At 43.5% G+C, this 144,179-nt stretch overlaps 3 protein-coding genes, 1 long non-coding RNA gene and 1 pseudogene across 4 annotated transcripts; all 5 read left to right on the top strand.

Moving 5' to 3' along the window:
- Positions 1 to 1,124: 1,124 nt before the first annotated feature.
- Positions 1,125 to 37,342, top strand: LOC115785884 (metal transporter CNNM4). Its single transcript, XM_030737802.1, is given in 8 exon segments — positions 1,125 to 2,526; positions 17,479 to 17,622; positions 17,852 to 17,911; positions 17,914 to 17,985; positions 19,870 to 20,039; positions 27,923 to 28,019; positions 36,674 to 36,852; positions 36,946 to 37,342. Coding segments are annotated over 8 exon segments (2,376 nt in total). The 5' UTR covers positions 1,125 to 1,130; the 3' UTR covers positions 37,204 to 37,342.
- An 11,991-nt stretch (positions 37,343 to 49,333) lies between these two features.
- On the top strand, positions 49,334 to 51,310 carry LOC115786249 (interleukin-1 beta-like; annotated as a pseudogene).
- An 11,027-nt stretch (positions 51,311 to 62,337) lies between these two features.
- LOC115785626 (interleukin-1 beta-like) lies at positions 62,338 to 64,169 on the top strand. The gene is made up of 5 exons (XM_030737388.1): positions 62,338 to 62,431; positions 62,677 to 62,899; positions 63,125 to 63,286; positions 63,447 to 63,580; positions 63,711 to 64,169. Exons 2-5 carry the CDS (start codon positions 62,695 to 62,697, stop codon positions 63,930 to 63,932), a joined length of 723 nt encoding a protein of 240 aa, XP_030593248.1. The 5' UTR covers positions 62,338 to 62,431; positions 62,677 to 62,694; the 3' UTR covers positions 63,933 to 64,169.
- A 1,820-nt stretch (positions 64,170 to 65,989) lies between these two features.
- Positions 65,990 to 76,140, top strand: ckap2l (cytoskeleton associated protein 2-like). Its single transcript, XM_030737946.1, has 9 exons — positions 65,990 to 66,138; positions 67,040 to 67,106; positions 68,166 to 68,220; positions 68,346 to 69,535; positions 70,559 to 70,754; positions 71,214 to 71,372; positions 72,196 to 72,256; positions 73,272 to 73,428; positions 75,450 to 76,140. Exons 1-9 carry the CDS (start codon positions 66,099 to 66,101, stop codon positions 75,757 to 75,759), a joined length of 2,235 nt encoding a protein of 744 aa, XP_030593806.1. The 5' UTR covers positions 65,990 to 66,098; the 3' UTR covers positions 75,760 to 76,140.
- Positions 76,141 to 84,682: 8,542 nt separating this feature from the next.
- On the top strand, positions 84,683 to 87,399 carry LOC115786177 (uncharacterized). Its single transcript, XR_004020401.1, has 5 exons — positions 84,683 to 84,788; positions 85,701 to 85,826; positions 86,073 to 86,191; positions 86,275 to 86,471; positions 86,576 to 87,399. It is a non-coding gene; the product is annotated as an uncharacterized LOC115786177 (long non-coding RNA).
- Positions 87,400 to 144,179: the final 56,780 nt, after the last annotated feature.

Below are 144,179 nucleotides of genomic sequence, written 5' to 3' on the forward strand. Positions count from 1 at the left end.
CTGGATGTTTCACACACTTGACATGTAACATTGTTTTAAGTCTCTCTTATTTTCTCACAATCATCCTCCACAGTTTCCACAGCAGCACGTTGGGCTGCACTGTCCATGGTTTCACCACAAGATGTTGCTCTGCTCTCAATAATTAAATTTACACGTACCGTCAACAAAAACACCCAATTGTTACAATTAGGCACGTGATGGTATTATTATCGTATTTTCTTTCGTACTGGAACGTAAAAAAGTATCTGAACTGAATTAGTTTACTGTTTTGTTGATCTGCTCCTTCGCTACAGGGCTGTGCTTCAGAGGAGTCCTTTCAGTGCTGGTTTAGTTTTTATCACTGTCACACTCTTTCCAAAGGTTAAGCTGTGCTGCAGGGATATCCGCTTTTCTTCTTGCATCAAATCAGCTCATTGAGTAGTGCTGATAACATGACTGCAAACAATGCACAGCATGAAGTCCACTCTCTTCTAAACAGTGCTTCCTTGCGCACTCTAATCTCCCTGAACTGACATCGTTAACTGTTTACTGGGACTGCAAACGTTTTGTTCCTAATGTTATTCAGATTTCTGGGTCTTGGATTGATTTTGATACTACGTCAGCATTTGGGTCTTAGTTGGAGATGTCACAGTTAGAACAACTGTTACGAGTGTGTTTGGGCTTTCTGTACCATATAGGAGCCAAGTGTGAAACTTATTTTGTATTTTCTTCCAAAGAAATTAAAATAAAAAGTATGTTAATTGTACATAATTTCTCATTTGTTCATATTTTTTCTTTGATGTGCTAATTTGATTTTTTTATTTGTAAATTGCTTTATACACCCATCCGTCCATCTCTTTTCTTTTTAATTCCAATTCAGGGGTAACACATTGCATTCACATTTAATTAAATGTACTTAAGTTTGAAATGATGAAAAAAAATCAGGCATGAAGCGTGAACTGCCACGGGGTCGGCCTTAAACGTGCAATCATCAGTCGACCTTAAAAAAAATAAAACCGTTTGGGCTGGGCCCACGTTTTAGTGACGTATACGCTGCCGATTGGTTGAATTTTCGTATGCAGATATGGAGGCGGACTTGTGGAAACTAGTAGGTGACGTCAGTTCCCCCATTGGCAGAGAGCGAAACAAACATGGCGATGGACTCCAGTGGACGGGGGTTTACGTTAACTTTATTCCTGTTTTCGTGTGTTTTTGCGTTGAGTCTGGCTGAGGCGGCGGATTCAGACTCGAGGGGCGCCACGAGGATACTCGGCATGAGGCTGGAAAAGAGCGACAAGCCGGCCGAGACCACGGAGACAGGGGTAATCCAGGTGACCGAGGGCAGCAACATCCTCTTCAGGGTCTACGGGCTCCACTTGCTTCCTAACAGCTCGGAGCTCATCAGGTTCGCTGAACTCTACGCCAGTGGCAAAGAAGATGATGCTTTAGGCTCGTTAAATAGGACTTGTCCCGAACATACCAAGGATATTGTAGTAAAGGGACCCATGCAGGTAAGCAACGAAGACACCTCGGGGGTGGTCAGCCTCAGCATCAAGCAGCTCCGCAAGAACGAGGTGGTGAAAGTGTTCGGCTTGTGCGTCCTGGACGCCCGGGATCAGAAGTGGTACCTGCTGGACGAAAAAGACGGCAGGGTACGCGTGGTGGAGGTGAAGAAGTCCCTGCTGCCCATTTGGCTGCAGATCATCCTCATCTGCTTCCTGCTGGTGCTGTCCGGTATGTTCAGCGGGCTCAACCTGGGGCTGATGGCGCTGGACCCGATGGAGCTGCGCATCGTGCAGAACTGCGGCACGGAGAAGGAGAAGAAGTACGCGCGGAAGATCGAGCCCATTCGCAGGAAGGGCAACTACCTGTTGTGCTCACTGCTGCTCGGTAACGTCCTGGTCAACACTACGCTCACCATCCTCCTGGACGACCTCACCATGTCCGGGGTCGGAGCGGTGGTCGCCTCCACTATCGGAATCGTAATATTTGGCGAGATTGTCCCCCAGGCTCTGTGCTCCCGACACGGATTAGCAGTCGGGGCGAACACCATCGTCCTCACCAAGCTGTTCATGCTGCTGACTTTCCCTCTGTCCTGGCCCATCAGCAAACTCCTCGACTGCGTGCTGGGCCAGGAGATCGGCACCGTGTACAACCGAGAGAAGCTGGTGGAGATGTTAAAGGTCACTGAGCCGTACAATGACCTGGTAAAAGAGGAGCTCAACATGATCCAAGGCGCGCTGGAGCTCAGGACCAAAACAGTGGAGGATGTCATGACTCCACTCAACAACTGCTTTATGATTCACAGCGACGCTGTGTTAGACTTCAACACCATGTCCGAGATCATGGAGAGCGGGTACACGAGGATCCCCGTGTACGATGACGAGCGCTCCAACATTGTTGACATCCTCTTCATCAAGGATCTGGCCTTCGTGGACCCTGACGACAGCACCACCTTGAAGACCATCACCAAGTTCTACAACCATCCGGTCCACTTCGTCTTCCACGACACCAAGCTGGACGCCATGCTGGAGGAGTTCAAAAAAGGTTTGTGGAAACTTTACTGTGTGGTAACAGAAGTGAAACCTGTGTGTGGACAGTGTAAAGGTTTCTGGCACCGCTTCACACACTTCCTATGTGCATGGAGAAGAGGATGAGGTATGTTTCAGCTTGTGGCCTTCATGGTGACCCTGATGAAAGCCACGAGCTGAAATGCATCCCTCCAGCTGGTGTTTTGGCCTCTTCAAGGGGGACTTGTTCCCACAGAGTCAGAGGCCACCGTAGCTTCCGGTAAAAAAGCTGTCAGAGGTTTTCACAGAACATGTGGTGGTCATTTTGTTCAGTAGGACTCTGACATTATCTGATGCATTATAATGCATTATCTTTGCTCAGTGTCACTATGATTATATAAACCTTTATCAGATCAATTAATTTAAGAGTAATAGAAAGATTCATTTGTCCCACCTGCATCACAACAGGCAGCACCCCAGAGACCGTAACGGTTAGTGCATATACCTCTGCTGTACATGGATCAGTCATTATGTTAGGAGACAGTCTCAGTGTGGCCCTTTTTTCTTGAAGAATTGATTAATGATTGATTAGGTAATCAAGTTGCCATATATATCCAACAGAAATTCATGGTGAAGTAGTTCTAGTTCTCCTGATCTCGATTCAAGTGTCAGACAGAGATGAATCTGCTGAGAGCTAGTGTTCAGGCAGCTTTATGACTGGAGCTATCACAACACTTCCCAGCTTTACTGCTCTCTTACTGCGCGCACACACACAGCACACACTGACTCACGTGTTCACACTCACTCACAGGATGATTTACAAACACAGACGATATCTCCCGCTGCAGTATATTTTTCCTTTCTCAGGCTTCACATCTCAAGGACACACATACACACACACACACACACACACACACACACACACACACACACACACACACACACACACACACACACACACTCCCAGCAGGTCGGATGACCTTCCAGTTCGTTTCTCTGCCCTTTGTCTAAATCTTGGCACATTTTCTGTCTCTGTAGTAACGTTAATGTCCTTCTGTAAGACGGCAGTAAAATGCATTCGGACTTTGTTGCATCACAATGGAATAACTGTCAGCTGTTCACTGTAACAGTTCACTTAGCTCAGAAATTGAGTTTTGAGTAGTTGAGCTGCTGCAGTGGTGCATATCTGCAGCTCATATGAGTGAGCTTGGCTGGCAAAGTGGGAGGCTTTAGGAACAAATTGCAGTTTCTAGAAAAACACACACACACACACACACACTGTGCATTTTGGTGCTAACAGTGGTGACGTCGACAAAGCTTGGCAGAGAGATTGATTTTAAGTAACTATGAGGAAATGAGAAGTTTGTGTCTTTAAAGTGTTCATCTTGAAGGTCACAGTGGAGAAAATGTTGGATGCACATGTTGTGAACATCTGGGTCACTGTTGATATTTAAAAGAACAGTTTGGCTCATAGTTGATGCTGCTGTTTTTTTTTTAAATGCATTTCTCCTTTATTGTGCCAGAGGAGCAAAGACATCTTCATCATAAAAACAAGTTTTAAACTCTTTCATCTCTTCATCATCTTGCGATGATCAGCCGGAGCAGAATTGATATGATGCAACAGATAAACATCTGTCCCTGACATCTGTAAATGTCATCTTGTATGCTGACAGGCTGCTGACATTTAGCGAGGACGATATATTTGTGTATCTTTTTCCTCCTCTCACCCCCGCTGCTTTTGGCAGATGGCCACCTTCCTGTTAAGAGAGGTCATTTTTTTTTCCCTGCTGTTGCCAGTTTCTTGCTCGTGTCAGGTTGCCAGATTCTTCAGGCTTCTTTCTGTGACCTTACAGAGTCCTGACATTACACTATAAAGTGCCCTGAGATGACATCACTGTCATTTTGCCCGATATGACTAAAACTGTACAGAACTGAGTGTTTGAACCAAAGTCACACTGCTGCTTGTAACACAGTAGAGACTGCTGCAGTATTGTGCTTTTTAAACACATGAACATGTCGAGTCAAATAAATACTACTGTGCCAACACGATTCATAATTAGCGTAATTAAAGTCCTAATTTAATGGATCTAGGTTGGCACCAAGTGCTTTTATGTAGATTTATGAGTAAGAGTAGTAGTGGCTGCATTTGCTGCTCGATGTCATACTAATCATACAGGTGACCTAATGTGTCAGGGTTTACTGTGTACCTGGGAAACAAGCATTTTCCAAACATGAACTGTGGGCAGTGTTGGGAGGATCAGGGTGAGACATCAGCCTGAAGCTGCTCGTTTTCACAGATGGTCCCCTCAGGTGCATTCTCACTGCTAGAAATACTCTGTTTGGTTTATGTCAGGGTGTCACTTAGCTACAGCGTCTAGGTAGCTGGGCACTCGATGCCCATCATCTGTTCTCATATTGTCAGACATTACAGGCCTTGTGCAGGGAAGCAGGTCATTGTCCACTCTGCCCAAGCTGGGCATTAAATGGCTTAGCTGGGAAATATGAAGAAAAGTTCAGGGCTGCTGTCCACTGTGATACGGTGAGAGGTTTGGTCCATAAAACCTAGTGAAATTTGGCTCTAGTGCTTGCTTTAATTAAACAGAGAAAAATCTGATTCCTGGAGCGATTAAACAGCCATTAAAGCTGGACAGATATAAAGGTTCCTTTTCCAACATCAAGACATAATTTGGTATTTGGCCTCAGTGACTGACAGTCCTGCACAGTCAGAACATACCTCAGAGTCCTGTTTTTACCATGTCAGCCTTCACACTGTGGCTGAGCAGCCCGTGTTCAGGTAGAGGTGGACTGCTCTGACGTAGTGATAGTATGTGCAGGCTTAATTTCCTGTACACCCCCTGCTTCTCCTCTGACCCGGCTCCCTGCCTGCAACTCGAGTTCCTCTCGCTGCAGCTCGGCATCCGTTACCACAGTGATGGCATCCTGCAGCGCTGGTGTGTTGGTGTGTGCGCAGGTTTCTCACAGGCTCCATATAATCAAAGTCTGTGGATTTGCATTTTGACTTTAGAGGAACGAGTTCAGGATTTTAGTAGATACCAAACATACAGGCAGTTATTCTGTGTGTGTGTGTGTGTGTGTGTGTGTGTGTGTGTGTGTGTGTGTGTGTGTGTGTGTGTGTGTGTGTGTGTGTGTGTGCGTGCGTGCGTGTGCGCGTGCGCGTGTGCGTGTGTGTGTGTGGTATTCTCACCAACCTTTTCTGTCAACATGACCTTTCAGATGGACTATGAAATGACCTTATTAGATGAGATCAAATTTTAATGACATGCTGGAAATGGCAACAGCAGACATAAAAGAAAACCTGAACTTTTATTTATACGTCCATAAACTTCATCCACTTCTGATTATCCAAAGTCAAGCTGCGATGGCAGCAGGCTAAGCAGAAATATGTTTACCAGGCAACATTTTCCAGTTCCTCTTGGGAGCGACTCGCAGGTCGGATGAGATTAATAATCTCTCCGGTGAGTTCTAGATCCACCCTGAGGTCTCCTGCCTGCTGAGTGTGACTGGAAAACCTTCAACGGGAGGCGCTCACAAGACATCCTGATTAGATGCTCCTACCGCCTCAGCAGGCTGCCTTTGACACAGGAGGAGTGGTGGCTCCACTCCAAGCTCCTTCTGGATGTCTGGAGATCCTGGTGTCTCAGGAGGCCAGGATTGCACTCGCTGGCAGACACTGTGGATTTTATATGTAAACATCTGAACGCAGCCTTGTATCCATCATGTAGTGACTCATTTTACATCACAGAGGTAGCCCAGCCACCCTACAGAGCAAACTAGTCGTATCAGTGAGGTCCAGTTTTTTGGTCGTGATTCAGAATTGATGACTAAATTAAAGTTCTGATATAAGATTATGGAAAATGGTTAAAGGCCATACTTCCATGACTCATGCCTCCATAACTTAATGAAAAGTGATGATAACATAAAGATGGCACTTGCTTGAGGTGCTTGTGTAATTAGCTTCATGCACAGTGGACTTCAGGCAAGATTAGAAACACACAAACACAAGCGAACCATGAAGCTCCTGGAGGCACTCTGTCATCAGACTCTGACAGGCTGCAAAGGTACAGGTCGTGTATTTTATTGGCCTGAGTTTTGGCCCTGACGAGGCAGTAGGAATAAGTGAAAAGTACTTTATTTGTACTGCCACTCTTCTAACAATGAAGCAACATCTGAAGCAACAGCAAAATCTGTATGCAGTAAAATGCCAAAAGCATGATTTTATAACCATTCACTGCAGTAAGTGCTCTGTGGAAAATAGCTTGTGTGTAGTTTACCGCAGTCATGTAACCACCATGTCACCATATATCAGTTAAAATGCTGAAAGCTGGGGTTTACTGATTAAGATTTGATTTCCAACCACAATGGCATGGCTGGGATGGTTTCCGTCTCATGAGTCTGTGATCTTGTCATTAGTGAAAAATGTAGTAACCAGAATACCTTTGTGGGCTTTTTTCCTGTATGCAGCTCTGCAGGCAGATTACATCAGTGCAGTAATGTCCTAATTGTGCAAATGGAGCCGCATGTGAGAATGCAAACGGCCAATTCAGTCATACTGGGCGTTAATCTAATCCAGCAGGACTCTAAACCTTCTGGGGTGGAGGATTTCTGGTAGTGGGAGTGGGGTTAAAGTGGACTGTCTGCTGTGTTAAAAACTTCCTACACAGGTCAGACCTGTTTTTCCAAATGTCCCGAGTTCCTGTGTGAACATGCCCGTAGGAACAGGTGTGTAGCTGAGGTCTAGGTAAGATGGGTGTGGCACGTTTATGCTCCTGTGTTAGGGTCTCTTTATCTTGTAATTCATTCATCTTGTCTGTCCTGCGTATAAACACGCCGTGTTTTTAACGATGGTGATGATCTTTAGTGTCTCGTGCTTTTGTTGGTGGCTGCCAAGGCCGTCCACACTGTCTGCAGTTTATCGGTGTTTGGGCACTTATCTGTGCCCCCCACCCTCCCTGTTATTGTGTGCGATGGTTTAATGACCGTTTGTCTGTTAGGCTGGTTGGTGTATTTCCAAAGCAGATCAAAAATGAGATTTTCTGGGCCACCTTGTGGTTAGAGTTTGGTGTAAATGAAGGATTTCTAAAAGAAATTCACAGATTAAGTTCAGATTCAAACAGTGAGGTGCGTACTGTTGGACCAGCTGAAAATCAGAACGTACTCTCACTGTTTTTATTTAGCTTTAAACTGATGAATGACTCGGGTAATGGACACAAACAGCTGACAAAGTAAGAAAAACTGAGGATGTGTTTAAAAGCTGCAGGTGTGAGGTTTTAACGTCCACTGTTTAAAACATTAAATATAAAAGCACTGATAATGACCCACATGTGCACGTGTGTTTGGGTGAAAGCCGTGAAAAAGAAACAAAACGCTGCTGAAACATGAACAGGGCCAAGGACGGGCATCACATGACCTTAAATTATCACATGCTCGCAGTAAAGACCGAATTCAAGTTCACGTTTCTAGCAGACGGTTTGCTGCCATGTCAGAGCGTGAGCTGTACAGCAGCTCCACACCGGCCCTCGTGGTCCCTCGCCGAGGGGCGAAGATGATATTTGTTTCCTTCTGTTTCCTGCTTCATGTCTATATCGGTTCCTGTGGTTGTGACACTCCTGCACATTTACCTCATCATGCACACGAGTGCTGTTAGACAATCCTTTTAATGCTGGCAAAGAGAACTGCCAGATTTGAGTGGATGTATATACACTGCTCAAAAAAATAAAGGGAACACTCAATAACACATCCTAGATCTGAATGAATGAAATATTCTCACTGAATACTTTGTTCTGTACAAAGTTTGAATGTGCTGACAAAAAAATCACACAAAAATCATCAATGGAAATCAAATTTATAACCAATGGAGGCCTGGATTGGAGTCACACACAAAATTAAACACACTACAGGCTGATCCAACTTTGATTGTAATGTCCTTAAAACAAGTCAAAATGAGGCTCAGTATTGTGTGTGGCCTCCACGTGCCTGTATGACCTCCCTATAACACCTGGGCATGCTCCTGATGAGGTGGTGGATGGTCTCCTGAGGGATCTCCTCCCAGACCTGGACTAAAGCATCCGCCAACTCCTGGACAGTCTGTGGTTGCAACGTGACGTTGGTGGATGGAGCGAGACATGATGTCCCAGATGTGCTCAATCGAATTCAGGTCTGGGGAACGGGCGGGCCAGTCCATAGCTTCAATGCCTTCATCTTGCAGGAACTGCTGACACACTCCAGCACATGAGGTCTAGCATTGTCCTGCATTAGGAGGAACCCAGGCCAACCGCACCAGCATATGGTCTCACAGAGGTCTGAGGATCTCATCTCGGTACCTAATGGCAGCCATGCTACCTCTGGCGAGCACATGGAGGGCTGTGCGGCCCTCCAAGAAATGCCACCCCACACCATTACTGACCCACTGCCAACCGGTCATGCTGAAGGATGTTGCAGGCAGCAGATCGCTCTCCACGGCGTCTCCAGACTCTGTCACGTCTTTCACGTGTGCTCAGTGTGAACCTGCTTTCATCTGTGAAGAGCACAGGGCGCCCAGTGGCGAATTTGCCAATCCTGGTGTTCTCTGGTAAATGCCAAGCGTCCTGCACGGTGTGGGCTGTGAGCACAACCCCCATCTGTGGATGTCGGGCCCTCATACCATCCTCATGGAGTCCGGTTTCTAACCGTTTGTGCAGACACATGCACATTGTGGCCTGCTGGAGGTCATTTTGCAGGGCTCTGGCAGTTGCTCCTCCTGTTCCTCCTTGCACAAAGGCGGAGGTAGCGGTCCTGCTGCTGGGTTGTTGCCCTCCTGCAGCCTCCTTTACATCTCCTGTTGTACTGGCCTGTCTCCTGGTACTGAGAAGTGGTCTGTGGTCCCCACCTGCAGAACCTGTCCTTTATTGAGTGTGTCTTGCTAATTGCCAATAATTTCCACCTGTTGTCTATTCCATTTTCAACACGCATGTGAAATTGATTGTCAATCAAGTGTTGCTTCCTAAGTGGACAGTTTGATTTCACAGGAGTTTGATTTACTTGGAGTTATTTGTGTTGTTTAAGTGTTCCCTTTATTTTTTTTTTGAGCAGTGTATATCTGAGCCTGTATGTATACGTTTGACCGTGTGCATCAGAGAAAATCGAATAATCCAAAGGAAGCCTGTAGCATTCCCAGCTTCTCTTTGAGCCTTGAGGAACACAGCGTTTCATGCTGTCGAGTGATAAAAGATTCCCAATCTGAGCCCGATAAGGATATCAGAGCAAACCTGTCTCCTTTCGTCTTTTTATGGTGGGTGTGTCTGCCCTCCCCTCACGCTGTGCCCGCCGTCTCTGCCTCCAGCTCTTTCCTGTTTCTCAGTTTCTGCTCTGCCCATCTGTCCTTGTTTTTTTTGTTTTGACTTTCCAGAGAGGAAGAGTTTCTGTTACCCTTGGTGGAGATTGGCTGTACTAGAATACAAATTGTGTTATTGGTTCAAGAAGAACTTGAAGCTTTGTAGAAAGCAGTTACCAGTCTGTGCACCTAAAAGATGGAAGTGTGCAGATCACCAAACCCTATTTACATGACATTCATATTTATTTTTTATAGATGTGACATTTAGCAAAAATAAAGTCTTAAAGTGGGCCTGTCAGGCTTTTCCTTATTATATGTTGTATATTACAGAGGTGGATGCTCACACTAAACACGGTCAGCGCTTCAAATGTCAGTGTCAATCCTTATGAGCCACATGCTCAGGCTTCACAGTTTTAGCCATTTTTTTCTACCCTTTTCTCTGTATGATGTCAGAGTGAGGGAATATTCAAACATTCTCATCCCAGGAACTTCCACAAATCTTCCTGCTCAGGTATTCTCTTTGGATGGTACAGCCAATCAGAAATAAAGGCTCAAAGGGGGGGTGGCCTTACACAGAGATGAGCTAAGGCCTACTGACTCGTCAGTGACCCCCAGCAACCACTGGTTTCTAGTTAAAAATGTATACTCCCTGCCCGGTTTACCAGAGAGGGAGCTGCACCAGAAAACTGTGTGATTGCTTTGCTTGCTGGCAGACTGGTGCAGTCCCTGTGGTTTGTGTGGAGGTTGCTAACATGTCTGCAAACACTTGCCAACTGCTTTCTAAGTGGGAGAGAGTTGAAAACATGTGACACTAACTGGAAATGGAGAGCATTCACCTTCAAAGTAAAAGTTGTGCAACCAACGCAGTTCAGAAGGCACAGCTTTTCCTCTAAAGGTGAACGCTCTCAGTTTGCAGTTTGTGTCACACTTCTCGGAGAGTAGCTGGCAACTGTTTGCAGACAAGTTGTTGTCTTCCATGCAAAGTACAGGCAACAGCGACAACCTGCTAGAGACCAAAGCAATCATAAAGAGGTTTTCAGTACTGCACCGTATGCCTCTTTGCAGCTGACTTCATCTAGAAACCAGCAGACGCCTCCAGCAGTGTGTGTGTTGGGGAATGTACAGTTTCCATAGCAGCTGGTGGTTGCCGGGGGTTTGCTGACTGGTCTCTAGGCCTGTGTAAGTGCAGTCTAACAGTGTGTTAACAGACTGGCTGCACCAGGTCTCTTTATAAAGTAAATAGGGGATCATTTTGAACTGTAAAATTACACAAAGCAACTAGAATCAAATTATCCATCTATGGAACTGGTTTGACCCCCCTGTAGTCTGTAAGGGTCCTGTTATTGTTAGTGGCTGCATAACCTTTTCTTCTTGCTAACCAAAGCTCGCCATTTTATTTTAGGTGTGCATGCACGGCGTGTACACATCTGGGCATGTGCGAGGTCGTGCTTTTTGTGGCTGTGCTCTGAATGTGTTTCTTTGAAAAGAGAAATAAGATATTATCCAGGACTTTTTAGCACAGCAGTAATGGAGGATTACTGGTGCTGCGGTCAATAAGTTCACAGCTGTAATGCTGAGATTTACAAAACTGTCTCCAGCCTCTGAAGTTAATATTTTTGGCCTTTTTACAGCTTTTGGAAAAATATTTACCTATGACTAAAAACCCAGCTGGCTCTCAACACCTCCACTCCTCTGGTTTTTTTTTACAGGTAGTTATGGCCTGCACTCATCTGTCCAACCACACATTTGGCTTATTCTATTTTAAGAGACACTCCCTCAGGTGGTCTGCTGAGTCACACACACACACACACACACACACACACACACACACCACACACACACACACACACACACACACACACACACCAAACTTAACTCACTCACACTCCTGTCAGCTGACTTTACTGTCGACTGCACGAATTCCCGCTGTGAAGATGAAACGACGTGATGGGCAGGTGTTCCTGAATTAACCAGGTTATTACAACAATAAACTGATAACAGAAATGATTATGGATATTGATTGATTGTTGCTTCTTCCTCAAAGTGTTCATGCTTCTGAGCGCTTAACAATTCTCGTGTTGGCTTAAAAATGAGGTGCAGAGATGGTTCCTGTCCCTGGGAGCAGCAGTCATAACAAGCTTACAGGCTTTAATTGCTTTAAAGTAATCACTGTTTGCACCCACAGACACAGGAGTGCTGTGGGATGTGTGGACAGACTTCAATCAAGGCTGGACCTGGACTGGAGAAGCTTTTTATCTAATCAGCGTTAATGCAATCAGCAGAGTTTCTCTCTGTTCTAATCAGCCGTCCGCCTCTCTCTCAGTTCCTGTCTTGGCACTGTGGCTCGAGGTGCTGACGGTGCAACTCCAAGCTAGTGTATATATTTGTGTTGCGTGTGCGCATAAGTGTGTCACATTAATACTTCCAGGCTCGGTGCCAAAGCGATGTCAGTCAGCACGAAGACGGAGCAGCTCAGCAGAATCACATTATGTCTTAAACACAAACACATAAAGTTGTTTTGTCTGTTTGAATTGCACTTCATACGTAATGTATCACATTACACAAACCACAACATTGTCATTCCTGTCATGTTTTCATGAGCAGATTGAAGGCATTTTAGTTTTAGGTGTCACTGATTTATTAGCACTAGGAAATATTCATAGACTCAAACATACATGTTCAAATGAACCTTAATTAGCAACACGGCTGGGTTTCAGAATATTTGACTTTATTTAATACATTTATGTACCACAAAGCTGTTTTAGATTTCCTTGATTGGATACATGTGAGTACCCTGGGCCCACTGAAGCTGGTGGCTGAGAAGAAAGATAAAACACATCAGCATCAATCTGAGCGCCGCAGCCAAATCCCGGTTCAGTCACACATCACGGCCCTCAAAGCAGCTTTGAGACACGACGCTAAAATGAAAACTATTATTTCCAAAGACTTGCACCATTGAAGCTTGCATGAGGTTTGGGAGCACATGTGCATCTGAGTTCATATGAAGTGAGCTTATAGGAACGAATCCCCACGGAAAACAGGAACACCAGAAGTATCCAGCTGACAGCATACACACATCCGTGTATCCTGTTAAGCAAATGATGAGGTCAGCATAAAACAATCCATATTCTGTTTTAGTTGTTTGTCTGTTGTCTCTCTGTGATGTCAGAGAGTGGGGTTATTCCTAATGCCAGTCGCAACCCACAGCTTCAGCTCAGGACTGAGCTGCTCAAAGGGAGGCGTGGCCTTGAAGAAAGAGGATTTCGTTGCAGATTTCTGTATAACATACATGTTTTGAACTGTGCAGAGCTGCCCAAGTGGAGTCTATAAATTAAAATATCAAGCTTGAAATGACCACAATCAACCTCTTTATCCTGTGACGGGGTGTGGCTTTTAGCCCAGTGGAGAGCTGCGAAATGGATACAGTAAACGGACCGGGTTGGACTCAGCATTTGGGTCACCTGCTCGACCGGGTGAGCTAAACTGGCATCCAGCAGAGCTCCTTTCAGTATGTACAGCTCTATAAAGCTATTAAAACGCCATAACTAAGATAATGAGCAGGAGAATTTCAGTGTGCTGAGTGCTGAGTGCAGTGCATGAAACCCGCTGATGGGTGTTGGGTAACCCAGATATAAATGAATAAAGTGGATTCTGTTGAGGCTTTTGTTTACAGGAGAATCTGCTGTGCTCAGCGGTCATTTCAGCCACTGCTCTGAGCCCTGCTGTTCCTCAAGATCTCACAGTACATCGTTCTGCACGGGGCTCCAGTTTTAACTGGAAAAATGGGTTAGAATAGCTTGACCCGTCCCACACAACCAGCCAGCGTGTGCCGTTCTTGTTCATGTGTGTAAATGTGCTGCCGTGTGGCTTTGTTCATCCTCTCACAGCGGGTGTGTTTTGAGAAGTTGTTGGCTGTGGTCCGTGCTTGCTGATATGTGGGGGTGGTTGTGTTTCGTGTGGGCAGCGTAAGTGCGGCATTCCTTTCTCACACAGGCTCATCGCGCTCCCCTTATCCCTTTGTCACCAATATTTCATGTCAACAAACAGGCCAGCTCACAGGCTGGTGACAGAGAAGCCAAAGGGCAGAAGAAACGAACTGGAAGGTCATCCGACCTGCTGGGAGTGTTGTGTGTGTGTGTTGTGTGTGTGGTGTGTGTGTGTGTGTGGGTGTGTGTGTGTGTGTGTGGTGTGCAAAGACCAGGGATACATTCAGTTTAATTAACCATGAGGTGAAAGTGAGGAAAGCAAACACATTTTCAGATATAAAATAAACGGATGCATAAATGAGAGCAGCTCCTTCAGGCCGAATGCTGGTGGGTGAGAGGTTTTAGGAGGGCCCCGTATGATCACAGCTCAGCTGAGTCTGTGATAAAGGTCATTCATTTCTCACTTCCTGTTTCAGTAAGCTCTTCTTCTTGGTTTTTGCACAGCTCACATTATCATGTCTGTGATTATTTTTAACACCGAGTTATAATTCCTGCTCCGGTCGGCGACCTTCATCAGATTGAAATGACTGGAGATGTGATTCCAGCTGTTTTTGTTACAGTGAGCTTCATTGGCTCAGTGAATAAATAGCCTTTCAAAGCTGGAAATAACAGCTGAGGAGTTCACTGTGAAAGAATTCAGACTCCTATTTATAATACTTTGATGTAAACAGATCAAACTGGCGTAAATGAAGAAATCAGCCAGTGAATAAACATATGGGATAACATGTTAATCTGTGATCGTGGTGCACAACATGTAATGTGTTGTGGTGTGGTGAAGAATTAGCAAACTATTGCCCTAATTTCCTTTGGGATCAATAAAGTATCTATTGATCAACAATGCCACACCACTGGCTAGATTTACTTATCTGAATTTTATAAATTATCATGAATTCTCAACAGGTCGATCACTAAATTATCAAAATAAGGACAAAGAATTCATGAAAATAACTCCAGAAAAGCAACCAGGAATGCAACTGGTAGCTGATATATCGACTTACTGCGTTTAATTAAAGTGAATTAAAAAGTGCTTTATACATGCAGTCTATAGCCTCTTTTAATTAACACAATTAAGTCTAAGTTAGTGGTAATCCTGAATCCCATGATGGACTTCAGAGGTGACCAATGGAAACGTTCTCAAAGTGGAGGAGTGCCCAAGGCTTCAGCTGTCACATCAGGTCACAGCCTCTCTGTAAAACCATGAACGATGGAGGGTTTGATTTACTAAAACCACTCTGCTGCCGTGTGTGATTCACCGTCTGAGAAGTGATATCTGTGTAGATTTTTGTGGGAGCCTGAGCTGAGGATGCTGCACTGCCTTTTGTTTGTTTTTTGTGTGACAGATCTCAACAAAAAGCTTTACAGACACAGGAGAACAGAGCAGCTCCTTTGTGTTCATCCTTTAATTGTAGACCCTGCTATCACTGCTCAGATAACAAATACAGTCAGCTGCCTGTATTTGGAGGAACGTCCTCGTGGACTGTTAGCGACCGTACTCTGAGGAGTCATTAGACTTTCCAGTAAATCTCCTGGGGTCCTACTTCCTCTGTAATATGACTCACCACTACAGAGTGCGATCTCACACACACAACACACACACACACAAAAGGACGCACACAAACACACTGACTCTCAGCGCTCCATTACCAACATTTTTTCTGTTCATGTCTGTGCAGGGAGCAAATATTACTCATGCTCACATAAGGCATGCAGAAGCCCCGCCCACCTCCATTTCAATCTTCGGTTTCCGAGGGGCAGCCAGTCAGAAGACGTTGATCTTTTGGGGGGGGGGCTTTGTTACAAGGCACACTATAAAAGGATAAGGATTATATGACTGTGAATCATACTCAAGTAGAGTCCTTCCAGTAATAGAAAAATGGCTAGAAATAAAGTTATCAGCTCATCTTTTCTGTAAAAGGCGTTCTTTTCTGTTTGTGATATTTAGTACTGTGAGTACAGACGGTGCAGCAGCCTGAGTTTGTTACTGTTAGTTTTACAGTGTGATAGTGACAGTGGCTAAATTCAAAGCCAAAGAGTTGGAATTAGTGGTTCTGCATCTGTCTGTGAATTTAAAGTTACCTGCTTTAACGTGTCCAAGTAACCTTCCACAAAGGTTGTGCCGGAGGGTTCCTCAGTTTAAAGGGAGTGCTTGCTCTTAGGGCGATTGTGATGTTGGGTTCTTTCTGTGGGGTCTTATAATATAAAGTGCCTTGAGACAATGTTGTTGTAAATTAGCTCTATGTAAATAAATTGAGCTGAATTGAACCCACCAGTGTTCTTGGGAGGCATGAACTTTGTCTTTGCGTTTGTCAATCATTGAGACTTGAATGAAGATCACGTCACATTCAACAACCCTGTAGTGGGAAAAGGTTCACAGGCCCCCCCCCCCCCCCCCCCCCCCCCCCCCCCCCCCCCCCCCCCCCCCCCCCCCCCCCCCCCACCCCCCCCCCCCCCCCCCCCCCCCCCCCCCCCCCCCCCCCCCCCCCCCCCCCCCCCCCCCCCCCCCCCCCCCCCCCCCCCCCCCCCCCCCCCCCCCCCCCCCCCCCCCCCCCCCCCCCCCCCCCCCCCCCCCCCCCCCCCCCCCCCCCCCCCCCGATGCTTCTCTGTCAGCGTCGTGAATAATACAGAGCTAAGCCTAGTTTGGTGCTGCTGCCAGTGACCATCTGCACTTTGGAGGGTTTTTCATTTTAGAGAGAGCAGGGCACATGTGTCTCTTTGTGTACGTGTGTCTTGTGTACAGTGACATCCATGACCAAAGTCTAGACCCAGCCCAGCTGTAATTACTTGTACACATTAACTGGCTATTTGTGGTGCAAGCAAGAAGGGTGGATGGGTTCATGCTAGAACAAAGCTGTTATCAGACAGGAATACACCCTGATATGATTGTTTGTCCTGATAGAAGTACCCTGAGGGGTTTGTATGCTGCACAGTAAAACTACATAAAACACACATGAATTATGGTAAATGTGTTTTGTCCAGGAATTAAAAAGTTATGCTGATATTTCACATGACTAAAAGAGCAGGAAATTTTAAAGCACCACATTGAGGCTAACCATATTTTATTATTAGTCCCAATACTCAAACAGTATTTAGCAGCTGACCTGAATTTGTTCACATAGTGACGTTCCAACATTACCAGAACATAACTGCATTGTTGATGCGATAACTCGACTTTCACCTCGTTGGTGAGCTCTGCTCTCGTCCTGCTGCCGTTTGTATAGTGATTCAGAGCTGGTGTCATTTGAGAAGCAGTTTATCAGGAGCCAAATCAAACGCTAAATCTGTTTACACAGTAAACTGATCTTCACGGGATCAGAAACAAAGACAGGATTGGTGGTTCTGGAGCCAGAATTCAGTAATCTCTTAATCCAGTGACATATAGTTTTGATGGCATTATAACCCTTTTTGAACTCAGCATGAAGTTTTCTGTAGATGACATCATTTACAAGCAGATAATGCAGGTATTGTAGGACGATACTGATGCAGTGTAACAGCTGTGCTCACTGGTTTACAGCAATGACCAAACTGAACCAAGAAATGGAACAAGAAACCACGTAATTACAATGAAACTTACCCCTACTCTTGCAGTCCTGCTTCTTATGGACTTTTTTGTAATACATTGCAGATACAGTGATTAGCTGATAATCCAACTAATGAGTGTCATTATCTGATTCAGGAAAATCTCACCTGGCCATTGTCCAGAAGGTGAACAACGAGGGGGAAGGAGATCCTTTCTACGAGGTTCTGCGGTTGGTTACTCTGGAAGATGTCATCGAAGAGATCATCAAGTCAGAAATCTGGATGAATCTGACCTTTTACAGTGAGTTTGACTTTTGTTCATCGTGCTCTCCCGTACTAAATCACTCAGCTTGTATCAACTTTCAGTAAGACTTAGGCTATTAAATCTCAGTGTAATTTATAATATATAAGTATTACTGTTCCCTCTCTGGGATAATATAAATAAATGTCAGGTTTCTAAGTGTTTCTTGTGAAGCGTGGCCTCATCCTGTTAATAAAGAAATGCTTCTTCTTTTGTTGCCACCTCTTAGCTGATAACCGCACACGGAAAAAAGTGGCACACAACAAAAACAAGAGAGACTTCTCTGCCTTCAACATGAGAGCGAATCCAAGGTGAAGATCTCCCCTCAGCTGCTGCTGGCCGCCCATCGCTTCATGGCTACAGGTGAGGAATGAAATGTGGTACATATGTGGTACTGTTCCATTAGAGTGTGTGTTTGTGAGAGAAACACTGATGGTGCAAGTCACTTCATACCAACAGTAATAGACACACTGAAAAAGTAAATATGCCATAGTGGACTTAACCTGAGTGCTGATTGCCTTTAATCAAATAAGGTGATATTTTCATATCTGATTTTATTTTATTGTGAAGGTCAAACCCCCCAGCACTCTTCTAAAAAGTGTTACACATGAATTTTAATGTTCAGGTAGATCCACAGTCTGTGTTGGGATGCACCTTCATTAAAATATCAGCAATGCCACTGATATAAACAAAAGTATCCCTGACGTGACAGTGCTTCCTGTCTCTGAATGGGCTCAGAGTCTGTGTGACAGAAATCTGAGCACTTTTCTAATAATTCTGGCGGTTTGATAGTAAAAATGTCCACCATGCTGAGTAAATGGAAGCCCAGTTTCAGTGCAGTGCTGGTGATTCTCCTCTGTTCGGATGTCGTGGAGGGATGCTGTCATGCTCCGGTCTGACAGGTCTGTGCATGCAGCGAGGAGGTTTGCACTGGTGATTTACTAGGATCTATTAAGACCCGAGCGGCGCGTCTGCCAGCGCCCACCGCAGACTCTGGGCAGCTGCATGTAATGCCACCACTGATACACATCTCTCGAGAACACATGGCAATCTATTTGATAAGTGTGTGTTAGCTGAATATGCTGTCCCAGAAGCGGTTAGCTTGCTGCTAGCATGACGTAGCACTTCCTTCCTGGTGTGTGTCTGCTGTGTCTGGAGGCATCGCGTCGGAGTCTGCTCACTTTGTTTCTGTCTCCAGTGTTTCTTGTTGAGTCATCACGGAGGAACGGGTTTTATTTCCTGTTTGCATCACTAATGTGTTAAAGTTTCCATGTTTATTTGGTCGTCTTTGTTCTGTTTGCATTAACGATGCTTTCCCAGTCTGTCTGACTGCATTCCTGCAGTGTGACCTGATGTTTGACCCGCACAGGAGGAGGTGCTTCATCACAGGGCTTCACCAGTCTGATGGAGCTTTATTTAAAAGATGAAAAAGGCCAATAACAAGTGCACTGAAAACAGCAGCAGCACAGGAGAACGTTTTGACTAAACATAATGAAAATGGGTTGTTTGCCTTTCAGATGATGAATTCCAATATTGGCACCATATGCCTCGCTGTGCATTGCCAGGCTTTGTTTGCAGGGTGCACGGTTCCTTGTTCCCCAGTTTGGGTGTGGACCAAAGCACTTACAGCTGAACTCTGATTGCAGAAGCCCGACAGTTGAGAAATCCATGTAAACCACATATATTGCAACAGTTCCTCCTTTTAAAAAGAAAAACAGGAACAGCACATATTAAACATCTGTATAAATGCTCGATTTTTTTAATATAGTGCAAAACATTAACTTTAAAAGGGAAAAAAGGTGAATGTAAAAAAAGACATAAAATCAAGCTAACACGGCACCAACATACAGTCTGGTATTGTAAATGTCTGCCTGCAGTTTCAGTCTGATTTTAGTCAAATACATCTGGATCCTTTAATTGATGCTAGTTTGTGACCTGAAGACACGCACACCTTCAGTTCTGCTTTAACCACCAGTGTAATGTTGTCATGTGTCTTACTGGACTGTAAGTTATAGGTTGGCCTTGTGTATGAATGTGTTGTTACGTCTCCACGTTTAATTTCCTGTTGGACTATTTAAGAAATGCCTCTGTTGGTTATGACGCCAGCCGATATGCTCGGAGGGCTCCGAGTAATAAAATTAAACGCCAGTGCGACGTTCGCTCATCTCTAGAAAACGGTTTGTTAGTTTTTTTGGTTTTTTTTTTGGTTGATAAATATCATCTGTGTGGCTTTTTCTCTTCCTGCAGAGGTGAACTTGTTCAGCCCGTCTCAGATCTCAGACAAGGTGTTGCTGCGAATCCTGCGCCATCCCGATGTGATCCAGGAGATCAAGTTCAACGAAAACGACAAACGATCGTCCCATCACTACATCTACCAGAGGGGCAAGCCGGCCGACTACTTCATCCTCGTCGTGCAGGTACTCAGTGGGTCAGGGAACGCCTGGTGCTTCGGGCAGTCTGTCCGAGTGCGCATGACGCATAACAAACCTGGAGTCTGCAGTTAAAATACGCACACGCACACTTTCAGTGAAAATGGACTGGCCCGGTGCAGCACGATGGTGTTTTTGTATTTCCAGGTATTCGTCGCTGTAGCTGAGCTTCGAGAACAAAGAGCACTAAGCTGTAAATATGCTTTTTGTGCTTTATGGGAGTCCACAAGGATCGACTTGCTTTTGAAGCCAGTGACCAGTAGAGGAACTAGTTTTTCAGCCCCAGACTTCCCAGTTAGCCCACATGTGCTCGTGTCTGGTTCTGTGTTAATCTGCTGGTTTGCCTCAGCCTGGGTAAAAGTTGTGCCGTTTGAATTATGTTGCTGACACTCGGGTGACGCTCTTCTTCTTTGTTCCTCTTAATCAGCGCTTCCTCTTCACCTGAGTGGTGATGTGTGGAAAAACAAACCTCGTAACACTGTTTTCACACTTTGTGTTGCTTCACCTCAGTCAGCATGGATGATCTGAAGTGTGCATCTGGACGGTTTTGTTTTGTGTACCTTAAATTGTGCAGGGGACTTGACAGGTGTTTCACATCAGTGTGCACCTGCCAGGGAAAACAGCAGTGATAAATGGATGTGATAATCTTGGAGACATATGATTCCCCTCACCTTGGGCATGACACACCTGCTGTAACCAGAAATAAAATATGAGCCGAGCAGCTGGCACATGTATATATTTTGTTGCAGTTTGTCCAAAGCTTTCAGCTCTTCTTGTGTTTCATGCTGGTATCTATAAGCAAAAGACTTGTTACTTATGGAAAATCGTACGTCAGCATCGACTCCAAGTGAAGAGTCAGCAAACATTTTTAAAGTTTGGCTCTCTGGTGCTGCTCGAGTTTTATCTTTAACCATGAACGTTCAGACAATTTTCATTGTTAATAAAATATTTACCAAAACCAGATCTGAGCAGCTAAATTTGGTTAAATCAGTTTGCACCAAAAGTCGATGCTTACTGAGTGTAAACACACACTGCGTACACAACAGCATCACAAGGGGCTCACACCTCTTAATGTTTGAGCTCAGGTGTTTTCTCTAAAACCGAGCGCCTCGTTCTTAAGAGCTCACTAACTACTTCATGTGTTCACAGTCTGCTGTAAGAGTAGAAGCATTTAGGAACCACTCAGACCAAAGCTGAGAGCCTGAGGCTCTGCTGGCTCAGTGACTGCACGCTTCCAAACCTCCTCTGGGATTAACGGCAGCACAAAAACTGGGCACCGGGAGCTTCGTGGCATCGATTTCCTGGAGTGTAATGTGTAGGTGGCACGGTACTGTAATATACACGGTACTGGCCCGTAATATGAATATATTACTGCCCGTTACTGATTAAAAGGGCAAACAGAAGATTTCACAGTGCAGTGACCTTAAACGGGCATAATGTGCATAAATGAACATTACACCATTACATCACATGACCTGCTGTCAGAAAGCTTCAGGACACTAATCCCAAAGCTCACACAGACACGGCCACGCCGGCCTCCTCTGCGTGTTCACACTGGAGCACACAAAAAGGTAACTTCTGCACGTCTGCTGCACTCGCTCTGTGTACATGTACACGTGCACTCAGATCCCACGGGGTGGGAAAATGACGCTTCATTGTCTTACTGTCACTCTTTCACACACACGTATTTCCCAGAGATAGTTTGTGTCATTGTTCCCAAACAGTCATTAGCCGGGTTCGGTAATCCGCAGATCTTTCTCCCCTGCTCTCTTCTCTGTGAGATTTTCCTGGTGGGAGGCCGGATGCTGGAGCTGTTGTGGACCCCACATGTAGAATAAGTTGGTGGCATTTACTGTAAGCACGCGCAGTTAAAAATGATGCTGATTGATGCTGAAGCCAAAGGACTTTATAGTGCTGCCCTTCTGCAGCCTCTTCTTGTGTGTGCGAATATTTGCGGTGACTCATTCACGGCGCAGGCAGAGCCAAAAAATGAGCACAAATTTGGGAGTATTGATTTTGAAAGAGCTGAACATCCACACTGAAACCTGGGCAGGTGCTGGACTGAAAACAAGCAGAGAGCAGTTTTTAAACAGAAACATAAAAGTTCATTAAAGGCTGCTCTCTGTTCCCAAATTAAACATGTGACATTTTGTACATACTCGCTGTTCATCAGGCAGTCAGAGGTCAGATTATCTGGCCTGTAAGCTGCTCCAGCTTGACCTTTCATTAGGCAGTATAAACTATATACACAGTATATTAGAGGGGGTCATGGGGAGGTCACCCACTGGTTTGTGAAGTCCTGTTTCAAAGCTGGATTTTAGCGTTCTGAACTCTGAGGAAGAAGTTGATGGGACTGAGGATCCTGCAGCTTCTCTGTCAGGCTCAAAGATCCCAAAATCAACACGTTATATTAAATAAGACTTGCAACTCATTGTGAATGTGTTTTACTGTGAGAAGCAGCTTCATTTTCTCATAGATTTATTTTTTTTTACAATTTGAATTTTTTTTGCAGCTATAGCAGCCCCCCCCACTGCTGATGGTGATTTTCTTTTTTAGACCCCTGAACAACACATATATTTGTTATTTTAATAACCCAGCTGTTAGAATAGTGAATTCATTAGGTTTGTTTTTGTGTGAAGTTATTTTATTACTTTGTTACTTAGCACTCGATACACTCGGATCACTCACCATAGCTGATAACATCTCACCATCTAAATACGGTCACTTCAGGCTTCAGCGAGTCCAGAGAGGGTGACGTCGTTCCTTGAGTTCCCAGCTTGTTTTCATAGGTCGGATTATTGCAGGAGATACTTCGGACTGTACGTGTGCACGTTTACATTTGTGTTTTTTCCCCTGACGTTTGCATCAACATCCGGCGCGTTGTGGTCAGGTCGACTCGTGAGAGCAAAAAAAAAAGTCAGATATGATAATTCGCTGTACTTGTTCCACTCCTTTTATAGTGTCCACGCGAATGCTTTGCATATGTGTGTGTTTTCCTGTAGTGCGCATTGCTGTCAGCAGGCAGCCTGTTTGTTTATGACCACAGTGATTCATGCAGCTATAAAGCAGAGCAGATTTCTATTGTGTTCACAGGGTTCACTCAGCTTTAGGAGACATTTTTGGATGATCGTTTATTATAAACAGGAAGAGCATGAGAGTGCAGACTGTAGTATTTAAGTGCAGAGACTTTGAATGTTACTGTAAGATTTCTGTTTAACAGACACACTGTGTCACTGAGGATCCGTATTAATATAATATTGCACACACTGTCAGGTCCATTTCACTGTCCAGCTGCTTGTTTTGCTGTTGATGTTTAACAGGATTGTTTTGGTGTTTGGTTATTTTGAAATGGTTATGTTTGTTTCACTGACCGGCCAACCAGAGCCTGAAGTGGTCAGAACGAAGGCCAAATATAAGATAAACCAGCGTTTCTGACCGTATGAAATATTAGAAACAGGAGACTCGCCAATCAGTAAGTCATATAAACACGGTGGCTGTAGATGCAGAGCATTCCAAGGTAATTACGTCAGATCATCATTAGAGAGAAGCTCCTTCCTGTTGTGAACAAGAGATGGAAAAATGGAGTCCTGAGAGAATAAGAAATATTCCTGCACTTAAAAGGAGGCAGCACCAGTGTGTGTGTGCGTGCGTGCGGTGTGTGTCACACTGTAAGTGGGTCAGTGAGTTTGCACAAACTGTTCATTTGACATCAGCAGTTCATTTTATGACAAACACATGCTCATGAACCACTAAACACCAGAGGCTGGTAGGACACACTAAGCCACGCACGTGAGAGCTCACAACCACAGCCTCCCTCCTACGCACACGCCATGTCAGGAGGTGTATGTGTGGTTTCAGGCAGAGCCCATGCAGGCTTTGTTATAAGTTATTAACAAACCTGTGACAGTGACTCCTCAGACCTCTGCAGGGGCTCAGCTGAGCTTCACACAGCAGGAAGGACCTCACACCGTGGGGCTTCTTACTGCCTCGCTGTGCCGCAGTCAGAATACTCACACAGAATGGCCTTTACCTCACTTTGTGTCTCCAACGCACAATTGCAGCCCTCTTCTGAGTGATGCTTCCTGATTTGTGACTAGACGGCTGCAGTTTAGAGGTTGGTGTTCTTGTGGGCAGCTTTGTGTCCAACATATAATAAGGACAAATTTCAAAGCTAACAGATTATCCCAGAGAGCAGGAGTGGGAGTGAGGGTGGTGGTGGCAACACAAGGCAGGAAGTACAAACATAAGAGATAATTATTAATAAACTGTTGATATAATATTAGGCCTTAATAAGTGTTCTGCTCGATCAGGCGTCTCTCCTGTGGAATCGGCTCCTTACTTGGGTTCAGGAGGTCCCTCTGCTTTTAAGATCAGGCTTAAATCTGCCAAATATGTCACGGTGTGCTGTGTGGCAGGCGAAGGCAGACCCCGAAACGCAGGACTCACAAGCTAACTGAACTTAAAAAGTGGTTTTTTGAGAGGAGCGACAAAGAATACATATAACTGTGCTGGTCAGGTGCCAGAACTAAACACAACTAAGTGCAGGGAGACACACAGGGATCATCGACAACAACGCAACAAGGAACAGACGCAGACTGAGGACTTAAAGACACACACAAGGTAATCAGGGAACAGGCGACAGGTGAGGGCACCTTGAGTCAGGATTTCTGGAGCAAAGATGCTGCTGCTGAGTTCTTAAAATGCATTTTCAGTGGTTTGATTGGTCAGAGCCATTTAGCTCCATTATTACTGAGAGAGCAGAGGCTGCCTCTGTCTCTGCAGCAAACCTGACCCTTTATCTCTCAGAGTCGTGAGAGGTTTTCTTAATTTAAAGTTTGCAGCAGGTTTAATGACTGTAGAAAGTCGTCTGCTGTTCTGTCATTATGTTGTTTAATGCTGTCACTGCAGATCCTGGAATACAGGTCAGAGCAGAGCAGGCTTCACACCCCCCCCTCTCGTCCTCTGCCTCCCTCTGTTTCTATTCTCTCTCTTCCCTCCCCCGTACCTCTGTTTAAGTTAAACACCAACCGTGCAGCAGCGTGCAGCGTTACATCACCCGGAGTCCGGCTTCAGCGTGTTTTTGTTTATGTGCGTATGTTTCAGGCTGTTTGACCTTTGCCCGTGCTTACATACACACACACGATTAGCAGCTTTCAGTGCGCTGATATACTCATAAGAGGCTATTGACAGCAGGGTCAACAGTGCCATTAACGGTCAAAGAAGGAAGCCGGTGTGCTGTAAAGCTTGCGTGCTCGTGGGCAATGGCAGAGCAGTTGCTCGAGGCACGTCGGACGCTCCTGCGGTTGTTTCGTTTTGTCTGCCTGGCCTGTCTGCAGTGACCGTGTCCTCCTGTTGCAGCAGCAGCTCGTCCTTGATCACAGACTCTGACCTCTGATTACTCAGTAGGAGCCTGTGGCTGCAGAGAGCAGGTGTGAATGAGCACCTGGACAAATTTGGAGCCGAGCGTTTGGCCAAAGGGAGTCGTGCCAGCTTAGTCTTTAAAATAAAGGTAAAATGAATATCTGTGCCCACTGAGCAGGTGGAAGGATTGTCCTCATTTGGGAAATATGGTTAGTTTTTTCCTAAAAAGGCCTTTTAAAGTATGTTCTTGAAATATAAACTTTAGAATGTATGTATGTGGGAGGAGCCTAAAGGTGTGCGTGTACCTGAATACCAATCTCCAAAACACGCTCCACGATGCATTTTACCCCTCACAGAGCAGGGCATAACTTTTATTTAAGCTACTTTCAGCTGCTCCCTCATTCAGATGGAGTCTCCACAGTGGGTGGCTCTTTTTTTTTTTTTTCCCACAGTGGGTGGACGCGCTGCACGATGGAACCCCAAAAGGATTTGTGTCTCCTCCGGGGATCAAACCCGGGGCTCTTTCCCTTATTAGACAAATATGTAAATCACAAGTGCATAACTTTAATTTGTAGGTCATTAATCACAACTGTTAGCCTTTGGGATACATTCAGACAGGTCGCTGCGGGCCGGCGCTAACGTGGAGAGGAAGTAGGTCTTTAAAAATAAACCCAAACTGTAACAGGTCTAGAATTTAGCATATGAAGGATAAATATACTTTCTTTGAACACTTTCCCAACCAAGTAAATACAATAAGCACAGAACAAATACTCCAGCATCCATTCACTGTCCCCTTATGCTAAACGTCCCCTGTGACTCCTCACTCTGCGCTGCGGTTAGTAAGCAACCATTACTGTCCTGTAATGAATCACCTGACTAGTCAGCTGATGATTGATCATTGTTGTAGATGCTCAATAACATGGAACAGATGTAACCCAGCTGACCTCACCTGTGTTTGTTAATCAGTGATCAGCACAATTAAAGCAGAACACCTACAGAATGCAATGGAGTCGATCAGCAGGCTGATCCTTCAGTGCAAACCAAATAAGGATGAGTGACAGCAGCGAAAGAACAATCACATAACTGAGGAGTTATTTGAGAGCATTTATTTTAGGAGGAGTGAGACCTCAAAGTGGCACACGAGGCTAAATATGGATCCATCAGTGTCAGAGGAGTTGTGGCATACTTGAGATGTTGGGAGTTTAATTGAGCAGTTTGTGATTGAAACCGCCCACCTGGTGACTGGAGTGCCCGTCAGACCCCCTCTCCTCTCCTGGAACAACAAAGGCAGGTTTCTGGATTGGCACGCGCCCTAAAATAGCTCCGTGTGTTTGTTGGGTGTCAGACTCGGAGGTCTTAAAGGGAAATTCACACAGAACTGAATAAAACAATGATTTCTGTTTGGATGTTAATGATCAGTAATTATGAAGCAGGTCTGACATTTGTATCCTCAGAAACGCAAACATTCCTGCCCTTCTCCTGTTTTTGTTGATGCTGACACTTTATTGGTGCCATCTGAAGATTAGGCTGAAACGCTAGCCTGCGATGGATTTTAACGACTCATCCCTGAAGCCGTCCTGACATAATGTGTCTGAAAGCCTTAAAATCTGGACAGTAATTTAAATTAGATTTAATCAGCACTGACAGCAAACTTCAGGATTCATCCAGATGCTGGAATTTAACCCCTCGGTTTGTCCTGCTTTTTCTGTGACTGTTGTAAGCGTGGTCCACTCTGTTTTTTTTTGTTGTCTTCCTTTTATTTTAGCACCTGTTGTGTTTTCGTCAGCCTGGTCCATTTGCAGGGGGTGGGAGGATGGAGGGAAGGAGGGCTGGCAGCATGGATTAACTGTGCTGTGTTGTTGCTGCAGTTCACACATTCCAGCAGGACGATCCGGGCCAGCTGCCTCCAGCACGGAGGCCTCCTTAACCCCTTTCTGTCCTGTCCTGTGTCCTCTCCTCCTCCATCTCCCTCTGTGGCCCTACTCTCTCTTTACAAAGAAACATACTCTGCCTCCCTTTTCTCTTCACTGCATCATGGTCTGCAGACAGCAGCATTGGCAGCTGTGGCTCATGTTTCATAGAGTGTTTATTGATGTCTGATCAAGGCCAAAGTAGACGTGTTTCTTCCCACAAATGATGCAAAGCATCTGCAGAGGACGATCACTGGCAAATACTACATGATCTTTTATTGTATCGCCCTCTAGAGGCCAAACTCTGTTATTTCATTATAAAAGTCAGGGGTGCTGGGCTGTGTTCAGTCTCAGTGGTGTGTGGTTATGGAAGCGTCTCACCTGAGGACACTGCAGCACGTGCAGAGAGCTCCAACCCTGTGATCAGTGACAGCAGGGAAACTGTTCACCCTAATTTTTCCACATTGTGCATGTGGGTCAGCATAAGGCTTCTGGATGAGTTTGAGAGTGAGGATGAGAGTGAATGTACACATGTACAAAATTATCATTTGTTACAACCTAAACTGTTAATAACCACGAATGTTTGTGTTGATTCTGCAGGGTCGAGTGGAGGTGGAGGCCGGCAATGAGAACATGAAGTTTGAGACGGGACCTTTCTCATACTATGGAGTCATGGCGCTCAGTGCTCCCACACTGGGTGAGTCCAAAACTCATTACACACACACACACACATCAGGCATCACACCAGGAGCTCGCACATTTAGAAAGCTGTGCAGTTATTTAGGAACACCCAGGATTTCTTTCATTGTTCTTTACTGTTAAAAAGGTGCATACAATATCATATACAGTATACAATAAAAATATGAAGTACGTTTAATAGCTGACAACAAAAGTTGAGCTTTTCTCTGTTGCTATAAATCAATATTAAAGAACAGAGGGGTCTGCAGCAGAATTTTAGGCTCCTCTTTAGTTCCCAGTTTCCTGAAATCCAGTCTGAGCAGTGAATATTTAACAGGAAGTCAGCCAGCGCCACCTGGTGCACAGTTTGAAACATTACAGTTTGCAGCTTCAGAGACGTCATAAACACAGATGGGTGACAAATGAAAGGAAAAAGCTCAAACCTCTGAGCCATTAAAGTGCTGATGGCTTTTTGCCACCATGGTTTGGGTTTCTGCAAATCTCTGATCTGTATTATTGTGAAACGTTTCCATCCTGATGGGAATGGATTCTGGATCACAGCCCCCCATCCTCAGGACACCGGGGGCCTATTCCAGGAAGCAGGTTTTGCTAACAGCTCCGGGTTTGTTAACCCTAAAATGAGGGAAACTCGGGTTTTCAGTTCCAGAAAGAGCTAACTCCAACTCTGAGTCAGTTACTGAGGTAACAGACTCTGTGAACCTAACCTGCTCGCTGGCAGGTTTTTTCCAACAACCTCTGAGTGTCTCTCTGACTCCGCCCCTCCTGCTGCACCTGAACCACCTGTCTGACACTCCCATTCATGTCCTCCTTCATAAAGACGCTGCAAAGCGATCAGAGAAGCGAATTCATCTGCAGACGTTTGTGTTTCTACGAGCTCTGAAATCCCAGTTAGACGTTAGTTTGTTATTTTTGTAACATGAAGCTTTTACAGTCGTTCACTCGTCAGGCTGTAAGGACGGAGACAGCGATGATGTCACAGATTTATAATGAGGCAGCTGCAGCTGTCAGACTGTCAGTCAGTTCCTCTGAAACATTTACTGTAATTACTGCAGCATCACTGTTACATCACACTGATCTGGATGAAGCTGCTGACACAGAACACACTGTGGATGGAAAATGTCTGGATCAGAAGATGATGTGAATGAGTGAAGATGAGGCTGAAATATTTGAAGACTTAAAAACTGAACTAAATGGATTTAAAGTGACTTAAATGATGTCATTTTGAAAGTTCTGGTGTCTGAAATTGAAAGTATGAATTTCCACATATTTTCCACTGATCGGTGATCATCGGCTCTATAACGGATCTGCAAACTGTGTCCGAGTCCAGCAGGAGGATCCAAATGGATCAAGATCACTGATTCAGACCGGATAAGGCCCAGATCCAGTTCAGGCTCCAGTTATTTTCCAGCTCGTCCAGACTGGATCTGTTCATAATAGATTCATTTCCCCGATATGATCTGCGTTCTTTAATTAAAATGCCTCATCCTCCCAAAATGTACCAAAATATTTAAAAGGTATAAAGCTGAGGCATTTATCACAGCATGTTTGCCTTTACTGGTGAAACTTTACATTCATTACAGACTTGGAAAGCTGCTCTGAATGTTTTCGGGTAAATATGAAACTATTACTGACCTCTGACCTTTAACTGTAACTCAGTGAAACATCTCTGCTGTGGCTGTCAGAGCACTGCCATCTCAGTAAAGCTGACCTTTGATCAACTTCAGCTGATCCTAGATCAGATTAAAATGGTTAAACTGGAAACATTAAAGCAGTTTTTCTGTCAATCTCAATTAAAATAAAGTGAGGTTGCTATTCAATCAGTAAATTCCCTTTTTACTGTACAATTATTTAAACAAATAACCATAAACTGAACTGTCATAAATGCAGCAGAAAATGTTTTTATTAAGTAACAAACTGACCTGAGGTCAGCTCCCCCGGGGTCTGCTGCTGTCTCAGTCTCTCACACACAGGTCGGTCAGTAAACTCAGTCTGAGCTGTTTCTCCACAGTTTTATTTCATTATATGTTTTCATTATATGTTTACATATATATGACAATAAAGTCTTCTTGATTCTTGATTTATCTTCACTTTCTGTCTCCTGCAGTTTGTCCGTCAGGCTCAATAATTAGATTTCATAAATCAAATGATTATTTGATTGATTAGGATTGAGCTTCATCTGATGGAGATTGAAGTTGTGTAAATGATGAGAGCAGACATTATAACAGAAATGAATATTTGATAACAAACTTTTATTCTGTGTATGATGATGTCAGAGTGGGTCAGGCTGATTAAAGTGACTCGTCACGCTCCACACTGACACGTGCGATCCTCCATCATCAGATTAAAATGGAGGCTCCGCCCTTTATTTGCCCGTTGCCATGGTGAATCCTGGTATCAGCGCTCCACTGATGATGCTTTCTTTCCTTACTCACGCATGCGCTAAATCAGGGTGATCACACTCAGAGCTGATTGAACTAACCCTGATCAGCTGTTCTGGAACAGGAAACTCAGAGTCTGTTTTTAAACTCAGAGTTTGTTGAACCTGCTTCCTGGAACAGGGCCCAGGGGTCACTGAAGGGTTTGAGTATAGATGTTAGTTGTTGAGTATAGATGTTTACATTTCACATGTCTTCATTTTGTTCTTGTTATTTATTCCCATCTTTCTTCCATGGAACAGTAGGAATAATTTTATGTTAAAAACTGTAACAGATATCTGTAAATGCCCTCTTATCAGCAAATATGGTAAATATTGGCCAATACTGATATTTGATTAATATTTGGTGCTTCCCTGGAGTCAGTGCAGAGAAACTGTTCTGGATCCTCGGAGACACTTCAAATAGTTCTTCCCCTCATTTTCCTCCTGCTGGGTACTGCTGTGTGTGTGTGTGTGTGTGTGTGTGTGTGTGTGTGGTGTGTGTGTGTGTGTGTGTGTGTCACAGGCAAGAACTGTGTGTGGATGTTTCTGTGAGGGGGGGGCTGCTTCACTTAGTGACTTAAAGCACTGCTGATTTTTGTTGTTTACATACATGTAAAACACACACACACACACACACACACACACACACACACACAGACGCACACCACACACTCACAGACACACACACCACACACACACAGACGCACACACACACACACACACAGAGACGCACACACACACTCACAGACACACACACACAGACACAGGCACACGCTCACACACACAGACACACACTCACAGACACTCACAGAAACACACAGACACACACTCACACAAACACACAGACACACACACACACACACAGACACACACACAACACACACACACTCACAGACACACACACAGAGACACACGCTCACAGACACTCACAGACACACTCACACAAACACACAGACACACACACACACACACACACACACAGAACACACACACTCACAGACACACACACACAGAGACACACGCTCACAGACACCACAGACACACACACACAGAGACACACACTCACACAGACACACACTCACAGACACACACACAGAGACACACACTCACAGACACAGACAGTCACGTTTCTAACGTCCCCTCGTCCCCCTCCCAGCAGGAACAGTGTCTTCACTTGTGCTTCATGTTATCTAAAGTTGTGCGTTGTGCACGTATTCAGGATAAAAACATGTAATGGCCGGAGTTCACCGAGGCCGTGCACGTGTCTGAAAGGAGAACTGTGATTGTGAAACATCTTTGCTGATTACTTCTGTCCTCGTCCTCTTCGTTCGGACTCTTTGTGCTGCACGTCCTCTCTCAGCTCCTTTTTAGTGTCTGTCTGCTTACATTCAGCTTTTCTCTCCTTCAGTCTTCATGTCTCTGTCCCTTTAGTCAAATCTGTGTGCTCAGCCCTGCTGGGCTCAGACGGGACATCAGCTCGATTGATCTGACAGATGTGGGACGTTCAGAGCTTTATGGATGTTTTCATTGCAGCTGATGTTGAAGAGAAAACCAAGAAAAAGTCCTGAAACTTTTGATATTTGATATTAGCCTGGGCAGCACGATGGTGCAGTGGTTAGCACTGTTGTCTCACAGCAAGAAGGTCCAGGGTTCAAATCCACCCGTTGGCCAGAGCCTTTCTGTGTGGAGTCTGCTGTGGGCCTGAGCAGACTGGGGAATCATAGTAACTACAGTTACTATGATTTAAACAAAGAAATAACTAAAGGTCATCTTTGACCTCCATGCCAATAATAAAAAAGTTCCTAAAATGATCATTATTATTAAAAGTTGGTATCAAGCATTTTTTAACTTCATTATTTGGACTCAGGCTTTGTTCTCATATGGACCCAAGATCTGAGTGGACCCGATTAAACTGAGTAATTCAACTCCCATCCATGCGTGGGGGGGGGCAGTGAACTTAGCTCGCTTTAGCTCTCAGAATGAATGAAATAAATGCCTGCTTGTATTTCTAAGGTTGTATTATTTAATCAGATTTACTGGTAAAAATCAAACACATTTTTCTTTCCTAGACGGACGTTTTAGGAAAAGGTCACATGTAAAAGATTGTGTTCAGACACTGAGGAAGGCCTCTGTCTTTTTCTTAAAGAATAAATAAAAACCTTCCTTGGTTTCACAGTTCTGATATGGTGTGATCTGCAGCACATTTTTATAATAGTACCCTGATGCTCTCCTAAGAACCCTCTTGATGCACAAATTGGCATTAGAATAAAAGTTAAGCGCCCCTTCTGTCTGCTTGTTACGGGGCCGCCTGCACACCTACAGGAGCTGCTCGGCCACACAAACCCGTGAAGCTCCTCGTGGACAGCTGCTGTGCAGATGTTAATGCCAGAGGAGGTTTGGAACTCTGCAGCTATTGTTTTTTATTTATTTGTTTATATAGAGGTTAAGAGGTGGGGCCCAATACTTTTGTTTTGGCCACAGCAGCTTTTATGGGCAGTGGAGAGAGACAGGAGATGGGGGAAAGATACAGGGAAAGACACGCTGGTAAATTGGCGATGGGCCGGGACTTGAACCCGCACCGCAACGCTGCATATGCATGCGGTTGCCGGCTTCACCACTAAGCCACCCAGGCACCAATGGCCCAATACTTCTGTCCATATAGTTAGGTCATGAAAGCTCCAGAGCAGTGATTGTGTTTCAGTGTATAATGTTGCCATATTAAATCACACTGAATGAGCATCTAATCTGACATAAATCATGTATTTGTTGGATATTCAGAATCAGCAGTTTCCTGTGTGAAAGGATTTTTATATTTTCTGATCTTCCTCATTTTCATCAGATTTCTGATCAATCAGACTTTGAGGAGCGGCTGAGTAACGAGAACCTGAAAACAGTGTAACTGTTACACAGTGTTACAGTGTTACAGACACACATTGTTACAGTGTAGCTGTATAACCTGACATGTTGTGATTGTTCGAGTGGAGCAGAGTTTGTCCTGATGTTGTATGTCCTCATCCAGGCTGGAAGCAGATTTGTCTCTCTGTGTCTCACTGACTGCACCTCCCTCCTCTTCACACCCCCCATACTCCCTCATCAATCACCTCCTCCTTCCTTCCTTCCTTCCTTCCTTCTCTCCTCTCAGTGGCTGCTCCTCGTCCTCGTCACCTCTCCTTTAAGAGGTTTTCTCTGTTCTCTCGGTTGCCAGGTAAACGCCGGCATGTCTGGGTCCTTTAACACCAAGGACAGGTGGGGCACAGGGTGGATGGGGAGGGGGGCACGGCTTTGACTTTGTTGTACATGTTTGGTAAATGAATGCCTGATCACAAAAGGGGAGAGACTTTCTCTTGGCAGTGCTCTTTGTGGGTTCAATAATGGATCTCGCATTAGATTTTTAGATTGGAGGTTGGCTGCTGGCATGAATTACCTGTCCCTACCTTTTGAATGGCCGAAGGTGCTGCAGCGAGAAAGAAGTGCAGCACTAGCCTCACTAGACAGATTAACCTTTGAAGGACAGCAAAGACTTAACAGCTACTTTTGGCACAAACTCTTTGATCAACCAAAACAACCTTATTATAACCACTCAAACCTGGTCTGCATGTTATTGTAATGAGGAAGGAAAGAAGGTCATAAATCAGCCGTTTCTTAATGTAGGCCAGTCATTGTGTGTCATTGTGTTAGTGTTCAGGGTGACTCAGCAGTCAGAGCGGGTCATCTACCAATCTGAAGGTTGGTGGTTCGATCCCTGGCTGCTCCAGCCTGCATCCCAAATCATCTTTGGACGGGGATACTGATCAGCTGACTGTAACTGGAGTGACGTGATGTAACCATCTAGAAGGTTAACCATATTTCATTTTTAACCCCTAAATACTGGTATCTAGAAAAAAAATATTAATATACTTAAAAACATTAATATTATTAAATTTTAAAAATAATTCCAAATTGTCCTGATTAGTCTGAGTGTCATTAACCCTTTAAAGGGCACTCATTAAAATACTGTCAGGTTTAAATTTTGAATTTCAAATTGTTATTTGAGGACTTAAAATTACTTTTATGACATTTTATTTCAAATGTTCCATTTTCGTGTATAAAATCAAGGTCAGGGAAGTTCCTGTATTTGGTTCCTTCCCCATATGTGGTTAAAAAAAACCACACAGAGCATGTAATTTAGAACATTACAACAGATTCATTACACATCGCTTCTTTGGACGTTACTATTAAACAACAAATTACATTATTAAACAACATTGGGCTGTTCCTTCATGACCTCACTGAGGCGCCAGCTGGGCATCATAGGAAGGGTTCCTATATTATATTATATTATATCATATTAGACACAGAGACAGAACATATTTCAGGTCTTTGAGAGCAGCTGTGGTCTGAGTCTCAGTCGGAGATTCAGAGGACAGAGCAGATGTGAGTCTCGATCACAGAGTTTCTGTTCTTAAACTGGGAACGAGGGGGCGACATGATCACATGACACCTAAAATAACACTCAGAAGGACGGGACACGAGTCCCCTCGGGGGGTCAGCTGTCTGCTCAGTCCTGATGCACCCTCATAGCTTCAGGTGGGTTCACACCTGGACACACTCGGGAGTTTGCTGAGTGTGCTGCTTTTTAACATCAGCTGGATGACGTCCATGAATGTTCGTTATCGTGGTTTCATTACGTTCGAGCAAAGGTGGAAAATCCTCTGCTGTTACCTGTTACAGAGCCGCAGTCACCGAACCAACAGCTGAGCGTGAGTGAGCCTCTTACTGTATCACAATGCTCTGAGGTAGAAATAATCAGTTATTTGATATTGTTTGTTATTGATTAGCTCTGATTGGGAGTATTGGACATTTCTGTTAGTTTAAGTCAAATCTTTGGCTTTTGCACCAGTAATGTGAAGACGTCAGCTGGCCTGTAATCTTATAGTAGGCATGCTTACCACGTTTTAAATATTAATGGCTGGTAGATTAACTGATCTTCAGTCAGGGGTCGGGGCTTCTCAGAATTAAACACATTAAAGCAAAATATTTTTATAGAGCACTTTTCAAAGAGTCACACAGGATGTTCAAATAAAATGAAGGGAAGCAAAGGTAAAGCAAATGAAACCAATATTTAAAAGGAGGAAAACCGAAGGAGACAGAATAAGAGTAAAAACCTACAGTAAATGTACAGTAGAGGTAAAACAGTAGAAAAATGAAGCAGATCTAATGTAAAAACATTTTTTCTGTTCAAAGATGCTCGTGTTCATGTCATCCACCGGTCACATTATTAAAGAATGAGTAAAATAAGGTGGTTCACTCACAGAATTAGTAACTATAGACAAACCACATATTTCTAAAAATGTAACAACTTTAAGTATCAGCTCTTTCTCAGGATGTTATCGGCAGCTGCTGTTGATGAGCAGCAGGCATGTTAAAAATACACTCCTGACAAACATGCAGTGACCTCTTGAAATGAGATCCTAATACAGATGATACTGTATGTGAGTGTGCAGGTGAGTCAGTGCATCAGGTACACCCTGAGATCACGAGAACCTCTCTGATGATGTCAGGGAGAAATTTATAGAATCAGTTCACACAAAAGCCGTGCAGTGGTAAGCTGTTGGTGGGGCGAGCCCCGTTACAGCCCTGCTGTGTTCTGTATTGGTAAAATAACATTTATTGGTTATAATTAAATAAAGCTTACCCTGTGCTTATAGTTTGATGGCTGAGCAGTAAACAGAAAGTCAAGGTGTTCAGCAGTATATTGTTCTCACCTGCAGTCTCAAATCTTCCAGCTCACTTAATACGTCACATGTTTTATTGTGTCCTGCACTGGTAACATTTTAATGCGTCACTGAGTTTGGGTAGAGCAGGATGCACGTCTTTGCTGCATTAAATAACGGAATATTAACTCCCTTTTGTCTCTTACTCAGATTTTAGGTGTTTCTGCAGCTGTTTTACACCGAGTGTGTCTCTGCTCACTCTTACTCATTATCACTGATATTAACCTGCATTAGAAGCTTACCTGCATCTTGTGCCTCTGAGCTCATTGATCTGTTTTTCCACCACAGAACCATCAAAGGCTTCAAACCCGCTAAAGCCCACCGATAGGTGTTTATCACACAGCCGTGTCTTTAAATGTGTAACAGGAGTTGGTGCTATTAACCTTTCTGTGTGTGTGCGCGTGTGTGCGTGTGTGTGTGTGTGTGTGTGTGTGTGTGTGTGTGTGTGTGTGTGTGTGTGTGTGTGTGTGTGTGTGTGTACAGAGTTTCGCTCACCGTCCCATCTCAGCGGCTTGAACCGGACGGCCTCGATGAGCGGAGCCGACCGGATGGAGTCTCTCTCAGTCGGCGGCAGCAACAGTCAGCTCAACAACAGCCTCCCCGCGCAGCAGTACATCCCAGACTTCTACGTCCGAGCCCTCACTGACCTGCAGTTTGTCAAGGTTCGTTTTTTAAAGCTGCTCTGCAGCTGCTGGAAACATGAAGGTGTTTGCTGACATATTTGATCCAGGTTAACGGTCTGCCTCTTTCTTCAGATCACACGAGCTCAGTACCAGAACGGCTTGATGGCGTCTCTACTGGACAGCACACCTCAGTCCCCCGAGAGCAGCCACAACACTCCCCGTGTGGATCAGACACCTCCCGCCACCACCGGGAACACCACCATCACCGACCTGGAAGCAGACTCCACCCCGACGGAGAACGGCCCGGACGAGACGACGCTTCTCCTCCTCAATGAGCAGAACTCGCCGCACACAGGCAACCACCACAGCCAGATGGAGCACAGCATCTGAGCGCCCCCCGCTGGTACCGACCCTCCATACTCCTGCATTTGCCCACATGCACTGCTGCACCCAGATGTATGCTGAGGAGGGGAGGATTGTGTTTGTGTGTATGTGTGAGTGGGAACACAAACGCACACGGAGGCTTAGCTGACGAGGCCCAAAGAGACGAGCCGTGTGTGCGTACTGTATAAATATGCAAGGATTAAACAGGACACACACACACAGAGCAAACATGGACACAGGAACACTCATGGTTCTGATGTTTGGGCTCATCATTGTACACACACCTACCACAGTGTAAACAGACCCACCCATCAGTGACAGGCACTAGTGTTAGCTGTGCCTGAAGGACCACGATGCTCCTCCATTCAGAGGTGTTACTGATTCTTTAGTGTGTGTGTGTGTGTGTGTGTGTGTGTGTGTGTGTGTGTGTGTGTGTGTGTGTGTGTGTGTGTGTGTGTGTTGCTTCCAATTCACTGTCCCAAATCAGAGACTCAGGGAGACTCCGCCCTCCTCCCCACCTCCAGATGTAAAATAATGTTTGGTTGAAAGCTGCAATCGAACCCTCAGCCGCACGTGTAGCGACCTGCATTCCCCTCCGTACAGCTAGAAGACAAAGACGACCCCAGCATGTCAGCGGAGGTCACGCAGAGCAGCACGTGATCCACAGAAATCATAGTGAGATATTTATTTGTGGTTAGATGAGGATGAGGATGGGTTTCTATCTGCATAGACACAGGTGGGGGCCCAGAGCCTTTATGGCAGAGGTGTGAGGACACTCGCCGCTGTTAGAACACTAGTCTGTGAACAAGACAATCACCACGAATATTTTGAATGTGTTAAAGGTTTGGGTACGTCACCTGTGGCTGCCCTGCTCTCCAGAGGACGCGTCTGTCTCATTTTTTTATTCTCGTCCTCTGAAGACAGTTTTTAGATGAATCGCAGAGAGAGCGCAAAGAGACTCCAGCAGTCCTTTGCTGCTTTATTTTTGTAAAGACGGTGGGTACTCTGTGTGTGTGTGTGTGTGTGTGTGTGTGTGTGTGTGTGTGTGTGTGTGTGTGTGTGTGTGTGTGTGTGTGTGTGTGTGTGTGTGTGTGAGAGACCAAAGCAGGCCATCATCGGTCATGGTGGGAGCAGAAACCAAAAGCGAGGAGCTCGATCGCCTCCTGACTACAAAATACTTTAAGAAATCAGAGACTTTATTTATTGAATTTAATGCCTGTGTATGTGTGTTTGTTTTTATTGATTTGAGAGGAAACATGTGATTTTATTTTGCCTCTTTGTGAGATTTTACATGTTAAATGTTCCATTTCTTTTAGTGGTCATGTTCAGATTTGTTGTTGATGAGGGGAGAGAGGGTCACTCCAACACAGTCTTTGTATTTGTGTAGCCAAATCCAGCATCAGCCAAATTTTGGACCATATTCTTGTATGTCTATGAACGTTATAAATGTGGCGTCCACTCCAGTTAAATCTTACTGTACACTCAAAGGTCAGTCTTTATTCCCCTGAACTCTAATGGAAGCACAGCAGGTTTATTTCTGACACTCAGCTGCTTTTGAGACACTGCAGAATTTTACTTCTACACTAACAACTACATGTATATGTACTACATGTACTGCTGTACTACATGATATTCACGATTTTGTGTGTTTGTGTTCACAGACAGACTGAAAGATGGGCTTAGCCTTTAGGTTTAAAAGATGAACCCAGTGTGGACGTGACTTAAACCTGCATTTCTTTTAGTGGCCAGCAGGGGGTGACTTCTCTGGTCTAATTGTATAGAGGTTTTTGGCTCTGCCTGTCACCTGATTTAAGACCTCAGCAAACACTCTCTCGTGTGTTTATGGTCTCAGTGGCTACTTTAAGGATTATTCAGTACATGAAGGTTCTGTGTAGAACAGAAGAGGCTTCAGCACGTGGCCTCGCAGATCCTCAGGTTCTCAGTAATATCCATCAAGATGCCAGAACCACAGTCCAGGACTTCATGATAGCTATGCCCATCTTTAACATGCAGTCTTTGATGTTTATATATAATAATTGCATGAAAGCAACAAGTTTGCAGCTTCTGTGATCTGTAGGACCCGGGAGGATACGGAGGAAGTTAAAGTAAAGGTGGATTTTTCTTTTAATGTTACTGTTTGAGCTTTAACACAACAACCAAACAGGAAGTTGTGCAGTGAGTGAAGTTTTCTGGAATTACTGTACGTGATCCATCATCCATACCACAGAAAAGCTGCTGACTGTGAATTCAGCTTGAATCTGAAACCAAAGCATGAGAAAGCGTTTCTGGTTTTGAATAATGTGGAAGTTGTTGTTGTGTTGAAATCCCCTGAATCACATTTTGGAGTGTGTATTTGTGAACGTTTCAGTGTCACAGCTGTTGTAGAAAAAGGCCAAAGAGGTTCAAACATTTCCAAACCTTCAACAGGTGCAACACAGGAAAATATCAAACCAATTTACAAAACCTTCACGAGCAGAGGTTTTTATCTTTATGATTCAAACAGCATCACCAGGTTGGCAGTGCGTGTCACTGAGCCGTGCAGCAGGCTCCATGTTTCACACCAGTGATCCAGAGACCGGTGCAAACACACGCTGCTGGGCCCAGAGTTGCTGTAACTCGATGTAAGAGGACTTCCTGGCTGATTGGTAGGTGCAGTCTGTGGATCTGAGAAGGCAGCGCGGCAGACGTGGAGTCGTGGAGAAGAGCGTTACGGTGCGAAGCTTCGGCAGCTTTGTACAGATTTGTGGAACAGAAGAAGTGGTTATTTTTCAACACAGTTCAGTTTTTTCTCCCACTCTGAAAACCAGCAGCATTTTTCTGCACTGTCCATGTGTTCAGTGGTTTAATCTCATGTTTCTGCCTGCAGAGAGGCTGTGGCTGTAGAAATACTGTATTTCGTGCTTTTCCCTGAGTCTCGGAGCACGTTAAGAAAAAACCTGCTGCTGAAACAGGGTTCGGACTTTTTCTCAAGCTTCCGGGGACCCGGGCGATGCTAACAGGAGAGAGCTGTCAATCGGGGGCCTGTTTTATTCTTGACCTCCAGTTTAGGAGACACTAAACTTTAGGAGACGCAGAGCGGCCGCTCTGAAGCTTTAATGACAAACCGAGCGCGTAAACGATGTGTTTAGAAATTAACTTTAGCTCCGCCTGCTGATGTTTAACGCGTCGTTTCTGAGAAATGTTTGAAGTGATGAAGTGAGCGATGAAGTGAGTCCGGCTCTGTCTGTGGTTTAAAAACAGAAGCGGTATTTCCGCTCAGCCGCTCTGTCACAAGGCTGCCAATGACCAGATTTCATGATCATTTCTTCACTGACTTCTTCTGATGACAGAATCATTCGTTGAAGCTTTGCTGTCCTGACTCTGCAGAAGCAGCAGGATCTGACCCTCTCACTCTCGTTGCCTTTCTTGACCTTTTAGTGACTCTGTGCGTTTTTTTGTTTTCATTCCTGACCTTTGCTTTAACACACACACCACACACACACTCCCATTTCAAAGAACTGTTTTTGTGTCAGAGGCTTTGTTTGTTTGTTTGTTCGAACCTGTGTACATGTTGGAGTGCCCCCCCCCCCCCCCCCCCCACACACACACACACACACCTGCTTTATATTATGCTGAGTTTGGGTTTATCATGGTGGACGTGAATGTGTTTGTCAGTGCCTATAAATCATGTTTTGTTATTTTTGCTGAACCTCAGAACACTGTTAGTAATTATGGTAATAAACTTTGTTTGGTCACGAGTTAAATTTGGGAACAGAGCGAACGGAGCATTTGGGTAAAATCTGATTGTCCTTCATTCTCTCTGGCATACTTTAACTTAAAATATATATATAAAGAAACAAGGTGTAAATACTGTTTTATAACTTCTGTCTTAATGAGTTTTGAAAATGAAGAAAGTTATTAATAAACCATATTTCTCTACAGAGCTTTGTGATTGTGTTGTCTCTCTGGGGTATAAACAAATACAGTGCTCAGATTTTTACTCCACTGAACTGTTTGCAGCTGTAAATATATTTAATTCAATTTTATTTCTATCACAACAAACAGTCGCCGCAAGGTGCTTTATATTGTAGGTAAAGACCCAACAGTCAAAACGACCCCCTGTGAGCAGCACTTGCTGACAGTGGGAAGGAAAATCTCCCTTTAACAGGAAGAAACCTCCAGCAGAACCAGGCTCAGGGAGGGGGGGCCACCTGCTGAGGGGGGGGGGAGAGCCAGAGATTAATAATAACTAATGATTAAATACAGAGTGGGGTATAAACAGAGTAAAAAGTGGTGAATGAAAAGAAACAGTGCATAGAATATAATAGAATAGAATAGAATAGAATGCCTTTATTGTCATTATACAGGCTGTACAATGAGATTGGAGGGCCACTCCTGTTCAGTGCCATGTAACAGAAAATCAAACTCTAAAATAAAAATATTATAAAAATATTATAATCTAGTATAATCAATATGATCAAGAGATATACAGAAAATAAACAATGTGTAAAATATACAAAAAATAGAATGTATAAAAATATATACATACATACCTACATTGGTGCATCTGTACATTGTAAGAAAGTAAATATGTGTATACATATAATAATGAAGATGATGAATATTGCACTTGGTGAATGAATATTGCACTAGTGAATGAATACTGGATATTACACAATATAGGAATGTTAGATATTGTTCAGTATGAATGATATAACATTGCACAGTTAGAGAGTGGGTGAGTGTGTGAGTTCAGGGTGGTGATTGCTCTGGTGAAGAAACTGTTCCTGAGTCTGTTTGTTCAGGCTTTGATGCACCTGTAGCACCTGCCAGAGGGCAGCAGGTCAAACAGGTCAAAGCCAGGGTGTGAGCTGTCCTTGATGATGTTCCTGGCTCTGCTGATGCAGCGGGAGGTGTAGATGTCCATCAGGGAGGGGAGAGGGCAGCCAACGATTCTTTGTGCTGTCTTGACTACCCTCTGAAGCCTGACCCTGTCTGCCTCAGTGCAGCTGCCGTACCATACTGTGATACAGTACGTCAGCAGGCTCTCAATGGATGAGCGGTAGAAGGTCAGCAGCAGGTTTGAGTCCAAGTTGTTCTTCCTGAGGACCCTCAGGAAGTGAAGTCGCTGCTGAGCCTTCTTGATAACAGCTGTGATGTTATCTGACCAAGAGAGATCAGCAGAGATGAGGACACCGAGAAACCTGAAGGTGTGGACCCTCTCCACACGCTCGCCGTTGATGTAGAGGGGAGCTGGGTCAGTCCTGTGCTTCCTGAAGTCGATGATGATCTCTTTGGTTTTCATGGTGTTCAGTACCAGATTGTTCTCTGAACACCAGGCTGTCAACTTCAGGACCTCCTCTCTGTAAGCTGCCTCATCTCCCTTTGAGATGAGTCCGACCACTGTGGTGTCGTCAGCAAATTTGACGATGAGGTTGTTATTGTGGGCCACACTGCAGTCGTGGGTGTAGAGGCAGTACAGGAGGGGGCTCAGCACACAGCCCTGTGGGGAGCCAGTGCTCAGTGTGCGGGTGGAGGAGAGATGGGGGCCAAGTCTCACAGTCTGGGGCCATCATCATGGGAATCCCCCCAGTAGCCTAGGCTTATAGCATCATAACTAAGGGAGGGTTCAGGGTCACCTGATCCAGCCCTAACTATAAGCTTGATCATAAAGGAAAGTTTTAAGCCTAATCTTAAAAATAGAGAGGGTGTCTGTCTCCTGAATCCAAGCTGGGAGCTGGTTCCACAGAAGAGGCGCCTGAAAGCTGAAGGCTCTGCCTCCCATTCTACTCTTAAGTATCCGAGGAACCACAAGTAAGCCAGCAGTCTGAGAGAGAAGTGCTCTGTTTGGGTGATATGGGACTATGAGGTCTTTGAGATTATTCAAGACCTTCAAATATAATTTTAAATCATGTTCCATACACTAATCATTAAAACCATCTGCTTAACATTTGTTGGTTTTACAGTAGCCCTGATGCCCTCTGTGGCTCAGGCGTCTCTGAGCTGTGCTTTATCAGGTCGGGATCTGCAGAGTTGGAATTCTTACCCCCGTTTCCACTGATGCTGTGCCCAGTCCGCCAAAAGGAAAAACCCACAGGGCACAAAATTGGAACCATTGATGTCATTGGCTGTGGGAGGAACTACCCCTTTAAATTCACCAGTGAGTGACAGCTGCAGCTCTCAGCTTCTGCTGCTGTAGCAGTGCTACGTAATTATTGGTCCTCACATGTCTTGGTTTTGATGAACCACAAAGACAAAACATCGGCTCACCACCACAAAACATGATGTTTCTTTATCCATTCCTAAACAATTTTTAAGGCACAGTGGATAACGTTCAGTTATTCCAATCAGAACTTTCTGAGTAAAAACCTGCAGAGAAGGGTGAAGCTGACGAGCATAAATAGCAAAAAGGAAAATAAAATCAAAACTTTCCCTTTGTGGGATCATCCATCCATCCATCCATCCATCCATGTCACTGGTCCTTTGTGGTATCAGTCACCTGATGATTGGCTGATTTCTACCCAAAGAGATTAACCCAGCTTCTACCATTTAAAGGCTGGATCCATTGGTATCCAGGTTACAGGGTCCTCCTGGGGGAGAGTGCCACTGACATCATGTAATATCAACATGATGTCACAGCCCGAGGTGTCCCCACAGGACGCTGCTGTGACAGAGTGATCAGTGATATTTGCCTGTCAGTGGCTTTAATGTTGTGGCTAATTGGTGTTGAATTGGGAACATTAAGGTTCAGATGTCTTTAAGAAATTATAACTTTTTTAATTATCTGTAATTATCTGACTATAGTCCCCCCCCCCTCACCCATTAGTAATAGAGTGTCCTCATTTTTGGGTATTGTTAGCTTACTTGAGTACAGGAAGTATGAAGTTGGTGCCTCTTTGATTCAGGGTGAAACCGGTTTGGATGGATTCCGGGAGGATGGATCACTTTGGTGAGCCCTTTGAGGTTTGGAATTTTCCTTTTCCCTCAGAGGCTTGAACAGACATGCAGGAAATTATTTTAATGATTATCTCATTGTTGCTCTTGCAGCAGCAGCAGTGGGTGACGAGTGATCTGCAGCAGGAAGGTTGCGGCTGATGATTCAGCGCGTCTTTCTTCAGCAGAGTCGGCCTCCGTGATGCTGTCAGAAAACTGAATGTGCTGCTTTGAGACAAATAAGAAAATGCTTAATTTAAACACAACAATGTGCAAAAGTCTTGAGCCACCCCTCATTTTGTAATATTTTGCTTGGAAAATGGGAACGAAGTGCAGGGATTTACTAAACCATGTACAAAGTACAAGCCTAAGAGATTTCTTTGAAATGCTTATATTTGAGCTATTTTATCATTTTATTGTTGTTTTAAGGAATTCTTTACACTCTCAAGTGGAAAAAAACATGTAACCTGAACACTGAACTAAAAATCATCTTTCTTCAGCCTTTTTCTGTTTCCTGGCATCCTCATCCTCTCAGTGGCAGCAGCCAGCTGGAGACACATAAATGTCTCGTCTAATGTCTTTAACATCTGAGTTAAAAATAACTTGAATGTGGTTTTTGATTTCATTTATTTCCATAAACACAAACTGGACTCCACGTGATCTTTTCTTTATAGCTACTCTGTCACAGGAGGCTGATACATGCTAATATATACATGCTAATATATACATGCTAATATATACTTCCCCACACATTTTCTGTTCTGTTGGTAATAAAATTACATTGTAACAATTACATTTGTAATAAAGTTACAATTTTTACCATTTTTATTTTGAGTTTTATTTCATAAATGCAACAAAACATGGTATTAAATGCAGCTGCGTCACCTTCAAATATGTTTTGGGGCTCCAAACAAATGTTTTTGGGTCAAAATGGCTCCAAAATGTTTCTTTTGTTAGTAAATAAATCACTCAGTTTGAAACACATCGCCCATCAGAATTACTTAGAATAGTTATAGACTTATGGTCAGATAACATTAGTAGTATCATATGAATAAGAAGAGATCATCTGACCTGAACATGATATATTGAAGTACAGAGTAACAGATTACTGGATGATACTTTTACAAGTTTACACTTTGATACTTTATTTTTGTGCTCTGTCACCATTTTCCTGCTGAACAAGGATCCTATTTCTATTTTTCCTTCCTCCTTCCTGTTGGAGTGAAAGGAATTCCCAGAAGTTGTCAGAGACAGCAGAGTATCAGCTGTCTGATTCTGACCACATAAACCTCACATCGTGATAACGTCTTCATTGTTTATTACTGCGAGAGCAGTATGTAACGGAGTCAGTTCTGAACAAGGAAGTGAAATTCCTTGAAATTAGACTCAATTTTAGACTTGAGAATTTCCAAAGCGATAACTTCTGTCATTGCAAACGATTTTAATTATGAAACAAGCATATAGGAAAAATACAGTGATACTGTGTAACAACCTGGTAGGATCTGATGCAGCAATCTTCTATTGAAACAGCATGAAAACATTGTTATACCCCACCCTGCATTTAATCATCAGTTATTATTAATCTCTGGCTCTCTTCCACAGTGTGTCTTTTGTCCTGTCTCCCTCCCCCCTCAGCAGATGACCCCCCTCCCTGAGCCTGGTTCTGATGGAGGTTTCTTCCTGTTAAAGGGAGTTTTTCCTTCCCACTGTCACCAAGCGCTTGTTCACAGTGGGTCGTCTGATTATTGGGGTTTTGGGGTTACTGTAGGGTCTGACAGGTAATCAGGTTGTTTATGAAGGAAGACACCTGAAAGACTTTAATTAAAAAAGTAAGACATTTAATATATTAAAGAATCAGAAAAATCACACACATGCATATTGTAATTCATTATTATCAGGCTGTCCTAAAAGCTCCCTGAAAAGCCTTCAGCTGATCCAAAATGCTGCAGCTAGAGTACTGACAGGGACTAGAAAGAGAGAGCAGATTTCTCCCATATTGGCTTCTCTTCATTGGCTCCCTGTTAAATCTAGAATAGAATTTAAAATCCTTCTCCTCACCTACAAGGTCTTCAATAATCAGGCCCCATCTTATCTCAAAGACCTCATAGTACCATATCACCCCAACAGAGCACTTCGCTCTCAGACTGCTGGCTTACTTGTGGTTCCTAGGATACTTAAGAGTAGAATGGGAGGCAGAGCCTTCAGCTTTCAGGCCCCTCTTCTGTGGAACCAGCTCCCAGCTTGGATTCAGGAGACAGACACCCTCTCTATTTTTAAGATTAGGCTTAAAACTTTCCTTTATGATAAAGCTTATAGTTAGGGCTGGATCAGGTGACCCTGAACCATCCCTTAGTTATGCTGCTATAGGCCTAGTCTGCTGGGGGGTTCACATAATGCACTGTTTCTCATTCACCTTATTTACTTTGTTTACTCCACTCTGCATTTAATCATTAATTGATATTAATCTCTGGCTCTCTTCCACAGCATGTCTTTTCTCTCCCCTCAGCCCCCCCTCAGCAGATGACCCCCCCTCCCTGAGCCTGGTTCTGCTGGAGGTTTCTTCCTGTTAAAGGGAGTTTTTCCTTTCCACTGTCGCCAAGTGCTGCTCATAGGGGGTCGTTTTGACTGTTGGGTTTTCTCTGTATTATTGTAGGGTCTTTACCCACAATACAAAGTGCCTTGAGGCCACAGTTTGTTGTGATTTGGCGCTAATAAATAAAATTGAATTGAAAAATTGAATATGCGGGAGGAGACAGCAGGCCTGTGCTCTCTCTCTGAGCCCGTGTTCCTGTCTAACCATAACATCTTTATACTTCTTCTTATCTAAACATGAACAATCTCTGGGTGCTACGAGTTGACCTTCGTCACTCAGTCTTGTTCAAGCTGGTTTTCATGACTCAGATTCCTCAGCAGTGGAGCCTGTACGTCTCCTCTCCTGATGCTTTAATTATGCGTCCTTGTAAGATGCACTGAGACAGAGGAGTTAGTCAGCACTTTCTGATCTGTTGCGCTCTTTCTAATGTATTATTTAATTGTTTATTATTTGGTTGATGCACTGTTTATTATTTAATTTACTGGAGTTTACCTTTAAACATTTGTCCTTTATTCACTGAGTAAAAAATAATCCCTAACAGGTCTTTACCTACAATATAAAGCTCCTTGAGGCGACTGCTTGTTGTGATTTGGTGCTAAATAAATAAAACTGAACTGAAGGCAGAAACCTGCCTTTAGAAGGTGGTGAAAGGAGAGGCTTAATCATATTTATGGGGCATGCTTCATTATATTGTTCTTAATTATTTTGATTTAGAGTTTCACAACTCAATGAGGGCTCAGTGGATCGTGTAGGATGACAGAAAATCTCCACCCTCAAAATCCAGCACTTGTGTGCCCACACTGATTTCAGGATGGCTGAAGTTTCCCTGTGATGCAATCAAGCCCTTATTTGGTCGTACAGGTAGGCTCAGGATGAGTCTGTGGCCAAAAAAGGGCATGTGGCAGGAAGAAGGACAACATGTGTAAACATGCTCTTTACCAGGCATTCATAATGTGTGACACAGTTATTAAAATGGAAATATATTTAGTATACTTACATGTTTAAAATATTTACTGCAGCTGTTAATGAATAAAAAGAACATCAGAGTCTATGTGGAGATGAAGTATGAAGTGGCAGAAACAACATTAGAGGCATGGAAGGTGATTTAGTTTGATTCTGATATTGTAGCCAAATTAAAGGCCAAAGACACTCCAGGAAAAGACGAGCACAGCTGGACCGCATCATCCCGTTTCCTGCAGAGGTGCGTGAGGAAAACACGGAGGAGCCAAATGTTAGAGACAAAGGAGGAAACAGGAAAGTAACAAAGTTCAGCCAAAGAAACATCTGGCAGAAGAATATAGGGAGGAGCACTGTTTATACAAAGGAATGCTGGGATACTAAGAAAATCAAAACAGGCACCAGAAATAAAAATCAATCAAACAAACTGCAACCCCCCAAAAAAACATCAAACCCTGAGATCATAACAGGAGCATTGATCAAATAAACAGATAAGAATGATTCATATGAACTGTGCAGCTCCTCCTCAGCTCTGAGGGACAAATTTAACATCTTATTATTTTGACTGTTTTTTCTTTAGTGTAGCTTTCAGCAGCATCATATTCTGATAAACTCCTCTTTCCTTATCCCAGCTCACTCTGGGTGAGAGACCCACAACCTTCCCCAGATTCAGTTCTGCCACACATTTCTTTCTTTGTCACCAAAATAACAGGTCATACTGTAGATGAATATTGTTACATTGTTACTACACCTGCTCTTACACAATCATATCATATCTGAATAATGTTTTGTTCTTGTGTTAAATCAACAAACATGTTTTTGTGGAAGATTCACACTTCTGGTTACCCAGATCGTTTTCAAGTTTCCCAGAGTGAACCAAAACTACCAAGTAAGAGCAAAGTGTTTCCTTATGATCACTGATTATTGTTTGTTCCTTTTTGTTTAATCAATTCTGATAAATTCTGAACTTACTTTCTTCTCCTGAGCTGATGGTTGTGACACACATAACTGCAGCATATGGTGACAAAAAGAGTAACCCGTTCATAAAATCAATCTCCTCGTGAACTAAAGGTGATGAATATTTCACCTGTTTTCTCTGTAATTCTGCTCTTTGAATGGCCCCGCCTCTCGCCCTGTGACACCTGGTGCAGGCTCCAGGATGGGAAAATCTTTGAGGAAGACTTTTGCTCCATGAAGAAAAAGTGTGTCTCATTTATTTATGATTCACGCAAAGATAACACAACTTCATTTTGCCATTTCTATGTTTTTCTTACTTCCTCAGATTTAAATAACTTCTGAGTGATGTGAAAGTGTTTCTCCAACACCAGAAGAAATTCCTGTGATGCAAACAGGAACTCCAAATTTTAGCAGTGACAGGGAGTAATGCACAGTTCACCCTTTATTTCAGAGTGCTCTCTCACTGATTTCATTGGGTAACAGCTTCCAGGTGTTTCTGATCATTATCATCATTACTGCTACTTCTACAGGGAGAATATAAGTTCATACATAGATACTCGGTGACCTCGTTATGTGTTTTGAGTATGTTGCAATCATCAGTTTCACCTGTGCTTTAAAGAGAGTAACTCCAGTATTTCATCATTTTAGACTGCAGCAGTAAAAACCGTCTCACTTCCTGAAACCAGAATTTCCCCGTGTTAAAGCTGAGCTATATAAAAGGCGTGCTGTCGGCAGAGGCAGGCAGAACAACAGTGACAGAGCAGCTGCTAACAAAGCGCACTAACAGCTTCTGATCTTCAGGCTTCAGCAGGTAAGCTGCTTCTCTCCCCGTGTTTGTGCTCACAGCAGACTGCAAAGAGGATCTTTATCTGTCTCAGCTGAGATTAGAGTGGTGATACAGTCACAGGTCGATGTGACTGATGTCCACATGTCTGTAATACAAATGTAACTGGAAACAAACAGAGAATAAAGGAGCTGATAAGAAGGTAGAAGATGAGAGGTTAGGCTGTCCAGAACTATGTGAGGGTAACAGAAATGTTTCCTGTGTTTCTGCAGATCTTCATTCAGAAAAAGATGGAATCCCAAAGGAGCGGCTACATCCTCAACATGTCCGAGGGACTGGACTTGGAGGTTTCACGTCATCCACTGACAATGAAATGTGTAGCCAACCTCATCATTGCCATGGAGAGGATAAAGGCCAGCATTTCAGAGCCGGTGCTGAGCACCGACTTCCAGGATGAACACCTGCTTTCGATCATGCTGGAGAGCATCGTGGAAGGTAACCACACACACTTTACTCCAACACCGGAAACATATAGTGAACTATCAGCTCTCTGATCACACTGGAATTAGGCTCAGCTCTTTAAATGCAAACACAAATAATGCATCCATGACTTTTAGCATCCTGGTCACTGGTAAACTTGGTAGAAATCCAAGTCAAGCCTGTGATTTCAGAAAGCCTAACGACCCCATATTTAACGAGGCGTGCCTCTTTCTGTCCCAGAGCAAACTGTGATAGAGAGGACAGCTGCACCAGCTCCAGTTCAGAAGGACGGGTGAGTCCAGTGCTCCATCACTGACAGCCAGAAGAGGATTTAATTCTGGTCCAAAGCAGCATGGAGCTGCATGCAGTGATGCTGCAGGGAGGCAGTGACGACCGCCAAAGGTAACTATATGAGACTCTTTCCACATTAAATATGCACAGGTAGAAATCATTCCTGCTCAGATAACAGACTCCCCACGGCCTCCATTCAAGACTGGATTCAAGTGTACATGATCTCGAGCTGCAAGCCTGAGGATGAACCTGTGTCCATCACTCTCTCCACAGTGTTCTCTGAACATGGCGACCTACGTGCACCCTACACCCATCGCTGAGGCCAGGCCCGTCGCTCTGGCATCAAAGACACAACCTCTATCTGTCCTGCCACGAGGACGGCGACAAGCCAACCTCCCATCTGGAGGTAAAACTCTCAGGAATCACACCCTTGTTAGAATCCATAAGACACTGTGCATTACAGATGAGCTAATGTGAGTGTGTTCATTTTTGTGAGTATGAAACCTCGTGACACTGATCTTTGTGCTCCTCAGGAGGGGTGACGGACAAGAACAGCCTGCTGAGGGTGAGAGCTGATAGTGAGATGGTGCGATTCCTCTTCTACAAACGGGACAGTGGGCTCAACATCAGCACTCTCATGTCTGCCCGCTGCCCCAACTGGTACATCAGCACAGCACAGGATGACCAGCAGGTGGTGGAAATGTGTGAGGAGAGCGCCCACCGCTACAGAAGCCTTCAACATCCAGCCGCCAGAGTTAAAAGCCAGCAAAGATTCTCAGGGTGGAGCGTGGATCTGTGTGTGGGTCTGCAGTTTGACCTTCTTACTGTATGTACTGGGTACAGAAAGCAGAATGATACTGTAATAACATCATCAAGGTGGCATGTCAAGCTGGCTCTGATGAGGGTCTGATGTATTTATGAAAAGATTTTCTATTTATTTATCAGTGATTTGACACACTGTTATTGGTTTGATGTATTTATTTATATCACCTCATTTAGATTTTGTGTGTGTGTCATTTTTAAAGTCATTCACACAGTATCTTCTGCACTTGCAGGGCATGTTCTAATTTCTTTGTTCTTATTTCTGTACTCTGTAAATCTGAAACAAATAAACTTTATTATTTATTAATATGAAAAAATATTAGCGTTTGTATCATTGGAAATCTTCTTACTGACAGGTGTTTTAAATTATGTGTAAAAATAAGTTTTTAGCAAGATGGAAATGAACTAACGCGAGAAGAGAGCGTGTTGAGAAGCTGGAAGGAGAACTTTAAGGAGCTGATGAATGAAGGACACTGAGATGAGAGAAGAACAGATGTGCAGGGCTGTAGCAGCTACAGAGGGATTGAAGCTGAGGAAGCTGGGTTAGGAAGCAGCAGTGCGACTTGATGCTGAGAAAGTCAAGTCAGTTTATTTATAAGCACATTTAAAAGCAACAAGCTTTGTGCCGTACAGCTAACAGAAACACAGCAACAATAAAAAGATGATGCGGGGATCAGAAGAAGCTTCACTGTGTCTCTGTGGATCCAGAGAAAGCACGTGATAGGCTGCTGAGAGAAGAGCTGAGGGACTGCATGAGGAAGGAGAAGGATGGGAGGGTGTCATGTCGGGCTGTACGGCTGGAGGGGTTAGACCCCAAATGCAGGACTCAGGCAGAGGGTTGAACTTCAAGAGATTTATTTGGATGATGAACAAAAGACAAAAACGAACCTACACCTGGACGGAAGCTAAACCTAAACAGAGGAGGAACAGGGAGAGCGCACAGAATTGGGAGCACCGATGGCAACGTGACAAAGAACAGACAAAAACTGAGGGCTTAATACACATCAGGTAATCAGGGCAAGAGGAAAGAGCAGGGCACAACAGGTGAAGCAAATGAAAACTATAACAGGGGAAGCAAAACTAAACATAAAGCACAGGGAACACAAGACTGTCAAAATAATACAGGAAGTGACTAAACAAGGAACACGCAGACTGACACGGGGAACACAAGGGACCAGAATAAACTGAGGAATATAAAAGAAAACTAATAAACATAATCAGAGAAATAACTGAAACAAAACCAAGAAACACAAAAAACTGGGCCACGGCCCAGGACCGTGACAGAGGGTTGCAGCAGGACATGTATGAGGATAGTGCTGAGGCATGAGGTTGGAGTAATAGATGGTTCGAGGTGGGGGTGGGATTACATCAGGGATGGGCTCTGAGCTCCTTGTTTGCGATGATGATGGAGAGGCTGATGATGAGTCTCCATGGACTGATGTTTGCAGAATACATGATCTGTAGTAAGAGTAGGGAGCAGGAAGAAAACAGGCCGGAGAGGTGGAGGTATGTGCTGGAGAGAAGAGTAAGTCAGGAGAAGATGGAATACGTGTGTGAATGAGAGGATTCAAGAGTAACAGTAAAGCTGCAGAGAGCAGAGGTGCTGAAGAGACCTGCTGTTATGAATGGTTTGGAGACAGTGGCACCATCAAAGACAGGAGGAGAAGGTAGAGGAGGCTGAGCTGAGGCTAAGATTGTGGTCTTTGAGCAGAATGGACAGAACTAGAGCGGAGAATATCAGAGGGACAGCTCAGGTCAAGCAGACTGGAAACAAAGTTAGAGAGTCAAGGCTGAGATGGCTTATGTGTCGGGGAGGGAGCGAGGATATACTGGACAAATAATGTTGAATATGGAGCTGCAGGCAGGAGGGAAAGAGGAATGACCAAGTGAGATGGAGGCAGATGATCTGCTGTGGAGAGCCCTAAAGGGAGAAGCCAAAAGAAGAAGAACTAACAACTATAATAACTAAGAAACTGCAGTTTGCAGCAGTTCCAGTAACACACAGACTGGAAACTCACTGTGTTCGGTTGCTCTATCAAGGAAAGCTGTTTATTTTTTCTCTTTAATTGAGCATTTTTCTCTTATATAATTCAATCTTAGTTTGCCATATTCTATATTACTGAGCTGCTCTGGTTGCAGCGTGTGGTGGTTAGCACTGCTGCCTCACAGTTAGAATAACATCTAGAAGGCCTGGGTTTGTTTCCACCTTGGCCCCGGGCCCTCTCTCTCACTGTGTGGAGTTTGCATGTTCTCCCCGTGTCTGCGTGGGTTTCCTCCCACAGTCCAAAGACATGCACTTTCTGGGGTTAGTTTGATTGGCTACTCTAAATTGCCCATAGGTGTGAATGTGAGTGTGGATGGTTGTCTGTCTATTGTGTTGGCCTGCAACAGGCTGGTGACCTGTACAGGTGTACCCTGCCCTCTCCCCCCATGAAAGCTGGGATAGGCTCCAACCCCCCTCAACCCTGAACAGGATAAGCGGAAGAGAATGGGATGGATGGATGAGCTGCTCTGTTCACCACAGCAGCTGGACCTGCATGTCTACATTTGGCACAGATTTCCATTTATCTGGAGCTCAGGACCAGAACTGGGAGCTAGGAGTTGGATCTGGTTCATAAACTGGATCAGAACACTATACAGCTCCCCAAATGTACGTGTTAGGACAAATGATCTTACTTCCCAAAGCTTCAGTCTGCAGAGGGGCACCAGGCAGGGCTGCTCGCTTTCTCCTTCACTTTTTGTCATTTTCATTGAACCACTAGCAGCAACATCTGACAAATGTAGATATTAAAGGAATTCAAACAGAGAACACAGACCATAAGATAAGCCTTTATGCTGATGATGTATTAGACTGGAGTGGTGGCCTAGGGGAGAAGAAGAGGGTTCATCACTGAGAGGACCCTGGTTCAAATCCTCGGGCTGGCATCACTGTGGGTCCCTGAGCAAGCCCACCCCCCCCAGGTTGCTCCCCGGGCGCCCTTTTGGCTGCCCCCTGCTCCATGCTGTGCTGTGTGTACTACATACTCCATGTGTGTGATGGGTTAAATGCAGAGAATGAATTTCACTGCATGTATATGTATGTGACAAATAAAGCTCTTTCTTTCTCTTACTTTTCCTCAGGAACCACAAACCTCTCCTCTGAAGACAATCACACTTATAGATAAGTTCTCATCTATATCAGACTACTCCATCAACTGGAGTAAATCAACAGTTTTCCTCTGAATTGTAACTTTAAAAACACCACGACTACCTCACTACAGTTGGGCAACATCAGATATTTAGGTGTTAATTTTTCCTCCAGGCTGTCAGACCTGGTACGGTTGAATCATATTCCTCTACTAAAACAATAGAGGATGATCTCACACGCTGGAACTCTCTATCTATATCTCTCATGGGGAGAGTTGCCACAGTAAAAATGATGATTCTACCTAAAATCAATTATCTGTTCTCACTGATCCCTAATAAACCTTCTGTTATTTGGTTTAAGTCACTAGACTCAAACATTTCAAAATTTTTATGGAAAAATAAAACCTCAAGAATAAGTTTGAAGCCTTTAAAAAAGCTAAAATGCAGTGGTGGTCTAGAACTTCCAAACTTTTATTACTATTTCTGAGCCAATAGATTGCAGTGTGTTTCAAGGTGGATCAAATCAAGCCTGTTAGACAGCCTGTGGATGGATTTAGAACAAACACTCTGTGGAAAAGTGAAGATCTCTGACTTACCTTTCATTAGCTCCAGTATTAAACATCATAACTGCTTTAAAAGTCTTAACATAAACACCTCTCTGACAGCCTGGTGGGAATTTTTAAAGATAACTAAGTCTTCACTTATCCCATGTAAACTGACACCCATTTGGAACAATCCAGATATATATGTCAGAAAAAGACAGTACTGAACTTTTCAGCATGGCAACAGAAAGGAATAAAGAATCTAGAACAGGGCTCACCAACACGGTGCCCGCGGGCACCTGGTCGCCCGCAAGGACCACATGAGTCGCCCGCAGGCCCGTTCTAAAAATAGCACAACTCACTAGTGAGCTGTGTCTAAAAAATTTTTATTCTGTTGCTATTCTTTTTATAATCACACTTGCATTTATATAGCTTTAAAAATGACAGTATCTTAAAAATATCCTCATTATACATGACGTTTAGAAAAGTTAGGGTGAACTCTGACTTACTCTAGTTCTAATTCAATGGTCAGTATTGTGCGCATGACAAAACCAGTGCTAATGGAACGTAGGCTAGCGGACACAGCGAAGATGGGCGCTGAGTGCAGTTTCTTTCCCCAAAAATATGGCTGAAAAAAAAAAAACTTATCACTTTAACGAGGAATGGGAGAAGGAGTTCTTTTTTACGGTTGTGAAAGAAACCTGCGTGTGTCTCATTTGTGGGGCGACCGTAGCGACGGCAAAGCGGCACAATATTGAGAGACATTTCACTACGTGTCACAAAAATTACCATGCTAACTACCCACCGGGAAGCGCACTACGTGCAGAAAAAAGCCAGTGAGCTAAAGGCAGCTTTGGGTAAGCAACAATCTTTTTTCACGAGGGCGGGAAAAAAGTCACTAAAAGCAACCGAAGCCTCGTTCAGAGCTACACATTTTCTGATCAAGAAGAAGAAGGCATTTTCAGATGGAGCAGTTGTCAAAGAAGCAATGATGATAATAGCTAACACTGTACTTAAAGACGACAAAAATGGAACCGATCTAATCTGTACTCTCTCCGACGTCCAACTGGGGGCATCTACGATGGCTAGACGAGTGTCAGCTATGTCTGGTAACCTGGCCGATCAGCTGGACCGGGATCTGGCAAAGTGCAGGTGGTTTAGCATCCAGTGCGACGAGTCCGTGGACGGCGGCAGCAGTACAGCGCAGCTATTGGTCTTCATCCGGATGGTGTTTGAAGATTTCTCCACAAGAGAAGAACTCCTGACACTACTGCCCTTAAAGACAACTACGAGGGGAGTTGACATTTATAACACGCTGAAGGAGTTTTTCGTGCAGAAGAAGGTAGCATTGGAAAAACTGGTGGCGGTGACAACAGACGGGGCTCCTGCTATGATCGGCCGACATACAGGTTTCATCGCTCACTGTAAAGGTGACCCAGACTTCCCAACATTTCTGCATTATCACTGTGTCATTCACCAGCAGGCGTTATGTGCAAAAGTGATCGGCTTTGAGCACGTGATGACTCCCGTTGTAAAAATAATTAACAACATCCGCTCCAAAGCTAAACAGCACAGGATTTTCAAGGTGCTATTGGAGGAGATGTCAGCTGAATATGGTGAACTGCTGCTACACACAGAAATCCGATGGCTCAGCAGAGGACGAGTTTTATTTCGTTTTTTGTCACTTTTGGGTGAAATCAAAGAGTTCATGCAGTCCAAAGGCGAAGACGTCTCACTGCTAGAAGACACAGAGTGGACCCTTGACCTTGCATTTTTGACGGACATTACTGGGAAACTAAACGTCTTGAACTGCGAGCTGCAAGGCAAAGGTAAAACTGTTGTTGATATGATAAGTGCTTTAAATGCATTTAAAGCCAAGATGAACATTTTCTCTGTGGATTTACAGAGAAAAAAAGTGCTGCACTTTCCCTCTGTGCAGTTGGTGCTGAAAAACAATGCTTCTGCATCTGACACATTTGACAAAGTTGCAGAAAAGTACTGTGAAGTCATAAACAGACTTGGGCAAGAGTTTGAGAATAGGTTTTGTGATCTTGATCAGCTTGAGCCATGTGTGTCATTCATTTCCAATCCTTTCATGAATGTGGACACAACACACTTTGCTGAGAAACTAAGTGCAACATTCAACTTGGATGCTGGACAGGTGGAGATGGAAATCATAACATTGCAAAATGACCTACACCTCAAAGTTTACCAGACTGCACCAAACTTTTGGTCCCTTGTTGACACAGAGAAGTACAGTGGTGTATGCACAGCAGCTATGAAGGTTGCCAGCCTGTTTGGTTCAACCTATCTCTGTGAATCAGCGTTTTCTGACATGAACTTCATCAAGAACAAACACAGAACATGCCTCACTGATGCACATCTGAAAGATGCACTCACAGTTGCAGTTTCAAGTTACACACCAGATTACAGTGCACTGGTGAACAGCATGCAATGCCAGTCTTCTCACTAATAAAGAAACCAATGCCAGATGTTAGTGGCAACATGGCAGTGTCATGGCAAAGTTTAATTAAAATATTGAGGAATTGTGTTCAATTTAAAAGTGTGTTCATGACATATAAGTTATAATTTGTTAAAAATGCAGCAGATTTGGTCATGAGTTCAAAATGTGACAAGATTTATTTAAAAATATGTAAGTTGATTTTTCTTTAACATTACATAATAACTTTTTGAAACATGGTGCAACATAGTTCATGATTTGCTAAAAAAATGTTTGTGAATGGCTAGTGAAAATTGGACATTTTTCCTATGAAATGTAGTGATGTAAGTGATTATCTAAAAATGTGACAATTACTGAGATTAAAAGAGATAAAGTGCTGAATATTGATATGTTTCCCACCTTGTTTTCATTGCTAATTATTGGGAGAAACCATTAACATGATCAGTGTCTTCTCATAGATGAGTATCATTAATCATTATTGATAATGTATAACTAAAGGCAAACTGAGTAAATTTGTTATTTCAGAAGAGCGTGTCAAACTGGTGCCCTTTGTATGACTCAGTACCCATGAAGTAGCTCTCAGTTTCAAAAAGGTTGGTGACCCCTGATCTAGAACATGTTATTCAAGATGGGACCTTTTTTCATTTGAAGAACTTGTTACAAAATATGGAATTGGCAACAACAAATATCAGCAATCAGCAATATTCTTGAATATCAGCATTTGAGGTCCATCATACAGGCAAGGTTTACCTTAAATAATCTAAAATTAGAAATCCCTGTATGGGTAACAGAATTTCTAAAGATTCGAGACTGAAGAAGTTTATTGTTCATGTACACCACAAAACACTGTGGTTATGCTGAGTAATGAAATTCTCACTTGCGACTGCCTTACACACAATTGAAATAAGTAACTAAGTTAAAATAAAATTTAAGAACAAGTATATAGAAAAGTAAAAGTAAAAAGTAAAAATAAATAAATAATAAAGCAAGTGCAATATATACAGATGTACAGATATAAAAGGCAGGTAATCACAGATGATAATCAGTCAGTGGTTCAGTAGCCTGATGGATAGAAACTGTTTTTTAGTCTCCTGTAACATCTGCAGATGGCAGGAGTGTGAACAGTGTGTGCTGTGGGTGGGTGTGGTCCTTGATGATGTTGTGTGCTCTCTTTATTAACCGGGTATTATAAGTGTCCTGTAGTGATGGGAAGGCAGCTCCTCAGATGAACTGTGCCACTTTGATGACACGCTGGAGAGCCTTCCTGTCCTGAGTGGTGCAGTTTCCACACCACACTGTGATGGAGTTTGTCAGGATGCTCTCCACAGTGCATCTGTAAAAGTTGCTGAGGAGCTTGGGGCAATTTCCTCAGCTTCCTTAAGAAGACGAGTCTCTGTTGAGCTTTCTTGACAGGCTGCGCTGTGTTGTAGGTCCAGGTGAGATCTTCACTGATGTGGGTGTTGAGGAATTTGAAGGTCTTCACCCTCTCCACCTGAGTCCCGTTGATGGATAATGGAGCATGCTGGTCTCTTCTCTTCCTAGGGTCAATAATCATCTCCTTGGTCTTCTCTGTATTTAAGGAGAGATTATTTGTTGGAGTTGGAGTAAGGAGGACAATATATATATATATATATATATATATATATATATATATATATATATATATATATATATATATATATATATAAAATAAAATAAAATAAAATAAAATAAGATGAAATAAAATAAAATAAGATGAAATAAAATAAAAAATTAACTAACCAAACACAAGCCTAAAAATTTTTATCTGTTTTTTTAAAAGACACCACCAAATCCGCAGTTCTTATACACAAGGGGACAGAGTTCCAGAGTCGGGGAGCTACTGTTGCAAAAACAAAAACTACAAACATTAACAAGAGTAGCCTATAAAGGACTTATAGAGCTCTTCTTGTAAGCAATTATATTTGGTACAACAGTGCATTCGGATCATCATTCTGACTTTAAAAACTGCCAGACAGGACAGGCTACAAAAATAAGAAAAGAAAACATTAAGCTAAACTGAGATCATAAAGTCATCAGACAGAGCTTACTGAGATCAAAGATAACGGTGGCTGAAGAGCCATTTACTCAGATTTCTATAGAACTTTCTGCAGTCAGAGGAGTCGCCCCCTGCTGGCCAGAAGACAAAGTGCAGTTGGCCTCACTTCTCAGAAAAGGACACTGCATCCATCATTCATATACAGTCTATGGACATGACCAAAAGAAAAGATATGATTGGTGACTTCAGGAAAGGCCTGCATCCCATGGAGCTAAAAAACTGGACAGACAGATTTATATTAAATGAGTTGTAGACAGAAAAGTGTTTAGAATCTCGTGCTGAATTTATTTACAATGATTACAATGGTTCCAGGATAAAGCAGCGGGCAAAGGTCTGAAAGCAGTTTCTACCTCATATTTTCTACCCTGCAAAACAAAAAGGGACAAATCAGAACTAAAAAATCATACAAATAAAGTTACAGAGGACGAAAAAAGGAAAATAATAAACCAAAACATGCTTTTTCTTGACAACAGCTTTGCAGTAATGACGCTATCCTAAGCAGCTTCAGGTCACCTGGACCAAGTGTGTAACTTGGGTCCAACATTGGGGGGGTTAAGCTCTCTGCCTATTTATTCATTTATTAAATCATTTACTTTCTAAAAGGACTCAGGAGATTTTGAGTTAACCATATTAAAAATACACTGTAATGCTTTTACTACGCATTTATTTAACTTTCTTTGCATTTACTCTGCACCTTCAACAATTAAGAAAAAGCTTACAATTTTTCATATTTCTTCCAACAGTAACAAATATTTTACACTTTTAGAATCTATTATATGACACACCTAAATTTCTCAGTTTTCCAAGTGTATGTATTTTGCTGGTGCACTATAATTTGGCTAGAAGAAATTACGACACAATTCCACAAAACATAGCCATTTGTAATTAAACAAGAGCAGACATGTCATTTTCAGCAATTATGCTTAATGTACATATATGACATTGTAAATTTTGAAATCAGGTCAAATTTACCTAAATACAACAAGAGAGCTGCAGCTGTAGACTTAATTTAATTGGTTTTCCAGCGGGGTCGCGCTTTAAGTCGCTGCACGCGCTGATGCATGACCTCACTGGTTCAGAGACAGGAGGTCCTCCGCAGACACGCTGGTCATCAGGAGAGGAGCTGCTACTGTGAACAAATAGCTGCAGTAACTGTTTAAGCTTTTCATGAGCAACTGTATGAGGTAACTTATAGTTGAAGTATATCAGAATCCATAACGCATCATTATTTCTCAATTCTGGATTTTTTTAACGTATGTTTGCTTCAGAAATTCAAAATTATTATTTAACTGTGTTATTTTTTGGAAACTGCTGCGTGGTGTTATTCCCTATAATGAAACTAAAGTAACTGCAGTGATGCAATCCAGAACTCCACCTGTGCAGCCACAGCTGTGCTCATCGGCCCTTCCTCCTCATCCACGTCATTCCTGACGCCCTTCTTTTGAATATTTTTACCTGCTCCTGAACGATCGCAGGAACCAGAACCTGAGATCTTCAAACTAATTATGCAGTTTATCCAATTAACCTCCAAGCAGATGAATGCTTCTGTATCGGCACTGCCATAATTGTTTGTGCAAAACAATGATGTCACTTTGAACTGAGCCGTGATTAAATACCTCTGACGCACAAGCCAAGCACGCCTCAACAAGGAAGCGAAAAAGCTGATGCGCTGTTGCACAACTCCCGATGACTGTGGTGGAGGAATTTTTTTTTTTGTCACATCAAAATAACCACAAAACCCCAGGAAAAGCTCAAAGCCGTGAGAAGAAAATTTCAGATTTCATATTTGATCTTTCACCTGCTTTCTCAGAGATGTGGCAGCTTGTAGTCCGTGTCATGCTGCCATTGCTTTACTTTAATCTGACCATAGTCTGTATATAACGATGGCCATATCAGCCGTTATGATGACCGGATATGACGGCTTGAGCTTCACGTATGGATCTAAATGCTCATCCAGACTTGTTCTGAAGCAGATCCTGCTTTATCAAACTTTTATTGCTCTCATGGAGCCAAAAGAGCCATAAAAATATAAATCAGCATCATATGTCTGACAAATGTTGCTGTGCGATCTATTGATTGTCTAAATAAACATTTACTGAAGGCAAATATATATTATTTTTACCTCCGCCAAGGAGGTTATGTTTTCATTCGCATTGGATTGTTTGTTTGTTTGTTTGTTTGTCAGCAGGATTACTCCAAAAGTTATGAACGGATTTGGATGAATTTTGTGGAGTGGTTGGAAATGACAAGAGGAAGAAGTGATTACATTTTGGCGGTGATCCGGATCCTGATCACGATCTGGATCCAGGAATTTTTTTAAGGATTCTTCACTATTGCGGGATAGGGGGTTATTTTTGTCATGGAAAGATGAAAGATTATTTCACAGTATTTAGATACACGTATTACAGCGTCAGTGACCCTGTGGCCTTGGTGGAGGTTTGCGCTCTCTGAGTGCTTCTAGTTCTTAATATTATTATGATCATTATTTTAACCAGTGGGGAAATGTAAATCACGTCACAGGTCCTCCTGAGCCAACATGCCTTTGCAACAAGTCTCTCCAACTCTCCTTCCTCTCTGGGTGCATCCAGGTGTGTGTCATCCAAATGTTGCTGGCATGCCTCAGGGGCCTCTGGCACCTCACAGATCGATGCATCAGCTGTGGTAGTGAAGTTCCTCGTGCTGTGGTTTAGGTTAGCTTTGGTGCGGCTGTGACTCAGATAATAGTGTGAGTTATCTATTTATCAGAAGGCTGGCGGATCAATCTGGTTCCTCCAGTCCATGTGCTGAAGGTGAATCCATTGGAGTGTGTGTGTGTGTGTGTGTGTGTGTGTGTGTGTGTGTGTGTGTGTGTGTGTGTGTGTGTGTGTGTGTGTGTGTCTGTGTGTGTGTGTCTGTGTGTGTGTGTGCGCTATAAGAACTAGTTCATTTACCACTTATTTTGGACTTACATTACTTTTCTGTGCAGATGCTTGCAGCTGCTGCCTGTCTGCAGACACAAAGAAAACATGAAGGGAAATTGGTTAGACTGCCAACCCCACCCAGCCCTGAGTGTGTGTGTAACTCCAGTATTTCATCACAGAACTAAAAGCGTTTATCTACAACACCAGAATTTCCCCGTGTTAAAGCTGAGCTATATAAAAGGCGTGCTGTCGGCAGAGGCAGGCAGAACAACAGTGACAGAGCAGCTGCTAACAAAGCGCACTAACAGCTTCTGATCTTCAGGCTTCAGCAGGTAAGCTGCTTCTCTCCCCGTGTTTGTGCTCACAGCAGACTGCAAAGAGGATCTTTATCTGTCTCAGCTGAGATTAGAGTGGTGATACAGTCACAGGTCGATGTGACTGATGTCCACATGTCTGTAATACAAATGTAACTGGAAACAAACAGAGAATAAAGGAGCTGATAAGAAGGTAGAAGATGAGAGGTTAGGCTGTCCAGAACTATGTGAGGGTAACAGAAATGTTTCCTGTGTTTCTGCAGATCTTCATTCAGAAAAAGATGGAATCCCAAAGGAGCGGCTACATCCTCAACATGTCCGAGGGACTGGACTTGGAGGTTTCACGTCATCCACTGACAATGAAATGTGTAGCCAACCTCATCATTGCCATGGAGAGGATAAAGGCCAGCATTTCAGAGCCGGTGCTGAGCACCGACTTCCAGGATGAACACCTGCTTTCGATCATGCTGGAGAGCATCGTGGAAGGTAACCACACACACTTTACTCCAACACCGGAAACATATAGTGAACTATCAGCTCTCTGATCACACTGGAATTAGGCTCAGCTCTTTAAATGCAAACACAAATAATGCATCCATGCCTTTTAGCATCCTGGTCACTGGTAAACTTGGTAGAAATCCAAGTCAAGCCTGTGATTTCAGAAAGCATAACGACCCCATATTTAACGAGGCGTGCCTCTTTCTGTCCCAGAGCAAACTGTGATAGAGAGGACAGCTGCACCAGCTCAGTTCAGCAGGACGGGTGAGCTCCAGTGCTCCATCACTGACAGCCAGAAGAGGGATTTAATTCTGGTCCAAAGCAGCATGGAGCTGCATGCAGTGATGCTGCAGGGAGGCAGTGACGACCGCAAAGGTAACTATATGAGACTCTTCCACATTAAATATGCACAGGTAGAAATCATCCTGCTCAGATAACAGACTCCCCACGGCCTCCATTCAAGACTGGATTCAAGTGTACATGATCTCGAGCTGCAAGCCTGAGGATGAACCTGTGTCCATCACTCTCTCCACAGTGTTCCTGAACATGGCGACCTACGTGCACCCTACACCCATCGCTGAGGCCAGGCCCGTCGCTCTGGGCATCAAAGACACAAACCTCTATCTGTCCTGCCACGAGGACGGCGACAAGCCAACCCTCCATCTGGAGGTAAAACTCTCAGGAATCACACCCTTTGTTAGAATCCATAAGACACTGTGCATTTACAGATGAGCTAATGTGAGTTGTTATCATTTTGTTGAGTATGAAACCTCGTGACACTGATCTTTGTGCTCCTCAGGAGGTGACGGACAAGAACAGCCTGCTGAGGGTGAGAGCTGATAGTGAGATGGTGCGATTCCTCTTCTACAAACGGGACAGTGGGCTCAACATCAGCACTCTCATGTCTGCCCGCTGCCCCAACTGGTACATCAGCACAGCACAGGATGACCAGCAGGTGGTGGAAATGTGTGAGGAGAGCGCCCACCGCTACAGAAGCTTCAACATCCAGCGCCAGAGTTAAAAGCCAGCAAAGATTCTCAGGGTGGAGCGTGGATCTGTGTGTGGGTCTGCAGTTTGACCTTCTTACTGTATGTACTGGGTACAGAAAGCAGAATGATACTGTAATAACATCATCAAGGTGGCATCTCAAGGTGGCTCTGATGAGGGTCTGATGTATTTATGAAAAGATTTTCTATTTATTTATCAGTGATTTGATGTATTTATTCATCTATTTATGCACCATTGAAAGAGTTGTTATTATTTGGAAATTTACTTAAGTATTTAAACTGTGTGCAAAAACATCTTGAATAAAACTTTATTACTAATCTGGGTTTGTGGTTCTTTCTGGTAAATGAAGCAACTGAACGGTCTCCACAGTTTGCCAACTGTTATCTGTAAGGACGCCTGTTCTGATGCTTCCTGCAGAGCAGTTTCCTGTACGGAAACTGTCAGACAGAACCAGAGCTGGTGACAGCAACAAGCTACAAACCGATCAGTACAGCCGGTTCTGTGATTGGCATCCGAACAAGCGTTAACCTCATAACCCAGACCGCTTTCTTCCCTCCTCGCTGCACAGGCTAAAGACCACTTCATCTGACCCCAGGGACAGATGAAGAAATCCTTCATAACTCATGCAAGAAGTCTTTACAATGTTCTGTTCAGATGGCAGTGGTTCATTTCCACTCTGCACAATCTCAATAATTAACACACTGTGTTATTATTGTACTGCCCACCACACCTTTGTCTCTCCAAATTCATTAATTAAGCTGTTTTGTCAAAGGCTGCATTAAATGTTTCCATTGTTGTACCACAGGAACTTCCTGTATCTCATCTTCGTTATGCACCTCTATAACCCCTGCTCTCGTGGCAGTGCATCTCTGGCTGGTGTCTCGGTTTAATTGTTAATTGTCTGCACCTGATAAGGTGTGGAATTGTGAGATATACCAGTTCATATCAAACATCATCATCAAACATCATCATGCTCCCCTGGCAGTCATTTTTAGCTTAGATCATTAAGTCGTTTAAAATAAAATCTATTTCCAAAAAGTCTGGTGTCAGTCTTTAATACAAACAAATGTTTAATATGACCACATTTTAGTCACTGAAAACAATAATTATTGAAGCTCCATGTTTAGTGTTAAACTGCAGCATGAATTAGAGAGATAAACAGAAAGTTTGAATTTAAAAGTGTCAAAGTATGCAGACAAATAATTACAATATTATAAGCAGTTTAATGAACATGTTAAAAACATAAATAAAAGCTCACTAAATGCTGCAACGGTCACACAGTATTTAAAATGCAGTACTGCCTCAAGCTCTGTGCTCCCCTCCCCAGGGTGGCTGTAGCTCAGTAGGTCACCTACTAATCGGAAGGTCAGCGGTTCGATTCCTGGCTACTCCAGGCTACATGCCAATGTATCCTTGGGCAAGATATTAACCCCAAGTTGCTCTCCGACCATTCCGTCGGAGTATGAATGTGTGTGAATGTTAGTTAATTAAAAAGCACTTAGCTTAGTAAAAACATGGAAGTGCTTGTATGAATGGGAGTGCGTGGGTAAATGTAAAAAACGCTTTGAGTGCTCATACTGAGTAGAAAAGCGCTATGTAAGAACTAGTCCATTTACCATTTACCCTGGTGTAAATTCCTGATGCAGCAGTAAAATTTATTTAAACGGAACAAACCTATAGGAAATTAAATTAAATAAGTATAATAGCGCAATAAAATAATTTTCTTGTTGTTTAGTGGGCACGCTGTGGTAACAGGGAGGATGCTGCCAGGTGTGTGCGTTTGTGAATGGCACTGTTTAGGTGAGATGTGTGAAATTAACATCCATCCACATCCATAATCCATAACATCCAAGACGGTACGACACCGCTCATTAAACCTACTGATAATATGTAATTAAGCACAACTTACAAAAAAGTTCACATACTTTTCCACAAGAGGGCGCCTGCCTCTCTTTTTTTGGTTTTCTCTCTTGCTGCTCCAATCAGCGCAGGAGTTTTGCGGAAGTGTGTCGTTTTTGCCCGAAATTTGAAATCGTCCAATCAGAGAAGGGAGGCGTTAACTCCCGGCAAATTCGAAACTGCGTGCGCGAGCTCAGTTGTCGTTTAACGTGTTTCATACTTACGCGTTTCTACAAGTGATTTTTAAGAGCATAAAAGAAGAAACGGATTTCTGTTAGAAATGGAGGAAGCGGAATCCGAGCCAGCGCTTTCCAGAAAAGGTTAGCGAGCTTAATAAGCTGCATTAAAGCTAACTATCAGTTAGCAAGACGTCATCGCTAACTGTTAGCTTCGAGTACACGCAGACGTTTGTGTTGTGTTTACGGAGAGTGCCGTGGTTTTACAGGTTTGTGAGACACCTCACGGCAGTAACAGAATAAAATACCTCATATTTAGCTCCTCGTTGTTTCCAGAGAATAATGACATATGCTGAATCATGACTGTTCAGACAGCCGACTGAGGTGCAGGAGGCTGTTCATAATTACTTAACCTTACAGTCACATCATCTACACTCATGTTTCGGTCCGTTCTTGGTTTCGGGCAAACCAAAAACTCCGTCATAATAAATACCTGTTTAACAGATACAGGTTTTTTTTTCTTATGAGAAAAAACATTATTGTCACAGAGTATCGTGTCCTGTTTTACACGAGACATGAAAACATAATAACGACAATGATTTAATTATTAAAAGAGAAAATTCTTGAGCTCTTGGAATTCATTATATAACCATAACCATTAAACACCATTAAATTGTCCTCACTTCTGTATAATTAAAAAAGCAGTTATTTATAATTATCCATATTAATTCAGTGGTGGTTAGCACCGTCCAAAGGACAAGAAGGTCCTGGTTCAAATCCTGGCTGGGACCTTGAGCTTGTTCTCTCCCTGTTTGTGTGGACATGCATGTCTTTGGGAGGACAAAGATGCTCTCCAGCTACTCTGGATTGGGTCAAACATGCAAACTCCAGCCAGGATTTGAACCAGGGACCTTCTTGTTCTAAGCACCACTGTGCCACCCTATTAGAGATCTTGTGCCTATGTTAACACGCCCTGTCTTTAATTTGGAGTTCACGTCTGAGCGTAGTGAAAAATCATTAATTCCTGAATGTTTCTCTGTCTCAGAGATGCGGAAGCAGAAGCTGATGGAATACCTGGCAGCAAAAGGAAAGCTGAAGATGCCCACTGTGAGGTAAGAATGAAACTCTGCACGTGAAGAAAAAATGTTTTATCCAGGATGACCCCGTCAGAATCAGATGATTTTATTTTTACCATACTTTTAGTATAAATGTAGCCCTCATACTACGACAGGCCCTTTAAGTGGGGCTGGGGGGGGGATATGATATATTTAAAATTTATAATATTTACTAAAACAGTGTTTTAATGATATTTTAAAAGCATGAATAATTAAAGCAGTAAAAAGAAACTAAAAATGGGTCTGTGTAGGTTCTCAGGCTCATTGTAGCCTGGTCACATGATCAGTAACAATCCTCAGCACCACCTCCACAGGTGACAGCCCCCACTAGGGGTTTATTACCTGTTAGAGGTGAAGAAGCCTCTGGGATGAGGGAGACCGACTTTGTTTGGGCTCCAAGGTTCAGAGCAGCTGTCCAGCCAGAGAAACACATGTGTGTTAGCTGATACAGCAACACACTTTATTTCTTCATTTAACAGGTTATTTTATCAGCTTTCACTTTTGATCCCAGTTTTCACCTTTATCCGAGGTCTGTGCGCAGATGTCTTTTTCCCCAAAAACATTTTTTAAATGCTTTTTTAGCTTTTTTTTTGTTTAAAGGTTAAATTTATTATAATTACATTACTCTGCATATTTAACTTTGATTGATAGAGTTTTATTGAATGAATTCGTATTTTTTTTACTAAAGTTATATATAAAATGTACAGAAAATAAGAAATCAGCTGATTCTGAGGCGGTCTGGTGGGTTGATGGATTTGATTTGCTCTGACTCTGCTGTCAGTTGTTGTATCAGGTTCTCACTTTAAAACAGGGGAAAATGAAGTCTTACCTCAGACTTGATTACCTAACCATGGTTGGATCATGAATGACTGCTGCTTAGCTCACTCGTTACCTGAACACTCTTTCATTAGTTTAGATAAAACTAGCCTGCTTTAGCAGCTTGACATGGATACCAAGGTACAAGACAAAAATAGAGAGATTTGTATAATAGTTTCAGTCCTTAATTCAGAATTTGTAACTTCTTGACAAATGAAGTAACTAAATTTCACTCCTTAGGTCAAATCTTGGTGGAGACTGTCTGAGTACGAAGCCTGTGACATCTGCACAAAAGGTACAGCACATGTTTGAGTGCATGAAGTGTTACTCCTGGGAAAAGTGAATTTTTAAGCAAAGCAATCTAAAACAGTTTGTTGGCTGCATGTTTCCCTGTTTTTCATTCAGAGTTTTGCTCCACAGGTTGTTACAGGGAAAGAAAACAAAGCTCCAGCTGACAGATTCAGGCCGAATATCTCAAAAGGTCCAAGTGTGACTGCTCGATCCGGACAAGACCCCCCCAAAAAAGCATTCGGTGTCAGAAACAAAGGAAACGGCAGCAAACCTACAGGACTGCAGAACAACACTCGTCCAGCTCTGCCGAAACCCAACCGGAACCCTTTGCTCACCAGAACATATGATGATGCATCCTTCAAGTCCCATCTGAGTGCAGCCATCCCGGTCGCAAAGCAGGCAAACACCAGAATTCAGACTTCAGGCAGAGCCCCTTTAAACACAGCTCATACCGCCAGAGTCAAATCCAACAGCAAGGTCACCTTTGACCCCAGTTCTGCCTCATCAATGATGATGGTCGACGCCAGGATCAGTCTCGGCCCCCTCGTCAAAACAAAAACGGGACTGACTCCTGCAGTGATCCAGCCGAGAGCCACAAAGCCAAATTTACCACACACCTCCGTCACTGCAGCCAGCACCACCACCACCACTCAAGCTGCTAAGAAGGTGCGGTCCAGCACTACATCATCAGTCTCTGTTTCCCAGAGGTCTGGCATGGGTGTTCCTTCAGCTGCGAGAGCTAGGAATAAAGCTCAGGGTCAAAGCAAGCTTAGCTCTAAACCAGCTTTGGGGACTTGTTCTCAAATATCTTCTAAGAGTCACTTATCAAGTGGACTGAAATCAGCGTCCACGTCTTTGAAGAGCACGGCTGCATCTTTAAGGCCAGCGGGGAGAGGAACAGCTAATAAATCAGCAGGTCAGCCTGCAAACGGGTCCACAAAGACGGGAACTGAAACTAAAGGGCGCGAGAACGGCCGGCCGCTCAAAGCTGCCTTCCAAACGTCCTCGAGGCCGACAAACAGGTGCGCCTCTCGACCAGTGGGGGGGCTCATGCAGCCTGCTGTGACTGAGATGGGAAAGAAAACCAAGATAACTAAAGAGACAGCTGGAAAGACGAAAAATTGTTCTTCAAAGGCTCCTCCGCCCAAAGCTGGTGTAAAAAGTAGGAGCGCTGCGCTGGTGTCACAGATGGTGCCGCCGCCTGCCAGGACCGTCAGCCTCACAGGCAAAGCCACAGACACGAAGACACCTAAAGTCCAGGTCAGGGTCATTCCTCAGACTGGGGGAAAGAAACCGACTGCTGCCCAGGTGGAAAGAATGTAAGTACCACAGTACAGGTAACAGTGTACTATGAAACTGTGACCTGACACTGTTACATTGTTATAACTCCACAGTGGGTGAAGTTTGTCTTTGGCCCCAGTTACCTCACACCTTTTTATAATGATGAATACCAAAAGATGCCTTTAGGGCAGGATAACTTTTCAACATTACTATTTATTGGCTTTATTTAGCATGTCCATATATGAAAAGTGATTTTTATATTTCACTTTGTAGCTCATAGTTTGTCGCTGTAGACGATCCAAGCTTCATTTCCATGGATAACTGATGAATCGTCACTGCCTCATATCTCAGTCAGCATACTCAGGCTCAGAAATGAGCAGCGGATCTTTAAGTTTATCATGAATTATTAGGTACATTATTAACCTTTGAGTGACAGAGAGAGGTCATAAATGAGCCAGCTGTATTTTCTACTGTAGTTTCTACAAACATCAGTGAAAGAATGGGTCGCTCTCAGGAGCTCAGTGAATCCCAGCGTGGTACCCTGATAGGATGATACCTGTGCAACAAGTCCAGTCACTGCTAAATATTCCACAGTCAGCTGTTAGTGGGATTATAACAAAGTGGTAGGCCACGTAAAATCCCAGACTGGGGTCAGTGGATGCTGAGGGTCAAAGTGTTGATGCAGTGGTGTAAAGCACGCCGCCACTGGACTCTAGAGCAGTGGAGACGTGTTCTCTGGAGGGATGAATCACACTTCTCCATCTGCCAATCAGATGGAGGAGTCTGGGTTTGGTGGTTGCCAGGGGAACGGTACTTGTCTGACTGCACTGTGCCAAGTGTAAAGTTTGGCGGAGTGTGTGTGTGTGGGCGGGGGGGTGTTATGGATTAAGAATGGGATGTTACTCAGGTTCATATGTTTGTGAATGCAGATGAACAAATACTTTTGGCAGTATGGTGTATATTAAAGAAGGATTTTTAACATTTCAGGCCTTTAGGAAGTATTATAATCTGTAATTTGTTGGCAATTACTCCTTAATTAGTCATCTCATTTTGACCTCAAGGAAGAAACTGCAGGAATGGCGGGAGGCCAAGGGTATTTCCTACAAACGTCCTCCAATGGAAGCGAAACCTCAGACCAGGCACACCGTCTCCATGCCCCAGCCTTTCTGGGCCTCCATGAATGAGGAAGATGAGGCCGACTCCCTGATCTGCACTGTAGACAGATCTCTGGCTGACTGCATCAAGTTACTCAGAGAGGTTTGCACTGGATTTAATCTTCTCCACTGTCACCTTTCAAATGAAACATGAAGTTATGAAGTAAACACAGAGAACATCCTTGAAGTACTCAGTTTCAAATAAGAGAGTTGTACTTGGGAAGAGCTAGTTTGTCTCACCTTGTTTGAAAGCAGGTGTGCTTTTACCTGTTAAAAAAGGAGGGATAGTGATAATTAAAAGTGCACCTTTACTCACTGTCTTCATTCATGCTGTTGCACTCACTCGTTCCCATGAAAACTGAAATAGTGTAAATAATGAGAACAGGGCACTGAAGAGATCAAACGCTGCTTAATTTTAACTTTTTCTCACACCACTTAAATCATGGTGTAAAGCTAGTATGAAAGCATGCTTACTTCATATAGTGATGACTACAGACCGTAACACAGACTCCTTGATTGGAGTATTGTGCCTCTTACTTCAGTGCCTGTCGCACCACTGCAGGGTTGCCCCCCGGAGCAGGTAAAGGAGGTTCTCTCCCGGCTGCCCGTGGTTTCCCAGAAGTTTTCCAAATACTGGATCTGTCGAGCCCGCCTGATGGAGCAAGAAGGAAACCTGGATGTCCTGCCCATGTTTGAAGAGGCTGTCGGCATGGTGCTGGAGGTAAGGCCACAGTGCTGTTTTCCACAGAAGTTTAATGCTGTATGTTTACAGCATAACTCAGAGTTAATGCCTGTAATGTGGTTAGTTTATCCTAACCAGTGTTCAGTCTTTGTCATTCCTCATGAAGCTTTTTCACAGCTAAACAAAACCTGATGGTCGCACATCCACATGAACAGAATGGGGGGGCATATTTATAGTAGAGGTCAAATACAGCACAGGAAACCTTAACTCAGAGGACACTGTTACTGAAATACCAGTATAGGCCTGCAGTACTGGTTATTTTAGTAACTGTGTATTCTGTTGATTGTTCCATTGAGTGATCAAGTAATCGGGAAAGAAAAACTTTTGACTTATTAATGAGCCGATGGTGATGCTTGTGTTTCTCCTCAAAAGCAGCACAATGAGTTACTTTGTTGTGCAGCAGGGTCGTGGACGGAGCCGGCTCAGAGCTCGTTCATAAATACAGCAGTGGGTTTTACACTGTCACAGCTGTTTGTGTTCATCTTGGATGGTTAACGTGGGGTCGGTGGGGCTGCTCCAACTTTCTGGGCTCGGGGAATTCCAGATGAAATTATGACTACATCTGGAACGCAGTATTAATCGCCATCTGTTAAAGCTTTGTTTGTCTTGGTAATTTCACTGTTCATTTTGAATTAGTCCAACAATAAACTGTGCCACACAGACACTGCTGCAGTTTGATGGTAACACGCAGAAAGAAGCGCAGCTCGGCTCTGTGGAGCTGAGTGTGGGTGTGGACTGTAACAGGGGGAAAGCTGGCCAGTAATAAACGTTTTGTTTTCCTGTGACTCTTTTTTTATTGTAGCCTCTGGATGAGCTGCGGACCGTCGTGTTTGACATTCTGAAGAAAAAGGACGAAATCGAAGGTAGCTCAGCTTCCTTTCTGTGGGAACACCGCGTCCTCAGATCAGGACTCATTTTATTCCTGGGAAACATGCCGACTAACTGGATCTGATGTCGGGCAGAAAGTAAAACCATTGCATGTAATATATAGATACAAAAATCGAACTTCTAAACTTTCTCTTTCTTTTAAATGAAAATAAATACATGAATATTACCCAAATATGGACATTTAATGAGGCAGCCATTTATGAAATGGATGATAAGCAGCCGGAGGCAGTGGTGTGGTATCCAGAGCCGTGGGTAAAAAAGCTCTGAACTGCTTTGGCTCAGTTCACACAGCCTCTCCTCAGGGTCATCATGTCATCGTGTTTTTCCCTTGAGGAAAACCTGGAACTTCTTCATGAAGGCTTCCATTCCCAGCTGTACCTGAACATTTGCAGATTAACCCTCTGTCATATTTAGGTAATATAGCATGATTCAGTATCACAAACAGCCTCTAGTATTGACTTTGAACACTTTCAGCAGCTGTATGTGCTCCTTGTAAAGCAGTGAACATCAACTGGCGGCCCGCGGGCCACATCCGCCCGCCAGAGCTTTCCATCCGGCCCAAATGTTACTGAAATCAAGACTGGCCTAGTGAGGAGGAAAAAATATGAAGACTTAGAGGCAAAAGCCTCTAAATGCCACCTCCATAAAAATGAGACAATATTTAAGGAATTCTTTTCACGCGTACTGTACGCCAATCAGTCCTGTCATAACCTGTTAATACTGTGAATCTGTGTAGAAATCTTTTTAATATAGTCTGATATTTGGGCCTTTGGCCTTCATTCACACTGATCACAGGACGGGCTGAAGATTTGTTAAAAAGTAGGTAAATTTCTATAGTTACATTTTTGCAAAAAAGGCTCCTCACCGTCGCCTGTGAAATGAAATTACTGAACTTTACCAGAAGATGCAGATAAACAAAAAAAGTGTTTATTCTTGCAGGATCATTTTCCCATTAATTTCCTTTTAAAACTCTTTTTTTCATGTTGTCAGCATCTGAAGAAAAGGATAAAGAGCTCGACCCTATTCCAGAAAACGGTCCAGAATGTGGCAGCGACCCAACGATGACCCCAAAACCCGTCAGAGCGCTCATCTATGGTGAGAGAGGAGGCTCGTCTGTGGTCAAATACAAGATCACAGCAACCCCCGGGTATGTTTCATCCTCAGCCATGAAATATGTTTGTGATTCATCGCTGGAAAAAGTGATGCATTCGCTCAGTTCAGGTCCATCTGTTGGTAACTCACTGAGGTTACACACCATCCACTTCTCATGATAACAGTGAAATACACCAAAAAAAAGCACATCATAATTAATAATTATACATAATGGGGCAAATTTCAGTATCAGGATACAAAGAACATAAAGAGAAATTTCAGATGTGTCCAAAGTTATGTGTGTGTGTGTGTGTGTGTGTGTGTGTGTGTGTGTGTGTGTGTGTGTGTGTGTGTGTGTGTGTGTGTGTGTTGTACAGTACTGTGCAACAGTCTTGAGCCAGCCCTCATTTCTTTAAATTTTGCTTCCAAGAAGCCAGGCTTTTTTATATATATTTTTAAAGTGGTCTCGAGCAGTAGTTCTCCGGGCTTTCTGAAGTTCTTGTAAAGTTTTACTCTGGACGTTGACGTTATTTCAGCCTGCAGAACTATTCGTGAAGACTACTGAAAGAATGGGGAAAAAAGCTGACTGAGACTTCAGGCTGTATTCAAGAATAAAGGTGGTCACAGCAAATATTGACTTTCAGTCTTGCTAGAATTGTGCAAACTCTACTCTTCCCTTATACGCGGTATTTCCATGTATGTTTATCCCTGCACTTCCCATTTTTCTAGCAAAATATAAAGAAATGAGGGCTGACTCAAAACTGCAGAGTCTTCTGTGAGGCCCAGAGGATCCAGGATCACATCACCGATCCGTTGGGGGCCGACCTGCTCCGCTTCCTGAACCACTGGTGTGTGTGTGTGTGTGTGTGTGTGTGTGTCTCATTAACCTTAGACCCGAGAATCAATACAGACGATGAAGGTGTGACAAAAACATCAAGTACTGAAGTTGTAACCTGTTGGTTTATTTGTTCTCACAGGATCTGACAGCTGTGTAACAGAACACATACAGTTTATTCTGAGGGCGTATGACTTTATTTCTTCAAAGAAGTACAAAGTAATTAGCTGTGAAGGTTTTATCACTTTTTATGGTTTCACTGTAGTTGCTGTAAATCCTTCGGATCATCTTAAAGCTCTCTTTCTCTGCGGCGTCATTGATCAGGTCCAATGTGAGCGCCTTCGTTATCTCGACCCGTACAGGCCGCTGTGGACGTGTTGATTGTCCTGCACAGCTAGAGCTAACACACACACACACACACACACAGAGTTCATTTCTAATTCCCAGCATAAACACACTTTTACATGTTGAACTCCAGCACACTAATTCACTGACATGAACAGCTGACATAGTATTAGATTTGCTGTTCTGCAGGTTTACTTTTTATCGTCCACTTTGTTTTGACTCCAGTCTGAAATGTGTCTCCTGCACTCTTCATCTACCAAACATGGTAGTTTTCCACAGAAAGGTTAGGAAGGCATAAATCAGAGCAGCAGGCAGAAATATCCCAGTTTTCTCTCATTTGATGATGATGATGATGGTGTTGTGTACCACAGCTGTATCTGTTTGCGTATTTCCCTGCGGACACCATACTGTACAGAGGTACGCGCCTTGTGTGAGCTGAAAATGGCCACGCTGAGCGTTGCCGATCCCTGACGCCGTTGCTCAGCGTCACAAAGCTCGTGACACATCACAGAAAGCGCTCTGCCACACCTGCAGGTGGCGACCAGAGATCGACAACAGCAGCTACCAAAAAAGGGCAAAACGCTCTCACTCCCCAGAAATAGAGCCAGAGCATTTTTGTGTTCAGCAAAAGTGTTGCCACACCTGGTGATACACAACAGTACACGTGTTAAACAAACAAACAAGCTTTCCCTGAACGTTAGTGTGCGTCATGCGGGCGCATGCTGCCTTTGTGTTTTTTCTTTTTCCCGTTTCCTGCATGTTTGAAACATCATTTTTGTTTAATTATAAGTGGAAACAAACAAAGTGAAAACTCTGTGCAGGGTTATTTTCTCAGTTTGTACGACAGGACGTTTTTCCTGTGAGGTTATAATTAATTACAGTTTATCTTCGTGCAGTGGCCCGCCAAGTCAGCGGAGAGAATCGGTAAAGGTCAACGGCCACGAGGTTCGCTTCTTCACGCCAGTCAGGCGGTCAGTGCGAATCGAGAGAGCTTCGCTCCGATACCCCACGCCCCTTCAGGACCACGACCTGTGCGTGAAGTCGTACAATGACCTGCTCCGTGAGGACGAGAAGGAAAGAAGCGAGGAGCAGACGGGTGGAGAGCCCAGCCCGTCCAACAGTAGCCCACCGGTGTACATTTACAGAGAGAACGAAGCTCTTAAAGACAAAGTGTTTGTCCAGCTCGTCTGCGATGACACTGATTAGTCTCATTGGTTCATTTCCTCTCAGCACTGAAACTCGTCTCCTTGTAAATATTTATCCTGATGTTCTGGGAACTTGTCCTTTTTTTACAGTGGGGAATTTGATACTTCCTTATTAGTGCTTATTTGTTTGCTCTCATTCATATTATCCTGTTCATACATGCATCACACTGTTCACTTCCTAAGTACACGTTTTCCTGATGTATCTTTTTGTTACCACCTCGTGCTGTGTGTCCTTGTCACTCTGTATCTTTGCCTGAGACAATGAACTGATGTTTTTAGCTTTTTTCTGACCTGTGTTCAGCTCCTCATGGAGAAGACATCGAGTTTGTCCTTCTGCTCTTGGTGTTATTTCATTTCTCCAAAGAATGCGATGTACATATTAATGTATTCTTCTCTTCCTGCTCTTGTCGGAGACGGTCGCACTATCTCTCTCTCCCTGCCCTCCCCATCTCTCCGCTTGCTGCTTGCTGTGAGAGCGTCTTTTTACACACTGTCCAAATAAGAACAAGATTGAACCATGGATCTGGCAAACTGGGCATTCTCCATCATTGATCGAATTTTTTCCACTATGAGATCCGGGACAGGGGAGCCTGGGTGTCCCAGTGGAACAGACCCGGTTGGATACGTCATCGACTCTTGGAGCTCGTGGAGACCTGTGTGCTTCTCGGCCCTTGGAGTGGAAGACGTGGAAGACGCCTACATATTCGGCTTTTTGGTAGCAGTATCTTCTCTGTTTGGGCTCGGTGGATACCTGCTTTACTGGCAAATTAAGAAAATCTGGACGGCGGTTCGACATCTGCAGAGGCTGCCGATCCAGGTGGAAGGGCTGAGCAGAGCCGTACAAACTCAGACTCAAAGCCTGGTGGACCTGAGCCGCAAGATTAGCGAGCTCGCAGGTGAGAGGGGTTAGATCAGGAGATATAGTTCGGTTCTGCACAGTGAGGACGGCAATCAACTAATTTGGAATATTGGATTTTCGAATGGTTTCCCAGTAAGACTGAAGGCTGTTGGAAAAACAAGCAGCCTGTTCCAAAACAACTTCTGTTATCAGGAATTCGGCTCCCCTGCCGGCCTTGGGTTGGCAACCATATCTCTCTCCAGGGCACTGTGTGCGGCTGCTCTCCCCCCCACTCCGCGTTGTGATTTGTGAAGCTGGGTCTGGTGTATCACGGCCGCTGATGAAATTCCACCACTATCAGCAAACTGTTTTGGCTAGGACCTGGCATCTGGCTCCACAATGCCCCCACCTCTCGTCTCCTTCTGCATCCCCTCCTGCCCTGACCTCACCTACCGCCGCTGTCCTTGCTTTACATGTGCAATTGCTTTGCTAAGGTGGTTTTTTTGGACCCTGGTATAGTGCTCTTTTTGAGCACTGTACCAGATGACTTTTTTTTTAACCTAACTTCCCCATGATGTGTTGTTTTCTCCTCCTGCCAAAGGTAGCGCTGCAAGTCGGCTGCATGACCCGAGGACACATATCCCCCTATGTGTGTTGTGTTTGTGTATTTGGATGGTGTTCTGTAACTGCAATTTCCAATGTGTGAACTTGTTCACCCACATGGCAATAAAACTTCATTCATTCATTCATTCATTCATAATAAATATTTGCCTTTTAAAGCCTATAAATGTGTTGGTGTATATGTTGCATGTATAGTTTTGGAGGGAGAGGTGGGCGGGGCAGTTTGGGAGCAGTTTCTCTATCATCTGAATGCTGCAGCAGAAATCAGGACTCCACACCAGGCAGCATTTTCCTCGTATTGTGCAGTTTGGGTGAGCATTGTAGCCTCAGCGTCCTGTTAGCTGACAGGAGTGGTGTCTGGTGTGCTCTTCTGCGGCAGTAGCTCATCTGCTTCAAGGTTCAGCACGTGTGATCAGAGATGCTCCTCTGCGTGTCTCAGTTGTAACGAGCAGGTATTTGAGCAGCCTGGCTGCTCTCTGGCATCAGCAGAGCGTTTTCTCCTGGAGAACCTGTGTCTCACCGGCCTGCTGCTTTTTCATACTGTTCCTTTAGATGGTTCAGTGGGGAAGTCCCAGCACATGAGCAGTTTCTGAAATACCCAGACCAATCTGTCTGATGCCACATTTTCAGTGACATAAATGGCTTTTCTTCACCATTCTTGTGCTCAATTTGAACCTGAGCAGGTTTCCTTACCTGTGCTGCTACTATGTGATTGGCTGATTAGACATTTGTGTTAATGAGCAGTTTAACAGCTGTACTTTTATCTGCAGTTTGTTTCTCAGCTTGTTGTTCCTGGATGTCTGCCAGCTGTAAACTGGAGCTGCAGCAGCATGTTAGTGGAGAAACTGTCAGTATCGAGTGTTGTGAATCTATATGACTCAGTCTTTCACCCTTTGATTATATTTATCTACATTCCAGTTTATGCCATCAGCCTGTGATGATGCTGAGTTTGTTTAGCAAACAAAAGGACGCTCTTGTGAAGCACAGCAACCCTGTACACAACTGCTGTCTGGCATGTGTCACCACGCACCGTTTCATTCTGATTATCCACCTTTCTGCAAATCTGAGTTCAGGCTCGCTGCCGCGCCCGGCCTGATTACTATCAGAGCAGCTGAATCAATAAATCTCTGAAACAGAACCTGTCTGACCAACTGCAGCAGGCCGAAAGATCCCAAAAAGCAGCACATCGTGCCGCGATGTGTGTTTCCAACAGGCAGTTTAAATAGCTCGCGTCTGCCTCGTTTTCCTGTTCCACACAGGCAGAGACTGTGCAAAAGTTTCATCTCCGTGGTGCTGAAGTTGCTGCACAGCGTGGTTTTGGTGTCAATGGTTTGTTCCCACTTTCAATCAGTCTTTGTCTCAGTTGCTGAAAAGAGCAGAGTTGGGCCACAAAGTCCTCATGGTCCTCTTTGTGGTCTGAAGCTCAGGGAGGAGGCTGATACCAGTCCAGGTCTCCCTGCTTTTCATACACAGACATTTGATTAGTATCATTTTTTTTTTTTATCCCTGCCAAGAAAAACAGCTTTTCAGTCTGCATTAGACAGCACCAACTTCTTTGTTTTTAATTAAGCTGATTTATCATTACATTTTATTGTTGCAATATTTCCTCATGTTTGTTTTTCATAAACTGGACATTTTATTTTGGGTGATACTTCATTTGGGCCGGCTTCTGTTTGCGGTTTTGTGTTACTTCCTGGCAGCGTTCAGAGAGCCGATTGGTTCAGTCAGTCGTCGCTTATAACTGTGCTGCTGACCTGCGTCTGCCAAGCAATCATTTCAGATTTCTTAAATCATTTGTCCTTAAAAACAATCAGAAATTGCAGCTGCTTGAGATTTCAGCGGTGCCTCTGTCTCAGCTCTCGGCACTTGTTTCAATGATTTTCTGGGCGGTACGTGCTCGTTCAGACTCGTTTAGTCTGGATCAATATGAAAGCAGAAAAGAAATAACCTGAGAAATCCCATCCTCATCACCAAGACTGGAAAAATGCATTTCATGAATTAATAATTGTACAATAAAATATGTATTAGTAAAATTATTTATAAATTACTTCATTTACTTCTGTATATTTAAATATTAATAAATTAATTATTTGATGTTTTAATGGACAATAACAATAAATATTTCTAAATGAGCTATTAATCCATTAATGTATACAGTACTCCAAATAATTTATTATTTCTTTAAATTTCCGCTCTTTGCTCCCGTCTGTCTGAGCGCGGTGGTGCAGCGGTTAGCGCTGCCGCCTCACAGCGAGAACGTCCTGCATTCAAATCCACCGTCTGTGTTTGTGTTCTCCCCGAGTGGGCTCCTCCCACAGTCCACAGACAGGCAGTCAGTGGGTTACCTGGTGATTCTAAAGTGTCCACAGGTGTGTGTCTCTCTGTGTTAGCCCTGCGACAGGCAGGTGACCTGTACAGGTGTGCCCCCCCTCTCATAAAATGCTGAGCGTGCTCAGAGCGCCTGTTTATGTTGTGAGATAAAAAAACAACACTTTTACGAATGTGAGATATTTTATGAGGACGATAAATATTTGATAATGATAAACAAGATAATTACTCTCCAGTGTTTGCTTTAATAGAAGTGTCATCGTAGTTTAACAAACACACCGATTGATTAGTGATTATTGGTGATCCACACAAAATAGTGAATATGCTCATAAAATGCTTGTGCTGCTAATTGTGTTATTGTAGTTCCTCCTTCATGGAGGTCGTTTCTAGTGGTGTGTGTGTGTGTGTGTGTGTGTGTGTGTGTGTGTGTGTGTGTGTGTGTGTGTGTGTGTGTGTGTGTATTCCGTCTGGAAACACGACAGTTCATAAAGTTTTGAATGAATTCTGATGAAAATTTGTGGCGGTGCAGAGGTCAGAGGTCAGATTATTAAGGTCACCTTTGTGATTTATTGGTTGAAAATTGACCAAAAGCCTTAAAACTTGGAAACTGTGATTCTTACGAGTGTCCTGAGTAAAGTCAACATTTAGAAATTATAAAGACGACACAGCTGACCTCTGACACAGCTGACCTCTGACTCTCCTTCACGGTCAATAGATGTGAAGGTCAAAGTGATCGTAATGCTGCTGTTTGTATTGGCAGCTTACAGGGAATGATGTACAGTATGTGGATTCTACATTTGACCTCTGACCTCACGTCTACAAATCCGCCTTTATTTCAATTTGACCCCAAAACATTTGATATCTTTTAACAAAGGTTGCCAAGAGAAAAAGACTGAGATGTCGAGTTAGTTAATATTAATATGCTGCTCAGAGTATCGAAGCAGCTCTTTTTCCTAAGCATATTAAATCTATATCACATCTAATGATACAGGACAGTGTGTGTAGCTCATTTGTTTTCCTGAGTGATTAATACTCAGTGAACCTCTTCATTCCAGTTCAGTTATTTTCATATAATCCTGAATTTTAGAGCATGTCTCTAACATGCAGCTCACAGGTCGATGAATCAGAGAGTCACACACAGTCTGCACAGCCAGCTGTCAAAGCCAAAATCTAAATTTATTTTTATTTTGTTTATTTCACAGGCCGTAATCCTGTCAGCAGTCTCTCAACCATCAAAAATATTTAAGTCTATTAATTGTGACTGATTTTTTTATTTAATGCTCTTAAAAATATGCAGATTTGACTGGAAAAATTAGAACCCTTGTTTAGTGTGGCATAAAGAAACTTTGTGTATGAGGTTATTTAAAATATTTGGATGAAAGGCACATGCTCTTTGTTCCCTATGATCACACTCACTGCTCGCTCCTGTTTATACTGGTTGTACAAAGATTAATATTTATGCTAATTCTTACTGCATGAAAGCGATCAGCTGTTTCAGTGTGTGCACAGTTGGTCACCAGATAAAACTCTGAAGTGTGAACTTCAGCGCTCGTGTGTCGACACTGTGACGATATCAGCGGAAGGATGAAGGTGTTCAGATTTTTGGCTGATTTTTCATACAGTACCTGAACATCTTCAGAGGAATGCTTTTGTTTGGTTGTTACTCACTCAATGCTGACTCAGTCAAGCACAAAGGTACCCAAGCAACCACAGTGTTTGCTGCAGGTCATCATAACACTTCTCAGTGGAAAGACAAGAAGCCATTCTTAACCCTTATATGCATGCACTTTTTTGCTTACGTTTTTAGTGACCTGGGGTTAATCTGTACCCCATGGATTTAATCAAAGAAAGCATAGATATAACCATAAAATGAACTTTATTTCAACCAATAAATGAACACTGCATGCATTTAACCACCAAGCAAACACTGAATGCACTTAAACTGAATTGGAATATTCTGCAAAACATTTATCATTAGCAACCTCATTCTGGATGAACATACCTAAAATGAAGTTACACAATACCAGGTAGCTGATAAGACTTGGGAGCAAAAATATCCAGATATATGTATAGAAAGACTAGCTAATTTCATCTAAATTTGTCTGATATGAAACCTTTTCAAAATATTTTTTATTACAACAAATCACTTTTTTCTGTGTTCACTGTACAATAACCTCCTCAAGTCCAAGGTCAATGTTCTGTATTTCTAGTCATGTCAGATGTGCTGACACGTTTTGTATGTCTTACCCCTACTTATTCTCCCAGATCTTTTACAGTTGCAGCTGGATGTATATAGGATTTGATTCAAGTATTCTAGTCCTATCTATGTATATATATATCTATATATATATCTATATATCCTACCTATATAGAGAGGTAGCAGTGCTGCATCAAAAAGAGACACCTTTTGGCAATGATGGAAACCCTGGGGTACAGAATTACCCCAGGTCCATAAAACTGTAAATTTCGCATTTGAAATGAATAAGTTAATAAGTGGCTATTGATTGATGAGGGCAATGCATAAAAAAAGGACCAGTAAGGACCAAGGAACAAACTCCTAAAAGGATTGCTCGATAACATTTACTCCAATAATATTATTTTAAAAAATTGGGACTTGGGGTACAGAATTACCCCAGGAATGCATAATAGGGTTAAGAAACTCTGAGATGTGCCAAATTACACAAGGGCTGGATGGAAAATCAATAACAGGTCTTATGGAGCAATGAATCCAAACGTGGAACATGTGGTTCAAATTTCCATCAATGCATGGAGGAGGTGAGGCGAGAGGTCCAACAGTGAGCGTCTGCAGCCATCTGTGAATGTGATGGAGCCTCTGCATTCAGCCATTGGTGCTGGAGATCCAGTCAAACTTGATGGAGTTATGAATGCAGAGAAGTACTGTTAGATTTTCATCCACCATGTAACACCATGTGGAAAGCATCTGATTAGCAACTGCTCATTTTCAGCCTGACAATGATCCCAAACACACTGGCAGTGCCGTATAAACATCCCTGGATAGAACAACACAGAGTGGAACACCATCAATCATGGATCGGCCTCCTCAGACCCTCAGCATCACTGAAGCAGTGTGAGATCATCCTGACACAGAACAGAAGGCAGAAACATCTAAAGAAGGGCTTTGAAGGTCCTTCTGGAAGCCTGGAGAACTGCTCCTGAAGGAAGCTGCTTCAGAGAGTTCAGAATAAAGGCGGTCACAGCAGACATCGACCTTTAAGCTCGTTTGAATTCTACAAACTCTGATTTCATGTATGTTTGCACATGTTTCAGTCACTCTAATTTCCCAGTTTCCTGGTAAATTACAACAAAATGAGGGGTAGCTCAAGACTTTTGCACAACACTGCAAAACAAAATAACATTCATTAATTTACACGAGTAAAGAATGACGTCACATCATATTTTCAAGGACACAAGCTTCTGGAAGAGCATGCCCGCTCGACACAGGCAGGGCCGGGTCAGTGAGGCGACAGGGCTAAACTGATACCTTTAAAATACTGGTTACATCATCACCCAGCACCTGAGTTATCACCTGTGTTTATGTACATGCTGTTTTATTAAAGGTGTACTTCTGTGTTTTAATGGGAAAAGATCATATGTTTGTGTTCACCATAAATATTAAAAACTACATGGAAAACTCTGAATCTGTAACACTGCACACAGTCATCCCTGATGTGAGCTCATGAAACTCACAATGAAGATGGATGAGGTGCTGACTCATCAATCAGCGCATCCCAGAGCGCGCAGCTCTGTGGCATCGTGGCCACTAGAGGGAGGGCTTCTCTCAGTTCTGCCTGCTGCTCCTGTTTTCGATATTTTAGATGCTTTGAAACGGTCAAACAGGTAGGTGTGATTGTTTTGGTGAAATCACAGGGAATCATACGGCTTTTATACACACACACACACATATATATATATATATATATATATATATATATATATATATATATATATATATATATATATATATATATATATATATATATATATATATATATATATATATATATATATATATATAGAGAGAGAGAGAGAGAGAGAGAGAGAGAGAGAGATAGCTATACAGTAATCCCTCACTTATCGCGGGTGTTACGTTCCAGGACCACCCGCGACAAGTGAAAATCCGCGAAGTAGAGACGCTATATTTATTTTAATACTTATACATTATTTTAGTAGTTATACACTATTTTAAGTTTTTATAAACCCTCCCCACACACTTATACACCAAATATATACATTACTGTACAACACGTACTACGCATGTGAAGAACGAGTCTCGCAAATCCCCGCGAAACGAGTCCGAGAAAAGCGAATATATATATATATATATATATATATATATATATATATATATATATATATATATATATATATATATATATATAAAGAATAACACGGAAACAGGGAAAACAGCAGCAAGGACGCTTTTTGTGTTCATTTTGAATTTATTTAATGTTACAGTGAGGACACATTTAAATCAGAAAATTACCCACTGCATTAAAGCTGATAAACACAAACAAACACACAAACAGCTGGTTAGTTATCCTCAGAGAGCTGATGATTTTTACTGCACTGCCATTTGTTTACTTTCTGTGACTCAGAGGTGAACGGACTCCTTTTTAATTATAAAATAACAATGATAATAAAATAATACAAAATTACAATACAGGGTCTGCCCCCCAAAATGGACTTCATTTCGCGGTCTAATGACAGCCAGTTGTCGCTGAAATGATCATAAATGTTAACAAAATGTGTAAAAAAAAAAAGAAATGAAAATACATTTTGCGTATTGAAAATACTGGAACCGAGTCAAACAGGGTGCGTCTTTGAGGAAATTCAGTAAACATGCTCCACCTGGAGGAACAGACGCAGGACGCTGCGGGTGTCTGAGCGGAGACCGGTGTCTGTCATACGGAACATTTTGGAAGCCTTTTGAAATCCGTTATTAAATCCTTCTGAATTTCTTTCAGTATTTCTTCGAATACAGATAAATAAATCTTATATTTTTCACAATGAAACCTGTTTAATTTCATTTGCCTAACACATGCAGTCACATCTCAAATGACGTCAGTTTCTGTGACATCCTGTGCGACACACCGTCTACGTCACACCCTCGGGGAGTGACATAGCGACGGCTGCCTCCGATTTAAGCCTCCTGTCCCGCTCTGCGTGCACCGCAAACTGACCGACTGCAAGGCGCAAACAACACTGCTGCTCAGCCGCTGCCGGTAAGTCCCAGGTGCTTTGATGTCTATGTCCTGTAATAACTGCAATAATATACGCAATAAGTGGTTTACAAACAGCGCGCGGCTCGCATTGCATTCTGCAGCTGTAGTTTTAGGACAGACAAAGTTTACCTGGAATAACTGAGCTGCTGATTAGAGGAGTTTAACTTAATGATGAATTAAAGCTCAAATCTGTTAATGCAGCTCCTCAGCTTGCAGCTCAGGGTATATGACATTAAACATTTATTACAAAAAATATTTAGAATAATAGTAATTTATTTATATATTTTTATTTTTATTTAGTATAGTCCTTGGGGTTACAGATCTTGTACAGCACTTTGGTCAACGTCATTGTTTTAAATGTGCTTTATAAATAAACTTGACTTGACTTGACTAATACACAATTTAATATTAATACAAGTGAACCATATTAGACCGTTTTGCAAAACTAAAAGTGATCATCATGCTGAAAAGGTCCTCCTGGTTAGAGTTTTATATATATATATATATATATATATATATATATATATATATATATATATATATATATATATATATATTTTTTTTTTTTGCTTTTTAAAAACCTTTTATTCTCAGATTTCAATCTCAAACATGAATGAATCAGTAATCACAGAGATGAGTCTCAAGCTAGCTGGTTTATTTTTTAATAAACATTCGAAGCTGTGCCACCGTTTAAATGATTTGAGAAACGTTCCACCTCAGGATGCTCAGACTGCACTGAGCCACTTAAACTCTCCTCCACTCAGCAGAGTTGTTTCAGAGGCTGCAGTCAGTGGGTTCATGCTGATGGAACAGGCTGCTAACACTGAATGAGAATCTGGTTCTTTCTAGAAATTCATGTGTATTATTAAGTGCTGCTAATTGAAGGTTTAACTGTTCTCCTCCTCATGCCAGAACGCCCCGGAGACGACAGGATGAGTTCTCGTGTTCTGAAGACTATAGATGGGAAGTATCCACAAGTCATGCATTTTGAAGACGGACCGAGACTGTGTGCTGTTGACCGACAAGGTGAACAAACTGGTAAGAATTGTAGAGCCAAATAATTCAAATTATTTTGAAAATGAGATATAAGTGACAAACCCAAAACAGGAAACACTGTTTTCACGTGTAACTTTATAAATGCACCGTAGCTCCTCATAATGAGTCGATTTGAACAGATACAGTTTGAGTGTCGGGCTTCATGTGATTCACACATTTTATAATTCTGGTTTATTTAGTGTGGTAACATTAGAGAAACAAACTAAACATTTTTGTTTCTTTCCTCAGTTGGTCATACAGCAAATGTTACGTATCACCAGGACAACTCGATCACTTTCACATTCAGTAAAACCGACAACAGCGTGACGACAAAATACATCCTGCAGGCCACTGAATCCTCCCTGAAGGTAAAGTTCAGATAGAAAAATGCAGTCTCAAATACTTTTTACCCTCCTGCATCCGCTGAATGCTGCATTTCATGTGTTCACAGCTGGTTCCGTTGGATCAAGTGGACGGTTTCCCAGAGGCTAGCTTGTTTGAGAAGGATGGACACGAAGCATTTTACAACGTGAGAACTAAGGGCAAACCCCAGAAATACATCTGCATAGAGAAATCCAGGGGAATTTTCATCCTCAGCGTCAACGTTAATGCTACTCGTGCTTTAGTCGCAGACGAGGCTAAATAGAGGTATGGAAGTTATGTTGGATTGCACTTTTTTCCGTCCTGCGTCTTGTTCATTCTTCCCAGCAGCCCCCCCCCCCTCACTTGCCTCTGTGCTCTTTGTCCTGCAGGCATTCACCAACAACCTTCTACACATGCAGACACTCCAGTCTTCCTAATCTGCTCTCTCTGTGGACCAAACAGACAATGGACTCATTCATCCCTCATTCTCGGTTGGATCCTTTCTTTGGCTGAACTCAAGCAGAACTCTCACTGTTGTCTGAGGACCGTCAGAGTTACTGGTCTGGATGGTCTGGCTGCACTCGTTTGATTCTTGCTATGGGGAAATGCTGCAGTACTGTGTTTTACATAAATCACAGCCCTGCTGGGTGGCAGCAAACACTTAGCTCCTTCAGCATGCTGTGGGGGGTGCAAAGGGACGACAATACTGTGTGACATCTTTACTATAATGATTGTAGTGTATGAATATATGTGTCTGTATTTATGTCTGTATTTTTCCTCAACATGCATGCACTGTTTAAAAAAAAAGATTTATTTAAAGATTTATTATAATTGATTTATTGTAACGTCATTAAAATTTTTCTCTGTGATGACTTTTCGTTGACTTAATGAGGAATGAAGCATTTGAAAAAGCACCAGAACAAACAGCCGTAGGGCCCTGCTGTGGCTCAGAAACAGTGGCCACACTTTAGTTTAACCGTGACGCCCGAGTGAAGGGTAGCAGACCTTCCACAGCAGCTTTTTCTCAGAGGTCTGCTGTGGTTTCACATCACTGACCGCAGAACCTTCGAACAGCACACAGACATGTTCTGCTTCACAGATATTTGATGAGCTTCTGGTTTGCTGAGAACCTTTCACATGTGTCAGCACCTTCATTGTGTTATATGAGTTGTTACACACTGCTTTAAAATTCCCAGTTGGTGCTGGAAAAAGAAGTTCCTGTTTATCCTTGGTTCAATTAAAAATAAAAAAGTCTGCACAAAAAACAGATTTGCCTGTTTTAATGAGGTGGTGCACACGCACCATTTATGACACATTCACAGTCCTGCTGTAATGTCAGTTTGCACCTCTCAGACTACACAGAGTGAAGGATTATGGGTATTCAGTCATGCTGAGTCTACATGTCTGCTTGTGACTTGAAGCGGAGGTCAGATGGGTTAAAAGATTGTGTTTATCGTGATGAGGAACATCGTCTCAGCTTCGTATGTGTTATTTCAGATCATCATGATGAACCCTGCTATCATTATTTTCCCTTTCCAAGCCAAGTCAGAAAGGCAGCACCATGCTGGGACCTTCTGCCTGCAGGCTTCATGGGATGGAGTGCAGGCACAGTGTTGCAGACGTGCTCAGAGTGGTGAAGGTTAAAGGTCATCATATAAGGGTTTCTTTTACTTTATGTGGCCAGAAAATTGATCTTATTTTTCTTATGCATCACTACAGTTTGTAGTGATGATAAAACTATCTGTGGATTTTATTGCCCTTCCCCTTACTCATATTTTTAATCTCTCACTTGTCACAAATGTTATTCCACAGGTTTGGAAATCTGCCTGTGTTTCCCCCTCCACAAGGGTGGTGACCCTACTGTTTTAAATAATTACAGGCCAATCTCCAAATTGCCAGTTTTAGCTAAGACTTTGAAATCCTTTATTAGTGAGCAAATTAAGGATTTTATAAATCTTAAAAATGTTTTATCTGAATATCAATCAGGTTTTAGAAAAATGCAAAGTACAACAGCAGCTGCCCTTAAAGTTTTTAACGATTTTATGAGTGCAATTGATAATAAACAACACTGTGCTGCTCTTTTTACAGATCTCTCTAAAGCATTTGACACTGTTAATCATGTTCTCTTAAAACAGTGACTTGTAGAAGTGGGTTTGTCAGAGCAGACACTAAACTGATTTGAAAACTATCTCACCAACAGGACTCAGTGTGCGCACGTTGAGGGTCTAACTTCAACTTCAGTCACTTTAACCAACCGAGTACCGCAGGGGTCAGTCCTAGGTCCACTCCTTTTTATTCTCTATATTAACAACAAGAATGCAAATTTTCCCCTTTATGCTGATGACTGTGTCATATTCAGCTCTGCACCTACTCGAGCACAAACACTGTCTCAATTACAGCTGGCTTTTGACACTGTACAACAAAATCTTTACAATTTAAAACTCGTTTTAAATGTGGACAAAACAAAAGTCATGTTGGTTTCTAACACCAACTCCAAATCTAAATCTGTGAGCCTGCCCCGGATATCTACATCTGAGGGTACCCAAATCAAATGTGTATCAGAGTACAGATATCTTGGGATCTTAATAGATACATCTCTTTCATTCACTCCTCATATTCAACAGTTAATCAAAAAACTAAACTGGAAGCTGGGTTTTTATTTTAGAATAAAATCGTGTCTTTCAGTTGAGGTAAGAAAAAAATTGGTCCCTTCAACATTTCTTCCTGTGCTTGACTCTGGGGATGTATTTATCTGAAACTCTAAGGCTCTTACTCATCATTGTTTGCTGTATGATGGTGTCGGATGGCCCTCCCTTCAGGTTCGCAGATTTAAACATTGGTGCGTTCTTATATATAAGTGTGTACTAGCTCTGCTTCCCTCCTACCTTCAGACCCACTTGCAACAGCAGAGTTGAGGTCCTCACACTCTGCGGTCTCAGGATTGTTTGTTGTTGTCTGTTCCTGAGGCCAGGACTGAGACAGCAAAGAAGCGTTCCAATTCGCTGCTCCTTTTACATGGAACGAAATTCAAAAAGACCTCAAACTTAAGGACCTGGTCTCAGTACGTGAGTTTAAGGCACTTTTAAATAACCTGCCAATGACTGCAATGAGCTGTAGATGTTTAGTTTAATTTTTAATGACATTTTTTAGATTTCTTATTTATTTATCCTTTTGACCTGCATGGCTGTTTTCTGTGAATATTTGTCATAGGACACACTTGAAAAAGAGATTTTAATCTCAATGTGTTTTTTCTTCCTGGTTAAATAAAGGTTTGAAATGAAACAGTTTGTAATGTAAAATCCTCGCTGTGCGTGTTAGGACGGCGCATAACTGGGAAAGTCTCTGGAGCTTGAAAAAGGCGACTGGACTTCTTTTTGTTTCTTGAAGACGTTTCACCTCTCATCCGAAAGGCTTCTTCAGTTCTCAACCAAATGGTGGAGAGACCCAGGTATTTAAACCCCTGTGGGCGTAGTCCCCTGGAGGTGGTTATGACCCTCTATTGATCATGTGCTTGAACACATGTGCCCAGGTGTGAAGGGGGCGTGGGTCATATTTAATCAGTGGTTTCAGTTGAAACCAATTTAGGACTCCGCTCCATTGTTTCCTGTGGCCTATTGAGGTCACTGGAACAAAGGTGTGAATGGGGGTTGAGACGTCTGGGAAGGGAGCTCAGGACAGCACTGTAAGCGGGGGAAAGTTGGTGACGTAATCCACCTCCTCTGTTCAATGATGGTTGTTCACAGTGGACATAGATGGCTTCTTTCACTCCTCTTTCAAACCATCTGTTTTCCCTGTCCAAAATGTGAACATTGGCATCCTCAAAAGAGTGCCCTTTTTCCTTCAGATGCAGATGTACTGCTGAATCTTGTCCTGTCGAGGTGGCTCTTCTATGTTGTGCCATTCGTTTGTGAAGAGGCTGTTTGGTTTCACCAATGTAGAGGTCCGAGCACTCTTCACTGCACTGAACAGCATACACTACATCGCTGATCTTGTGTTTGGCGGGTTTGTCCTTGGGATGAACCAGTTTTTGTCTTAGGGTGTGACTTGGTTTGAAGTATACTGAGATGTCATGCTTGGAGAAAATTCTTCTGAGTTTCTCTGACAAGCCTGACACATATGGGATGACAATGTTGTTCCTCTTGTCCTTCCTATTCTCTGTAGTTTGTGTTTGGCCTTCATTCCTGTGCATCTTAGCTGATTTGATGAAGGCCCAGTTGGGGTAACCGCATGTTTTGAGGGCTTTCTTAATGTGTGTGTGTTCCTTATGCTTCCCTTCTGCCTTAGAGGGAACACTTTCCGCACGGTGTTGTAGGGTCCTGATCACCCCAAGTTTGTGTTCCAGAGGGTGGTGGGAGTCAAAGAGGAGATACTGGTCTGTGTGTGTGGGCTTCCGGTAAACTTCAATGTTGAGGCTTCCATCTTCCTCGATAAGCACTGCACAGTCCAGGAATGGTAACTTGTTATCTCTGGTGTCCTCCCTGGTAAAACGTATGTATTTATCCACTGAGTTAATGTGACGAGTGAAGGCTTCTACTTCTCGGGTTTTGATTTTGACCCAGGTGTCATCTACATATCTGTACCAGTGGCTAGGTGCCATCCCTTTGAAAGAACCAAGAGCTTTACTTTCCACTTCCTCCATGTAAAGGTTGGCTACAATGGGAGACACTGGGGAGCCCATGGCACATCCATGCTTCTGTCTGTAGAATCCATCATTGTATTTAAAATATGTTGTGGTAAGGCAGAGATCTAAAAGTGCACAAATCTGATCTGGGGTGAAGCTGGTTCTGTTCAGTAAGGAATCGTCTTCCTGTAGTCGTCTTCTGACGGTCTCCACTGCCTCAGTTGTGGGTATGCAAGTGAAAAGTGAAACCACATCAAAGGACACCATGGTTTCATCTGGATCCAGTACAAGATTCTGGACCTTGTTAGTAAAATCTGTAGAGTTTTCAATGTGGTGGGGTGTGATGCCAACAAGCGGTGATAAGATGGTGGCGAGGTGTTTGGAAATGTTGTAGGTGACCGAGTTTATACTGCTGATAATGGGTCGAAGTGGGACTCCTTCTTTGTGGATCTTTGGGAGTCCATAAATGCATGGAGTGGCTTCTCCAGGGTACAGGCGGTAGTAAGTGGGGCGGTCAATGGCTTTTTCCTTTTCAAGTTGTTGCAGGCAGCAAACAACTCTGGAGCCTTTTTCAAGCTCCAGAGACTACTATGACCTGGATGACTGAGAATCTACACAGACATAACTGGGAAAGGTTTTCTTTGTCTTTAGTAACGTCCCACCTCACAGATACTGAAGCAGCTCCTGCTGTAGCCCCTTAACTGGCAAGGGCCCGGTGACGGGCCGTTTGTAGTCCCTTTTATATGGCAGGCTAGACCCTCCCATTTTTATTGACACGTCATTCGGCCAATCATGTAACTGGCTGCACCAAATCACCTGACAAAGCTACGTGACGCCCTCTGAGTATTATTGGCTCTGGGAAACCCATTTCTTAACATGATTGGCCGAATGAGGTGTCAGTCAAAATGGGCGGGTCTAGCCTGCCATATAAATGCACTTCATTCGGCCCGCGGACCAGACGCAGCCGATTAATAGGCTATGAAATGGGTTGTTCAGAGCCAATAATAACCAGAGGGTGTTATGTAGTTGTTTCAGGTGATTTTATTTGCTGCCAGTTAAGGGGTTAAACACCCAAACAGAAGAAACTCAAAGTTTTTCATGACGCTTCTCCTCGAGGTTCTCGTCTTTGGTGCTGGAAGAAACCAACAAGCATGTATAACTGTTCATTATCAGTGCAACTATAACTATAAATGCATTTTTAATATACAGCATTATATTCTTGCTGGTGTCCTGGTGTCTTTATGAGAGCAATTATGCAAGAGAAAAGTTGTTTATAGAAAACAGTGAGGAAGTCAGGCTGAGTTTGCTCTGTTTTCTTCCCTCTGTTCTTTCCACAGCCAACAGAGCAAACACATTTACTGTAAAACAATTATGACAAATTCAAACTGTTATTAAAGCCAATAAAATATCATAGCAGACATGCATATATCACAGAGATGTTACAGCAGATTTAAACGGAAGTGCAAACCTTCAGCTTTATTCAAAGAGTATTTAGCAGCTGTGCACTGGAACGATTATGCGGTCCAAAGAGACGTCGATGCAAGCGGAGGATGCAGCTGTTAGGCCGAAACACCAAAATAAACCCATCAGAGAGAAATAATAAAAATATCATTCTGCAAAATGATGAAAAGAACGAATGCAGTGATCAGCTCAGCAACATTAAAAACCCTGAAAGAGCAGAGAAGACGACTGAAGTGAGCGACAGCTGAACAACATGTCACCGAGTCAGGAGGTCGTTACATCGTTGTCACTGTTGTATAAATACTTTAATATTAATTCATTATCCTTATGGTTTTCTCCTCTAATATTAAAAGTACATCTTTCCCCTTTTCACTTCTTTCTTGCTTATGTATGACTTATATATTCGCACAGTCATGCATGCAGACACACACACAGTCAGTGACGGCAGGGCCCCGTCTTCAGGTTTATATCAGGACACGCTCAAAAAAAGCCCAGGAGCTTCATGTCAGACTCTTTAGGCAGCAATAACAATAATAATGTGTGGAGTTTGTGTGTTCTGCCCGTGTCTGGGCGCCTTTCCTCCAGGCACTCTGACTTCCTCTGGCTGAACTTTGTCGACCACTCGCTGTAACGGATGGAACCACGAATTCTGCTCTCGACCAGGAAATCCTGAAGGAGGATGTCTGTGCCTCAAGATCAAACTCACTCCCAAACACAGCGGCGAGTCCACCTCTGAGCGGCTCACGCTAAACTAAACGAAGGTTATGAAGTGGCCTGGTCCACATTTAGATCTGATGGACATGCTTTGGCATGAACTGCTCGTTCGTGCCGGGAGCCCTCCAGTGTGGCTGAATGAAAACAATCCTGCAAGAAGAGCTGCCAAAAATCCGTCCACAGCGACGTAAACGGCTCATTACTGTCATCACAAACACTTGACTGCAGCTGCCAAGGGTTACAAGGTTACAAGGTATAAGAAGCAGATAATTTTTCACACAGGGCAGGTAGGTTTGGATAACTTATTTCCCTTAATAAATGAAATCCTCATTAAAATCACTGTCAGCTGCCAGTTTAGGTGGCACGAATCTGCTGTAAGAACAAGCTCTATAAGACATAATTACAGCGCTCAGTGGATTGTAATGAGGCTCAAACTCCTGGGTGGCATCTTCCTCCTGTTACTGTATCAAATTCTTGAACCGATAAAGAACAAATTATAATACTTTATGTAACTATAAAGGTTATTGATACTGAAGAAGGCAGTGAGTGTGGTTAGATTACTGTCATTGTGGTTTGTCCAGATGATTTCCCGCCATCAGTCAGAGCCCACAAAACCAAAGGATGATATTAACTTTAATGTGTTTATGTCATGTTTTCAGTATGAAGACACACACACACACACACACACACACACACACACACACACACACACACACACACACACACACACACACACACACACACACACACACACACACACACACACACACACACAGAGAAATGAAGAAAAGTTGAATAATTTCAAACCTTTCTCCTTGATTTCATTAGTTGATTTTGCCTCTGTGGTATTTTAAGAACTTACAGTGTGTAACATTAACAGGAAAGTCAGAAATATTTTGATTTAAATAAACATAGAAGGAGGCTTACAGTACTGTCTGTCTGAGAGAGAGCTTTTGTGAGTCACGGGCCAAACTTAGACTGAAACGGATTCATCCTGAAACATGAGTCAAAACCCAGTAAACTGCTATTCGTCTCAAATATCTAATCAGCCAGTCAGTTGGTGACTGGTCAGTGCGTTTAGGCATGGTGACATGTTCAAGACACCACTAAACCCAAACCGAGCATCAGGGGGGAAAGGTGAGGGGTGGATGGGCTACAGCACCGGGTACCACTCCTGTTGGCTAAGAACAGGAACTGAGGCTACAGTTTGGGTCCACCAGAACTGGACTGTAGAAGACTGGAAAAACACCCCCTCATCTGATGGCTCAGAATTTGGCATAAACAGCATCAAAATCCATCTGGTCTCAGACCAGTGGCTCAGGATGCTGCTGGTGGTGTAATGATGTGGGGGATATTCTGTCAACGCACTTTGGGACCAATTTAGTGTATAGATTTGATTAGGATGCCTACTGACCGCCTCTTGGGTGAGGTGTTCCGGGCATGTCCCACTGGGAGGAGGCCCCGTGGTAGACCCAGGACACACTGGGGAGATTATATCTCTCGGCTGGCCTGGGAACGCCTTGGGGTCCCTCCGCATGAGTTGGAGGAGGTGGCTGGGGAGAAGGAAACCTGGGCTTCTCTGCTTAGACTGCTTCCCCCGCGACCCGGCCCCGGATAAGTGGAAGAGAATGGATGGATGGATGGATGGATGGATGGATGGATGGATGGATGGATGGATCATAACCATCCCATTATGACCACAGTGTGCCCATCTTCTCACGGCTGCTTCCAGCAGGATAACACACCGTGTCCCAAGGCAAAGATCATTTCAGACTGGTACTCAAACGCCCTCCATAGTCTCCAGATCTCAGTCCCATAGAGCACTTTCCGGGTGGAACAACTGTGCATGCTATCGTGTGAAAATTGACCAAAATCTCAGATTTTGGTCCATTTTCACCAACAGCTTTTTGAAACTATGCCATGAGGAATTAAGGCAGCTCTAAAGGGAAAAGGGGGTCCAACCTAGTACTGGCGAATTTTCTGGTGAGTGTATATGATCTGATTCCCTAGCTTGCTTTTTTAAATAAGACTGTAACTCTTTCATAGCTTGGGGAAAATATTTTTTAGCTGTAGTCTTTTCCTGTTATTTTGTGGCTGTACCGAGATGCACAGATTCGATGACCACAGTGCAGAACTGGGTCAGCAGCTCCTGTAGGGAACCATGCTTCCTTCCTTCCTCGCCTCAGGGAGGGCATCCTCTGCTGGGCCTTTAGGAGGATGGAGCTGATGTTCGGCCCCCAACTTAGCTTTTGAGAAATAGTTCCCAGGACCTTGAAAGACTGCAGAGGTGGCACAGGGCTGTTAGATTCTCACTCTCATCTCCACAGGCTGTTATTACTGCAGCAGACCACCATCCACTCAGCCTCCCATCGATATGCAGACCTGTCTCCATCTTGGATGAGTCAGGTGACTGACAAGAGTTTGTGTGGATGAAACTGCAGCCATCAGCAAACATTATACATGTACTTGGTAGTGCAGGAGATTAAAGTGTTGGTCCGGCTTATACTTAACTTCATGTCAGTGTTGTAGTCAAGACCACCTAACCCGAGACCGAGACAAGACCAAGACCAGTGCCTGACGCTACATGACACAATAAAATGTGAAACACGATCAAAATCACTTCTCAAATTGATCTGAAAGATCCACATTCCCATAAAATCACCTAGATATTAAACAGCTCAAATAAAATAAGCATCTTTATTTAATACTCCTGGGTGACTTCCATCATTTATCACAGAATGTAAAACAATTATTCATAGTTCATCACAAGTTATGTTGTTTTTAAAACAATCTTTGTAAAAATGGGTGTTATTTCAAAACCACATAGCTAAATGTGTAGAACTGAAAAAATGACAAACACTCATCGACAGTAAGAACTAGGGATGGCACGATACCACTTTTTTATGTCCGATACCGATATTTTACATTTAGCTATTGCCGATACGATACAAATCCGATCTTTTTTGTATTATTATTTTTAAAAATTGTTTTTAAATGCCTGGATCAATTTTAGGTAAGTCAACAATCTCTCACACAACAAAATCAAAATCTTTTAGTTGTCCCACATACAAGACTAAGGACCGGGGGCAGAGCTTTTCAGGCAGTGGCACCAAAGCTCTGGAACTGTTTACCACTCCATCTCCATTTAGCTGACTCTGTGGAGTCTTTTGCAATACTTTATATTCACAAGCATTCTCCTAAATACGTTTCTACTGCAGGTCTATATTTAGTCACTAATCAGGGATTAAAGTATAAAAAATATTTTGACGGAGAAGAGGTCCTTCCGGTATCGGACGGTCACCAGTGCTAATAGCTGCGCTCGCTAGCAGTATGTCCGGGAGCTGACGTAGAGAAAGAAATAACAGCTGATTCTCAGCACAGCGAGCACAACACACAAACACGCAGAGAGCGGTGGAGGCGGAAAAACATGTCAGTGATGATCCACTCAGTGTCAAAGGGAATCCGTCGCAGCGACGGAGAACTTCATAGAATCTGAGGGATTTTTCTAACTCCTGATCCACTCCATTCCAGTAGGTGGCGGTAATGCAGCTCTAAGCTGGTTTGTTCAACCGCAGACCCACAAGAAGAAGAAGACGACCGAAAACTGCAATGCAGCTAATGTGGGTCGGATCGGATTGCATTTTTTTTTTTTTTTTTTTTTTTATAAATTTTATTTTAAATTTTCAAGATTAGAACATACAGACAAACAAACAGAACCCAGATGCACAAGTTATACATAAAACATTCCAGTTGACAAATGGTGTACCCACACAGCAAATGTATATAAAGTCACATACATGAGAGTACAGACACCCATTGAGGGGCAACCGAGGGGAGAGTCCACGACAAAGTATGTTCAGCTTAATCCAGTCTGTGAAAAGTGTTCCAGGAAGGGATTCCAGTAGTATGAAAAAGTGTCTTTAGAGCCTTTACGAAGTCTTTCCATCTGTATTATGGACATCATGTCCGTCACCCAAAGGCGAAATGAAGGGGAAGCAGAGGACCTCCAGTCCCTCAGGATTAGTCTCTTGGCAACAATCAGTCCCAGTTCCAGTGGTTGCCACATTGTAGCGGGTATAGTCCCCTGCGCTCGAGGGCATCCAAAAATTATAAGTTCTGGTTCAGGTTGTATGGGAGTCTTGTATGCTTTGGAGTACCAGTCAAACACTTTAGACCAAAGACCCTTTGATGAAGGACAAGACCAAAAAGCATGAGACAGTGTGCCTTCAGAGATGTTACACCTGTCACATATGGGGGAGACAGAGGGATAAATCTTATGCAATCTGACCTTTGAGTAGTGTAACCGATGCGTGATTTTAAACTGAATTAGCTGATGTCTGCTGTTTATTGAACACGAGCGAATTTTGGAGAGGCATCTGTTCCATAAGGGTTCAGGGATCGTTATCCCTAGCTCGTTTCCCCAGGCCTCCCTGATTTTTGTGGTGTGTGCTACAGTGTGGTCACTAAGTAGATGTACAATTCTTGTAATGAGATGTCTAGAGTCAGGGGAACTCACAAGTATGTCAAGAACACCGTGCTCCCGTGGAAAGGTGTCAAAGTTCTCAATTTTGACTTAATGTAATGCCTGACCTGCAGATATCGAAAGAAGTGTGAATGGGGCAGATTGTATTTTTCTTTCAATAGGCTGAATGATGCAAACTTATTGCCAATATACATGTCCTTAATCGACACTAGCCCCTTTTCCCTCCAATCATGATAAGCTTTGTCCTGCCAAGGAGGCAAGAAACTGTGGTTAAAGCAAAACGGCGTCTGTGCTGATGTATTTGGTAATGCAAGGAAGGTCCTGATCTGATTTAGGATTCTTACTTCGTGTCTTAACACAAAGCTCAAATTTCGATAGGCTTCTGGTTTTTCGAGGCGGGCAAACAGCATAGCTGGTAGGGAGGAGTTATTCACCAGATTGGATTCCATCTTGAGCCACAGAGGGAAATTCATCCCTGGGTTACCCGGGAGGCCCTGTTGCCAATACATTAGTGCTCTGATATTGGCAGCCCAGTAATAGTGTTTAAATACAGGTAGGCCCAGACCTCCCTCCTCCCTCGGCCTCTGTAAATGCACTCTAGAAATCCTAGCATTTTTCCCATTCCATATATAGGATTGAATGATCGAATCCAGGTCCTTGTAGAAAGTCGCTGTAAGATAAATAGGAAGATTTTGACATAAATACAAGAACCTAGGTAGGGAGATCATTTTGATCGAATTAATGCGTCCAATCATTGACAGAGGCAAAGTCTTCCAGTACTCAATATTTTGCTTTAATCCTGATATAAACTCTGCGAAGTTTAGTTTGAATATAAGTTTGGGGTCTTTGGGTATAGTAAGACCGAGATAGGTAAGATGGCTCTCAACCACTTTAAATGGGACTTTTTGTAAGAATCCAGATGGGAACGTGTTGGAAAGAGGCATCAACTCACTCTTTGACCAATTGATTGTATACCCGGAAATTTTACTGAAGGATGTAATCAGACTGAGGAGGAGGGGGACAGATTTTACAGTGTCGTGCAAATATAATATCACATCATCGGCGTATAAACTAATGAGTGTCTCAACACCACCGACTCGGAGGCCTTCTATGTGCGGGTGCGCCCTGATTGCTGCAGCAAGTGGTTCCAATGCAATAGCAAAAAGTGCTGGTGACAGCGGGCAGCCCTGCTGAACTGAGCGCTGTAGGCGAAATGGAGCTGACCGGTCATTATTTGTCAGGATGGAGCACAGGGGTTCTTGATATATCAGTTTCACCCAGGAGATGAAAGTCTCGCCAAACCCAAACCTGCGCAATGATTCAAACATGAACGGCCATTCTACCTGGTCAAAGGCTTTGTGTGCGTCAAGGGCCAGAATAGAGGCATTAGTATTTTTATGATCGAAGTATACAGTGTTAAGTAGTCGTCTTACGTTAAAAAAAGATAACCTGCCAGGGATAAACCCTGTTTGATCCGGATGAATGATAGATGCTAAACATTTATTCAATCTAGTGGCCAAAATTTTTGTGATTATCTTGCGATCAACATTTTGCAATGCAATTGGCCTAAAGCTGGCCGGGTCGGTTTTGTCCCTCCCCTTTTTAGGAAAAAGAGAAATGTTAGCCTCATAAAGAGTTCTGGGCAGTTTTCCATCCTTTTTTGAAGCAGACATCATTCTAAACAAGAGTGGTGCAAGGAGGTCGCAAAATTTCTTATAGAAATCCGAACCAAAGCCGTCAGGCCCGGCTACTTTGCCTGATGGGAGGGATTTTATAGCTTCTGTGACCTCCTGAAGCGTCAAGTCGGACTCCAGATAGTCCCTGTCAGACTTATTCAGTTTAGGCAACGGGAGGGAATCGAAAAAATCATTAAAATCGGATTGTGTTGCATTATTCTCGGAGGAATACAGGTTAGCATAGAACTCTCTGAATCTACGATTTATGTCGGCAGGGTTGGTTAAGAGCACGCCGGATTTTGACTTAATGCTATAAATTGATCTCGCGGCTTGGGCACCCTTGAGCTGTAGTGCTAACAATTTGCCGGGCTTATCTCCAAGCTCAAAATTCTTCTGTCGTAGTTTCCAAAGCAAATTGCTAACCTGGCTGCTCATAATTTCGTTATATTCATATCTAAGTTTAAGTATTTCCTTATAGTCGCCAGGTGATTCAGAGATTTGGTACTTTCTTTCCAGGTTGGAGAGGGCGCAATTGATTTCAAATAGGCGTTTATCTCTTTCTTTTTTAAGGGCTGAAGTGTAGGAAATTATTTCGCCGCGCAGAACAGTCTTTAATGCTTCCCACAAGATGGGGTCTGATACTTCACCATTATCGTTTATTTCTATAAAGTCCTTTAGTTTGGAGGTTATGTTTTTAACAAAGTTATCATCGTTAAGAAGGTTTGCATTAAGTCGCCAGGAATAACCCTCCCTAGGGAGGGACAGATTTAGTGATATGGCTAGGGGGCAATGATCAGAAATCAGTATGTTATGATATTTAGAGTCGGCGATTTGAGAAATAAGATTGTTACTTATTAGAAAATAATCAATCCTGCTATAGGATTTATGCACATGTGAGTAAAATGAGTACTCTCTACTCGTAGGATGTTGAGCCCTCCAAATATCAACCATATTCCTTGCTTTGAGAAGATTATTTAGAAGTTTGGTAGACGCCGTTTCTGATGCTGGTCGTTTAGATGATCTGTCAAGAAAGGGGTCAAGATAACAGTTTAAGTCCCCTGCTATTATTACTTTTGAATGGCTATCATCGGGAAGCAGGTCAAAAACTTTTCTAAAAAAATTAGGATCATCTGAATTTGGGCCATAAACATTAAGGAGAGTTAATGGTTCCGAGTTTATGGTGCCAGTTACCATCACGAATCTGCCCATAGGGTCACTGACCACAGATGATGTCTGAAATGGGATATTCTTTCTCAATAATATGGCCACACCACGAGCATGAGAGGTGAACGGCGACTGGTATATCTGAGACACCCAACTACACTTTAGTCTATGTTGTGCATCTTTTCTAATATGGGTCTCTTGTAGGAAAACAATGTCTACAGTTAAGGACTTCAGGTGTTTAAAAATTTTCCCCCTCTTCATTGCACTGCCCAAACCTTTTACATTCCATGAAATCAGTTGCAGATTTCTCCCCTCTGTCCGCCCCCCACCACGAACATCAGTCATTGAACGCATATATTGTCGGAACTGGCAGTTTTGATGCTATGCGATACAGACAAATAACACATGCGCATCTGGGTAGAACGAAACAAACAATTAACACACACCTCGAGCCCCCCCCCTCCCACATCACGGCGTCTGCGGAACGCGACGCACATCCCCCCCCCCCCCCCCCCCCTAAGCAAAACAGGAGCTGCCGGACAGATAGCGGACCGTACACAGTCCAGTCGCGACGACCCCCACCACAACAAACATTAAACTGGCATAAGAACTAAACAACTCTACCAGATAATCTTAAAATGTATTTTCTGAAAGAACAGACCCAGGTTATTCAGCATGCGTTCAGGGCGTCCGTACGCTATTAAAAATATAGTTCGTCAGAAAAACCACTGCATAACGGAGGCGGCTAACACCGGAGGGCCAGCACACCTTAAGACAGAAGAGAGGAAAAAGAAAGAAAGAACGCCACTTGGCTCACTATTCCCTTTCAGTCGTGCCGCCCATCCTCCGCAGGCGAGCCGCCTCCGCCTGAGCCGGGTCGCTGAAAACCTCAGGGGGGTTGCCATCAAGCCATTGCACCTGCAGCCGAGCCGGGTACCGCAGCTGGAACTTGATTCCGTTCCCTCTCAGGGCTTGCATCACGTTTCGAAAGGCGCGGCGCTGGCTCATTACTTCGCTGGTGTAGTCAGGAAAAATCAGAACTTTGTTCCCCTTATATTCCAACGGCTGCGTCCTGGCCAGGCGTAGAATTTGCTCTTTCATCTGAAAGTGATGTATTCGGGCGATGATGGTACGCGGTTTCTCACCCGCCGCCGGCTTGGGCCACAGAGAGCGGTGTGCGCGGTCGACCTTCAGTGGATGCGGGAAATGTTGTTTGCCCAGTAATTCGGGAATGAGCTTAGAGACAAACTCGGTTGGTCTCCCCTCTTCTGAGTTTTCTTTTACGCCAACGATTTTGATGTTGTGCCTGCGGGAACGCGCCTCCAAGTCCAGCAGTTTGGTTTGCTGCTGAGTTACAAGCTTTGTAAGCTCCGCACATTTCGTTTCAAGTTCCCCCAGACGCTCCTCGTGTGCGTTGATTGCTGATTCTTGGCCGGCCATGCGGTTCTGTAAGTCAGTCTGTGCAGCCAAGACAGACTGAAGCCTGGCTTCAAGGGCGTCGAAACGCTCATCAAGTTTCTCCAGGATTGAGGCTGACATATTTTTACATATTTCCTGGCACATTACGAGCATCTGGGTTTTGTCACCCGAAGCGCAGTCCCCAGTTTCGTTCACGGTCCCGCTGGCGAGGCCACTGCTAGCATTAGCCTCATTAGCACTAGCGCCGCCGATGTATCCGTCCATGGTCTTATTTTTCCCGGAATTTGTGGATTTTTTCAAAGGCGACATGATGCCCGGTTGCTAGTCGGGGGTGCAGGACCAGCGATGCTGGCTCCTAGATGTTTTTATCGTGGAATTTAAATATTTGTTTAAAGTTGTGGTGGAGAGCGCAAACCAACACGTCTACATCCTACAGCTGCGCACTAGCGCCCCCGGATTGCATTTTTTATTTCTTTCCGATATCAGATCCAGTAATTTAGGCCAGTATCGGACCCGATACCGATACTGAATATCGGATCGGTGCATCCCTAGTAAGAACTAAAGCCTTTAATCTTATACAGATTAAAGCTGCAGGATGTAACTTTTATAAAAAATCTGGTTTTTCCACATTTGTTAAAACTGTCACCATGTCACGACAGTATGAGACCGATAATCTGTGAAAAAAAAATCAAGCTCCTCCACCTCCTCCCTGAACCGCCCCCAGTCAAAAACAACCAATCAAAACAAGGAGGAGGGTCTTAGCACTGTCAATTACTCCTTTTGTATGTGCTGCTCAATGTAGTTGTGTGCGATACTTCAAGATTTGGTATTGATCCTATGCCAAGTAAACACAGGGCCATTATCACTGATACTGATAACAATACTTTTTAATAATTATGAAGAATTTCCATGAAGTTTAACTGATTTGAGATTTTTTCCTTTGGATCATTAATTAGTTAAAACCCAGGATATAATTGGGCAAAGTTTATATGTAAGTAAAAAAATACTTTATCAAAATAAAAGTTATTGTTCTGAAACAATAGAACATTAACAAAACATTTTTTTTTTATAAATGAAATGTACAAAATCATCACTCAAGAACAAATGCAAACTTTTTTTTTTCCAGGTAGATTGTTCATAAAGCACAATACAAAATTTTTATAAAAAATGTTCCTTCATTCACTAATTTTCTAGATTTTTTACAGTATAACAAAACACTGTGGGGAGGGGAGGAGCAAAGTGTGCCTGCTCTGTGCTGTGACAGGAGCAACACTTAGACAGTCGTCTTTGATGAAATCGCAGCACTGAGTATCGATCTCATAACACTGATATTGATCAATACCAATACCAACGTTGGTATCAATATTATCGATATCTGCCCACCACTAGCTCAATGTACTAATGGCGGAGAAACAACTTACTTACTTCTCTGCCGTTACCATTGGTGGTAGCCATGGTAACTTCAGGGTTCTAGCAAGAAATATTTTTCAGCCCAGTGCTAACGCTAATGCTAATTAGTAAGCTAATGCTAACCACTAAGTGCTGCTCCTGCTAGTTAATTGAGTGATGGGGCCTAAGATGTAACTGGAAAGCACCTCTGAAGCCTAGGCAGTAATCAGTTTTTTTTTTGGACGTGTAGTTGCATTTCTCGAGGTGCATGTCAGGTTTGGTTCAGAGAGGATTTTCAGTTATGTACATAGAACCAATGCAGAACTCTAAATCAGGACTTATTAGATTGATAGAATGATAATTTTTGCATATAATCCAGAAGAGTTACATTTATATATCAAGCATTTAATGTGTCCCCTTCCACTAATGTGTTTGCAGAAATCACATAAAAAACACACACAACAAAAACATAATCCAGATTTTTTAATGGTCAGCTGCTAAAAGCATTTCCTACATTTGAATATCAGCCACCATGTTGTGAGCATAAACTATCATGTTTTTAATACAACAACAGGAAGTGACGTCATCTTGCTGGGAACTAGTTTTTTATTCTTGAAGGCCTTTTACAGCTCCACTGGTGCTGAAAACTGTTGTTTGACTATGGCTTTCTGAATACAAGTAGGGCTGCAACTATCAATTATTTTAGTAATCAATAATTTTTCATTTTAACAATTCATCAGCATATTTTAACTTCTGTGCTGCAGATGTTTCTCTGTGTGAAACAAACAGGGTGGATGGAGCAGCTACAAAGTTCTCTGTTCTTCATGTTGCTGATCAGGTGGTTGATGAAAGACCTCCAGCTGTTTCCCAGTAAAGGTTTTAAGGTGGTTACAGGAACAAGAGCTCCTTTCACTCCACCTGAGCTCACCGTCTCAGTAACGGCTCCGCCTCTTTGTGCTTGCTGCAGGTGTGCAGACAGACTGCACGTAAAACAGCTGCTGCTGTGTTTTTGTTGAAAAACTGTTGACTGAATGAGCTTAATTCTGTAATGCTTTTTATTCACAAGCATCCTCCAAACAGCTCTATTTTTAGTCGCTAATCAGGGATTAAAGATAAAAAATATTTTGTAGTAATGGGAGTGGAGGGGGAGCACCGAAGGATTGCTAGTGCCAATGGCAGCCCCCCCAGTAAATTGTGGTCATAGATCTGTTCTGATGGCTACAGGTGAGGTAAAAAAAAACAAAAAAAACAGCTGACATCCTTGTCAGTGATGATCCACTCATGTTAAAGGGTCGTTTTTTCCAAATGAGGGAAATCTGTTGCAGCGATGGAGAACTAATGTGGAGGAAATGCTCCGCTTACACGGAAACACCTGAGCTGCAGAGTTGAAACGAAACATCAAAGCAACAAATTTGTGTCGAGGATTTTTAATAATCGAATTGAGTTACTCCAAGAATTATTGCAGCCCTAAAACTTGCATAAATTTTCAGTTTGTGTATCAAAACACATGAAGGTTGGCAGGGGCGTGGTGGCCATCGGGAGGTTTGGGAGGTTCCCGAACGGCCGGTCATTTCCAGGCCAAACCGGCCGGTGATCGGAGTTTTTTTTTTTTACCCAATTAAGCACAGCAGCTTGCGCTGCAGCTCTTGTGGCCATAATTTTAAAATTATGGTTTGTTCGTTGTACATTTGGCTAAAAGGCCTCTCCAATGAGCCATCCATGAGTCTAAATTTCAGGTTATCTCATAATTTTGACTTCATAACTTGAAAGGTCCTTTCTCAGAAGGTTGAATTAGTAAGTTGAAATTTTGAGACATCTCACCTGAAACTGAGACAATTGTGGGCCTCCTTATCTGTCACCTCTTCTTCATGCTAACTCACCTGTTCTCACTCCTGCTTCTCATCTGTGTGTCGTGGGCCTGTTGGTCATGTTTGTAACCTGGTTCTCAAACATCAACAAAATATCATCATCTGACTTATGGATGGCAGAACAATGTGTTTTTTATGGTGATGAGAACAAACTTCCATGAGAATCAGATGTGTCTCTGCTTTGTTTCCCATCACCACTGCTCCACAGCGAGGAGTCTGTGCTGTGTCTGTAAATGTGATCAATAAAGGATCAAAAGGGAAAACATAGCGGGAATTTTTAAGCTTTCTGGGTCAAGCTGACCTTTCTGAAAGGCTCTGTGTGGTCTTCTTCTGTTTCATGTAATTTGTCAGATATTACTCAGAGTTTCTGTCTGATTTCTCAGACTTTTTATCTGATTTAGTGCTCAGTTCAGATAAAATAATTATAGTGGGTGATTTTAACATCCATGTAGATGCTGAGAATGACAGCCTCAACACTGCATTTAATCTATTGTTAGATTCAATTGGCTTCTCTCAAAATGTAAAGGAGCCCACCCACCACTTTAATCATACTCTGGATCTTGTCCTGACATATGGCATAGAAACTGAAGACTTAACAGTATTCCCTGAAAGCCCCCTCCTGTCTGATCATTTCTTAGTAACATTTACATTTACTTTAATGGATTACACAGCAGCGGGGAATAAGTTTTATTACAGTAGAAGTCTTTCTGAAAGTGCTGTAACTAAGTTTAAGGATCTAATTCCTTCATTGTTATGCTCTTCAGTGCCATGTGCCAACACAGTGCAGAGCAGCTACCTAAACTCTGCTCCCAGTGAGGTCGATTATCTCGTCAATAATTTTACATCCTCACTGCGTATAACTTTGGATACTGTGGCTCCTCTGAAAAGGAAAGCTTCAAATCAGAAGTGCCTGACTCCGTGGTATAATTCACAAACGCACAGCTTAAAGCAGATAACCCGAAAGCTGGAGAGGGAATGGCGTCTCACTAAATTAGAAGATGCTCATTTAGCCTGGAAAAAGAGTTTGTTGCTCTATAAAAAAGCCCTCCGTAAAGCTAGGACATCTTACTATTCATCATTAATTGAAGAAAATAAGAACAACCCCAGGTTTGTTTTCAGCACTGTAGCCAGGCTGACAAAGAGTCAGAGCTCTGTAGAGCCGAGTATTCCTTTCACTTTAACTAGTAGTGACTTCATGGATTTCTTTACAAATAAAATTTTAGACATTCGAGAAAAAATTATTCATAACCATCTCAAAGATTATTCTTCATGTTCGGCTGCTTTCAGCACTGCTGGTATTTGTTTAGACTCTTTGGCTCCAGTTGATCTTTCAGAGTTAACTTCAATAGTTACTTCCTCCAAACCAGCAACATGTTTGTTAGATCCCATTCCTACTAGACTGTTCAAAGAAGTCTTTCCAATTATTGATGCTTCAATCTTAAAAATGATCAATCAGTCTTTATTAGTTGGCTATGTACCACAGACCTTCAAGGTGGCTGTAATTAAACCGCTACTTAAAAAGCCATCACTTGACCCAGTTGTCTTAGCTAATTATAGGCCAATCTCCAACCTTCCTTTTCTCTCAAAGATTCTTGAATGAGTAGTTGTAAAACAGCTAACTGATCATCTGCAGAGGAACGGTTTATTTGAAGAGTTTCAGTCAGGATTCAGAATTCATCACAGTACAGAAACAGCATTAGTGAAGGTTACAAATGATCTTCTTAGAGCCTCTGACAGTGGACTCATCTCTGTTCTTGTCCTGTTGGACCTCAGTGCAGCTTTTGATACTGTTGACCATAACATTCTATTACAGAGATTAGAGCATACTATAGGTATTAAAGGTACTGCACTGCAGTGGTTTGAATCATATTTATCTCATAGACTCCAATTTGTTCATGTAAATGGGGAGTCTTCTTCACACACTAAGGTTAATTATGGAGTTCCACAGGGTTCTGTGCTAGGACCAATTTTATTTACATTATACATGCTTCCCTTAGGCAGTATTATTAGAAAGCACTGCATCAATTTTCATTGTTATGCAGATGATACTCAGCTTTACCTATCAATGAAGCCAGATGACACACATCAATTAGTTAAACTGCAGGAATGTCTTAAAGACATTAAGGCCTGGATGACCTCTAATTTCCTGCTTCTAAATTCAGATCAAACTGAAATTCTTGTTCTCGGCCCCACAAATCTTAGAAACATGGTGTCTAACCAGATACTTACTCTGGATGGCATTACTTTGGCCTCCAGTAACACTGTGAGAAATCTTGGAGTCATTTTTGACCAGGATATGTCCTTCAATGCACATATTAAACAAATATGTAGGACCGCTTTTTTGCATTTGCGCAATATTTCTAAAATTAGAAACATCCTTTCTCAGAGTGATGCTGAAAAGCTCATTCATGCATTTATTACTTCTAGGCTGGATTATTGTAATTCATTATTATCAGGCTGTCCTAAAAGCTTCCTGAAAAGCCTTCAGCTGATCCAAAATGCTGCAGCTAGAGTCCTGACAGGGACTAGAAAGAGAGAGCAGATTTCTCCCATATTGGCTTCTCTTCATTGGCTCCCTGTTAAATCTAGAATAGAATTTAAAATTCTTCTCCTCACATACAAGGTCTTGAATAATCAGGCACCATCTTATCTCAAAGACCTCATAGTACCATATCGCCCCAACAGAGCACTTCGCTCTCAGACTGCTGGCTTACTTGTGGTTCCTAGGATACTTAAGAGTAGAATGGGAGGCAGAGCCTTCAGCTTTCAGGCGCCTCTTCTGTGGAACCAGCTTCCAGCTTGGATTCGGGAGACAGACACCCTCTCTATTTTTAAGATTAGGCTTAAAACTTTCCTTTATGATAAAGCTTATAGTTAGGGCTGGATCAGGTGACCCTGAACCATCCCTTAGTTATGCTGCTATAGGCCTAGTCTGCTGGGGGGTTCACATAATGCACTGTTTCTCATTCACCTTATTTACGTTGTTTATACTCCACTCTGCATTTAATCATTAATTGATATTAATCTCTGGCTCTCTTCCACAGCATGTCTTTCTCTCCCCTCAGCCCAACCGGCCGCGGCAGATGACCCCCCCCTCCCTGAGCCTGGTTCTGCTGGAGGTTTCTTCCTGTTAAAAGGGAGTTTTTCCTTTCCACTGTCGCCAAGTGCTTGCTCATAGGGGGTCGTTTTGACTGTTGGGTTTTTTCTGTATTATTGTAGGGTCTTTACCCACAATACAAAGCGCCTTGAGGCGACAGTTTGTTGTGATTTGGCGCTATATAAATAAAATTGAATTGAATTGAATTGAATTGAATATTCCACATGTTGATGTGCGACTTGTCTTTTGCACAGTGTGCTGAATGTACTGTGTGACCCTGGCAGAATTATTTACGGGATGATGATCAATCTTTCCAAATATTCTCATTTTATAATCCTTCTTTTTCAAGAAGCATGCAGTCTGCTGCCATAATCTGTGCTGCTGTTTGTGCCCTCTGCAAATGAAACTCATTAAGACAACCTGTTTGTATGTTCCTTTAATTATTTCATATTTCCACACAAAGCTTGAGAAGAGGAATCTCATGGCTGATCTGTTCTGGGGAGTGAGATGAACAGTGATGGGAAAATGCAGTTCCAGCCTCTGCCGTACACAGGTGAGATGAAGATGGTTAACCTTTTCACATGTGGATAAAAGATGAGTTATTACAGGCTAAACACATGTGTTCTTCTCAGGGAGAAAGATGAGGACTGGGTCCTCCTGAACCTTCACTGCTGAATTAACTTCCTCACCAAATGGTAGTGGCAGAGCATCTGGAGAAGCGGTGATCTTCCATAGGATGGTAACTTGTCAGTATAAATATTCTTTCACTGCCAACTGAAAAACAACCCTCAAGGATAACTGCTGCTTTAAACTGTGACACCGAGGAGCTATGAATAAACATCTTGCGAAATCAAATTTGCCCGGTAGTGCCAGGTGTGCAGCAGCCTGAGGAAATCTCAGCGATGTTGGCGCCTTTGACTTCTTTGTAAGGAATTTGGATAATCTCCAGAAATGTTTTTAACTCATGTAAGCCATTAATAACAGCTCCATAATCAAGTATTGCAGATCATCTCTAAACAATATTTCATAAGCAGATGGGCTCGCTACCAGGAAGCACAAAGTGATCACTCAAATCTGAATTCCTGTTAGAGACGAACCAAAACACGTCTCCACATGGACATCGGGTTATGGATCTCTCTGTATCTCCTTATCACAATGACCTTTGCTGCATCCTAACAATGGTTATGCAGAACTATCAGAGTACACAGTGTGTATTTATGAAAACCTTCACAAACACACTTTTTTTAATACCAAATACTGAGTTTGTTCACTGCTCACAGACACTTACCACAACTTGCAGGACAACAGGTGAAGTTTTTAGGAGAGTCTGGTGCTGCTGAGTCAGTGATCACTCAGTAAACTTAGATTTAATAAAACTGTGACATACTTTCTAATGATTAACCAACACTGAATGTGGATCTTTTAAACTTCATTTCTGTTTTCATCGTGCATCCTGCCAACTTGGAAATGATGATTTGATTCGAATAAATAAAATACTGAAACAGCTCCAACTGTTACTCCAAACCCACGGCCAACACAGCCAGTTATAACCCATCTGAACCTCACAAGTTTAACATTGTTAGACGAAGTCACCACACAAACAGGATTTGTTGCTAGAACGAGTGGTTTCATTGGTTGTTCTGCGAGACCCAGAGTAGGCACAGATCCATTTATTCAATTCAATTCAATTCAATTTTATTTATATAGCGCCAAATCACAACAAACTGTCGCCTCAAGGCGCTTTGTATTGTGGGTAAAGACCCTACAATAATACAGAGAAAACCCAACAGTCAAAACGACCCCCTATGAGCAGCACTTGGTGACAGTGGAAAGGAAAAACTCCCTTTTAACAGGAAGAAACCTCCAGCAGAACCAGGCTCAGGGAGGGGGGGTCATCTGCTGCGACCGGTTGGGCTGAGGGGAGAGAAAGACATGCTGTGGAAGAGAGCCAGAGATTAATATCAATTAATGATTAAATGCAGAGTGGAGTATAAACAAAGTAAATAAGGTGAATGAGAAACAGTGCATTATGTGAACCCCCCAGCAGACTAGGCCTATAGCAGCATAACTAAGGGATGGTTCAGGGTCACCTGATCCAGCCCTAACTATAAGCTTGATCATAAAGGAAAGTTTTAAGCCTAATCTTAAAAATAGAGAGGGTGTCTGTCTCCTGAATCCAATCGTTCTTTCTTCTATATAGATAATCAAGAAATTTTATCTCACCAAAACGTGCCTTAAGTCTCTGTTTGACACAGAGAGGCAGATGCATGCTTTTATATCAGGCACTATCAGGTATTTAAGACCAATTTAAAGGATTGTTACAGAAAAAACAGTCAGAGTGATCACCCTTAAAGTAATATGTTATAACTTGAAGTTGTTTTGACTTTGATATTTTATTGTACATGACCTGGAAACAGTATTCTGTCTTTTATTGTTTGGGACAGTTTGCTGCTCTGTTGTTTCCTGCCCTCACTTTTAAAAAAAGAGATGTTTAAGCTCAACAAGCTTTTTATTTAGATAAATAAAAGATATAATATTAGTTTAAAAGAAATGGGTTCTTTAAATTAGAGGTGTAGCAGCTTTGACTTGGTATTGCTTGTAGCACGTCTGCTGCAATGTCTCTGCTTATTATGTATCTCTTAAATTTTTACAGCACAGTTTACTGTTTACTGCCAGCCAGCTTTAGTATGCTCAGTGCTGCACCTCCACTGCCAGCTCCAGCCTCCTCCTGCCACACACGCAGTGTCCCATCAGGCTGCTGCACATTCACTGTACTGCCAAAAGTGTTCACTCACCATCCAGATCACTGAGTTCAGCTGTTCCAGTCACTTCCACAGGTGTATAAACCAGCACCTATGCATGCAGACTGCTCCTACAGACATCAGTGAAAGAATGGGTCGCTCTCAGGAGCTCAGTGAGTCCCAGCGTGGTACCCTGATAGGATGATACCTGTGTAACAAGTCCAGTCACTGCTAAATATTCCACAGTCAGCTGTTAGTGGGATTATAACAAAGTGGTAGGCCACGTAACATCACAGAGTGGGGTCAGAGGATGCTGAGGGTCTAAGTGCACAGAGGTCACCAACTTTCTGCAGAGTCAATCACTACAGACCTCCAACCTTCATGTGGCCTTCAGATCAGCTCAAGAGTTTGAACTTGACTGGCCCGCACTACTACAAGTTCATTGGTTGATCAGTACAAACCACCACAGAAGAAGACATGGTGTGGTTATAGGAGCTCCTGCTGAAGCTCAGGTGGTAAACATCCTGAACTTGACTGACCTCAGCCTGATAGAACACCTTTGGGATGGATTAGAGCAGAGACTGTGAGCCAGGCCTTCTCTCCAACATCAGTGTCTGACCTCACAGATGTGCTTCTGGAAGAATGGTCAGAAATTCCCATAAACACTCCTAAACCTGTGGAAAGACTTCCCAGAAGAGCTGAAGCTGTTACAGCTGCAAAGGGTGGACCCACATCATATTAAAGCCTCTGGATTAAGGATGGATGTTACTCAGGTTCATGTGTGTGTGAAGGCAGACGAGTGAATACTTCTGGCAGTATTGTGTACATGTGTAGAAACATCATTGGATCGTGTTGGCAGCATTCCCTGGTGTCACCCCTGAACCCACGCCACCACTCCTGTGACGACCCCTGCCTGTTTTCAATCTCCAGGTGCTTCAGGTCTTTGGAGGGCAGGGATCATCAGTGCAGACTGGGAACACCTGTGCCCTGTGTTCCAGGGTGTAAATCTGAGGCACGAACTGTGTGCTGTGCACCAACCTGCTGCCAACATGTTTTGTGTTACTTTTGTTTTCCTTTAAGTTTTGTTATTTGCTGCATTCAAACACATGCACATCCTACACTGATTTACTGATTTCCACACTTCATCTGCCTTTAGTTCTGTTATTTAGGTTTGATTTATAAAACCTTTTTAAATTGGCAAATGGTACGAGCCAGGTTGTGAAACTCTCCTACAGCTACGCCATAAATTACACCCCTCGTCACAGTGCCTTTTGGACCATTTTTAATAATCTGTCAGTGTATAGATTGCCTAATATTTGATACGTGTGTGTGTGTGTGTGTGTGTGTGTGTGTGTGTGTGTGTGTGTGTGTGTGTGTGTGTGTGTGTGTGTGTGTGTGTGTGTGTGTGCGTCTCAGCAGCTTCCAGCAGTGCAGTCAGTCTGTCTGATGCAGGTTTGCTGTCAGATTTCCAAAACTTCCCATGTTTCATCTTCAGCCAGGTCACATTCTTCAGTGAGTAACCATCTCAGCTGTTTGTACTAAGCATGTGCAGCAGTTGGTGATCTGTTGTTGTGCTCTGTCCTTTCATTTTCATCCTTTCTCCTATTTTTCTTTCTTCATTCTCTTTTTTTATTTCCTCTCTTCACCTCTTCCGCCCCTGGCTGCTCTGTTACACCTGTACTCACGTGACGATTAATAAAAATGGATAAATAAAAGAAAACACCAACAAGAGGAGCCCATGGAGAGCTTACAGAGCTGTTGTGTTTGTGTTTGGCACAACAGTGCATTCAGATCATGACTGTGATTACAAAAGCAGGACAGGTTTGAAAAATGCATTCAAAACAAATTAATTCTTTGAATTTGGGGTGTGGCAGCTTTGACTTGCAGGTGCCCATCGCTCTTTACTAGGCTGAACTGGATCTGTATTTCCTTTTGAACCATTTTTAGTGTAATTATCTGGCAGCCTGTAGACTGCGTAACATCTGATAGAATACAGTAACTGCAGGGTTGCCCGTGGCTTTGAAACAAGCCAAAATCATCACCCCTCCACCCAGTTATGAAGCATTTGTGCTGATATGTCGTGTTTGTTCTGCAAACATGATTCTGCGTATCAGAGCCAAACACAACATTTGGTTGTTACATTGTTCCAGAAGTCTAAGCTGTGTTGCCGTGTTTGTCTCAGACAGAAGATGCTTTCTGCCAGCAGACTTTCCTAACAGGACGTATTTGCTTTTTAAATGATCATGACATTAATTTTGTAAATTATGGTCCTCATAAGTCATTAACCCAAAGTATTTCTACTGATTGTCCTACCTGCCTGTATCCAAGTAACAGAGCGATGGTCTCTGAGGGCTCAGAGTCAAACGGCTCCTTCTGTGTGTGTTTGAAAAGGTCAGTGACAGGAAATACTCAGCTCGAGCTTCACAAATAATTTCCCCCCAAAAATATGGCATTAGGGCGGCCAGGTCCATGATTTATATTATTCCACTATTAAATTAGAATAATTGTTAACAATATTACACATGTAGAGCTATTCTAGGAGATTTGTGAAGGTGTTAACCGCTCACTGCTAACATCATCATAATATGGTAACAATGTGGCTGATGTTTAATATTTAATGGTCTTTATTGTTAGTTCAGTGGTGCTCGTTAGCGCAGACTCTCAAAGTATACTTCTGAAGCTAATTCATCTTAAATAGATAAATCATTTTGATCTGCCGTCGATTTGAATTAAACTTAAATACTTGAGTCACACTGAAGCCTGATTATTGTTTTTAACGAGTCTCCTGGAGCAGCGTGCACAGCCAACTGACAAAGCTCCTCAGGGAACAGCAGCTTCTTCTTATATGCAAACACAGCATATTGTTGGCCTAAGATACATTATATACATGATATCACGTTTTGACAGGATGAACGTAAACGTGTTGGTTACAAAGACATACAGAAGAGCAGCAGTAACAATAAAATGATGTATTTATGGTCACCAACGCTGTCCTTTCAGTGCAGTTTTCTTTTCAAATAACCTTTGAAGATGTTCGATGACAGAATGCACGAAACCTACGACTGTATAAAGAAATTTATGAAAATGAGTCACACCTGCCTTAACTGACAAGTGAATCTTGTCTGCAAAGTATTTTGCTATGGGAACAAAACATAAAAGCAAACACGGCTTTGTGAGAAGGAAATTGTTACTCTGACTTTACGTCAGATAGCTCTTCTCTGATATAACAGGTTTGCTGTAGACGCTCGTGGGACATTCTTGTCAACCACAAGAATTCAGGCATTCTGCTTTAATCTACTAAGATAACCTCGTTACACTACAAGTCACGTTTTTGCACACATTTATATGTGCTTCCATCCATTTTCCTAACTCCCTATCCAATTCAGGGTCGCAGGAGGCTGGAAACCATCCCAGTGGGGCTATACCCCAGATCACAGATCGCTAGTCTATCACTGAGCCAACATAGTAAGACAGGCAGCCATTCACACCTGCTGCCAATTTAGAATCACAAATTAACGAGTTTGTCTTTGGGAGGACGCATCCAGAAACCAGGCAGGCACAGGGACATGCTGCACCCCCTTCCTTTGCACCATGGGCTGCTGAGCCAAGCATGTACACCACATGCCTCAACTTAGTTTCAGTTAGCATTTTTCATTTATTCACTGTGTTATTGACTCCAATAACACAGCCTGCTCAGTCAGACCGACCCAGTGACCGTCTGCTGAACACAGCAGGTCAGAAAGAGTGACAGAGTGAATATTTCAGTCTCTGGATGATGATTGGTGATAACAGGTCTGTACTTGGCATATAATAATTCTTCAGTTGAACATATTCCAGCATTTACACGACACCCAAGTGATGAGTATGACATTTAACTGCCTCTGCAGAGAGTTTAATAATTATCATCCTGCTCCAGGTCGTGATGCAGCCGCTCAGCTCGTCCTGCGCTCCAGTTATTACCCAGCTTCCCTCTGATCAGCTGACCGCTGCATGGAGCAGATTCAGACGGATCAAACTCCACTGCCACAGAAACAGAAAGTCTGTCCCACCTCAAACAATAACATCTGTCTAACATCTGTTTGACATCATGCACACAGAGTGGATGTTTTTGCTTCTTTTTTCCTATGGGGGGGGTACGCCAACTGGACAAGTCACTGGAACAGTTTCCATGAGTCACAACACTTACAACAGCACACTGTGAAAGAATGTGACAAATAGTATTTGTGAGTTATTTTAATATATAATAACAAACATGCGACCTCACTTTGCTGCTACTAGGTCAAATCCAGGGTCGGAGCAGAGGTCAGAAGGTTAAATTAATTAATTTGAGTCCAATTTCATCAGAACATGGTGAAAACATTTAACACACCATCCCCATTCAAAATACATTTTAATAATTTCTGGTTTCAAATAAGAAGTTTTGGACCTCATAACAGAGGTGGGAAGTAACGAAGTACAAATACTTTGTTACTGTACTTAAGTAGATTTTTCAGGTATCTGTACTTCACTCGAGTACTTATTTTTCTACTTTTACTCCGTACATTTTTACACAAATATCTGTACTTGCACTTTTACCACCTCTGCTTAGCAATGAACAGCAAACGCTCAGGATGCACGAGTGTTTATGGTGTTTATGTTGAGGAACATCCGACATTCCTGCTATTTCTGATCCCAGTTTTCTCTCCAGTCCTTCCTGTGACTGCACCATAAGCTGAAGTAGTCACACCTGCCTTAACTGACTGCCATAGAGACATAATGAGTCACTTCAAATTGCTACACACCTGCAAGGATGATGTGATGAACTGGTTTCACTGTAAATCTGTACGTGCCTGTAAGCATAGTAGAAATAGGAAAAAACAAGTGAAATGCAGTCCAGTAATCCAAAACTGGGATTTCATAACTGGAAGTTACATTCTTCTTCTTCAAATATCAAATCTTTATTTCAAACATATAAATAACATGTGTTCATACAAAATCAAATTCACATGCAGTCAGTTCAAAAAGGAGGAGGAAGGAACTGCTTAAAAATTCCTGCTCCTAACTTTTATATCTGTTCTGATTATACAGTGTGGAATAGAATAGAATAGAATAGAATAGAATAGAATAGAATAGAATAGAATAGAATAGAATGCCTTTATTGTCATATACAGGATGTACAATGAGATTGGACGGCCACTCCTGTTCAGTGCCATGCTGTAGGAAGTCAAACTATCTAAAATAAAAATAAAAATATATGAATCTAATATAATCTAAAAATATACAGAAAACAAAACAGCATGTATAAAACATACAGAAAAAAGATGTATAAAAATATATACAGAAAATAAAATGTATTAAAAATACAGAAAATAAGAGAATGTATGAAAATATATACATTGTAAAAAATAAAATAAGTATATACATATAATAATGAAGATGGTGAATATTGCACTAGTGAATTAATACTGGATATTACACAATATAGGAGTAATAGATATTGTTCAGTATGAATAATATAATACTATTGCACACTTAGAGTGGGTGAGTGTGTGAGTTCAGGGTGGTGATTGCTGTGGTGCAGAAAATACGTGCTGATCTAATACACAGGCCCTTGTTATATTATCTTTATTAATTAATCTCTTCATTCATATAGTGTTTTATACGTGTTGTTTTATATAATTTTTAAAATTCTCTTCTAAATTATTATGATAGATCTGGAGGAAGAACTGAGCAGAGTGATGTTTCTAATGGATAAAACTTCATCTACTGAACATGTGCAGAATCAGTGGATACTTTGTTCCGTCGTGTATGACACCTGTGTGCTGAGTTTTTATTTATTTGTATTAAAGCTGCTAAAATATCTGATGTTTTATTGTGATTATTTTTATTAGTAAAGGTCAAATTCCACCTCATTGCTCTCTGGTCCTCTGGGTATTGGGTTGTTTCAGTCCAGGGTTATTCTTCTCCAAATGTCCAAATGATAAAATAAATATTTGATGTGGGAGAGATTTGTGGTGTTTATGTACAGCTTTGAGGACTCAGTAGCTGAATTGCTTCTTAGGTATCTAAAATTTTCCTCATTAAACTTCATTCTGATTTTACATGAAAAGAACTATTATAGATCTAACTTTTTTCATACTCATTCACAAATGATAACAGTGACTACTGAATGCATACAAACATTTTTACTGGATTTATCACAGATATCTGTCATTGATTACAGGGATGTAGGCCAGCTTAAGGTTGTGTAATTTGGTGCTGGAATTTTGATGTTGACTCCTCAGCAGCTGAATAATCATTTGAATTACAGCTTGTCATAAACAATATGTGTAACCCAACCAGTGAAGTGCCGTGAGGTTTGTGATGGTGAGGCACTGACTCGTCTGGAGTCGCATGTTGACATATGTGAACCCAAAATAGAAGCTTATGTTCCATCCAGTTTTAATTATATTATATTATATTATATTATATTATATTATATTATATTATATTATATTATATTATATTATATTATATTATATTATATTTTTTGGGAATTAAAAATTTTAAAAATGTATTATCTTACCTTTATTTGAAGATGAAATCCATGTGCCTATCCTTCTCCCTATGGGGCAGAACTGCTGCAGCACTGCCCCCTATCGGTGCGGTACGGTACTTCTTGCCTCCCCCTGTGTATTTTGACCGTGCGCCGCCGCTTGGTAGACAAAGGGTGATACCAGGTTTTTGTGGGGAGAGGGGGGCTTACATTACCAAATGATTAATCATGCTAGTATTTTACCCAAAATTGATAATGAATAAAGAAAATTAACATGTTATTCATGTAAGATGTTTTTTGTAAATCGAAATTAGGTGACATTATAGGGAGGGTTAGAGCAGAGGTGGGAAGTAACGAACTACAAATACGTCATTACTGTACTGTACTTAAGTAGATTTTTTAGGTATCTGTACTTGAGTATTTATTTTTCTGAGTACTTTTTACTTTTACTCCCTACATTTTTACACAAGTATCTGTACTTTCTACTTCTTACATTTTCAAACAGACTCGTTACTTTTTAACACGTCAGAGAAGTTTGCAACATCAAACGATCTGAGCCTAAACGGAGGAATAATAACATATAAGAGACAATCGTACTGGCGTATCCTCCATCATCAGGGCTTATCGGGTACAAAGGGATTAAATACACAAACCCATATAATTAAAGTATCATTTATAGCGCTATAATCAGGGGTTACAGCGGGCCGGACCGAGTCCGTAAGTTGCGCTGCGGCACATAAACAGCTTAGCTAGCGCTACTGAAGAGGAGCGAGCATAAAGGGAGTAACGTGTGGCAGGTAAATGCAACGTTTCTAAATGCTCAACAAATATCAGCAAACACACAAAGTGTGTGCAGTTTGTCACACAGTGTGTCTGCTAGCTAAAAGAAGAGCTGCTGTGTTTCAGGGAGAGCAAAGAGAGAGAAGTTCACTCAGAGAAAGAGGACAGGAGAGGAAGAAGAGAGGTTAGAATTAAAATGACTGGAAAACAAACTGAAGTATGCTGACTTTGTGTTATTCAAAGATTGTATGAAAATACTGCAGTTTAGTGTGTAATAAATAGGTTAGCCTGTTGTACTGTATTTACAGTAAAGCTCTGTGTTGGTGCACAGAGGCTGTGTTCATGGTCAGAGTTACAGGTTACATCAGTGCAGCAGAGATGAGTTTGAATCAAAGCTGCTGATGCTGAGATTCATTCACTGAATCCAACATTTCTACAGCCTGTATGCTGTCAGTGTAGGGGATGGAGATCAGCTCAGAGAGCTGTGAAATACTGGGTTATATCTTTGTGAGTTCACTTCATCCACACAGAGCAGTAAACCTCAGAGCAGCAGCAGCAGGTCAGCTGATCACAGCCTGCACACCAACATCATTTACTGCAGCTCACAATAGAAAGTTGTGATTCTTCTCCCCATGCAGAGCCACTACAGCTGATCTTAGGGTTCCTCCAGCTTCTGAATCCCACTGTAACCCCTGAGTATCCTCATGTTGGTGTTTAGGTGGAGGCACAGTCACCCTCTACTATGGAGGACACAGAGAACAGAGCTGTGTTTAAATTCCCTTTCACAGTTTGTGATTCAAGCTGAGTGCATTCATTAGAATTAAAATTTAGATTGGAATAACGTTTGTGTTCTCATGTATTATTTTATATTATTACAGGTAGAAACGTCCTCCAAAGAGCTACTTTTACTTTCTTATTTTGAGTAAATTTCAGAGCCTGTACTTTTTTACTTTTACTTAAGTAAAGAACTTGAACCAGTACTTCGACTTTTACCAAAGTATTTTTTAACACAAGTACTTGTACTTCTACTTAAGTACAGAATGTCAGTACTTTTGCCACCTGTGGTTATTGATCATATCATATGCACAGCTGTTAAATACAGAAAATGCAACTAGATAAATAATTTTGCCGCATCTATGGCGCCCCCCTCTTGTGAGGCGCCCCTATGCATTGCATACACCCACTTTTTTGTGCCACTGTCTCCCATCCGAGCTCAGATCCATTCTTTAAGTGTGCTCTCTTTCTCCCACTTTATTATATTTTTTCTATGTTTTCCCCACTTACTAGAGCTCATTCTTAGCTTCCTCCTCACTCTGGGCTGTTATGAGTGTTTGTTTGAGCGTGAGCCTGGTCAACATGGGGGCTTGGAAGGGGCAAACTACAGGGGTTGGACAATGAAACGGAAACACCTGACCACAATAATTTATTAGTATGGTGTAGGGCAGTCATACTCATCTCACGGCCCGCGGGCCAAATCCGGCCCGTGATTGGATGGTGACCGGCCCGCGGCCATTTCTTGTAATTGCTCAAAATTAAAATAATTTTCCCTTTTATTGTGTAACAAATGCTGAATAATTCCCCCTTGTGTTCACAAAGTGAACTGTCTGTAAGACAGAATCATTAGTTTGTACACGGCCCTTTAGGTCCTAATGATTTGGGCCTTTAAGGTAGTGAACAGTTTGCGCAGGTCAAGAATCACTGCTGATCTGCGAGGAAAAGACGTGTCCTTAAATGAATATCTTGGCAAAAAATGAGTGAGGTTAGTAAGCGGAGAAAAGTTGACGTCGAAAACAGACAGTTTAATAACAAATGGACAGATGATTTTGCATTCATTTTGCCACCTCATGCCAACGCAAAACCGTTGTGTTTAATTTGCCAAAAGACAGTTGCTGTATGCAAAGTTGCTAACATTAAGCGGCATTACGAGTCAAAACATGCTAGCTTCAGTGCAGCTTTCCCGGTTGGTAGCATTGCACGAAAAGACAAGACTGAGGCCTTAAAGTTGTCTTATGCTACCACATCAACAATCTTGACGACTTCCACTACTGCTGCTGAAAAAGCCACCGCTGCTTCACTGCGTGTAACCTGGGAGCTGGCTAAAAAGGGCAAGCCATTTGTGGACGCTGAGCTTGTGAAAGTGTGCACTTTGGGAATCGTGGAGGAGTTGTTTGCCGGTGACAAACACAAAGATGACATCGTTAACCGCATGAAGCAGGTTCAGCTTTCGGATTCAACGGCGGCACGGAGACTAGAAACTTTGTATGAGGACAGTTTTTCTACTTTACTTGCTGAACTGAAGTGTGTGGATTACATGTCAATAGCTATGGACGAGTCTACAGATGCAACAGACACTGCACAGCTGTCCGTGTTTGTGAGATATTTTAACGGGGAGCTTTTCAAAGAGGAGCTGCTGTGCCTTTTGCCCATCAAGAGCAATGCAACAGGTGAGGCCATGTACAATTCTATGAAAAGTTTCTTTGATAAGAATTCTCTGGAGCTGGATAAAATCAACCTCCTTGTAACTGACGGTGGGCCATCTATGATAGGACGAGAGAGGGGCTTAGCATCACGTCTCATAGCGGACCACCCCACAGTTAGTTCACTACACTGCATCATTCACCAGACGGTGTTGTGTGCCAAACTGTCTGGTGAAATGAAAGGAGTGATGGACACAGTGATCAAAATTGTAAATCACATTCGCTCAACTTCAAGTTTACAGCACCGGCTTTTCAAAATGCTACTACAGGAGCAAGAAGCTCAATATTCAGACCTACTACAGCACAATGATGTCAGATGGCTGAGCAGGGGGCGAGTCCTACAGCGCTTCTTTGCACTGCGCAAAGAAATCACAGAATTTCTTTCCTGTCAAAAAACAAAGAAAGCAGATGAGTTCTCTCAGTTTATGCAAGATCAGGAATCTGTGGCTCTGGTTGCATTTCTGTGTGATATCACTAATCACTTGAACCATCTAAACCTGCAGCTCCAAGGTGGGGATTCGAATGTGGGAGAGCTCTTTGAAAAAGTGAGCGCTTTTCAGACAACCTTGGGCGTATTCGTGACGGACATAGAGGGGAAAAAACTTCACTTCCCTACCCTGCGTGATGTTCCTACAAATGGGATTGTGCTGTCACGAATGGTAGCACTGTTAAAAAATCTGTCAGAGAACTTCAGATCGCGGTTTCACAACTTCAAAATCCCACAGCAACTGCTACTGTTTGTGCGCAACCCGTTCGCCGTTGCTGTCACCGGGAGCTGCCCAGCAGAGGCAAAAAACGCTGTGCCTGCTATCAGTGAGGGCGCTTTCCAGCTGGAACTGGTCCAGATGCAGGCTAATGATGTCCTAAAAGCCAAGTTCAGAGAGGAGAGACTGTGTGAATTTTGGGCACACTCTGTTCATCAGTATCCGAACTCTAAAAGACTCGCTATATACATTTTGACAATGTTCGGATCCACTTACATATGCGAGTCGGGGTTTTCAGTGATGAATCTAATTAAGGACAAAAAGCGCAATAGACTCACCGACTCACATCTCAACCAGTGCTTGCATATTGCCTTGACCTCTCAGAAACCAAACTTCAGTAAGCTCTCAAAGGAAATGAGATGTGTTACCTCACATTAAGCATGTAGTCAGTAACTAATAGTATGTGATGCATGAAGAGGTTAAAACATAAACATCTGATTACATACCTGTGCTGTCTGTTCCAAACTTTAAAATAACTGAAATATAGTAAAGCAGTTTTTTTTTTTTTTTTTTTTAAATTGTATTTCTGAACTATTCCAACATTTGGTGGCTTGCACTGTGCAGTTATGTGTTTAATATATTTTACAAACAGCTTTCACACCAAAAGAGCTGAAATATGTTCATTCTATGCCTAAGAACTGTTAATAATCATTTTCATTTTTGAATTTGTCCAATATTTGCCTGCATAATAGGAAACGTTCCAGCTATGCTGTTCAAGATGGTTCAAAATATATCTTGCTGAATTGCAGTGGAGCTAATAAAATGCATCAAAATATGAGCACAAGCTATCAGTCTTTTTTAAAGTTTGCTCATTTTATATGAATGTAGTTTAATGGCTGGCCCTCGGCCACTTCTCATTTTCCAAATGTGGCCCTTGGCTAGATCAAGTTGAGTATCCCTGTTGTAGGGCCTCCTTTTACAGTCAATACAGTTTCAGTTCGTCTTGGGAATGACACATACAAGTCCTGCACAGTGGTCAGAGGGATTTTAAGCCATTCTTCTTGCAGGATAGTGGCCAGGTCACGACGTGATGCTGGTGTAGGAAAACGTTTCCTGACTCACTCCTCCAAAACACCCCAAAGTGGCTCAATAATATTTAGATCTGGTGACTGTGCAGGCCATGGGAGATGTTCAACTTCACTTTCATGTTCATCAAACCAATCTTTCACCAGTTTTGCTGTGTGTATTGGTGCATTGTCATCCTGATACACGGCACCGCCTTCAGGATACAATGTTTGAACCATTGGATGCACATGTTCCTCCAGAATGGTTCAGTAGTCCTTGGCAGTGACGCGCCCATCTAGCACAAGTATTGGGCCAAGGGAATGCCATGATATGGCAGCCCAAACCATCACTGATCAACCCCCATGCTTCACTCTGGGCATGCAACAGTCTGGGTGGTACACTTCTTTGGGGCTTCTCCACACCGTAACTCTCCCGGATGTGGGAAAACAGTAAAGGTGGACTCATCAGAGAACAATACATGTTTCACATTGTCCACAGCCCAAGATTTGCGCTCCTTGCACCATTGAAACCGACGTTTGGCATTGGCACGAGTGACCAAAGGTTTGGCTTTAGCAGCCTGGCCGTGTATATTGACCCTGTGGAGCTCCCGACGGACAGTTTTGGTGGAAACAGGAGAGTTGAGGTGCACATTTAATTCTGCTGTGATTTGGGCAGCCGTGGTTTTATGTTTTTTGGATACAATCCGGGTTAGCACCCGAACATCCCTTTGAGACAGCTTCCTCTTGCGTCCACAGTTAATCCTGTTGGATGTGGTTCGTCCTTCTTGGTGCTATGCTGACATTACCCTGGATACCGTGGCTCTTGATACACTTGCTGTCTTGGTCACAGATGCGCCAGCAAGACGTGCACCAACAATTTGTCCTCTTTTGAACTCTGGTATGTCACCCATAATGTTGTGTGCATTGCAATATTTTGAGCAAAACTGTGCTCTTACCCTGCTAACTGGACCTTCACACTCTGCTCTTACTGGTGCAATTAATGAAGATTGGCCACCAGGCTGGTCCAATTTAGCCATGAAACCTCCCACACTAAAATGACAGGTGTTTCAGTTTCATTGTCCAACCCCTGTACCTACCACTGGTCTTTTGCTTTATTATGGGGCTCCGAGAGATAATCAACGAGTTTCACTGGGAAAGAAAGTCAAGCCCAAATAAGCAACTTGACGTTCAAAAACAAGCCCAAAAAAACGCAGCCTGCAACTCATGAGATTAGCAAGCAACTTTAGAAAAAAACAAGCCCAAAGTGGCTTATAATAAGCAGACATGGCAACACTGTCTCTCTCCCTCTGTGCGCACACATATGTTCAAGGACCACCAACACAGTGGGAAATCACAGAACTTCTGCACAGAACCATCTAACTTTAACAGAATCACTACAATATGAAAGTCACTTTGCCAAAAACTGACTTCAACCATGTGACAGAAATGTCATACTGTAACATAAGGCAGGTTATTGTCAGTAGTTACTGAAAAAAAAAAAAAAAAACATTCAACCACCATTTGATTCCTCTTCTTCAGAAGATGTGTATTTGTATTTTTCTCATTTCTAATGATTATAATTCTTACGTTATTTAGCTTTTTTCACAAAATTTTCCCGATCATTTGAATGGGAAGAGTCTTCAAATCCTCATCCTCATCTTTCTCCTCTTTCAACTCTTCCACATAGTTTGAGCTACAAACACCATTCAAACTTAAAACTCTTGTATTTGTCAAACTAATGTTTGACTATGCTTTCTGAATACAAGTAGGGCTGCAATTATCAATTATTTTAGTAATCAAGTATTCAATTGATTACTCCATCAATTAATCAAGTAATTGGATAAGAAATAATTTTTCATTTTAACAATTCATCAGCATATTTTACCTTCCGTACTGCAGATGTTTCTCTGAACAATTGCTAGTGCTAATGGCAGCCCCCCCCTTTCCCCAGTACACTGTGGTTATAGGTCTGTTCTGGTGACTACAGCTGACGTAAAGAAAAAATAACAGCTGACATCCTCTGCACAACATGCGCGCACATTCAAACATGCGCACTCACAGCACAGAGAAGTGGAGGCCTGAAAAAACATCTCAGCGATCCACTCGTGTTAAAGGATCTTTTTTTTTTTCCAAATGATGGAAATCTGTTACAGCGATGGAGAACTAATGTGGCGGAAATGCTCCGCTAACACGGAGACACCTGAGCTGCAGAGTTGAAACGAAACATCAAAGCAACAAATTTGTGTCGAGGATTTTTAATAATCGAATTGCGTTACTCCAAGAATCATTGCAGCCCTAAAACTTGCATAAAATTTTTAGTTTGTGTATCAAATACATGAAGGTTGGTATTTACCTTTCATGCTGGGATTTTTTTGTTGAATCGGAAGCCTGAAATTTTCCTTTGATCTTCATTTTCCCTCTTACTTCTCTTCGTGTTCATGCCGGTTGTTATTTCGATTTATGCAGCACACGCATGAGACCAAACGTGCACATTGTGAATGAAACTGTCCGTGCTCTGTGGTAGATTGCAAACTGCGGTGAAATGATACAGGCGTAAGCAGCGATAATAGCGGCGACCTAGCCGGGCCGGAGTCTGCGAGGTGCGCTCCTTTGAGAGGCAGAGGAGCGCAATCTTTGTTGGATTTGAATCAGTACGTTTGTATCCAATAAAAGCAAAGATGTTAACAAATAAATTGGACAGTAATCTGGCAGTTTAGTGATATTTCCAGAGCTGTGGTCTTGACTGGTCTTGAAATAAAATCCAGATTCCGCAATGTCCGAGTCCATGACAAGACAGAGACCATCAAAAAGCGGTTTCGAGACCGATCTTGAGTACTACAACACTACCTTGGTGGATTTAAATGCATGCAAACACTCTGATTGGCAGATTGAACTTTAAACTGATTGGTGGATTTGTCTTAAGCTTCCAACTGTTTCTTGTTGATTACGAAAATTTTTCAGTGATTTCAGAAAAACAAAAATGAGCAACAGCCAACAGACCATTCCCTCTGCAGAAACCTCAAAGCTTACTGTAAAAACAGTCAGCTTTGATAAACTTAAAGCAGAAAATGATGCTTTAAATGAAGAACATGAAGTGCTCCAGAAGGAGCTCCAATGCCTGTGGGAAACACCTGGAAATAAAACGGTGTTACAGAAGAACTGCGAGGCACTAAAGAAAGTAAATGAAGAAATGAAGGAGCAGTATAAATTAATGAAAAAGAAATCCAGAATCTCCAGGAGACGGGTAAGCACATTTCAAGTTTGGTTGAGTGTTACGAGGCTGAAAAAGAAGTCTACGGCGACATTCAACAAGAGAATGAGAAGTTGCAGAAAGAGATTCAGGAGCTGCAGCAAAATCTTGCAGAAATAAAATCTTTAGTTAGAGAAAAGACCAAACATCATATGATGAAGTTTCTGACATCTAAAAATGCTAATTTGCACCTGAGGCGGCAAAGTCTCCTTGACGAATATTATAACTCTAAGAATCAAGGAAGACTGGAGAGGTTTGAGAACTCAGAAAAAGAAAACGCCGACTTGGAAGCTCAAATCGAGGACCTCAGGAACAATGTCCGAGTGAGAAAAGCTTTAGAAGAGCTTAAAACTGAGGAGAAAGTCCTGCAAAAACACTGCAGAAAACTTACAGCAAAACAAGCTGGTGTCTCCACCCAGATTGAAATTGAAGAAGATTGGAGACAAAAATATGCTGTTCTGAGGCAACAGACAGATGCCATGAAGCAGAGAAACAAAAAGCAGCTCAACAAATTCAGGTCCTCAATAAGAATTTAGAGGATTTAGCTGCTGTTAAGATGGCCTATAAGACTCTGAAAGCAGAGAAAAACAACGTGACGAGTCAAAGGGCTACGGTCAAAGATCCAAAAAGAACAATTGTGGCGGCAAAAAACTGACAATCTCAGAGCTGAGATTGAAGCCCTCAGCCTGACAGCTCCCGCTCTGCAGGCCCAAATCACAGAGCTGTGCAAAGCCCTCCAAGGAGAAAGAGTCCTTAACCTGATGTATGAGTCAGTAAAGGCTGAAAAAAAAGAGCATTATTCAGCGCAACAACCTCATGCAAAAAAAATGGGAAAAACAAATGAAAAAAATGCAAAAAGAAAGGACTCTCAAGGAGAAATGTGCAGCAGTGAGAGCTGAGATAGATGACCTCAGAAGAGGACAAGAAGCGCTAAAAAGGGCTTCTAGCATGGAGTCAGAAAGTCCTTTGTTCCTGGTGCTTTGTGTTTAGTTTTGCTTCCCCTTGTCTCGTTGGGTTAATTACGTTCAGCTGTGCCCCTCACCTGTGGCCTGTTCCCTGATTACCTTGTGTGTGTATTTAGGTCCTCATTCTGCATCTGCTCCTTGTTGCGTCGTCATCAATGATCCCAGCTGTGTGATTCCTTAGTTTTAGTTCTGGCTCTGTCCAGCTCAGTTTAATGGTATATTTTCAATAAACCTCCTTTAAGTTCAGTTCAACGTATTGAGTCCTGGACTTGGGGTCCGCCTTTGCCCACCTGCCACAGCAACCACAGACAGCAGGAATCTTTTTTTTATACACACACATTTGTGCACACATTCATACTCCAATGAACTCAGTGGGTGGAACTCTGGGTTAAATATCTTCCCAAGGATACTTTGGTATGCAGGCTGGAGCACTGGGGAATTGAACCACCAATCTTCCTGCTCTACCTCCTGATCTTTAGCCACCTGTCCATGTCAGTATGGATATCCAGCACGATTTGTTTGGTTTGTTCACATTCAGATTTGATGTTTTCAAAGTGTTCCGTTCATTTCTTTTTTTTTTTTTTGGAACAGTGTATTAGAAAGCACAACAGGATTATATTACATCTTATAACTGTGCATTTATTTAGAGCCTAGCCTACCAGGTTAGGCCAAGATGCTGACGGAGAAATATGTTTTATCACTTACCCAGAATATTATGATATAAACACATAATACTGGCAAAAGTATTCACTTATCCCAGCTGTCACAGGGCGCGAGGCAGGGTACACCTGTACAGGTCACCAGCCTGTCGCAGGGCCAACACGGAGAGACAGACACTCACATTCACACCTGTGGGTAATTTAGAATCAACACCTAACCCCACTAACTGCACGTGTTTGGACTGTGGGAGGAAACCCACTCAGAAAGGCACGGACCAAGGTGGATTCAAACCCAGACCTTCTAGCTATGAGGCAAAAGTGCTAACCACCGCGCCACCGTGCTGCCCATATTTTTACAAATTTCATTTGAAAAATTATGATGTAAAATAAAAATCAAGTCATCGCCTCCTTTCCTCTGCAGGTGAAATGATGCAGGCTGCAGGATAGCACCGCAGTCTGTTTATCTCTGCTGCTGTCTTGTGGCATTTAAGAGGTATTGTCATTACCAGTTTGAGATGAATAACGATGTCTTCCAATATTATGGAAAAAGCATTATGTCCTGTTAATCAGCACTAACAATATAAACAAGTCCTGATCTTGACATAGCATTAAATCCATCCATCCTCTTCTGCTTATCCAATTACCTTTAAACAAGCATACCAGTTTCCTGTCTTGATAGCCCCATTCAACTTTGCAACTAGCATCTTTTATTCCTGAACTTGTATCATGCCACTCAAGCATGCAAACGAAAGCAGGATGAAGAAAGAGAGGAAATACTTTGTCCTCAGCTGCCCTGTCAGTAAACCGACATGAACTGAAAGGCTGAGATACAGGGTGCAAAGGAAGAGACACAGACATGCAGAGGCACATAATAAATGAATAAATAATACAGGTGTGTGTGTGTGTGTGTGTCTCTGCACTTCAGTTCGGTGGATTGGAGTTCATCATTTCTTCCATTCATGCATGGAATTAGGATGGCGCTCTGTCATGTGCACAGAAAATGCACAGTTTGCGTGAGCGTGCAGCAGAGAGCATTCCTCACACATGGCAACATGGGCTAAAAATAGCTGCGGAGCCCCTCACTCACTATTATAGGATATTTGCTCAGCATGTGTGGGAGTCCCAGCCGCTCAGGTCCAGATTTGCTGTATATGCAATCTCTTTAGTTCCCTCACGTTGTCTTCTTCATCATCCCCCACTGCAGTCTTCTCATCATCAGATAAACCTGCTGTTGATGGTTTTTATCAGGCAGTAGGAGGGAAAGCCCTTCTATACACAAACAGTACAGAAGTTGAACTATTCTGTGCATCTCAAAAAGGGTTTGGTCATATTGCATATTATGTGTCAAAAGCAATTATAGCATTAACTCGGGTAATCCCTGAAGTCAAGCTCGGTCACAGTTCCAGCAGATCAGCTCATCTCATTGCCAGCCCCCATCAGCTGATGACTCGACCTGTAAAATTCAACACATTTGCCCAACTCACCTGTTCAACTGCTCGTTAAATATCTAATCAGCTGTTCACATGGCAGGAAGTCACTGCATTCAGGCAGGCAGACGTGTTGAAGATGAGCTGCTGTAGCTCAAATACAGCATCAGAACAGAGAAAGGGATTTAAGTGACTTTGAACCACGTTGAATCTGTGCCACAAAGACTTTGGGCAGTTCTGAAGGCAAAAAGGGGATCCAACCCACTGCTAGGTGAATCTGAACCAGTGACCAGCGAGGATAATTTCCAGGGGCAAAATTTTAAATCCTCATTTTGACCAAAGGTTTTTGGGTTTTTTGGTTAAAAAAAAAAAAAAAAACGTAATTGGAAAATGTTCTAGTCTGCTGCCTCATTATTTCACTTTGAGTTTCAGTCTTTGAATTCAGCCTATCCAGCATATCTTCATTCACCCATTCACACATATTCACACTCCGATGAACACATCGGGACCAACTCTGGGTTCAACATCAACCTTTCTGCTCTTCCTCCTGAGCCTCAGCCACTCCTGTGGCATGCTTTCATTCCTAACTCATTACCCCGTCCATATCAGTATAAATATCCAATATTATTTTTTTACATTGAGATCTGATGGTCTGATCTGATTTTTGAGCAGTGTATCAGACAAGAGGATTAATCCACCTCAAATAAACAAGAAAAAAACTTCATGCATTTATTCAGAGCCTAGCGTGCTAGGTTACTCCGAGACGCTGACGTCTATGTGTGATGTTCTGACATGGAGAAATATCTTTTTATCAGTTACCCAGAATATTATGACGTGGATATATTACTGTCATCAGATGTCTGCACAACCAGGTGCAAAGGTTACTTGTGCTTCACTGTTCTAAGCTCTAAATGCTTTCAGCAGCATATTGTGAAATAAGATTTTGATGTGCTTTAAAAACATCACAGATTTCATGGTACTAGGAAGCTCAAATCCACAGTCAGAGCAGAGGTTAAAAGGTCAAATAAAGTTCACATAAGATTTCAGATTTGACATCTGCATTTGAACCGTATCAAGTATGAAAGATATGGTTCAAATTGATACAAGTGCATCTTAAAATGAGCAGCTATCTCCATTTGGACGTTTTTGCCAAAATTCAGGGTTCAAAATCAAACCCTGAATTTGATAAGAAAATTGATGATTACCTCATATGAGTCTCACTGACTGTCGCTAAGAGTTTCCAACTGCTCCCTCCCCTCCCCTTTTTAATTATGTTATAGACATTATGGCTAATGACACTTCACATACACATAAGGCGTTGGCGGCAGACATGACTACTGAAGTGGCCCCACTCACTACTTCACTGCTGTCTGGCCCTCAGTTTTATTTATACTTTAGACATTGAAGGTTTTGGGGGGGGGGGGGGCCTGGCTGCGTTCTGGAGTGACCACTGGTTCTGGGGGCACTCATTCACCCACGCGGGTCTGGGGTTTGCTGTGTTTGGGCATGGCTGTTGGCCTACTCCCTTGGGGGCTGTGGTTCGGGTGGGGGCAGGCTGCTTCTGCGCGTGGGGGGTTCTGCTCAATGTTGGGTGGCCCTTGGGCACCTGGGGTCCTGGGGCCCTCCACTGGCTCATGCGGGGGTGGTGGGGGCAGCTACCCATTGTTGCTGGTTCTGTGGGCCTATTGCCTTTTGACCATGGGGCCCCCTGCTGGGGTCGCCCACCACCTCCTCTTGGGTTGGGCAAGCGGTTGTCATTGAGATGGATGGTCTCATCTTCAGTGCCCATGGGGGGCTGCGGGTGGCCTGGGGTTCCTGGGTCTATCTCTGGCTCTGGGGTCATTGTTGTGGCTTCTCACCCTCCTTACCAAGTATGTTTCATGACAAACACACATACACACACACACAAACACAAGCAACAGAACAAGAGTAGATGCTTGTTTTCTCTTTCAGGTGCTGTTTGCTGTTGTTGTGTTGTTGGTTATTTGCTCTGTCCTCTTTTTGGTGTTTTATTACAGGTGCACATGCCGTAGGAGGGGAAAGCAGTGCTCCACTCACACAGTTTATAGTGCGGGTGTGGTGCTGCTGACTTCAACTGAGGCTATAGTCAGATGGTGGAAGGAATACTTCGATGCTGTCAATTTACCAGTCAATCTACATTCCTACCCTCACCTATGGTCATGAGCTTTGGGTAGTGACCGAAAGAATAAGATCGCGAATACAAGCAGCAGAAATGAGTTTCCTTCGAAGGGTGGCTGGCCTCTCCCTTAGAGATAAGGTGAGGAGTGCGGCCATCCGGGAGGGGCTCAGAGTAGAGCCACTGCTCCTCCACATTGAAAGGAGCCAGTTGAGGTGGCTTGAGCATCTGATGAGGATGCCTCCTGGCCGCCTCTTGAGTGAAGTGTTCCAGGCATGTCCCACCGGGAGGAGGCCTCGTGGTAGACCCAGGACACGCTGGGGAGATTATCTTTCGGCTGGCCTGGGAACGCCTTGGGGTCCCTCTGGATGAGCTGGAGGAGGTGGCTGGGGAGAGGGAAGTCTGGGTTTCTCTGCTTAGGCTCCTGCCCCCACGACCCGGCCTCGGATAAGCGGAAGAGGATGGATGGATGGATGGATGGATGGATGGATGGATGGATGGATGGATATTACAGGTGCAGCAATTGCTTCTTAAATCTGTGCACTAGGCTGCTGGCATAAACTGTCAGAGATCACTGCTGCTTCTAAACCTTTCTTCATTTTTGGGCCAAGACTCCATTGATTATGAGTTTATTAGGTAAGTCTCTAATTTCTAGGACCAGTTCTATTTACTTTATACATGCTTCCCTTAGGCAGCATTATTAGAAAGCATTGCATCAATTTTCATTGTTATGCAGATGATACTCAGCTTTACCTATCAATGAAGCCAGATGACACACATCAATTAATTAAACTGCAGGAATGTCTTAAAGACATTAAGGCCTGGATGACCTCTAATTTCCTGCTTCTAAATTCAGATAAAACTGAAATTCTTGTTCTCGGCCCCACAAATCTTAGAAACATGGTGTCTAACCAGATACTTACTCTGGATGGCATTACTTTGGCCTCCAGTAACACTGTGAGAAATCTTGGAGTCATTTTTGACCAGGATATGTCCTTCAATGCACATATTAAACAAATCTGTAGGACTGCTTTTTTGCATTTGCACAATATTTCTAAAATTAGAAACATCCTTTCTCAGAGTGATGCTGAAAAGCTAATTCATGCATTTATTACTTCTAGGCTGGATTATTGTAATTCATTATTATCAGGCTGTCCTAAAAGCTTTCTGAAAAGCCTTCAGCTGATCCAAAATGCTGCAGCTAGAGTACGGACAGGGACTAGAAAGAGAGAGCAGATTTCTCCCATATTGGCTTCTCTTCATTGGCTCCCTGTTAAATCTAGAATAGAATTTAAAATCCTTCTCCTCACATACAAGGTCTTGAATAAACAGGCCCCATCTTATCTCAAAGACCTCATAGTCCCATATCACCCCAACAGAGCACTTCGCTCTCAGACTGCTGGCTTACTTGTGGTTCCTAGGATACTTAAGAGTAGAATGGGAGGCAGAGCCTTCAGCTTTCAGGCCCCTCTTCTGTGGAACCAGCTTCCAGCTTGGATTCAGGAGACAGACACCCTCTCTATTTTTAAGATTAGGCTTAAAACTTTCCTTTATGATCAAGCTTATAGTTAGGGCTGGATCAGGTGACCCTGAACCCTCCCTTAGTTATGCTGCTATAGGCCTAGGCTGCTGGGGGGGTTCCCACAATCCAATGTTTCTTTTCATTCACCTTATTTACTCTGTTTATACTCCACTCTGCATTTAATCATTAATTGATATTAATCTCTGGCTCTCTTCCACAGCATGTCTTTTTTTTTTTCTCTCCCCTCAGCCCCCCCTCAGCAGATGACCCCCCCTCCCTGAGCCTGGTTCTGCTGGAGGTTTCTTCCTGTTAAAGGGAGTTTTTCCTTCCCACTGTTGCCAAGTGCTGCTCATAGGGGGTCGTTTTGACTGTTGGGTTTTCTCTGTATTATTGTAGGGTCTTTACCCACAATACAAAGCGCCTTGAGGCGACAGTTTGTTGTGATTTGGTGCTATATAAATAAAATTGAATTGAACTGAATTGAATTGAATTGAATTGAATTTGTGATTCTGAGCAATAGCAATAAAATTGACTCTAGTAAAGATATGGAAGTGCTGTACTCTATATCATTTCAATTCAAATCAATTTTATTTACATAGCGCCAAATCACAACAAACAGTCACCTCGAGGCGCTTTGTATTGTGGGTAAAGACCCTACAATATTCTATATAATCTCTTAGTTCTTGCAACAGAAGCCATTTTAACATTGTTGGTTCAAATGAATTTCAAACTGTAAGGAAGCACGAGCCACAGTCAGAGGTCATAATCAGTTGAATCAACTCTGCATCTGGGTTTTATCAGCTGAGACAGATAATAAGAGAAAATGAGGCATCATTAAATCAAATCTTACTTAAACTACAGTGTAAAACATCAGCAGGGACAGAGGTTTATTCTATGGGGAACAATCAGCAGTTGCATCATTGGTGCAACATAATGCATCAGACCCTGTCATGGTCCTGGGCCGTCTGCCCAGCGTTTTGTGTTTTTTAGTTTATTTTCCCTGAGTGTTTAATTCCCAGTGTGTTTGGATGATCTTGTTCCCTTTGGCTCTGTCTCCCCTGCTCCATGGTCTTGTCTGTTTTGTCCTGATGTCTTGTCCCTGACCTCCTGTGTTTTCATGTTGAGTTATTCCTAGTGTTGTGACTAGTCTGCGTCTCTGCCCCGTGTCTGTGTGCCAGTTCCCCGTATGTAGTCTGCGTGCACCTTGGTTAGTCACTTCCTGTATTATTTTGACAGTCTTGTGTTCCCTGTGCTTTGTGTCTAGTTTTGCTAACCCCTGTTATTAGTTTCATTTGCTTCACCTGTTGCTCCCTGCTGTTTCCTCTTGCCCTGATTACCTGCTGTGTATTTAAGCCCTCAGTGTTCATCTGTTTCTTGTCGCGTCGTCTTCAGTGTTCCCTCGTTGTGTATGTTCCTTCTCTGTAGTTACTTTAGTTTAGTTTTGGCATCTGTCCAGCCCCTGCCTAGCTGTGTTCTGGTTCCTGTTATGTTTTCCCAATAAATCCTCTAAGTCCTGTTTTGTGAGTCTGCATCCTGGGGTCCAATCCTGCCTGCCACACACACGCCATGACAGAACGACGCGACCATTTCAAAGACCCCGCGGACTCAGACCTGTGTGAACGGCAGCTAGCTGTGCAAGCTCACCTGCAGGAAGTGGTGAGGAGGAAGCCGTGGCTGGCTCCCGAGTACGAGGGACAGCTCCGCCGCTCTCACCGCGCTTGCGGAGACTCCAGCTGGGTTAAAGGGTCTCCGCGTCAGAGCTTGCCGCTCTCTCCACCTCCGCCGCCACAGCCCTGTTCATCAGCCGCACTGCAGCAACCGCTCGATACCACTGCCCCACCTCTACCCCAGCCTTTAGGGATTAAGCTGGGCGGGTTCTCCCTGGCATCAGATTCGCCTCCACCGGCCTCGTCATGCCCCAGCACACCTCCTTCACGACCCGCTACGCCGGCACGTAAGCGGAATTCTCGGTGCCACAGGAGTAAAGCGAAGCTACCAGATTCTGACTCGTCTCCTGCATCGGCCACTGTGAGTTCTCGGCAGCCTTCTATGGATGAAGGCTGTGTTGACATGAACAGTAATAACTTTGTTTTGACACCGGTCCCCGAAACCTCCACCTTGCACACAGCCACACCTCACCACACAGAATCCATTCTTTCTCCGATTGATCCGGTAGACACCGCTATTTTCATGGACAAGGAGCTCAGACCGGAGGTTCACAGATTTTTCAGAATCTCCTCCCGGATTTACAACTGCTCTGACTCTAAGGCTTTTTCCGTTGGTTTTTCTGCTGTGCTTGGTCTTTTGAATGCTCACCCACGCTTGCTGCTGTCGCCCACTATCGCAGGATGGATGGACTCAGCTGTTCGTGTGGAAGCCCACATCAGAGCACTGAACTCACAATCTTCGCCCGCTACAGCAACCACCAAGCCTCACTCTGCACCCGCTCCTGTTCCGCGGGTGGGAGCACCTCAGCCTCAGCAACCCACGCCGCCTGCAGCAGCTCCTCCCCAGTCACTCCCGTCTCAGTCAGCTGTAGCTCCAGCCACCTCCCAGTCTCAGTCAGCTGTAGTTCCGGCCTCCGCTCAGTCTCAGTCCCCTCATCCTCCTCAGCTTCAGCCCCCTCGTCCTCAGTCACCTCAGTCCCCTCATCCTCCTCAGCTTCAGCCCCCTCGTCCTCAGTCACCTCAGTCCCCTCATCCTCCTCAGCTTCAGCCCCCTCGTCCTCAGTCACCTCAGTCCCCTCATCCTCCTCAGCTTCAGCCCCCTCGTCCTCAGTCACCTCAGTCCCCTCTTCCTCAGTTCCCTCAGTCCCTCAGGTCCCCGTAGTCCCTTACTCTACTCCCACTTCTGGTCCCTCAGTCCCTCAGGTCCCCGTAGTCCCTTCAGCTCTCCCTAGCGCTCGGCCTGCTTCCACGCAGCCGGCTCTCCCCAGCGTCCGGCCTGCTTCCACGCAGCCAGTCGTCTCCCGGCCTGCTTCCATGCAGCCAGTCGTCTCCCGGCCTGCTTCCACGCAGCCAGTCGTCTCCCGGCCTGCTTCCACGCGGCCCCTAGTGCCAGTTCCCTTAGCTTCAGTCCCTTCAGTTTTGGTCCCCTTAGTCTCCCCGGTCCCTCAGGTTCCCTTTGTTCCCTCCTCTGGTCCCTCAGCTCCTTTAGTTGTGGTTCCCCCTGCAGCCTCAGTCCCAGTCTCCTCTGCTCCTGCTCCCCCGACTCCGGTTTCCCCGCAGTTAGCTTCAGTCCCCTTACCTCTTCCGCAGTCAGCTTCCCCAGTGTCAGCTTCCCCGTCCTCAGCTTCCACGCTCCTAGCGCCCTCCGTGTCAGCTCCCCCAGTGTCAGCCTTAGTTCCCCCAGCTCCCTTAGTCTCTCAGGTCCCCTTAGTCTCCTTAATTCCCTCCTGTGCTTCCATTCCTGGTCCCTCGTTCCCCCTAGTTCCCTCAGCCTCCCTGCAGTCAGAGTCCATAGCGTCAGCTCCCTCGCCCTCCATAGCGTCAGCTCCCTCGCCCTCCATAGCGTCAGCTCCCTCGCCCTCCATAGCGTCAGCTCCCTCGCCCTCCATAGCGTCAGCTCCCTCGCCCTCCATAGTGTCAGCTTCCACGCACCCACCATTAAATGCACCTGGTCCATCCCCCAAGCAGCCCCAGCTGCTCAGTGAAGCAGCTGTGTGCCCTACACCGCAGACCCAGCCTGCACATTCGGAGCCTCACCTTGTAGGCCCCGTTCAGCCCAAGGGTCCGGCTCAGTCGGAGCCGTGTTTAAAGCCCGAGGGTCACGCCCAGTTGGAGCGTCTGGCTCAGTTCGAGCCTCCTACCTCGTCTCGCCGCCGCCGCCTGGAGCGCGGTCGGCCCCCAGTCTGGTCTCCTCGTCGCCGCTGCCGCCGCCTGGAGCACGGTCGGCCCTCAGTCTCGTCTCGCCGCCGCCGCCTGGAGCGCGGTCGGCCCCCAGTCTCGTCTCGCCGCCGCCTGGAGCGTGGTCGGCCCCCAGTCTGGTCTCCTCGTCGCCGCCGCCGCCGCCTGGAGCGCGGTCGGCCCGCAGTCTCGTCTCGCCGCCGCCGCCGCCTGGAGCGCGGTCGGCCCGCAGTCCCAGTCTCCTCGCCGCCGCCGCCTGGAGCGCGGTTGGCCCCCAGTCTCGTCTCCTCGCCGCCGCCGCTGGAGCCGTGGTCGGCCCCCAGTCTCGTCTCCTCGCCGCCGCCGCTGGAGCCGCGGTCGGCCCCCTGCCACGACTCCTCGTCGCCGCCGCTGGTGCCGCGGTCGGCCCCCTGCCTCGACTCCTCGTCGCCGCCGCTGGTGCCGCGGTCGGCCCCCTGCCTCGGCTCCTCGTCGCCGCCGCTGGTGCCGCGGTCGGCCCCCTGCCACGGCTCCTCGTCGCCGCCGCTGGTGCCGCGGTCGGCCCCCTGCCACGGCTCCTCGTCGCCGCCGCTGGTGCCGCGGTCGGCCCCCTGCCACGGCTCCTCGTCGCCGCCGCTGGTGCCGCGGTCGGCCCCCTGCCACGCCTCCTCGTCGCCGCCGCTGGTGCCGCGGTCGGCCCCCTGCCACGACTCCTCGTCGCCGCTGCTGGAGCCGCGGTCGCCCGCCTGAGAGGTTTGGACTCTGCTTTTTGGCCCCTTGGCCTGGACGGCCCCCTGAACTATGGACTGTTTGTTCCCCCTGGCCGTTGCTCTTTTTGTTTCTGTTTTTGTCATAGCTCCTGAACTGTTTCTTGTTTTGACCCCCTGTTTTGGACATTGGAGCTCTCCGGCCTTGTGCCGTCGCTTTTTGTTTCATCCAGTTGTTTTTTTTTCTCATCCCTGTGTTTTGTCCCTGTTTTTGGACTTTGTCCCAGCCTTGTGCCCCTGCTGTTTTTGTTCTGACCTTGTGATTTTTGATGTTTTGCTCCCTGCCTTTGTTGCTCCCTGCCTGGTTTTGTTTTTGTTCCGGTCCCTCCGTCCTGGTCCCCCGCCTCCCTCCCTGGTCTGGTTTTGTTTCCTGTTTTGGCCGTCGGGTGCCGGCCTTTGAGGGGGGGGTGCTGTCATGGTCCTGGGCCGTCTGCCCAGCGTTTTGTGTTTTTTAGTTTATTTTCCCTGAGTGTTTAATTCCCAGTGTGTTTGGATGATCTTGTTCCCTTTGGCTCTGTCTCCCCTGCTCCATGGTCTTGTCTGTTTTGTCCTGATGTCTTGTCCCTGACCTCCTGTGTTTTCATGTTGAGTTATTCCTAGTGTTGTGACTAGTCTGCGTCTCTGCCCCGTGTCTGTGTGCCAGTTCCCCGTATGTAGTCTGCGTGCACCTTGGTTAGTCACTTCCTGTATTATTTTGACAGTCTTGTGTTCCCTGTGCTTTGTGTCTAGTTTTGCTAACCCCTGTTATTAGTTTCATTTGCTTCACCTGTTGCTCCCTGCTGTTTCCTCTTGCCCTGATTACCTGCTGTGTATTTAAGCCCTCAGTGTTCATCTGTTTCTTGTCGCGTCGTCTTCAGTGTTCCCTCGTTGTGTATGTTCCTTCTCTGTAGTTACTTTAGTTTAGTTTTGGCATCTGTCCAGCCCCTGCCTAGCTGTGTTCTGGTTCCTGTTATGTTTTCCCAATAAATCCTCTAAGTCCTGTTTTGTGAGTCTGCATCCTGGGGTCCAATCCTGCCTGCCACACACACGCCATGACAGACCCATTTTGAAATATAAATGTGAAAGGTCACATTTTTATGCTTAATGTGTTTTTCCTCACAATGTTTGGTGGATTTATGGTAAAAGCAAAGGAGCAAACATTGAAATGACAGCAGAATCACTTGGTTGTGTTTCCATAAATTACTGTTGTGAAAACGTTCTCAAAGCCTCAATATATATCACATAAATAGAATTTTGCAATAAATACGGTGATTCCCAAAGAGCGATGAGCTGAAGATTTGGCTTACCTCAGCATGTTCTGCAGCGTGTGCTTAAAAACGAGAGAAAACTGGAGGAGTGGAGGACAAAAGAAAGAAGTGTCAGGCCTAAAAACTAAAAACTGCAACGATGAACAATTTCTGAAAGCAGGACCTGAGAGACGCATCTGGCTCTTCAGTTAATCCAAGTATCATTCAGTGAAGCCTCATCAGAAATGGTCTCAGTGGAAAGGAAACCGTTCTGAGGGAAGAAAACAGAGGAAAGGCTGAGCTATGCAGAACTAGACTGAAACTCAGTGGAAGGAGGAAGGACTGATTAATCCAAATTTGAAATATTATCAATATGTTCAGAGGAGGCCAGGAAAGGGGAACATGAGTATCTAAGCCATCGTTAAAACACGGTGGAGGCTCTGTTCAGGGCTGCATTTCAGCCATTGGTGTTAGGGTGTTAGCCATCTTTTCAAAACACATTGCCAATGCAGTAAAACATACCTGGATGGAAAAACACACTGTGGAGCTCTGGGGCCTCCCCAGATCCTGGACCTCAACATTGTTGAAGCAGTGTGGGATCATCCTGACAGAGAGCTCCTTCCAGAAGCCTGAGAACTATTCCTGAAGACTGCAGCAAAGCTGTGTCAGGCTGTGGGGAAGAAGAAAGTACAAAATACTGACTAATCAGAAACTCTGTTTTTGTCTTATATGCTGTATTTCCATGTATGTTTGCAAATGTTTCAGTCAATCACTGCACTATAAAAATATAAAGAAATGAGCAGTGGCTCAAGACTTTTGCACGGTGCTGTTCACATTTTTTGAACATGCATACATATTTAAAAGCTGTCTTAATTAGTCACGTTCGCTGAGCTTTGGGTTCTTTATTGATTTGATGACAGGTTAATGATGATAACTGAAGTAACTTCATTTGTGTGTATGGGAGCGTATGAAAAGATTCTATGTTGATGTTCACTGTTGTTGATGAGTTACAGACGATAATTATCATAATCAATATGTAATAAATATAATCGATAAATCTCTCAGTATAAAAGTTGTTTCATATTTCTGTTTCTGACAGAGGTAATCAAAGCATCTGTCCTTCCCTGCACCAACACTAAACCCTGGAACTGGATGTGAAGAGCCCACGTGTCTCCTGTGGAATTCAGTGGTCATATCACACGTGTGTGTTTTTAATTTAGATTTTTTATAGATGCTCCAAAGTGCAGGACAGTGAACATGTGTGTGAGCAGCTTCTTGCCTTATCCTGGTTTCTGGGATCCTCTGACTCCGTCTGAGAAGCTCTGCTCAGTCTGATTCGTGACCTTTGTGGTAATCATCAGCTGAGGTCCTGCTTATGCTGCAGAGCTGTTAAAAATCATGGAGCTGAGCTCACAGTGATGCTGAGTTTGTGTTAATGTGTGCAGATGGAAATGCTTTGTGACAGAGCTTCACATCACTGAGTGGGGAAAATGACCTTTTGGGTGTGTGTGTGTGTGTGTGGGGGGGGGGGGGGGGGTTGTTGTCTGTCTCTGTCACCATGCAGCAAACTGGTGACCCATCCATGGTGCATCCTGCCCTTTGCCCTACGACAGCCAGGATTGGCTCCGGCACTCCCATAACCCTGAACTGGATAAGCAGAAGAAGGCGGACATACCTGACATACTTTGTACGTGATCAGCAGTTAATTTGTTATTGTCAGTTTTCAGATCAGTCAAACTCCATCGTGGAGAGTGCTGCACGCACATACGGATTCATGTGGCTGAGTGCATCATGAGAGGCATTTGGGATACCAAATGTTTTAACCCCCGCCACCTCACAGAAATACAATCCACTGTCTTCTGCATCACCTCTCACTTCTTGCCTGCTTTGGATGATGGATGGGCAGCTTAGTGTGGCTTGTATTTCTGGAGCAGGACATCAGGAGACCAGCACCATGTGAAATAATCCCTTCTTCCACTGACACCCAGCTCAGCGTGCTAATACGTGCCCTTGAGCTGTACTCTCTCTCATTCACTCACATTAGTGCTCCATCCCTCTTGGTTTAGCCTCTCCGCGCACGCTCATTCATCATTCAGAGCTCAGAGAGGTCATAAAAACCGGCTAATCCAGGGAGGAGGGGGGTGGTGCTGTTTGTGTGATCTGAAATGTGCATGTTTGCATGAGCCCACACTCTTAAAACAGATGTGTTAATATCAACACAAGTGGTGTCAATTTATAACACATTAATGTGTCAATATAGGGACCACACAACCTGTGTAACATTTCACATAATCATTGTGTTGATAATTTAACACAAGGTTTGTGTTAAGATCGTCAACACAGTAATTGTGTAAAATGTTACACAGGTTGTGTGGTCCCTATATTGACACATTAATGTGTTATAATATGTGCTAATTCTGTTTGTATTTTAAATAAACCAACACCAAACTGTACAAAAAAGGTTAATATTTATTGTTCAGTTTTTTTACAACCATGGTCCTGAACAAAACATTTCATTAATTTTTACAGGCATAAAATCACCAGTTTTAAAGGAAAAAAATCCTTCTAAAATTCCCAACATACTGTAAAAAAATACACTTATAATACATTGCTCATGCATATTGTCCTTTTTTTTCCCAGCCTACAATGTTAAACTGGATATCAAATTACTTCCAGATTTTGAAAATGCAACTCAGAATGATCTACAGAATTTTGTACCTGGGATTTAAGTAAAATCTGTCTCCCTCAAGACATAACAGGCTTAATGGTCTGACATCTGCAAAGTCATTTATGCTAACCACTTCAAATACATCACTTCTATCAACCAAGTAAGCATAGAAATGATCATCAAAACATTCAACTGATAAAACTCTGACAAACAGCAATACCTCTACGTTCTCACATTGTGGAAGGATGTGAACTATTTCACCAAACAGGCAAACAAAGGATGTGTTGCAAGATGTGCCCCATTGCAGTAGTCTCGCATTTTAGCATCCATACTTTTATTAGACTTCATGTAATGACTCTGAAAATTCTCACAGCTAAAAAGCAGTCTGATGGTGTCAAGAATAGAAATATATTGACATGTGTCTGAGATCAGCACTCGTGCTACTTGTCCATTCTTTCTGGCATCTGCCCTGTGCCCCAAAAATATCTCTGTTGGTTTCACAAGAGACATTTTACCAGAGAAATATTTACTCATCTTATAGGGAGTGTCAACATCCTCAAACATTTTCCTCCCACTTTCCAAATCCTGCATCAAAGTTATGAAAGCATCATCATCATCGTGAGGTATGGAATGGGTATCTATAAAGGTCAGCATCCTCTCTTGAACCTTGTCCATAGTCCTGTCTATAACTTCCTTTGCACATATAATGCTCCTCTGCACATCACAGAGTTGTACTGGGTGAGGAATACATTTGGGCCACAAATGCAGCAGCAAAGTCTTTAAGACTTGGTGAAACAGCTGTTACATCTTCATTTTCAAGGGCTGCTGTAGCTTCTACTCCAACAGGTTCATTACCAACGTCATTTGGTCACACAAGGGACAATAAAACTATAGACCTGCTGTTTGCCAACACAAAGGAGGCTTACAGCTCATCACCTCTACCCCCGCTTGGCCACTCAGACCACAACCTGGTCATTCTTCACCCCACCTACACCCCCATTGTGAAGAGGAAACCCCCCACCAAGAAGACAATAAGACTGTGGTCTGAGGACTGCAGTGAGGCCCTGAGAGACTGTTTTGAATGTACAGACTGGCAGGAACTCTGCAGGCCTCACGGTGAGGACATCGACGCCCTCACCCACTGCATCACAGACTACATGAACTTCTGTGTGGAGAACACTGTGCCAACCAAGAAGGTACGGTGCTTCTCCAACAATAAACCGTGGGTGACCCCAGAGCTGAAGGCCCTGCTGAACGAGAAGAAGAGGGCCTTCAGATCTGGAGACAAGGAGGAACTGAGGAGAGTGCAAAAGGATGTAAAATACAAGATCCGGAGAGGCAAAGAGAGCTTCAGGAGGAAGATGGAGGAACAGCTCCAACATAACAAAGTCCGAGAAGTCTGGAGAAACATGAAAAAAATCTCTGGCCACTTTGAGGACAATGGAGGAGCCACAGTGTCTGCTGACCGGGGGTGGGCTAACAACTTGAATCTGTTTTTCAATAGATTTGACTCTGGGTCGTTGACCACCTCCCCCACCCCTCAGCTCCCATCTGCCCCCTTCCCTATGCTGACCCCCCTCTCTCCTGGTGCAATGCCATCATTGCCTGCGCTCTCCTCACCCTCACCCACAGCGGAGCCAGCCCCATCAACCACCCAAACCCAGCCTCACATCCACCTCACAGCTGATCAGGTGAGAAGTCAGCTCAGGAAGACGAAGATCAGGAAGGCAGCGGGTCCAGATGGAATCAGCTCCAGACTGCTCAGGGATTGTGCAGACCAGCTCTGTCAGGTGGTCCTGCACATCTTCAACCTGAGCCTGAATCTGGAGAGGGTTCCTGAACTGTGGAAGACTTCCTGCATAGTTCCAGTGCCAAAGATCGCACATCCCAGGGAGTCCAACCACTACAGACCTGTGGCCTTGACTTCTCACCTGATGAAGACCATGGAGAGGCTCATCCTGCACCACCTCCGCCCACTGGTGAGCTCAGCGCTGGACCCCCTGCAGTTCGCCTACCAGCCTGGCATCGGGGTGGACGATGCCGTCATCTACCTGCTGCACAGATCCCTCTCTCACCTAGAGCAGGCAGGGAACACTGTGAGGGTCATGTTCTTTGACTTCTCCAGTGTTTTCAACACCATCCAGCCTGCACTACTGAGAGGGAAGATGGAGGGAGCCGGAGTGGACAGTCAGCTGACGGCATGGATCATCAACTACCTCACCAACAGACCACAGTATGTGAGGTGCCATGACTGTGTGTCTGATGTAGTAGTCTGCAGCACGGGGGCGCCACAGGGCACTGTCCTCTCACCCTTCCTGTTCAGTCTGTACACCTCAGATTTCAGGTACAATTCAGACCACTGCCACCTACAGAAGTTCTCAGATGATACGGCCATCATCGGATGCGTATCAGATGGGAACGACCAGGAATACAGGGGGGTCATCAGTGACTTTGTCGGCTGGTGTGAGAACAACGCACTCCAAATCAACGCCAGCAAGACGAAGGAGATGATCATAGACTTCAGGAGGAAGCCACCCCCTACAGCACTGGTGAACATCCAGGGAAAGGACATTGAGACAGTGGTCTCCTACAAGTACCTGGGTGTTCATCTCAATAACAAGCTGGACTGGAGTACAAACACAGACGTCCTGTATAAGAAGGGCCAGAGTCGACTACACCTGCTGAGGAGACTGAGGTCCTTTGGTGTCTGCAGGACTCTGTTAAAGACCTTTTATGACTCAGTGGTAGCATCTGCCCTTTTCTACGCAGTGGCCTGCTGGGGGGGTGGATGCACCGAAAGGGACAGGAGCAGGATCGACAAACTGGTGCGGAGGTCTAGCTCTGTGTTGGGATGTCCTCTGGAGTCTGTGATGGTGGTGGGTGAGAGGAGGATGTTAGCAAAGCTGACATCCATCATGAACAACCCCCATCACCCTCTTCATGAGACCGTGGGTGAACTGAGCAGCTCCTTCAGTCAGAGACTGAAACATCCTCGCTGCAGGAAGGAGCGCTTTCGCAGGTCATTCATCCCAACAGCAGTTAGACTGTATAACACATCATGATGTCTTGAGTCACTTGGACACTTTACCTCCTCTGCCATCACTTTATCCATACAGTCAGATACATTTTATTTATTACACTCACCCATATAATGCATACCGTGTATGCTGTGTACCTTACCGGCTACAAATGTATATAATATTTTGATATCTTTATATAGTGTTTGACGTGTGTGTATATGTGTGTATATGTAAATATATATATATATATATATATATATATATATATATATATATATATATATATATATATATATATATATATATATATATGTGTATATATATATATATATATATATATATATATATATATATAT

The sequence above is a fragment of the Archocentrus centrarchus genome, chromosome 9 (assembly GCF_007364275.1).
Source record: "Archocentrus centrarchus isolate MPI-CPG fArcCen1 chromosome 9, fArcCen1, whole genome shotgun sequence".
Classification (NCBI taxonomy): domain Eukaryota; kingdom Metazoa; phylum Chordata; class Actinopteri; order Cichliformes; family Cichlidae; genus Archocentrus; species Archocentrus centrarchus.

Bases quoted from the DNA above. Each gene is read 5' to 3' on its own strand.
- ckap2l (XM_030737946.1), top strand. From the start codon at position 66,099: ATGGAGGAAGCGGAATCCGAGCCAGCGCTTTCCAGAAAAG. The intron at 67,107-68,165 runs GTAAGAATGAAA...TTCACTCCTTAG, and splicing joins CTGAAGATGCCCACTGTGAG to GTCAAATCTTGGTGGAGACT. The intron at 71,373-72,195 runs GTAAGGCCACAG...TTTTTATTGTAG, and splicing joins CTGTCGGCATGGTGCTGGAG to CCTCTGGATGAGCTGCGGAC.
- LOC115785626 (XM_030737388.1), top strand. From the start codon at position 62,695: ATGGAATCCCAAAGGAGCGGCTACATCCTCAACATGTCCGAGGGACTG. The intron at 63,287-63,446 runs GTAACTATATGA...CTCTCTCCACAG, and splicing joins AGGCAGTGACGACCGCAAAG to TGTTCCTGAACATGGCGACC. The intron at 63,581-63,710 runs GTAAAACTCTCA...TGTGCTCCTCAG, and splicing joins AGCCAACCCTCCATCTGGAG to GAGGTGACGGACAAGAACAG.